This window comes from Crinia signifera, chromosome 2, assembly GCF_055691185.1.
Source record: "Crinia signifera chromosome 2, ASM5569118v1, whole genome shotgun sequence".
In the NCBI taxonomy this organism is placed as follows: Eukaryota; Metazoa; Chordata; class Amphibia; order Anura; family Myobatrachidae; genus Crinia; species Crinia signifera.
The window spans coordinates 259,616,882-259,761,060 of record NC_139218.1 but is presented as its reverse complement, the minus strand read 5'-3'; the positions used below and the strand labels follow the sequence as shown (position 1 = coordinate 259,761,060).

At 46.4% G+C, this 144,179-nt stretch overlaps 2 protein-coding genes across 2 annotated transcripts; one reads left to right on the top strand and one right to left on the bottom strand.

The window, feature by feature from the left end:
• Positions 1 to 30,495: 30,495 nt before the first annotated feature.
• Positions 30,496 to 119,076, bottom strand: LOC146060769 (interleukin-1 receptor type 1-like). Its single transcript, XM_083174387.1, has 14 exons — positions 119,054 to 119,076; positions 108,153 to 108,198; positions 107,520 to 107,561; positions 99,246 to 99,305; positions 85,850 to 85,928; positions 75,664 to 75,907; positions 69,891 to 70,062; positions 68,847 to 69,015; positions 51,939 to 52,004; positions 50,627 to 50,750; positions 49,928 to 50,073; positions 44,784 to 44,924; positions 38,231 to 38,392; positions 30,496 to 31,019 (listed from the first exon to the last, which is right to left on the bottom strand). Exons 5-14 carry the CDS (start codon positions 85,917 to 85,919, stop codon positions 30,655 to 30,657), a joined length of 1,659 nt encoding a protein of 552 aa, XP_083030513.1. The 5' UTR covers positions 85,920 to 85,928; positions 99,246 to 99,305; positions 107,520 to 107,561; positions 108,153 to 108,198; positions 119,054 to 119,076; the 3' UTR covers positions 30,496 to 30,654.
• LOC146059300 (uncharacterized) lies at positions 54,203 to 55,926 on the top strand. Its single transcript, XM_083171409.1, has 3 exons — positions 54,203 to 55,034; positions 55,111 to 55,397; positions 55,896 to 55,926. Exons 1-3 carry the CDS (start codon positions 54,939 to 54,941, stop codon positions 55,924 to 55,926), a joined length of 414 nt encoding a protein of 137 aa, XP_083027535.1. The 5' UTR covers positions 54,203 to 54,938.
• Positions 119,077 to 144,179: the final 25,103 nt, after the last annotated feature.

Sequence of the window (144,179 nt, the reverse complement as noted above, 5' to 3'; positions counted from 1 at the left end):
TCATTGAACTTTGCTGCTAAAAACAAGGGACACAGCCACCAACAATCCATCGACGTCCTAATTGGAAAAAACTGGAGTTCCAGCTACTGGGATATCTGCATGATCCCTAAATCCCAGTCTCCAAAGGACACTAACATCTGAGGGGAGCGTCTAAGCCCCTGCCCATAACAGGGCACACTCAGGACTGTGATCCCATATCTGGTAATCGAACATCTTCCAGACCGACCAGGATGGTAATATAACCTCATAGCACCTTAAATATTCTCAGCAATTCTTAGCACATTCCAGGGACCAAACGCACCCCATAATATGGACTATAAGTCAGTTGCATGCCTAGTGTGATTTTAGCCTTATTTGATTGTTTTTAATAAATTGTTGTTTAATTTTTGAGAAACGTCTGATACAATTATTTGGTACAGCCAGCGCAGGCACTATTCTTTATTTCTTACATTCTGTTAAATGGCACAGCGGGTGGGCAGCGGTGAGTGACGAGCGCCGCCGCCGCAGACATGAATTATCATATGTCGGCGGCAGCACCGCTCGTCACCCGCCACTGCCCACCCACTCTGCCATGCACATTACATCACCGCTTAGTGGCTGGGTCCGACGGTCCCCCTGCACTTCCGGAAATGGCTCAGGCTCACTGCTGCTGGTTCCCGCCCATTGGTTACTCTACACACACACACACACACACACAGTCTATTGGCTGCTGTGTATCCAGCAGCTGAGCTGAGCGGCGCGCAGATCCTCCCTGCGCTCAGTCAGTCACAGTGTGTGAGCCGGAGAGAGACTGACGGAGACACTGTGCTAATCACTGTACTAATAAGTGCCTCCCTCCCTCCGGGTCCTCCGTGCAGTGAGCAGTCCACAGTGCTTAACAAAATATTAAGGTGGGCTACAGGTACATTTTTATGAAATATATAAATAACAATGTATATACATATATGATTACAATAAAATAGGGGGAGGGGGGGCACAAAAATGTTGTGCCTAGGGGCGGCCTGACCCCTAAATTCGCCCCTGATTATGACAGCTGACATTCTGAATGTAAGTATAACGGGAAGCGCTAGGCTGCTGGAAGGGAGGGTTAGGGTTGGAAAAGGTTTAGTATACTTACCCAACAGCTGCCAGAATTCTAGGTAACTGGAGGCAACTTTCGGTCACGTGACTGCCAGCATTCTAAAAATGGGTCTCCTGTACCCATTCCTGTATGTACCTATTTATGAAAGTAGATAGATGTACAAGATTATCTATATATCTGAGAACATTTACACAGTGAATTCCTCGCAAGAGCAGGCACATCTAGCAATGTTTATCAAACTGCACATGTGCAGCCCCATACCCACACACTGGCGGAGTGTTCAATGGCAGCCAGTTCCTTCTGTCATTGAAGTGGGCATTTCTGGATGTCAGCTAGATGTCTTGATCAGCCAGTGTGTGTGTGTGTGTGTGTGTGTGTGTATGTGTGTGTAGCCAGAGTTCTGTGCTATTATATGTATGCTGTCAGGAAGCATCTCTCTAATTGATTTGTGTGCCCAGCCTGAAGTACAGTAGGTGTTAGTGGTAATTCTAATGATTCTAAAGATGATACTTGCAGGTAGGGGTGTAAAAGCAGTGGGCTGTGTGACTACAGAGGGCCAGATTAAGGTCTGTGGGGGCATTGGACAACAAACTTGTGGTTATAAAAATAAAGTATAATTTAGCAATCAGCAATGTGATTGTGTTCAATTCCTTAAGATACTTGTAGAAGATTAGAATAATATTTTTGTATTTTTTTGAAAACCAAACTGAAAAATTACACTTTACACCATAACGTTCCAAATATCTTGCATAATATAAAGATTATATTATACACTATATAGTATACAAACACAGCACTGTGTCTGGCTGCTGTGTGATGCAGGTGCACAGCCGCCAGACACTGTGCTATGAATGTTTGCATACTATATAGTACTGTATATAATGTATATATTAGTAGATAGCTAGGTACTAGGTCAGGACTCCAGGCAGCTGAATTCTGCAGCTGCTGCCTGCACCAGGGGGTAGAGGTAGGGGGCAGAGGGGTAGAGGTAGGGTGGTCCGGTGTCGGTGACTGTAAATTCCCGTAAGAGGCCGACAGTGACTTCAGTAGCACCTCAACAGCCTTCGCTGGCAGCAGCTGTGTAGTGGGAAAATCATAGACACAGCTGAATCATGCTGTGCTCCAATTACAGATCCAGGGGCATGCACTATTCAGGAGGAGAGTGCAAGGGTCCCAGGATGAATGCACCTGTCATCCCCTCCCTGGATCCGGCCATGTAATGATACATTAGCATACCATGGTCAATCTGACGATCACAGCAGCCTGCACAACCTCTTTAAATCTGAATTGGGCCCTAAATTTATAGTCTGGGCTGTGTATGGATAAGGCCTTTGTTTTTGTATTATTTGATTGTAATGGAATAATAATAGCTATATGAGTATTTAGCTGCTGCATCTTTGCATTATTGGACACACCAGGGAAATGTGCACCACCAGCCCCATATTGTAGTTTCTCCATCTGACCATGGGCTCATATATGACTAGCTGTACATCTTTGGAGGCAAATACTTCTACTACCCGGGACAGGGGGCACAGAGGGACACACAGCCTATGGGCTGCTGCTGCTGCTTGCAAAGGAGATAGGTGCAGAGCGCACCACTCCAATACTCCCCCTTTGCTCAAGTCTCCGGATACATATAAAAGAACAGAACATTTTAACATAGTCACACCTGAAAACACATGGGTTAAGAGAAGCAATCAGTGAAAACACATCAACATTAAATCACATTCAAGTCCACAGTCCTTCAAGAATGTAATTAGCAAATGTCCTTTTAATTTGTAATTTTGTAATTAGCAAATGTCCTGTTGGTAACGTTCTTTTTACTTGTGATCCACTGTTGTCTCCCAGGATCTATCACAAACTGGCTTGCCCGACTCACTGCAAGTGTGAAGTCGGGCCGAGTCCCAATACTTGCGTACATCAAACAATCAACTGAGTTTTGATTGGAATGATTTGCATGTCCTCTATCTCCCCCTGGATGGTTGGTGACATGGTTTTGACCATTTCTGTACACTTGTCAATGGGAGTGTTCACTAATTTTGCGTAAACTTCTTTCACCAATTCTCCATTTTTAAATGTAGAGTCAAAGTTTAGTGGATATAGAAGTAGATTATGTGGTGTGGCAATAGCAATCTCTAGTTTTAGAGTGCTGTATCTTGCGACTGGTGAATAGATCTCTCCGTAATCGATTTCTGACTTTTGTGTATATCCCTTGGCAACAAGGTGGTCTTTGTAACGGGCAATTGACCTATCTGAATTTAACTTCTTGCAGAAGACCCACTTGTTCTTAATCGATTTACTGCTACTTGGCCTATCTACCTTAGTCCATGTACTATTTTCATCTAGCGCTAACAGCTCTGTATCTATTGCTGATTTCCACTCTGTCCAATCACTGCTTAACTTTGCTATTTGGATGTTGTGAGGCTAAATTCACATACTCCTCACTGTATCTCTTACTGGGTACGCCTTTGTTACTTCTCATGGAAACTCTGTTCCATGACTGGCTTTTCACTGTAACAGTCTCTATTTCAGGCACGCTTTCTGCTGTCTGTACATCCAGCAATACTATGGGTGGGATGTTCTAACATCTGCAGCCCTCTATCGCACCCCTTCGCCGGCCACTGCATTCTTAATGATCACATATGCTCTAACATGCTCTAATATGCGATTATTAACGCAAGGGACAGCTCTTGCGATAAGAGCTGTCCCTTGCGGTGCGGCGCCGGTGCTGGACTTCCGGGTCTGTGACCCGGGAGTCCATCTGCACATGTGCAGAGCACGGCGCCGGCCACAGGGCATGCTGGGAGGGATCCGTGATGGATCCCTCACACAGCGCTGCGGTAAGAAGCCCATAGGCTTCTGCTGGGAATCGCCTGCTTTTGCTGATTTAGAGAATCTCCCCCATTATCTTCTTGCTCCACTGTCTTAGTTAGTGGTGCTGTTTCCTAGAACTGTTTCTTTGGAACTGTTTCTCTGTATTTTAGAAGACGCTTGTTTTCTGTATCCTTTACTTTCTTCAAAGTAGCCAATCATTATGCATTGTATGGATTTTGGATCTAGTTTTCTTCTTTCCTCTTTGGGTATATGTGCAAAAGCTTTACTCCCAAAGATTCAACGATGACTGAAACTTGGCTTTTTCCTGGACCAGGCCTCCAGTGGCGTTTTACCTTTAACAGCTACTGTAGGTGCACGATTCTTTAGGTAAACTACAGTAGATACTGCTTCTGCCCAAAAGCTTTTCACCAGGACAGCGTCACTTAACATTGTCTGTGCTTTCAACAATTTTGCGGGTTTCCTGCTCACTCATGCCAATTGATAGTTCGTGCTTTATGTCATATTTTCTAAAGAATTCACTAACACTTTGTTGTTGTAATCGTCATTGTTGTCAGCTCTCAGGATCTTTAACTTCAGACCTATCTGAGTCTCCACCAGGTTTTTGCACACCACAATATTTCTGACTACACTCTTTCCTTTAATGAAGTACATGTGCGTCATTCTTGTGGTATCTTCATGAGAGTCCTAAAGTATCTGTTGCCACTAATCTATTCCACTTCCATTGGACCACACACGTCGTTAAAGCTAGCGGTGTCTCTGCTCTACTGACTGACTTTGGAAATGGGTTGCGGGATTGCTTCCCTTTTATGCAGTTCTCGCACATGGGTCTTTCAGCGTTGCTCATGGTGATTCCTGTTACCATACCATCAATCAATTTTTGGACCTTGTCATATCCCAGATGTGCCGCAGCCCATTTGCTTTTGTCAGAGGCCGTCATTACTGAACACTCCTTTGTGTTCAGGTCATAGAGTTAGTTGCATCGGGTTGCTGAAACAATTACAGTCTTGTGTTATGCATCATACACCTGCCCTTTGGACTCTGTAACCTTTTTCATCCAATACGCTGATACCGAACAACACATCTTGGATGTCTGCAACAACTGTTTCTCCTCCAATGCTTAGACGTACTGTGATTGACCCAACTTGTGCAGTAAGGACCTTGTTCCCGATCCCTTTAACTGTAGTGGGTACACACGCTGTCAAAGAATTGAACCACTGTAGATTGCAGCTAAAATGTCTAGTGGCTCCCGAGTCCATGTACCAGCAATCCTTCCTGTAGTTGTCTGCAACGTTCAGTGCTGACTCGTCTTGCTTGTCATGCTGCTTCTGCGCACCACTGGTATTTATCATTTTGCACTCTGAAGTTTTATGTCTTATCTTGTGACATACAAAACACTTGAACTTGTGCTTCTTAAACTTTGCGCCCTTTGCGATCAAGGCAGAACCCTCAGCTATGGTCTCAGCGGGAATATGCTCCTGGAACTGCAGTAACTTGGCTCTTACAATTTCAGTTGTTAGATGACCTTCCATACCTTAAGCTGCATTTCCATGGCAAACTTCCACGTGGTGTAGTTCTCTGAGTCTTTTAGCTTAGCAAAGCTCATACTGTGCCCTGTGCTATATATCTCATTACCACGTCTATAAAATGTAATTTTAAGACTTGTCTTTGTGTTCTTTTATATTCAGTGCTATGACTCAGCTTTAGGGGTTCATCTTCCAAGCATGCAGGGTCTGGGCCCATAACCTGTTGGCAGAGTATATTTTGGTGCTTGTGGTGTGAGACAACACACTTTTGGATGATTATCCAGGAATGTAGTTTATTTCAATAATGAGCACAGAGTTAACAGTGTAGTCAAGGGTTAACTTCAGGTATGCAATATACAGCAATGTATAACAGGCAGGTTTACAACGGGTGTATGATGCAGGTACTTATCATTCCTGTAGCAGAATGGATGATGCAGGTTTCTATAGCAGGCTTAAGCTGTCGTCTGAGTGGACAGCTGGGCTAACGCTGTCAGCGCTGCATAGGAACTCTCCTGGTGATGATTGACAGGGTCAGGACCTCCTCTCCATCGAGGATAAACAGTACGGTCTCAGCACACTATAGCACAGCGCGAGCTTCCTCTCTCACAGGGTGTGCGCACTAACTCACTGGTCGCGCTGTTACAGTGGTACAGCATGCGGGGACAGGAGGAACACCCACTAGCTGGGACAGGGGCGCAGAGGGACACACAGCCTACAGGGTCTTCTGCTTGCAGAGTGCACCACTCCAACAAATGTGGGATGCAGTTTGGGTCGTATACAGTATACAGAGCAGGTTGGAACAGTGTGGTATAGTGCACAACATGCGCTAATACCACTTCTCCACATACTGCCAAATAGTGCATCTACCCAGAGGCATCACCGGGTGTGCTGCACTCTATTAAAACCACCCAAAACCCACTGCACTGAAGATGCAGATGTCTGTGGTTGAAAGAGGGCTTTGCTTGGCACTCTTGGTACATATTCAGCATCCCTGTAGATGCTGGCTGCTACCTGAACGAGGCTGACTCCACTGCCGGCTCTGTATCTGTGGCAGGAGCCGAGCGCTGCAGGAGAATGTCACACTGTAGCACCCTACTGCTGTCACTGCTGAAGAGCCAGCATTTTGGTGTCACTCCCTTATGTCCGATGGTGGGGTGCATATGAGCAGGACCCGTTGCGCATATGTGCAGGATGGGTCCTATGATCACAGCACAGAACAGCAAACTTCTTTGCATGACTGACAAGCAGAGACATTCACAAGGAGGGACAGGGCAGATGGCATTTCTGGACACAGAGGCATGTTGCCCCAATTCTCTAGGTGTGGCCAGGACGAGCAAACAAACAGAATGGACCCACACCAGCCTTACAATACTTTTCTCCCTATATGAAATGATGTACTCTGAGGAAAAATTGTACTCCGTTAATATCAAAAGGAGGTGCTCCCCACTACTACTGCAACCTAAAACACCTAACAAGAAAGTAAGTATCCTTGTAGGTGCATTGAGGATTATGGGCCTGATTTTGGTTCGCACAGGGGAGCAATGTTTTGTTAATGCGCATGCACATACACTGGGTGCGAGTGGGGGGCATGGGGCAGCAGCGAGTGGAAGCGCCCATGGGAACGCCCAGCATTTTATGAGTGTTCCAATCATATCGTTGGGCATTCCAATGGAAATTAGGCAGTGACGTGACTGCCGGGGGCGACCAGCTGACTTGACCGGATGTCAGCTGCCCACCCTGTTCCCATACAGGGAACATACAGTACAAAGAGAGTATCTTAGTTTTGCGTGTACATTCCAAATAATTTGATGGGCGGCGACCATCAAATGATAAATCCCCCACACCCAAGGCTGCGTATGGAAGTTTATGCAAAACACCCATTCGCAGCCATACAGGGAACTCGTGAAGGGAGGGGGGGGGGGGGGGTGGGCGGCTGTTCCAGCGCGGGCGGTGTTAAATCCACACGCAGTGCTGCGAACTTCGCAGCACTGTGTGTGTGGACTAGAATAAGGTCTTAAATGTAGATCATTAAATATAACCTCTATTTATATAACGCCTCCCCGCCTAACGCCCCAAAACCTCCCCCCCAAATCCCTTCGATGCCATACGAGGGGATGTGCCCATGTGCACGGTCCGCAGTGCGAATGTGCTAGCCCTATATGCGAGGACAGGCTCCAAATGCCTGAGCTCACAAGCTACTCGCTGTTCGATTGATAGCGGGCGGCCATTTGGGGGCGTTCCAATGTTTTTTGGGTGTTCTCCAGAAAACCCAGGCCATTGGGAGGAAGTGCCGCTGTCATCATCAGTGGCCTCCTTCCCCCCACGGTCTTTACAGTGCCATGTGAATCCTGGCTCCCTCAGCGCTGTGAGCAGGGGAAAAATCATTTGATGGTGAATGATTTTTCCCCAGTGTGCACAGCTGTGAATGCATTTTAATCCGTACACAGGGGCAAGGCGAGCACGGGGGGTGTCCGTTCGGCGAGGCAATGACCACTTGCTTGGGCCCTTAGTGCAGATGCCAGTGGGGCATAGAGAACCATGTAATGTAACGTAAATTATAATTGCAGGCCCATGAAGCAGCCCCACGTGCTTCATAGGGGGTGCCATTTTAATCCAGAGTGGGCAGGCGGATAGTGCATGTGGAGGACACCAGCTTCCTACTTTTCTTTTGGGAAGCAATTTCCTCCTTCTTGGCTGGCTTCATCTTACCAGTGATATTTGGGAAGATGGACACTAAAAATCAAAGACTCTAGCACTGTGCCAGAGTCTTTGAAGCTATAAATAGGAAGATGATGCCAGCCTTAAGTAAAGGTATACTGGTGGGGGCAGGGATGGTACCAGACCCAGGCCAGGATAATTTATATCGGCCTACCCTCTCGTTGCCACTATCTGCCATGGGTGTGGTATGACATCCCGACAGTCGGGAATCGGACAGTCAGTATACCGACATCGGAATCCCAACTGCCGGTATTCCAACAGGGGGATAAGTACAATGAAGTCCCTTGCGGGCTCGCTGCGCTTGCCACAGGTTACATTTTCCCTCTGTGGGGGTCGGACCCCCATGAGGGAGAATAACCCCTGTCAGTCAGATCCCATTGAAATCCTGACTGTCAGGCCATCATCCAGTACCCGTCTACCACATTACCAGAAAAATGTGAACTGTTTGTGCTCGTTGAGGAGCGAGTTTGGGAGAAGCTGTTCTAAAGTGAAATCAGTTTTTTTTTTCTGGCAGTTTTCCCTTTAGCAAATGGTCAAATTGCAAAACAGATGGAAATTAACCCAAAAAATGAAAACCAATGCTTAATAAATTAATTCCTGTGGCACCTCCCCTGTGACTATATTATGTTAATATTGGATTTAAATATTAATTTGTTTTAAATTATGTTTATTTTTTATTTTTTTAAGCTAGTTACTAATCTGTGAAAATAACAATGGCCCTTATTCTGATCGGTGCGTACTTTCCCGAATTATTTCGGTGCGGTCCGCACGCCACGCTGTGCGGTGGCGTGCGGCTAACGTCCGTAGAAACGCCCACGGGTCCTCCGCATTCGGACGGACTCACTCTTTAAGAACAGGGCGTGTGTACGGACGACATACAAACCGTGCGTGTGCGGTGGAAACGTACAGATTCTTGCACGGTCTTCCCGCACAAGCACGGTCTTACCGTGTCAGAACGTACAGGAAGCTGTCCGTACGCCCCGATGCGGAGTATTTACGCTCAATCCCACACTTTTTTACTGAGTACACACAGCGATCACATGACCCACTTAGGCAATTAGGCAACCTCCTGAAAAAGGGATTGTTCTCAATTTCAATCAATTAAATGCTCATCTATACTGACCCACATTCCTACTACATTCATGACACACATTAACCCTTACAGCATGTGACCCTAACATACATCTATATACACTATGTACATTTTGCTTATTTTAAAGATTTTAAACAAGTTACACATATACTTTAGCATGTTAGAAAAAAACACTGACAACTTTGAACTTTAAATAACTATTTATTAGAAAACAACTGTCCACAAAAACATAATTAATTATCGCCATCAATGATGCGGTCCATTTCCGCCAACATCTGGCGCATGAGGCCTCGCAGTCTAAGGAGTGCCCCACGGCGACCCTCCTCTGCTTGGGCAGGCTCATCTGTGGAGGAAATTCAAATTGAAAAATGACTAATGATATTCATGCATACATTTAACATAGTCAAACCTACATTTTAAACATGCACCGTGACAGGTGTGTGTGTGTGTATATATATATATATATATATATATATATATATATATATATATATATATATATATATACACACATATATAACTATATATATGAGACATACACCTATACATACATGCATACATACTACATGGAAAGCCTGATTTTGGCCCTCTACCCTTTACTCTGTCGAACACCTCACAGTCATACTGCTCCTTCTCAATCCAAACCCACCCATGACTAAGCTGTGAGAAGCATGTCACGCGCTGCACCAATCACAATTCGGCAAACAAAGTTCAGTGTCTCTTATATGATGGAGCCTGGCAGGGGAGTTACACAACTCTCAGGAATGCTCAGTACATTTGTGCAATCAAGCATGGCTTGCCTGCTGATGGTCTGCTCCAGAAATCATTGTCAGAATGCCAGTTAGGGGAAGCTGCAGCACTAACCCACTCCCATGCTGAAAAGCATTACTAAGACCAAATCAACACACAATTATGGTGCAAAACAAACATGCAGACCGCAGGGGGTGGTTAGCTAGAGGAGGGCCCAGGGGCACTGACCACTTGTTAGTCCAGTCTAAGCCACGCCTGTCCATACTCCATTTATGCCATACTGAATCTAGTTTAGAAAGATCATTCACCAGTAAACTCTACTCACCTATATGAGGCTACAGATTGTATGCTTGCAGCAGGGACATGAAACACTTACATTAGCAAGTCATCCCTTTCTTCCAGGATACAGATTAACTACACAGGTTCAGTGGCACTTAAAATCGATATGAAAGACATCCTCACAACCTGTGTCATTAATATGTGTCCTGGATGAAAGGGATGGTTTGCCCACCCTATCTAACCCCAAAGTGTGTCTGTTGCTATCCCGTTTGTTTTGTCACTTTATAGTATTGTAAAAATCAATTGAATCACCAGTGCTACATAGCAAATAGTAAATGCCAAACGGATAAATTAATCCTTATGTATACATACCAATTCCGGCCGCCTGGACGACCTCACAGGCCTCCACCTCCTCCTCAGGGGCCTCCAATGCTCCCACCTCGTCCTCGCCTTGGATGACCTCCTCCTCGGGTGGCAGCGCCTCCACAGCCCACCCCTCCTCATCCTCCACTTCTTGGGCCCCCTCCTCCGGCCTCCCTTCCTGAGGAAGCTCCTCCAGGGCCATCTCTGCCTCCTCCTCCTCCACTTCCTGGGCCCCCTCCTCCGGGCTCCCTTCCTGCGGAAGCTCCTCCTGGGCCACCTCTGCCTCCTCCCGGGCCTGTCTTGCTCGATCACGTGCTGTGTATGGCAAAAATAAAAAAGTGGCAATTAGTGGTAATTACTATTAAGCCTTATCAAGCTATAAATGCAAAGGTTATAAGTACAGATAATTGTACAGGCAAACAGCTCCTTAGTGGCCTTTACAAAACACAGCCTGTAACATGGCAGGTATGCTGTGACATTTGGGCCATTGTAAGCATCACAAGCATTAATCCTCCCCAATAACATATTTTATGACCATTACAGGCAGTGGTCGAAGTGGAAATTTTGAAGTGGGGGTATGGAAATTTTGAAGTGGGGGTATGGAAAAGTAAAGAGTGAATATAGTGCGCACCTTCGGACACCCCCTTGTCCATCAACGTCCCCTGCCAGACTGCCCCGTTGTACAGGGGTATTACAAAAGCACAATATGCGCTGCTGAGTGATCAGATTAAAGTGGCGGTATGGCATACCCCCGTATACCGCCCCACTTCGACCACTGATTACAGGGTGTCAAACAGGAAGTAGCACTCATATATTGTATGCCATGTTTAACTCATGATCAGGCTGGTGACCTTAGTGGATTAAATAATGTCAGGTAAGCAATCATGTCCAAATCCCCATTTACTGTCGAAATACTCACATCTAGCAATGCTGGCCCTTATTTGTTGCAGCTTGTCTGGCTCCCTGCGCCTCAGGTCGGACCACCGCCGCTCCAGCTGAGCGATGGTCCGCCGCACCTGAGTGCGTGCGAATATACGGCGGCGGGCCACCGCATAGGCATTGCGTTTTTGCCTATTGGTAATAAATGGGCCCGCCCGCCCCAGCCTGGTCTCCATAACGGAGACCAGTGTTCTCAGCTCCGCTGGTGAGAATGGGGCTGCTCTCCCATAGGCCGCCATCTTAGCAATGGCACAAATCAAACAATCATGTGCTGTCATTGGTTGATCAGAGTGATATTTGGTATTAACTTTATTGTTCATTTTTACACTAACAGCGTCTATGCGCCCGAACAGACGGCTAACCCATTGCATCGCACACCCATCCTAAACAGACAGTGTAAAATAAGATGGAAACACATTATATATAATCTATAACATTCACCAAACATGGGTATAAGCAACAGGTGAAATAGTCTGCATCACTAGACACTTACACCTAACTCCACAAGGTACTAAACAGCTATTTTATAATGAAAGGTATGCAGCAGAAACATAGCAAATAGTGGCAGACCTTTTCCAAAAATTAGGCCATGCTGCCATGTGTACACTTACCTTCTACTGGCCCATACTACAGAGGTGGAATGAAAAGTAGCTAGCATCCAGCCTGAATTTGGAGTGCTTTCACATGTGATTTGGATGCTAGCACTGATTACTTGTGGCTAAGTGGTGGACTGGATTTACATATGGAATGGGTAGTGTCAGTTGTACTACATACCAAACAAGTGCACAGTACAGATGTACATTCAAATATACATTTCATGTGTGACCTCAGTTTTATTTTGTCATTGGTGTTGGAATCTGCATTTAGCTACTAAATCAGACTTACTCAGTTTGCCAGGTTTTTGAGAAATATTTTTCCACACCAAGGGGCGTCCCGTATGCGCCGCACGGTTGACGCTGGCGTACGGAACGCGGCCGTACGGAACGCAGGTTGCAGCTGATTAACGCCAATTACCGAAATAGTATTTAAAGTGGTCCTAGAAAGGCAAACAGTTGTTGCAAACATGGCTGGCTCAGAGTCAGAGGAAGAACAGGTGGTGCAGAATCTCTTGTCCCGCATGGAGGCCAACACCACCTATGTCCCCCTCAACCCAGAGCAGCCAGATGTACCATCAACATCAGGCCAATCAGCAGCTGGCCCATCCTCAGCATCAGCAGAATCATTGGGAACACAGCAGGTGGCTTCCCAACAGAGTAGCCAGCCCAGCACTTCAAGTACAGCAACCGGTGGCCGTGGCAGTGCCCGTGGCCGCAGTCGGGCAACAGAGGAACCAACCACAAGAAACATGGCATATGAACCGCAGGAGCTTGACATCCTGGTGACCCGGGCACGTGATTTGATAGAGTGCCCAGCGGTAAAGTTGACACACACAAGGAGATGGAAGATCTGGGAGGAGATAACGGCGGAGATTAATGCAGTGGCTCCACAAATTCGTGAGGCGGAGCACGTTAAGAAGAGGCAAGTACATGTGTGTTACATTTGAGCAGCAGCGCTGCAAGTATGGCGGTACGGGGTGGTACGGCGTACCATTAAAAGAAATACTGCCGGTACCCCGTACCGCCATAACAAATCTGCCCCAAAGTGTGTAATGCGCATGCGCGCATATGTAAGTGGCGGGGGGCGTGGTTTTCGCCGCCCCGCCACAGCTGATCGGAGCGGAGGGGAGGGGAGCGCATTGCGCTTCTCTCCCTCCCCTCCCTGTGTCACTCAGACTAGGCTGTCAGGCGACAGCCAATCAGCGCTCGCGGGCTGGCAGCCAATCAGGAGCCAGCCCGCGAGATAGACAGAGCCAGGCAGAAGAAACGGGAGATGCGCTCCCTCCCCCTCCCCTCCTCAGGGAAGCAGAACAGCGGGGAACTATAGGGGGGAGAGGACCTGACTGCCCCGGACACAGCCAGCACTGGTGAGTTGTGCTGCTGTGGGGGCATTTATGTGTGGCACTGTGGGGGCATATTATATCTGGCACTGGGGGCATATCTGGCACTGGGGGCATATGTGTGGCACTGTGGGGGCATATATCTGGCACTGGGGGCATATGTGTGGCACTGTGGGGGCATATGTGTGGCACTGGAGGCATATGTGTGGCACTGTGGGGGCATATGTGGCACTGGGGGCATATGTGTGGCACTGTGGGGGCATATGTGGCACTGGAGGCATATGTGTGGCACAGTGGGGGCATATGTGGCACTGGGGGCATATGTGGCACTGGGGGCATATGTGTGGCACTTTGGGGGCATATGTGGCACTGGGGGCATATGTGTGGCACTGGGGGCATATGTGTGGCACTGTGGGGGCATATCTGGCACTGGAGGCATATGGGTGGCACTGTGGGGGAATATCTGGCACTGGGGGCATATGTGTAGCACTGTGGGGGCATATCTGGCACTGGGGGCATATGTGTGGCATTGTGGGGGCATATATCTGGCACTGGGGCACTGTGGGGGCATATCTGGCACTGTGTGGGCCTATTAGTAATGGGCATCAGTTGTGCGGTGTAATGAGCATTATGGTGTGGGGAATAATGTGTAACGGGCATTATGGTATGGGCCATATGTATTGGGTGTGTGACGCGTAACAGGCATTACTGTGTAAACTTTGGCCGTGTGCCTTTGGCGTGCAATATTCCAGCCACTCCCCCTAGTGTCATATGGGGGCACAGTACCACTAAGACCTTTTTCCTACTTGCACCACTGTTGAGCAGTACAAGTCCAGTAATGTTTACATTCAATATTAGATGGAGTTGGTCAATGGGTGGTCACGTTGCTTGGAGGCACAGACATGTTTGCCATGACATTGAATTGATAGTTATTGGAGGGTGACTGTTGTTGTATCTTCTAAGGGTTGGTTTTAAAAATGAATATAATGTAAGTTTGGTGTCAGTAGGCACATGTTGTATTATGTTTCAGATTGCAATGGGTGCTACAGCAAACATGAGGAGTTACATGTATTAATATGTACACTTTGATTGCAGGTGGCACGACTTCAAAGGAAACTTCAAGAAGAAATTGACCCAGCGGTGGGAACACAGCCACACCTCTGGGGCTGGCCCCATGCCTGGCAAGCTGAAGCTCACCCCCCTGGAAGAGATGGTACAGTGCTGCATTGCAGTGGAGGAGGTCCGGGGGGTGAGCACCATAGACAGCGAGTCCCCAGCGGAAGTGATGGCTTCTACGCTTGAAGGTAATTATTTGCCAGGCCATAAGTAGATGTTTTGAATTTGGCATGGAATGTGTGGTAATTGGTATTTTCTCGTTCAACAGCATCCCCACCGCTTGGTCAAGATTCTCTTGAGGAGGTTGTGGAGTCTGTGCCACCTGGCCCCAGTAGCAGGCCCGTGCAGCAGCAGCCGGAAATGTCCGCGGCTGAATTGTCCTTGTGGGGCCGTGTGCTAGAAAGTATTGTGCAGCAGTGAGACTCGGCATCAGAGCGGGTGCGTAGGGCCGAGGAGGTGCTGCAGGGTTTGACCACCAGCCACCAGAGTATTGCTGCGAGCCTGCAGGCTATGAGTGCCAGCCAGCAAGCTATGAGTGCCAGCCAGCAAGCTATTGCTGCTAGCCTGCAGGTGCTGGCTGATCAAGCCCTGCGGCAAAATGAACTCCTCCTCCGCCATAATGAACTTATGGTGGAGCTAGTTAGGGTCCTAATGTCACCCGCTTCTGGTGCATTACCACCATCATCACTCCCTGCTGCCAGAGGGGGAAGAACATCCACCCCCTCCCCAGCATGTGCTCCACGTGACCCACCATCTGACTGTGGCCGTGGGCGAGGCCGAAGAGCTGCTGCACGTGGCAAGGAGCCTGCCAGGGGCAAACGTGCCCGCAAATGAACTTGTGTCCCCATTAATCTCCACCGTTATGTCTTCCCAAATCTTCCATTGAGCTGTGTGTGTCAGCATCCTGTGTCAAAATCCGTGCCGAGGGTCACCACATTTGCCCGCGGTTCAAATGTCATGTTTGGTTCCCCTGTTGCCCTGTTTCGGCTAGCATTACTGTGTGCTGTACTTGAAGTGTTGGTGCTGTACTTTTGTTGTGAAGCCACCTGATGTGTTCCTAATGATTCTGCTGTGGCTATTTATTATATATTATTTACTTTTAGTCCTGTTATGGTACCATTTGTTTTGTGATGTTTTTGACATTTTTGGCAAAGTTTCTTTAATAAATGTTATTTTGGCCCCACAAATGTCTGTATTAATTGATACACGCAGAAGTGACATGTGTATTAGTATTATTAATATTAAGTTGTGTTGATTATTTGCTGTGTAAAAGTGTGTGACAAGTGCAGCATGTAATGTTCCCTTTAAGCTGCAATGCTTCCAATTGTAGCAGTGAGAAGCGTGTAATTAACAAGTAATGAGTAAAGTAGGTGATTGTATTGTGTTCAGCTGACATTGGTTGAGGTGCGTCCGTCCTGATTAGGTGTTCCGATTGCCTAGCGCATGACCGAGTGGTGTCCGCAAAGCAATACTAGCCTTTTGGACACCGCACATTTCTACCCTTTTTGTTCGCGTGCATTCGGCGTGCTGTCCGAATGCACGCCTACCAAAATAAGTGTACTCCCCCGTGTCCGCCCATGTTTCCGCCCAGTTTAGCCCACTTTGAAACTACGCCCCTGTGTCATTCCGCATGACGCCCATAACACACCCATATTGGCCGAATGATTGCGGTGCACATTTCTGTACGGTATTAGTGAGAACAAGTACGGAGACCATACGTGGCACATGGGCATAGCGTTCCCCACGCATGGGCAGACGGCTAAAAAATGCGATCCGAAAGAATTCGGGAAAGTACGCACTGATCAGAATAAGGGCCAATATGATATACAACACTTGATAACAAGACAACACTTGAATTGCCGCATCTGGCACCATCTACTGGCCATTGGCATGCAAAACACTCAAATTCACCCACAGAAGAGAGGAACGGTGATGTTGTATAAGTTATAGAGGGGTCAGTGATGTTTGATATAGGTGATGTTGTGTAGGGTATAGAGGGGTCAGCGATGTATTGTAGAGTATAGAGGGTCAGTGATGCAGTATATGGTATAGAGGAGTCAGCGATGTAGTGCAGGGAATAGAGGGGTCAGCGATGTGGGGTAGGGGATAGAGGAGTCAGTGATGTAGTACAGGGTATAGAGGAGTCAGTGATGTAGTGTGTGGTATAGAGGGGGTGAGCGATGTACTGTAGGGGGTACTTGTTTCCTAGCACGGCGCCCATCGCATTGTATGCCATAAGACTAAATATGGTATGCAATGCTGCGCGATGTTGTACAATAAAAAATTGTATGGCATTGTATGCCATACAATGGCATACAATGCGATGGTATACGATTTTTTATTGTACAACCACCCAGATGGGTCCTTACAATGCTAAATGCCCCCCCACTATCAATGCCAACCCGAAGTGTGGCGAGCGCAGCGAGCCCGCGAGGGGCGGCGGTACGCGTCCTCCGACCTTTTCATACCCCCACTATCCACGTTGGCGTGGAGTTGATTTTATATAGTGTGGCGAGCACAGTGAGCCACCGAGCCCGAAGTGTGGCGAGCACAGCGAGCCCCGTGAGGGGACGCGGAACACATGTAAAGTAATACGCATCCCCTCGCGTGGCTCGCTGCGCCCGCCACGCTTCGGGCTCGCCACCCTATCTAAAATCAACTCCATGCCAACGTGGATAGTGGGGGTATGAAAAGGTCGGAGGACGCGTACCACCGCCCCAAGCAGGCTCACTGCGCTCGCCACGCTTCGGGTTCGGGTTGATAGTGGGGGTGGCATGGGGGTGCATTTAACATTGTAAGCACCCATTAGGGTGCTTATACAATAAAAAATCGTATCGCATCGCATGCATCATATGCATCATATGCGGCTATATGGCATGCAATGCGATGCGATCGCATAAAATGCCATAAGATGAAAAAATTGGGCGCCGTGCTAGGAAACAAGTACCGTGTAGGGTATAGAGGGGTCAGTGATGTAGTATATGGTATAGAGGAGTCAGCGATGTAGTGCAGGGAATAGAGGGGTCAGCGATGTGGGGTAGGGGATAGAGGAGTCAGTGATGTAGTACAGGGTATAGAGAGATTAGCAATGTAGTGTAGGGTATAAAGGGGTCGGTGATGCAGTGTAGGGTATAGAGTGGTCAAGGATGTAGTTTAGGGCATATAGGGGTCAGCTAAAAAAATACTAATCCTAAATATGACACTATTATTGAATAAAAAATACACAATCTGGGTAAACACAAAGGTCAGAGGTGCAATACAATTGACCAGCTCCATGACTTGCACCATGTATTATTTATTTAATTATTAACAGTTTCTTATATAGCACACAAATATTCTGCAGCACTTTACAGAGAATATTTGAGCATTCAGATCAGTCCCTGTCCCTGTGAAGCTTACAATCTATATTCCATACCAAAAGTACACGTATCATGCTTTAAATGAGATATGTTCCGTTTTTTTATGTGTGGGGATGAGTGGCAAAGGAAATTACGTCCTGGTGGTTCTCAAACTTTGGGTCCTATAACAAAGTGGATCCCGACCATGGCCCTTATTCTAATCGGCACGGTACGGCCCGCGTGCGGCCGTACCGCCGATGTTTTGCCACTGCACATGCGCAGAGGTCATTCTGCGCATGTGCAGCCCCCTTCGCCGCAGACGGATTTCGTCCGCCGCAAAGGGGGCGTATAGGGGCGTGAGGGGCTTCATCCCCTCATTTCCCTATGTGTACGCCCCGCGTTTCATGGGCGTTCCCATGCAAACGCGGGGCGTATGCATGGTAATGAGGGCATGACGCCCTCATTACCATGACATGGGGGCGGAAAGCTGACGTCGCCGGATGTCAGCTTTCAGCCCCCATACAAGCTACCACACGGACGATTGTCCGTGTGGTCTCAGCTTGCGGGGCTGCCGCGGCGTGCGGCCCTGCCTTCGATGGTCGACGACCATCGAAGGCAGGGGGCAGCTCCCACCATGGTGGAGGCGTACGCCTCCACCATTTTGATGCGGATCGCCAGCCGTCCGTGTACGGACGGCAGTGGCGATCCGTCGGGTGGGCGGCCCTTGGTTTGTGCGGTCGGAGCCCCGTGTGCGGCTCTGACCGCACCAACCAGAATAAGGGCCCATATCAGCATAAGGGTCACGAGTACATATTGCTGATTATTCTGTGGTAACTTTCTGGGGTCCTGTAAAAATTTTTATTGTCTGATGGGGTCCCAGAGCAAAATAGTTTGAGAACCCCTGCTCTAAACCAATGCCAGCATCCCAACTACTGCTGGGCGCCGTAATCTTGACATCAACTTGAATGTTGACATCAGAATCCTGACTGCTGGGATACCGAAAGATAAGTAATCGGGGTATCTTATCATGATGCTTGGGGTGTTAGGTTTATGCACTGAGGGAGACCTAGGATTAAGTGGTGGGGGCAGTGGCGTAACTCTAGCCCTGCAGCCCCCGCGGTGGCGGGGAGGCGCTGAGGGACTGTGGGCGCCGATCTGCGGTGCTATAGTTATAACTTACTACTACCGTAGTATGCGTCTGTGGCCGGGAGCGGTGCATATCGGAAGCGCCGCCCCCCACTCCCCGTAGCCCTCCCACCCACCCAAGTGAATTTACACACACCTCTTAACCCTCCGCATGCCGCCGCCCCCGCCGCATTCAGGGTCCCAGCCGCAGCGCAGATCTTGTCCTGGCTCCGTCTCCTCCTGCAGTTCTAATGAAAAATAACTATGAGAAAATGGCTGCCCCCATACAGCAGACAGTTTTTTGGGATGCTAGAGGAAGCGCGGGCCTCCTCTAGCATCCTTAAAAACTGTCTGCTGTTAGAGGGCAGCCATTTTGTGATGGTCATTATAGAACTGCAGGAGGAGACGGAGCCGGGAGAAGATCTGCGCTGCGGGACCCTGAATTCGATGGCGGCGGCATGCGGAGGGGTAAGGGGGATGTTTAACTTCACTTGGGAAGGTGGGTGGGAGGGCTAGGGGAGGGGGGCGGCGCTGCCGATATCGGCGGTGGGGGGGGGCGCAATAATTCTAGTTATGCCACTGGGTGGGGGGACGTTAGGTTTAGGCTACAGGGAGATAGGGTTAGAGTTTGGCACCTAGAGGTGGGGGGTGGGTTTAGGATGCAGGGTATGGGAGACAAGAATAGGCACTAGAGTGTGTCGATGTTAAGGAGATATGACGTCAACAACACCAGTCCTTAATACTGTTGCTATAATTAATATAGTAAAATATTCGCAGGCATCTAGGCACTTTAATTGATATTTCAGGCTCACATTAAATCCCATATACATTTGCAATCATACAAAAAAATAAAAGATTTTAACAGTAATATAATACAGCGTTTATTGTGGATCTAGCGTGCACCCCACCCGAGTTTCTTTTTTTCTTTTATCATTTTCAATACTAGAGGGAATGGTTAAGGTCAGGCTGTGGGGGTTAGGGTTAGACTACAGGAAGAGGAGAACGGGTTAAGATAAGTATACTAACCCAACCCCTGACCACATTCCCTCCTTTGGGATGCCGGTGTCAGTATTCTGACCGCTGACATCCTGATTAGGGATGTGCAACTGGCCACTTTTCGCGTTTTGGGTTCTGATTACTTTCAGGTTTTGGGTTCTAATGAGTTTTGCCAAAACACCCCCTACACGTTTTGGGTTTTGGGTTCTGATTTTTTTTTTTTAAATAGCATAAAAACTGCTCCTACGCTATTAATAACCTCAATAACATTAATTTACACTCATTTCCAGTCTATTCTGAACACCTCACACCTCACAATATTGTTTTAGGGCAAAAGGTTGAACCGAGGTTGCTGGATAACTATGCTAATGTGGCACCCCAGCCTGGGATGCCCCGATCTTTGCCAGGCACCCGCGGGGAGCCAACATTAGGTGGTTGCTAAGCAACCCACTCACCAATAGGAGAGCCAGCAACTATGGTGGGAGGCAGAAGAGGCACAGGCTGGCGCCATCATGTGTGGCGTTGCCCTGGAACTGACCCTGTTGTTGAGTGGCAGGCAGGGAGTGTGAAGAGAGGGAGGAGGAAGTGATGTGAACAGCAAGGGGAGAGAGACGTGGCCACAGAAGCAGAGGGAGCAGCGGGCCCTGGAACGGGAGAGAAGAGAGCAGAGGAGCAGCGGGACAGAGCAGGCCGGCATCAGGAGAGAGAGAGATGGCACATCCACCGGAAAGAGCCCAGTGCGGTGATCAGAAGGCCAGAGGGGCGGCTGAGTGTGGCAATGCTGCAGTGTCCACACTAGTGCACCCTCTGGCAGAAGAGGGGGACCTGACAGCCAGCAGACCAGAATTTGAGGGACGGAGTAGTGACGGGCAGGAGCTTGCAACTGGTTCCAGGCAAGCAGGTACCATTCCTACCCACCATCCCAGGCAAACCCCCGCTGTACCCACCCATACAGACAGGCACTTACCCTGCCAATAACCGCAAGACACTTCCTCTACGCAGCTGGGCCTACCCTTCCCCTTCCCAGCACACAAAGGGTGCACCACTCCCTCACCCCCATTAAGTGGGACAGCGCCTCACTCAAGTTCAGTGCCCCTACCGGGACCCCAGCACCCACACACAGCCCCCATCAGGGGTGGAGCACCACGTGTCACTAGGTGCAAAGGACATCTACAAAGGAGCAATAGCGGCTCCTGGAATTTGTAATTATCCTTAAGAAGTCTTGTGTCCTCCCCACCAGGTGGAGTGGGGTTACTTCCCTTACTTCACATAAGTCCACGTCGAGTCAACTTTACTGTTTGTTGTGAGACACTGCTGCTGGCTCTGTGCAATAGGGAACCAGCACCATTGGTTGATATCGTCGGGAGTCAGATCTAATTTATTGTTGAAAGTTCTGGAATTTGATACATTCCGGGAATACCATTCCGGGAAGGATTACAAGAAGTCCTTGTGTCCAAGGGGACTTATTCAAGGACTGCCGTAGTAGAATACATCTCCAGGTTATATTGAATGTTCATTTTGTCCGTATTTATGTTATGTGTGTTGCCTATTGTGTACGGTAATTGCACTGCAGTAAGTGGCTAGTGGCCATGCGTGTCGCTGGTGCTGCCGAGTGAGAGGGTTGTATCCTCAAACACCCCGTTATGGGCCGCAGGATCAATTCCCTAGTTTTTCAGTGGCACAGGGACACAACGTAAGTTAGACTTAGGCTTTGGTCGACTTAGTTGAGGAATATACCCCTGCTAGGCGGGTGTGAAATTGAGTACTATTAGTTAATACCGGTTTACAGTTCTGTCTGCTTCCAAAATCACTTACAGTATTATAGTTGCATGTCCATTACTGTTTTCCACCATTTGTTACTAAATTAAATGTAAGCAGTTGTACCTGATCGAACGCCTCGCTCTGGTCTATATGGAGGTGTGATCTTCCCAGCCAAACGCGGTAAAGAACCTGCGCGAAGAGAAGTCATCTAGCAACTAAAAGGTAATCCTTCCCACCATACACTGTGACCTTCACACTAAGCCATACAAGTGTGCGGCACAAACACGTGGCTCATCTAGGAGTGGCACTGCCGAGGCAGACAGGAGGCAGTTTGAAAAACTAGGTCCCAAAAAGACCCCTATCTGGCTTGACTGTGTTTACCACCAGTTGAGGAGCAGTGGGCGATTTGGCAGCCTTTGGCAGGCTGTGGCAGAATGGCACACAGTCATGTTCTGTATGTGTTATTTGTGCTTAAGGTACAGTGCCTCCATTAACAACACTGCAGAATGGCTTCCCGGAGACACCTGTAACACTCTAAAGCAGTAGATGCACCAGCAGAGAGGTATTATATGTACGGCAGTAGAATGGAATGTAACCTACTGACCAGACATAAACAGGCGACGACCAGCCGAGGAGCAGTGGGCGATTCGTGCAGCCCTGAGTTGTTCTGCGAGTGTGCATCTGTTTTTGTCACTTTAATGCCCAGTAAGACCCCAATCTGGCTTGATTGTGTTTACCACCAGCCGAGGAGCAGTGGGCATTTTGTGCAGCAATGCAATAGCTGCAGAGGAGTGGAACCTTCTAACCAGATATAACCAGGGGACAACCAGCCGAGGAGCAGTAGGTGATTCGTGCAGCAATGCAATAGTTGCAGAGGAGTGGAACCTTCTGACCACAGGCACCGACCGGCCATGGAGCAGTGGGCAATTGGTGCAGCACTGATTTGTTCTGCGAGTGTGTATCTGTTCTTGTCAGTTTAATATCCAATAAGAACTACAACAACAATGGATACCAGACAATGACCGCGCTACTGGGTACTGCTGCCTGCGACGTCCACCTTTGATACCCAATCCCACGCACAAACTCCACAAAAAATTGGGTGTAGCCACTGGCGCTGTACCCCTTACATGAATTCCTATTCACCAGTAGGTCAAAGTAGATTACAAGGGATCCTCCTGTGTCTAGCAGGGGGAACCTCTGTTACTAACTGACCTTATCACAAAGCCCTATATGCACATCAGGGTGTCTTTGCTATTGGAACACAACGATCCTCCTCTGATTTCACTCCAACAAACAGAATACCATCAGCAGCCGTATATTCCTTAGCTTGATACTGACCTTCTGTCAATACCCTATTTGCACCAAAAGGTATCTTTAGCTGTTCCTCCTTTAGCCCCACAATTTCACTCCCACAGATGCACCCCTTGTGTACGACACTCACCTAGGGACTCAGCCCTATGTGCGCAGAAAGGTTTCTTTATCTGTCTCCCTCTTTGGGTGGTCCAAGGGAAGAAGCAGGTAGGCGTAGATCCTCAAAACAGGGTATTTTATTCCATAAAAGTCGACACATAAAAAAGGGGTAAAATGACCAGAACAAAACATACAATAAAATGTGTAAAAGAAGCTGGCAGATGAAGACTATCCTGTGAATCACCAATCCGGATGGAGAACACAAAAAGTAGCTGAGTTGTCTTACAGCATGCCTCAACACCTAATCCAGCAAACAGACCTCCATAGACCAACGCGTTTCGGGCTTTAAAAATAGCCCTTTTTCTAGGTATGGAGGCATACTGCAAGACAGGGTATTTATACCTGCACACATTGTTCATTACAAACACATATCATAAAACACGGAATGGATCCTGCGGACTACAAATCCCATAATTCCTATGGATCTAACTAATACATGATAAAACCTCTCTATTTCTAAATCACACTCCCATAGGTATAAAACATCCGGTCCGCGGTATTTAAAATATGCGTTGGTGGCATAGCTTATCCCACGTCCAGTCCCAGATGGTTCGCCGTTTCTTATTTGTTATGTGTCCGGCATAATATCCAATATCCAATAAGACCACTATCTGGCTTGATCATGTTTACCACCAGCCGAGGAGCAGTGGGCAATTCTGCAGCCTTCGACAGGCAGTGGCAGAATGGCACACAGTCATGTATGTGTTATCTGTGCTAAAGGAACAGTTGGTGAGATTTAATAGGATGAGAGATTTAGAAAGTGAGAGATTTGGTGAGAAATCTCCAGTTTTTTTAAAGCGGCAATCATTTACATTTCAAAATCAAACTGGTTTAGCAGTGTAAATGATTGCCGCTTTAAAAAAACTGGAGATTTCTCACCAAATCTCTCACTTTCTGAAAATCTCATCCTATTAAATCTCACCCAGTGTGCCTCCATTTACAACACTGCAGAATGGCTTCCCGGAGAAACATGTAACAACCTAAGGCAGTAGATGCACCAGCAGAGAGGTATTATATGTACGACAGTAAAATGGAATGGAACATACTGATCAGACATAACCAGGCAAGGAGCAGTGTGCGATTTGTGCAGAAATCAATGACTCTCAGCAGTGGGATTGATCAGCTCTGTGATTATTACCACTTTAGTGCAAACAGTTGTATGTGATTAAAGACGGGTCCACTTATCTCACATATCATTGACTCTCAGTAGTGGGATTAATGAACGGTGATGCAAGATAGAATTGTCCCTCCCACCCACCCTTATGTTGCGGAAATAGGACATGCATACTTTAACAAACCAAACATTTCAGCGACAGGGCTTACAAAACTGTGGCTAAATTGATTGGTTTGTTTGGGCCCCCACACAAAAAAAAACAACAATTCATATATCCCTGTATAAACTGGCTCTACAGAGACAAGATGTCATAGTCACTTGTCATCCTCCTCCTCTGATTCCTCGCCCCCTTCAGTGTGTACTTCCTCATCCTCACAGATTATCAATTCGTCCCCGTGACTCCACAATCACAGGTCCCGTTATAATCTCTGGAGACAATTCCTGGTCTTCATTGAATAATTGATAATTCATTTTTATAAACATCATCTTCTCCATATTTTGCAGAAGCAACCTCCTTCGCCGCTCACTGACCAGGTTCCCCGCTGCACTAAAAACTCTTTTGGAGTACACACTGAAGGGCAATTGTCATAAAAATCAATACATTTATTAATACAGTACAGTAATAAAATATAAAAAATTATACATTTCTGAATAGAAATAGAAGGTTATCATTATGACATCTGTGGGACACTTATGCAAATTCATACATTATTAATTCCAACAGTAGTTAGATCCATAAATTGCAATACTATCAATATGCACATATATGGGGATTGGAATTTCCAATTGCGTATGACTAGGCTCAGATTTAGAAAAGCATGGATATACAAAGTCCCAGTATAATAATAAGCAGCCCGCAGTACCAGGTGGTTGATGTTATTATCAGTACTTCAAAACAATGGGAGTTGATGTTGATGTCAACACTCCATGTTGACAAAAATTTTATCCAGGTTAATGTCACGGCACTGTGGCCAAATAATTGCTGGAATAGAATATGTGCTCACCAATTGTTGAAACCCTCTGTCTCTGGAGGGAAGTTTCCAATCTCCAGGGGTTATAGGGGACCACACTGCGGCAGTCCCATATAACCCCTGGAGATTGGAAACTTCCCTCCAGAGACAGAGGGTTTCAACAATTGGTGAACGCATATTCTACTCCAGCAATTATTTGGCCACAGTGCTGTGACATTAAGCTGGATAAAATTTCTGTCGACGTGGAGTGTTGACATCAACATCAACTCCCATTGTTTTGAAGTACTGATAATAACATCAACCACCTGGTACTGCGGGCTGCTTATTATTATACTGGGACTTTGTATATCCATGCTTTTCTAAATCTGAGCCTACTCATACGCAATTGGAAATTCCAATCCCCATATATGTGCATATTGATAGTATTGCAATTTATGGATCTAACTACTGTTGGAATTAATAATGTATGAATTTGCATAAGTGTCCCACAGATGTCATTGTGATAACCTTCTATTTCTATTCAGAAATTTATAGTTTTTTATATTTTATTACTGTATTAATAAATTAATTGATTTTTATGACAATTGCGCTACTTTTCTTATTAAGAAATACTTGTGCTTTAAACTTGAGTGATACAGAATCACTCTTAGGAGCAGCAATATTGTTATAAATTTTAATTTAATTTATTACCCTGTGGTGCCTTTTATTGAGCGTGTCACTAATCGCGGGTTATTGCGCGCATGATTTTGTCCTATCTGTGATTTGCATTGTGTGTTTAAATATATCACACGTTTCCAAACATCACAGATTGGCTATTGTATTGACTGTCTGACATGTCTACTTGGATGCTGTCACCAAAGTAATCCTCCACCATTTTTTCAAAAGTTACAGCATCCAATGCAGCGACAGTAGACATGTCAGCAATCGTTGGCTGCTCCTTTAGTCCGGACCAGATGTCCAAACTCCCTCCTGCCTGCCCTGCATCCCCGCCAGTGGGTTGTGTGGGAAATCGCAGCTGTTTCCTCTGGCCACAGGTGTGGGAGAAAATGAAGGAGGAGCTGTGGCCGTGTCAGGGTCCCCTTCAGATGACAATCTCCTGACCAGCAGGTCTTTTTAAACCGAGGATCGAGCACGGTGGCCAGAATGTATTCCTCTGACTTTAACAGACTGACCACCCTCGTATCCTGGCAAAGCGTATGGAGGGCTTCATCCACAAGAGCTACATGCTTTGCGGAATCACAACGCTTTAGCTCATCCTTCAATTTCTCCCGCTGCTTCTGCAACAGCCTGATCAGGGGAATCACCTGACTCAAGCTGGCAGTGTTGGAACTGACTTCACGTGTGGCAAGTTCAAATGACTGGAGAACCTTGCACAACACAGAAATCAGCCTCAAAAACTGCACTTGAGTCAGGTGCAGCCCCGCTCCTCTGCCTATGTTGTAGGTGGCTGTGTAGGCTTGAATGGCCTTTTGCTGCTCCTCCATCCTCTGCAGCATATAGAGGGTGGAGTTCCAGTGCTTCACCACCTCTTGTTTCAGCTGATGGCAGGGCAGTTTGAGGAGATTTTGCTGCCGCTCTAACCTTCGGCATGCATTGGCAGAATGCCGAAATTGTCCACAAATTTCGTGGGCCACCGCAAGCATCTCCTGCACACTCCTGTCTCTTCTGATGAAATGCTGCACCACCATATTCATTGTGTTTATTGCCCATGTGTAATGCCGGCACAATGTTGCTGCATTGTCCGACACCACAAATCCCCAGGAGAGTCTAAGGGGGGTAAGCCACTGGGAGATGATTTCCCTCAGTTTCTCTAAGAGGTTGTTGGCGTTGTGCCTCTTCCTGAAACCGGTGATACACAGCGTAGCCTGCCTTGGAAGGAGCTGGCGTGCAGAAGATGCTGCTGCGGAAGGCAATGCATCTACCCAGTGGGCTGTCACAGTCATATAGTCCTTAGTTTTCCCTGATCCACTTGTCCATATGTCCGTAGTCAAGTGGACAGTGGGTACAGCCGCATTTTTCAGGGCACTGAGGACACTTTTTCTGACATCCCTGTACATCCCGGGTATCGCCTGCCTCATGAAGTGGAATCTAGATGGGATTTGGTACCAGGGAAACAACCGTCTAAATACCACTCCAGACGGCGGACACCGGACCCACGTCTACCACCAACATAGCTGTCAAGGCCGCAGTTATCCGCTTTGCCATAGGATGACTGCTGTTGTATTTCGTCCTCATGGCAAACAACTGTTGGACGGTCAATTGCTTAGTAAAAGATGTAGCGGTCTTACGACTTCCCCTTTGGGAGGATGCAGCAACAGCAGCAGCGGCAGTAGTAAGCGTAGCGCTGCAGGATCCTCCAGAGGAATCCTGGATAGAAGAGGAGTCAGTCATGCTGGTGACATGGCCTGCAGGACTGCTCCCGATCCAGATCCAACAGGAGGACCAAGGGATTTAGGTGTCCCTGGACTGCTAGCCACAGTTCCTGAAATAAACACTGATTTATGAAGGGTCTTCAGGTGATGTATAAGGCAGGATGTCCCTAGGTGGGCAAGATCCTTACCCCAGCCTATTGGAGCTTTACATAAGCTACATATGGCAATACATTTGTTGTCCAGATTTGGATAAAAAAATTTCCAGACCGTAGAGGTGGAATTATTGGTCCTCTGCCCAGGCATGACGATGGGCTTTTTCATCCCATGGACAACAACTGTTTCCCACCCTGGTGCCTCATTTAAGCAAACCACCTCAGCATCCTCCTCGCCAACTTCCTCCTCAGCGCCAGCTACATCAATATCCTTCTCTTGGTCTACAACATTGACACCTTCATTATCTAAATCAGGAACTGCACTGTGGGTGATCCTTCCAGCATATGCAGTGGGAGTGCTGAAAATGGTGGAAGGAGCCACCTCTTCCCATACAACCATGGGAAGGTCAGGCATCGCAACCACCAACATCCCTTGACTCTCCTTGGGGGTTTGTGATAACATGTCTTCTTTAGTAGGCAGAGATGTTTGCTGTGTTTTTGATGACAGCTGAAATCTCTTCAAATTTCTAAAGGGGGGAGTAGGAGGGCTTGCATGGTCATGTGTAGTTGAACCACCAGTCATGAATACAGGCCAGGGCCTTAACCGTTACTTGCCACTCCATGTTGTAAACGGCACATTGCCAATTTTACGTTTCTTCTCCAATTTTTTTTTGGTCCTCCTTTTACTCAACTTTGGCTTTTTGGATTTTACATGCCCCTTACTTTGACACTGGACATCGGCCTTGGCAGATGACGTTAATGGCATATCATCGTTTATGTCATCATTACTACTTGCATTTGCAGCAGATTCAGAAGATGAAGTGGCCCTTCATCTTTCCCTATTTGATTCTCCATATTTTGGATCTCCATTATTTTTGTGGAATTATGCAATATATTACACCACAGGACAGCACCAATGCAGTGCAAGTATATATGGCAGTAGATGCACCAGCAGAGAGATATTATTATAATATTATATATATAGCGATCTGGATCTCACGAGAATCCAGCGCCAGGCAATGACGTTTTGCCCGCGCCCGGATCTGAGTCAGGCGAGAAGCTCCGAGCTCGGATTCAGTGGCAAACGCAGGATTTTCAGAAAGGGGTTTCCAGAGGGGCGGAGCAAAGCACGGAGATGGACACTTAGGTGACCCAGTATATGCCGGGTCAGTTAAAGTATTATAGATAGACCAAATGTACATAAATAATAATAATAAAAAATATACTGTGTATATATATATATATATATATATATATATATACATATACACATACATATATATCTATTTATATATATATATATATATACATACAGGGGCGTCAACAGCAGTGTAGACCCCTGGGCATAGCAATGTATTGGGGCCCCTACCGATCCTCCAGCGGTAGGGGTGGAGGAAGCTTTGGTGTCCCGCGAGTGGTAGGAGGTATTGTATCAACCGCTCAGCATGTAGGGCCTGGATCAGTAATTTCCACTAATTACCCCTTAACTGCACAGATGGTGGGAGATGGGGTGGGAGAAGGGGGCATCGGGCTGAATGAAGGGGCCCTGATACACAACTTCCAGGGTGGTAGAGGATGTTTTATATGCAGAGGAGGAGTGTATAGTGGAGTGGGCTTATTATTCATAATTTTCTGGTGGGAGGACAGCTTGCTTGACTGCAGATATCTCCAGTTCCCAGAAATAAATTTCTTAGATTTTAATGGAATTAAAAACTAGAGAATCCCACCTACCAAATAGTATTGGGGACTAGGGGATCAGAATTCAGGAGGCAGAGCAATCTGCCAACGAGTATATAAAACTACATACCAGGTGTGTGGAGCTGGAGCAGTAACCAGCTGCTGGAAGGCTGATATCTCTGGTTCTGGGAACAGTAGAGACAAGCTACTAGTGTCCATCAAAGGGGAAGAGTCACAGCTTTTGGAATATACCCTCAGAAAAACTCTAAAGGTGCCCATACACTAGTAAGATTTATCTTCAGATCTGGCTGGTTGGAACAAAAACATGGTTATGGATGAGTGACAGTTTGTCGGTTTTCCAGCATTTCCAAACAAATGGTCAACTGTCATTTGCTCTTATCCATAACCAGGTTTTTGTTCCAACCAAACAGATCTGCAGATAAATCTGCGTGTGTATGGCCACCTCTAGTCAGACAAAACCTGAAATATCTGACTGGGAAGAGCAATTAACAGGCTTGGATGGGGACCATTGCTTTGAAGTCAGATATCTCTGGTTCCCAAGAGCTGATTTTCAAAATTCTTGCACCTCTGGAAAGAGAGGACCCTCAGCTTTCAGACTAGTGCACTTAGACTCCTGGGGGGGTTTCTGGGTACTCAGAAACCCCCCCTGCGTGCGCTACTGGGATTGATGACGTTTGTGCAGGCTCGGATCTGGGAAACCCGAGCCCGCACATCTCTAATCCTGATCATCATTAATCTATATGTATCCCATCCAATCTAACCCTGATAATCCATCTTGATGTGACGTGTAGACCAAAACTTTTCATTTCAAATTTAGAGTAACAGATTTCCACTTGTATGAAACTAAGCCAAATAGTAAGTGAGGTTGTAAACAAGAAGTTGAAATGGTTATATTTGCAACATAGACAAAAATATCAGTGCTATGACCAACATATCCATAGTTATGGCTAAATCCCACATGATCATATGTAATGCAGTTTGTCTGTCCTTCAAACACCTCTAACCAAGGACTTTTCCATCCATGTCAGTTCTCTGAACCTATGTAGTACAGTTCTCGATCAGAAGGATGCTGGGCTGGAGGCATCCGGTATCTGATATTTTTCCAGAACCTTGTGTTACTTTGAAGACTCTCAGTTGTGAACTCTCCTTTCCATCGCACGACACCTTGCTTCTGTTTGATGTACTGAATGGACTCTGGCAGGTTTGTGTAATCTGTTATCTTTTCCAGCTCAATCAAGATTACTTTAATTTTATTCCGAATGAGAGCATCAAACATGGCTATTTTCTGTTCAAAATCATCACCGAGGCTGCTCTCGCTTGATAGGTCTCCTAAGACAATAATCAGCCTTTTGCTCTGGGAGATTGCTTCATCCACAAGATCTGCAATGGCTGAGAACACACAAGAAGGTAGGTTTACATTTCCACCAATAAGTCCCCCTATGTATCAAAGAATATGAAGCAACTAGAAAAATGGATCTGAAATAACACTTTCAAGGATAATAAAGATAGAAAATACAGATAAGTAGGATAGATCATTTTCTTCTCTCACTAGCAGTCGTAAAATGCTTATGTGTCAGTAATATATATTCACAATGCAACATGCAAGTTATTGCCCCCCACAGAGTCCCCCAAAATCATCCCAGTGTTATTTATTTGCCTGTACAAAATGTAATTAAGTACTGAGAATTATATGGAGAACACAGAGCATAAATACTGGTATTTTATGTTCTACTAGTAACTAGAAATTTTGCTCCCCCTGCCAAAAAAAGTTTCTGGTGCCCCTCTGCCCCCATTTTGAATGTAAAATAAATAATTTGCACGTTCCTCTAGGACACCCATTTCAAAAAGAGTGTGTGGTCTGACTGCAAGGGTATGGCCTCGCAACACACCCTAATGCTCATTAGGCAATACGATGTCGCTAATACATACAATGTCCTGTGGTGCCACTTATACCTATAATGCCCCCAGTAGTGCAGCTTATACAAAAATGTCCCCTGTGGTGCCATTTATACACACAATGGCTCTGTGGCAGTGCTTGAAGTGGGCCGGTATACAACTATTTTATTTTTACTTTAGCATCAGCATTCTGTATCTGACAGACAGGCATGACTCCCCCCCCCATCCTTCCGCGGCATAGGGCGGACAGCCCGCATCTCCTCCCTTCCCACCCTTCGATTTAAATCAACGGGCAGCCCCTCGCCACCCGACGGCTTCAGTATGGGCAGCGCCTCCACACCACACTCCCATCCCAGCTGCCAAAGTGCAGGTGGATGGCCCCTTCACCTCCCCACCCAGCGCTGCATTCACCTGGAATTCCCCACCCGATGGCTGTGGCGGGCAGCAACAACTCCTGGCAGCTGCATTCAGCAGGCAGCCCCTCTCTATGCTAGGTCAGTGTTGTTATGTGAATATTTATTTATTTGTTTGATTCCTCGTCAGTCTTCTCTGGTGGGGATTGCTGCAGGGGAGGAGGATTGGGCCCCTACCTGTGTGTACCTCTGTCTCTGCCATGTGTGCCCCTGCCCATGTATGCCAGTGTCCCAGCCAAGTGTGTCCCTACCCACGTGTTCCTCTGACCCTGATAGGGTGTGCCCCTGCCCATGTGAGCCTCTGTCCCTGCCATGTATGCCCCTGCCCATGTGTACCTCTATCCCTGCCAAGTGTGCCCCTGCCAATGTGTTTCTCTGTCCCTGCCCCTGTGTGCCCCTGCCCATATGTGCCTCTTTCCCTCCCCATCTGTGCCCATGCATGCCTCTGTCCCTGCCTGTCTGTGCCCATGCCCCTGCCTCCCCACAGTCCATGTCCCTGCATCCCCAAATTTTTGCTCAATCTGTGTGACATTATGTTTGGCTCAACCGAGTGTCAAAACATGATTTTTTTCCTCAATCTGGGTGGCATAACATGAATTTTGTCTCAATCTGGGTGGCATAACGTGATTTTTTTTTCTCAATCTGGGTGGCATGACATGAATTTTGGATCAAACTGCATTGCATGATGTGAATTTTGGCTCAATATGTGTGGCATAACGTGAATTATTGCTTTTACAGTGTGGCATGATGTGAATTTTTGCTCAGTCCAGGTGGGATGATGTGAATTTTTGCTCAGACCGGGTGGCATGATGTAAATTTTTGCTCAGTACGGGTGGCATGATGTGAATTTTGGCCCAGTCCGATTGGCATGATGTGAATTTTGGCTCAATCCGGGTACCAGGATGTAAATTTTGTCTCAGTCTGGGTACCAGGATGTGAATTTTGGCTCAATCCAGGTAGCATGACGTGAATTTTGGCACTTTAATTTTGGAATAAAGGTGCCCATACACAGAGGGATCCTGTTTTGTGAGGCGATGAGCGGCCCCCCAAAAAGTATGTGCTGCACTTTTTCTGGGGCGCGCGCCTTCACTTTTCCATACCCCTACTTTAAAATGTCCACTTTGACCACTGCCCTTTGGTACCGCTTATACATACAATGTCCCTTGTGGTGCTGCTTATACATAAAATGCCCCTTGTGGTGCCGCTTATTCATACTATGCGCCTTGTGGTGCTGCTTATTCAGATTCTGATTCATTTATTGTCATTGCCCCATGATAGTACAACAAAATTAAGTTTTACCATCTGTACGTAATCCAGTATACATCAACAAACACTTAACCCCTTCCCGACATTGCCTTTTATGCTAATTTTTTTTTTTTTTTCCTCCTTGCGTTCAAATAAGCGTAACTTTTTTAATTTTCCGGCTATATAGACACATGAGGGCTTTTTTTTTGCGGGACAAGTTGTACTTTGTAATGGTACCATTTACTATACCGTATAATATTCTGGGGAATCAGGAAATAATTCAATGTGGGGTAAAAAAAAAAAAAAACGCCATTCCACAATTTTGCGCTGGTTACGTTTTTTTTGGAGTTCATAGTTCGTTTAAAATGATGGGTTATCTTTATTCTATGGGTCGTTACGATTCCGGTGATACCAAACTTATATAGTTTTCGTTATGTTTTACCACTAAAAAAAAAAATCGCAACTTTTACGGTTTTTCTAATTTGCGTTGCGTCGCCATGTTCTGCGGCTTATAACTTTTTTATTTTTCCACCTACGGACCTGGGTGAGGGCTCATTTTTTGCGGGCTGAAGTGTACTTTTTAATTAATTTAATGATGGGATATGGGCGACTTTCTGATCTCTTTTAGTTATTTTTTTTTGGGTACGCGATGCGACCAAAAAACGTAGTTTTGGCGTTTGGAATTATTTTCCGTTTACGCCTTTAACCGTGCGGGATAACTAATGTTATATTTTAATAGATCGGACTTTTAGGAACGCGGCGATACCAAATATGTTTTTTTTTTTTATTTTTTATTTATTTTTATTTGTGAAATGGGGAAAGGGGGGTGATTTGAACTTTTAATATTTTTTTATTTTTTTTTTATTTTTAAACTTTATTTTTTTTTTTTTTTACTTTTACTACAAGGCCCCCTAGTGTACTTGACCACTAGGGGGCGCGATCGCCTGTACTAGGTTCAGCCATAGAGCTCTATGGCTGAACGTAGTGATTTTATGCACTTCCTATTACATCCTGCCTGAGGCAGGATGTAATAGGTATGCATACACGGCCAGCACAGGGGTCTACATTAGACCCCTGGCTACCATGGCAACCGATCGGCACCCTCCGATCTCGCTGCGGGGGGCCCCGATCGGCGCCGGAGGGGGGCGCCCCCCCTCCGATCAGCTATTTAAGCACTGCGGTCGCTTTGCCCGCGGTGCTTAAAGGGTTAAACGGCCACGATCGGCGAACTCGCCGCTCGTGGCCGTGAGAGCAGGGACCTGGCTGTAATATACAGCCATTACCTGCTCTCTGTCAAGCCAGCTCACTCCGTGAGCTGGCTTGATTCCCCCGCACCCGACATATGACGTAAATGTACGTCATATGTCGGGAAGGGGTTAAACACAATACATAAAAAAAACTATACAGTACCTAAAAAACTGTTACAGTAAACACTAACCAGTATTTAATGCTAAAACAGCTGAAGGAAAGAAACTATTCCTCAATCTGCTAGTCCTGTTTTTAAAACATCTAAAACACTTGCCAGATGGCAAAAGTGCAAATAAACCCTGTGCTGGATGCGTCGGATCCCTGACAATATTATGTGCACAACGCATACAGCGCTTCCGCTGGATAGCTTCCACTGATGGTAGTGTAATCCCTACAATCCACTCTGCCATTTTAACTACTCTCTGCAGCATTTTACGTTCCTGTATTGTACAATTCCCATACCAAACTGTAACACAATTGGTAAGGATACTTTCTATCGTACAGCGGTAGAAATTTATCAATATACTTGTTGACAACTTATGTCTTTTTAGCACCCTTAGAAAGAAAAGGCGTTGATGGGCCTTCTTCACTAAGCCCTTGATGTTAACTGACCAAGAAAGGTCCTCCTAAATGTAGGTACCTAAAAACTTAAAACTCGGGACCCATTCTACCTCCATCCCATTTATCTGAATAGTAGTAACCTGCTTGACTTTCTGCTTCCTAAAATAAACAATAATTTCCTTTGTTTTACTAGTATTAAGCAACAGATTATTGTCACCGCACCAAACAGCAAGAAATTGTATCTCCTCCCTATAAGCCCTTTCATCATTATTGCTAATGAGCAGGGCCGCCGACAGGGGGGGACTGTGGGGTATGGAGTCCTGGGCCCCGGCAGACATGGGGGCCCGGGGGTCAGCGGAATACTCCTGCACACTGCACAGGCAGTGGATGCAGCAGCCCTGCCAGTGCCGGGGATCGCAGGGAAGAGACCCGGCTTGGGGACCTGGAGGTGGAGGAGCCCTGCGCCCGCAGTGCAGATCAGAGTAGGAGGCCTTACGGGGGATTGTGGGGAGAAGACTTGTGGACTCCCAGCAGGGTATCGTGGGGAGATGAAGCAGGGACCAGAAGGAGGACTCCTGGCAGGGGATCGAGGGGAGATGATGTGGGGACCGGAAGGAGGACTCCTGGCAGGGAGATGATCCGGGGACCAGAAGGAAGCCTCCCGGCAGAGGATTGCGGGAAGGAGACCCAGCACGGGGACCGGGACCGCAGCGCAGATCAGAGGAGGAGGCCAGTGTGTACGGTATGCTGTATACTGTGTAGTGTGTGTGTATATGAATGTATGCGGTGTATGTTTTGTATGTAGCTATGCAGTGTGTTTTGTGTGTGTGTGTGTGTGTGTGTGTGTGTGGGGGGGGGGTGTGGGGACCCAGACTAGAAATCAGTCCCGGGCCCCACAATTTCTAGTGGCAGCCCTGCTAATGAGACCTATTAGTGTTGTGTCATCTGCAAACTTAATTATAGTATTGGATGAATGAACTGGTTTACAATCCCAAGTGAAAACAGAATACAGAAAAGGACTTAACACACAATACTCCTTGCGGTGCCGCTTATACATACAATGCCCCTTGTGGTGCCACTTATACTACAACACCCCCTGTGGTGCTGCTTAAACATACATACATACATACATACATAAAATGCCTACAATGCCCCCATGGTTCCGCTTATACATACAATACCCCTGTGGTGCTGCTTATACATACAATACCCCCTGTGGTGCTGCTTATACATACAATACCCCCGTGTCTCCTGCAGTAAGTGTCCCACTGTAAGTGACTCCCGGTCACTGACAGTAAGTGCCCCATGTCACCAGTAGTGAGTGCGCGCCAACCCTTCTGTCATTCTAAGTAAGTGCCCACCTGTCACCTGCAGTAGTGCCCCCTGTGCCTCTGTCAGCAGCTAAGGGGGACATTAGCATTACCTAATTCTTATACCCCTATTGGCATTACCTAATTCTGCATTAACTATATGTTCCCATGTCACCAGTAGTAAGTGCCCCTAGGCCCCCTCCGCAGCCTCAGTGGGGCATTACCTCCTCAAGGGAGCCCACAGAAGCTGCTAGTCTCGGCTAGTTTATAGTGCTAGGCCCCAGTCTCGAAGAGCATGACTGTCAGTGTAGCCTGTGAACAGGATGGATGGCTTCACTGGCTCCACCTTGTCCTTCTCTCTGGCCTCCTCCTCACTGCTTCCCCAGCTGCGGGGAAGATTAACACAAATCTATTGGTGTCATGATCATCGATCGTCGATGACCCTCCCTACACAGGCCCAGGAGATCCTTATCCTCCTCAGCCCCAGTGTTGCTGTTGTGGGTTGGGTGACAGCAGCCCAAACAATGGTTCCTGCAGACACGAGGGGGGGGGGAGCTATGTATGAAGGTGCGGGTGTGGTCATTTCCAGGTGGGGTGTTGTGCGGCTCTTTTGGTGTCACGGGCAGCACCCCCTAGTGATGCTGCTACACTGCACTCGGTAAGGGAGGAGGAACATGCTGCACTTGTGAGGGAAGGAGGCGCTGTAATGCTGGTCCGGGTTTCTGCTGCTCCTGCCTGTCAGCACAGCAAGCATCCCATACCTGACGTTCCCCGCAGACTCCGCCGGTCTGCGGACCCTTTGTTACGCCACTGGTTATACTGATTTTTCAGAATATCCTGTAAACTCAAATTTTTTTCAGTTAGACCGCCTGGATCCCTAAAAGAGTGGGTGGAACTTTTGCAACCCACCAACTTTCTAGCAAGGGCACCATAAGGGGGAAGCAGGTACTAATTATCCAGGATTGTTGGCAGGGATCCACTGTGCTTTTGTCAGCAGCTAAGGGGGACAGATACACCTATTGGCATTACCTAATTCTGCATAAACTATGTTACTTGTTTGTTCCCACAGAAGGCATGGACATAAATCCAAGAATTAGCCACACCCCTTAAGATACCGGGTTCATGGCTATCTCAACAGTCATGTATCATGTCCTATTCAAGAGGTCCTGAATCGCATTATCCTTCTGCTGTCTATATTTAGATCACACTGAGGATGAAGTGAAGTTGCTGAACCACCACCTCCATAACCATCTCTGACCTAGGTGCATTCTAAATACTACTACTGGGAGACAATGCTCTGAACGATTATGATTTCCTGGTTTAACTATATGTGCATGCAGCATACGAGTGTAGAAAACATGGAGGGAACCTAGGAAATTATCTTGCAAAGTCCAGTCATTTAAGTACATTTGAGGTACAAGTAGAATCTACTTTACAATATCATTACAGCATCATTAAGTAAATCCATGTATAGCCCTAGAGAAATGACTGGACCAATTAAAAGCAGTGACTACGATTGTTCAAGGAATGTCTCTCATCATGAGCACATATAGTTGAGTAAATGTATAAACAAACTTTTACTTCAGTTTCTGACCTATACAAAACTGTCTAAAACATTTTCCTCAGAGTATGGAAAATAATTATTATTAGTGCAATGTCTGGACAAGGGGTTGCTACTCACACTACCAGACCTACCCCTAACTCTGCTAATACCAGATCTAGTGAAACTGGGGTGTCCCTCTTTAGCTTCCTCTAAAGTTTCTTTTCCCATAAACCAGAATGTTCCACAAGCCAACACATTCCATCTCCAGTCAAGGATATGCCAGTCATTGCTATTCATTTGCCCCCTTCTACACATGAATACTTATGTTTTTGCCAACCAGCATTTCTAGCAATGCACTAAATACAGAGGATGGGAAGTACTTGCCTTGGCCTGGTAGATCATCCCGTCCAATTATAAACAGTCGATAATCACACTGTTTCTCAAGCACCTCAGGCAACACTTTAAGCACAAATATGTCCATATTATGACAGGTCGTTCCCATAACATTTTTGGGATACATAATGTAGGCATCATACATCTTTCCATCTGCAACGTAACATTAGAAATCATAAAAATGTTTATTTCTTTCTTTAAATTAAATCAACAGTAGATCTTGTTTTCTTCTATTTCTGTCACGTAACATTCACCCCAATAAGTGTATGGTATAACAGGTTTTAATGTGGTAAAAACTTTTTATTGATTATTAAACATTTCATTAGAGGCTTTATTTAAAATCAAATTGAAATGCTATGCTCTTTGAATGGTCTTTAGTTGTGATTTTTCACATTGAACATAGAGAATGTATGATTGGAGACTGTGACTAATGCTATGTACACATGGTGAGATTTGACATTCGATTTTGACTATATAGTCAAAATCACATGCAGATCGTAAGCAGATCTCACATGTTTTTTACCTTGCGATCCCGATGTGCGCTCCCGTGACAGCACAAATCGAAACACAGATAGACAGGACAGCAATGACTATATAGTGCAAATCTAATGCTGATTGTATGAATTGTATGTTAAAAGTACAGAGATAGCAAATATTGTATAGCACTCGAATCTTAAGTCAAATAGCAAGGGAATCTCACCGTGTGTACACACCATTAGGGTCTCTGTCTGAAGCTGCCAGCTGGCCTGGAATGGGTGTTTAGTCAAGGAAACTGGGGTGCAATCCAAGGCAGTGGGTGTGTAGTCAGTTGCAGTGCTTTCACAGATAAGGCCAGATTTATCAAAGTGATAAAGTGGAGAGTGATAAACAGCCAGCCAATCAGCTCCTACCTGTCATTTTTCAAACCCAGCTTTTAAGTTTGATACATCTGGCCATGGTGTATAGTCTCAGTGCTTTCATAGTGGCTGTATAGTCTCAGTGAAAGTACGGTAAGGGTAAGGAGTGCGCACACATTCACAGAGTGTGATTAAAATGGCTGCCAAAAAGAGTCTGTGCAACATGAGCTCTGACCATGTGGGAAAAGTAAATGATGACTGCAAGTGATGGTCGCAAATGCTAAAAAATGACCATTTATACAAGAGAGACTTATGCAACAGATTTTAAAAGTTGATTTTGTACTATACTACACAAATAAAGAAACCTTCAGAATTACTTAGGAATGTCAAGGAACTAACTGGATCTGCAACTGCATATTTCAATCGACTTGCGCCCTGATTAAGGGCCTTATTCTGGTGGGTTACAAGTGGGGTAGATGTAACTTGTGCAGAGAGTTAGATTTGGGTGGGGTTTACTTCAAAGTGAGATCTATATTGCAGTGTAAAAATAAAGAAGTCAGTATTTTCCCTGCACAGAAACAAAATAACTCATCCAAATCTAATTCTCTGCACATTTTACATCTGCCCCACCTGCAGTGCACATGGTTTTGTCCATCTAAGAAGAAATTTGCCAGAAGGAGTGAACCAGAATAAGGCCCTAAGGCCCCACATGCATAGAATGTAAAAAATGTACTACATGTAACCATGTTGAGTGGGGGGAAAAAGGCTAAACTTGCAAAGGGTTTTTGATTGACAGAAAAGTATAGGCACGTGCAGGGGCATAGGGAGGGCAAAGCACAAGCTCCGGGCACCGAGAGATCAAGTGGCGCCGGAGCTGTGCAAACTGTGCCGCCGGCTCCCCTGCCCTGCTCATTTGCTCCTTTGCTCCCTCCCCCGCCTGGCTGCGGCGCTTACAGTGCTAGTAGTTCAGTGTGGAGGGATTCAGCAGTCAGAGGCACCCGGCAGGATGGAGAAGCAGGGACATTGGTATTATGGGAATTGTAGTTTTTATGTTACTGCTCAGACTGAGCAGTTAACAATTAAACTACAAATCCCATGAGGCCATACTTTGCCCCGAGCAGGAAGTCTGACACTCACACAGGTTATCTTCTGGTGACATGCCTGCAGAGTCGTCAGACAGAGTGCATTTACAATGATAAGGCTGTTCAGGAGGGAGACAGCTCTGCAGTTCTCTCCCTCCCACTACCTGCCCTGCGTTTATCTAAGTAGCAGCAGCAGCATCAGGAAGAGGACCCTCCATTCACAATGTGGGATTCGTCACTGAGGGTAAAGATCCTGTAATGTGTCTTGTAGATAATTAAATTGGCAGCTTATACAGACAGTATTATCTGTTACTATTAATTTCACCTCCTGCAAACAAAATGGAGTGTGTGTGTATGTGTTATATGTGTGTATGTGTAATATCAGGGGCGTAGCTACAATAAGGCAGCCCCCGCTGCCGCTTGGGGGAGCAAGCGCCAGTGGGGACTGCATACCTCCCAACTTTGGCCGGTAAGCAGGCGGGACGCTGCTGCGCGCCGAAATTTTCGGGGGCGTGGCCTAATTTTGGGGCGTGGCCTATACTCGCGGGAGAGCTCTCCCGCGAGGCCATGCCCCCATTTTGCCGCTATGGGGGCATGACCCAGAGGCTCTGTGAGCCTCTAGCCATGCCCCCTGGCTGCGGGAATAGACGATGTGCGCATGCGCACAGTGTTTATTCCCCGCTGCTTAGCATCTGATAGGGGGACTCCCATCAGCCCCCCACACCGCGGGACACTGCCGCCCGCGGGTGGGACAGCGGGACAGGCCCTGACAATCGGGACTGTCCCGATAAAATCGGGACTGTTGGGAGGTATGGGACTGTGTGGGCTCTGGCACCCGCCCGGCACAGTTACATTAGCCCTTGCTCCTGCTGCTGCCGGAGAGGACACAGGAGGAGAGTTCAGCAGCAGTGTGAACTTCCTGCGCAGCTGCAGCGTACTAATAGGCAGGGCCTGTAGAGGGAGCAGCTCCTCTCAGGCTGCTCGTCATGGCCTTACACATGGTGGAGCAGGAGCTGGACTTCAGAGAGCAGTGTTAATCCCCTCGATACTGGCACACTTCTGTCCACTGCAGCGGAGGGAGCTACTGTATTGCATGAGTGTGGGGTTGTGGAGAGGGGTGTATGATAATGCCTGTGTCGTCTGTCTTTTTGGGAAGGGTGGGAAGGGGTTATCCCTGTGCTGTCTGTCTATTTGGGGAGGGGGAGTATGATGATGCCTGTCTATTTAGTGAGGGGGACTATTTGGGGAGGGGGGTATGATGATGATGCCTGTGATGTCTGTCTATTTGGGGAGGGGATGATGATGCCTGTGCTGTCTATTGGGGGGGGGGGGTATGATGATGTCTGTGCTGTCTATTTGGGGAGGGGGTGGTGATGCCTGTGCTGTCTATTTGGGTAGGGGAAGAGAATGATGATGCCTGTACTGTCTGTCCATTGTGTGTGTGTGTGTGTGTGTGTGTGTGTGTGTGTGGGGGGTAATACCTGTACTGTCTTTTCCTATTGGACACCGTGTATACAGGATGGGCAGACGAGCTTGGACGGAGGGGAAGCAGCAGCAGTCTACTAGTCTCTCTGCCTCCCTCTGGGTTTTCCGTTGTGCATACACCCAACTAGCCTAACCCTAACTATACACCCCCCACTCCCACAGACTAACTAACTACACCCCCATCCCTTTAGCCTAACCCCGTAGCCTGACCTTAATTTTACACCCCCCTGTAGCTCAACCCTAACTATATATCCCCCACTGCCCAACCATCCACCTCCCGCCTGCAGCCTATAACCCTAAGCATACACATACACCCCACACACACCCCGCAGCCTATAACCCTAACTATACACATACACCCCGCTAACCACACACACACACCCCGCAGCCTATAACCCTAACTATACACATACACCCCACTAACCACACACACACACACCACAGCCTATAACCCTAACTATACACATACACCCCGCTAACCACACACACACACACCACAGCCTATAACCCTAACTATACACATACACCCCGCTAACCACACACACACACACCACAGCCTATAACCCTAACTATACACATACACCCCGCTAACCACACACACACCCCGCAGCCTATAACTCTAACTATACACATACACCCCGCTAACCACACACACACCCCACAGCCTATAACCCTAACCATACACGTACACCCCGCAGCCTATAACCCTAACCATACACACCCCGCAGCCTATAACCTAACCATACACATACACCCCGCAGCCTATAACCCTAACCATACACATACACCCGGCTAACCACACACACACCCCGCAGCCTATAACCCTAACCATACACGTACACCCCGCAGCCTATAACATTAACCATACACGTACACCCCGCAGCCTATAACCTAACCATACACATACACCCGGCTAACCACACACACACCCCGCAGCCTATAACCCTAACCATACACGTACACCCCGCAGCCTATAACATTAACCATACACGTACACCCCACAGCCTATAACCCCGCAGCCTATAACATTAACCATACACGTACACCCCGCAGCCTATAACCTAACCATACACATACACCCGGCTAACCACACACACACCCCGCAGCCTATAACCCTAACCATACACGTACACCCCGCAGCCTATAACCCTAACCATACACGTACACCCCGCAGCCTATAACCTAACTATACACATACACCCCGCAGCCTATAACCCTAACCATACACATACACCTGGCTAACCACACACACCCTGCAGCCTATAACCCTAACCATACACATACACCCCGCAGCCTATAACATTAACCATACACGTACACCCCGCAGCCTATAACCCCGCAGCCTATAACATTAACCATACACATACACCCCGCAGCCTATAACCTAACCATACACATACACCCGGCTAACCACACACACACCCCGCAGCCTATAACCCTAACCATACACGTACACCCCGCAGCCTATAACCCTAACCATACACATACACCCCGCAGCCTATAACCTAACTATACACATACACCCCGCAGCCTATAACCCTAACCATACACATACACCCGGCTAACCACACACACCCTGCAGCCTATAACCCTAACCATACACATACACCCCGCAGCCTATAACCCTAACCATACCCGTACACCCCGCAGCCTATAACCCTAACCATACACGTACACCCCGCAGCCTATAACTGGTGCATAGTGTAAGGTACATTATGTTGTGTGTTGTATAGTGTGAGTGTCATTAAGATGTGTTGCATAATGTATAAGGGACAGTATGGGGGGGGGGGGGGGGGGGGGTAGGGCGCCAGAAAATATTTTGGCTGGGGGGAGCAAAATTTATAGTTACGCCACTGTGTAATATATATGTATGTGTGTGTGCAGGGCCACTGGAGAGAGGTAGGTGGGAGCAGGGACACCCCCTGGATGGAGGTGAGAGGCGATCCCCCCCCCAACCCCCCCTGCCCGAGCGACTCAGCGGCTGCCGCATCACCACCCCCCACCCCTTCACATGTCACCTGCACCAAGCATCTCCCCATCCCCCGGGTCCCTCTTACTTCCTGCAGGAGGTGCCGGTCAAAACGCTTATGTTGACTGGCTGTTTCCTGTCTCCTGCCGCTGCAGTAGCCCTAAGCCCAACCGGCACACAGCAGGTGACTTTGAGACCACAGCCTCCCTTCAGCGCTGCAAGTCACAGAGTGAGCAGTTATTTACAATCAGCAGAGTAGCCTGCGGTCCCTCCATCACCATATACACTCCGGCTGTGGCGAGTCCTTTCTGGGTTGTGGGTGGCACCCACTGTGTGTGTGTGTGGGGGGGGTTTGTGCTGACCACTTGCCTAGGTTGCCAGGGGGAGGGGGGGATTGCGAAACATGCCCTTGCTCCGGGCACCGTGGCACCTAGCTACACCACTGGACGTGGCTTGCTTCTAATCTCTCATTTTGTTTGTATATAGAGACAGTGACGACTAAAATGTATACAAGCTGCACTTTCTCTCTACAGAAACAAATGCTAACTCCCATGCCCAGTAACACAGAACAGACACTAATGGCAGTCTGTTTGTTGAAGTCTACTGCCGGAATTCTAGTTTTCATTTCTGCACTGTTGATATACAGTAATGACTGTTATATAATAAGGAAATTTAGATGATGGAGTAGCCACTCAAACTCAATTCGCTAGCTCATACACTTTGAAACTCAATCTGCCACTTATGTAGTTACATTATGTAATATGCGGATCAGAGCTAGGATAGCTGACCTTTGAGTTTAGGCATAGTTCATTGCATCTGTTTGTATATACATTCTGGACCATTTACCCAATTAGCATTGTGAACAGACTTTTCACCCCAACAGCCATTAGCACATAAGTTCTATCTTCACAAGCTAAGGCTGCAAGCAGGGAATCTGGTGCTTGGCAATTTTCACACCTATTTTGACAAATTCACTTGGCACTCAATGGGTTAAAGTCTCTTGTCTGTAATTTGTTCACAAAAGTTTTTGATGCACCTAAGACCTATTTTGAAAATAGTGGTTTACTCCCTGGTAAAAATAATGTATACAACATGTCTTAACTTAATTTCCAATAGCATTAATTACATTTTTCTGAAACCATTGTCCTTTGTCATTAACACATCAAACATACCTTTATGATCTGTATGAGCAAAACAGGAACTCCGGTACCAAAGAACAATATCAACTTTAAAAACTTGGAAGGCAATTATAGCTATGACAATAACAGACACAATTGCAAATATAGCAATCAAAACTCCCTGGAAATTAGGATCTGCAAATACAGTACAAGATAAAGACACAATCAGACATTGGAAAGCAAAAATACAGTAGTGATCATATAAACATTACCTTTTGAAAAATAAAAAAAAATATTATTTTCTTATGACGCAGGCTTCACTTAACTGGGATTTCTTTTTTGGGTCTGAGCAGGCCCAAGAGCTAATTGCTGTTGATTTACCTGTTTTTGGGTGGCACTATCATGTTAAAAAATCAATCAATTTCATGACAGATGAGATAACATTACGGCTCAACAAAATCAAAACAAACAAATCCCCAGGCCCAGATGGGATTCATCCTAGGGTACTAATGGAATTAAGGGAGGAATTATCAACACCACTGTATTACGTTTTTGAGAACTCATTATCATCTGGTAAGGTACCAAAAGACTGGAGAATAACGGAGGTAGTACCAATATTCAAAAAAGGAAAAAGGGATGACCCGGCTAACTACAGAACTCTGAGCTTAATATCAATAGTGGGTAAATTATTTGAGGGATTTTTAAGGGATGGTATCCAAAAATATTTAGAGCTTCACAGGCTAATCAGTAATAACCAACATGGGTTTGTGAAGAATCGTTCATGCCAAACAAATTTACTAGGATTTTATGAGGATGTCAGTAACAACCTTGATAATGGAAATGCAGTAGATGTGGTCTTCCTAGATTTTACTAAGGCCTTTGACACGGTTCCACATAGGAGGTTGATAAATAAAATGGAAAATCTGGGACTAGGGGAAAGCAATTGTAGATGGGTAAGGAACTGGCTGCGTAATAAAGAACAGAGACTGTTTAAAGGGCACAGTTTCAAATATGATACCAGTACTAAGTGGAGTGCCACAGGGTTCAGTGCTAGGGCCCCTTTTATTTAATATATTTATTAATGATATTTGGGTGGGTATACTCAGCAATGTTTCCATCTTTGCTGATGACACAAAACTGAGCAGAGTAATTAGATCAACCGAGGATGTCTCCTCGCTTCAGAGCGATCTTAATAAATTAGACAAATGGGCAAAAAAAGTTGAAAATTAGGTTTGATGTGGATAAATGCAAGGTTATGCATCTTGGGAAACATAACCAATGTGCTAGCTATAACCTAAGCGAGGAGGCACTGGGTATTTCGGAACTTGAAAAGGACCTACAGTAGGAGTCCAAATAGATAAGAAGCTGAGGTGTAGTGCTCAATGTCACATACCTCCCAACTTTTGAAGTTGGGAGGTCGGGACGTTCGCGCGGCCTCGAGAAAAGGGGGCGTGGCCTCACGGGGTGACGCCCCCGTTTTCGCCGCTCATCGGCGCTGAATAGACCGTCTATTCTTGGCAAGCTGGGGGGGCTCCCAACTGTCCCCCCCACCGCGGGACAATGGCGGCCCCGGGCGGGACGCGGGAACGTACCCGAATATCGGGACGTTCCCGTGGTAAGCGTGACAGTTGGGAGGTATGATGTCATATAGCAACAAATAAGGCGAACAGGATACTAGCATGCATAAAAAGGGGCATGGAGACTAGGAACTCAAAGGTAATTATGCCACTGTACAAAGCATTGCTTAGACCACACCTACAATATGGAGTACAATTCTGGGCCCCGCACTATAAAAAGGACATCATAGAACTGGAAAAAATCCAGAGAAGAGCAACAAAGCTAATAAAGGGAATGGAGAATTTAAGCTATGAAGATAGATTGAACAAATTGGGATTGTTTACGCTAGAAAAGAGACATTTAAGGGGGGACATTCTTAACATGTACAAATATTTCAGACTATGGAACTCTCTTCCTGGAGATGTGGTGTCGGCAGACACAATAAATACATTTAAAATAAGGTTGGACAAACATCTATTGGTTAAAATCATCCAGGGGTACAAACAATAATCATAATCTGTCCTTAAACCTTATCAGTCTACACTAAGTATATCAAGGGATGAAGCTAATACACAGTGGCATAGCGCCAAGTTTTGCGCCCCCCCCCCCCGTCGGGAAAATTTTGGCGCCCCCCCCCGTAAATTTAACTCCGCTGCCTCCTCTAGCATCTTAAAAACTGTCTGCTCTAAGGGGGCGGCCATTTTGTGATGGACATTTTGTCCTAAGGAGTCAAGAGGAGTGCCAGGACGCAGATTAGTAGGTCTGCGGCACTATTGTTACGCAACTGCTAATACACCAAGGTTGAACTGGATGGACGCGAGTCTTTATTCAGCCTTAAATACTATGTAACTATGTAAGTGGCCATCGATGATTACAAACTATGCAATGGATAACCATCAATGATTTCACCAACTGATGGACATCTCTGTTTTTACTGACTGGGCCATGGGCCAATCAGTATCTAGCGTTGGCGCTTAATAGGTTTCAAAAGTGGAGCTATTGTATTCAGTGATATTGTGCAATCCATGGAGGGAAACCATCTGGATCTCCCCGATGGATGCAAAAGTATTCAATATCAGCCACAAACCATCAATGATTATGAATTATCAATGGTCGTTGGCCATCTGTTTCCCTGGGTGATAAATCTCGAGGCTACCCTTCTTTTCACCACTGTTAAATTAATAGAGATAACTGATTTTTCCCCATGTCTACCTACAAATGTTAAATCATATCCGATTTATGTGGATTTGTGAAATATAATACGTTGCGATTTTTTAGACATGTGCGATTTTTTTGAAAACCGCACATGTAATAGCGCACATTTTGAACTGGCGATTTCTGGTCACACTTCAATTCGCATCCAGATGTTTTCCCGTTAAAACGTATACAACTCGCAAATGTAGTAAGGTGCGGTTTTTGATAAATGTTGCAATATTTAACAAAATTGCAAAAACATAGACCAGGTTCTGACAGGCGAATTTGACAGAACCATGCGCAGACCAATGTAATCTTTGCATGGTTCTGTCTTAAAAAATGTTGCGTGGGGTCCCCCCTCCTGAGCATAATCAGCCCCGGGCTCATTAAGCTGGAGCTGGTTCCAAAAATACAGGGGACAAAAAGCATAGGAATCCCCCATATTTCTAAAACCAGCCCCAGACTCTTGGACCGGTCCTGAACCAAAAATACGGGGGACAAAAAAACTGAAGGTCCCCGTATTGTAAAACCAGCACCGGGATCCAACAGCCCACGGTGTCATGCCACAGCCGGGGACATTTTTACGTAAGGTCCCCCGGCCATAGCATGCTCACTGTGGCTTTGAATTAACTGATTTAAACTGGCGGGAGGAGAGGTGCCCCCTTGGCAGCAGGAGCCATGTGGCAGATGACTTCGACTCCCAGGTTAGGCCTCAGCTGCATCCCATCTAGTGAGATGTCTTTCTATGTATGGTTAATTACCAGGCTCAGAAAACGTAAGTATAATGGAATCTTATTCACGTTTTTATTTGGATAGTTGTGTTTATACTTCAAAGTATATTCCCTGTTGGCATAGCCCATTTCATTAGGGGGTGCACTGTCAAAGGGGTGTGTCTAGCACCACCTATTGGGCATGTCTAGCATTGCCCATTGGGTGTGTCTAACACCACCAATCATGCATGTTTACCATCATCTATTGGTACTCGCTACAATATAAAACGTCTCTCAGCCACACCATAACATCCGGCCTATTTCAGTTTTAATCTTTTTATTACTGTGTGTAACAGTACATGCAAAAAAAGTCAAAAACATATATGGATGATGCAGGTATGTAGTGATATGACAATGGTCTAGTTAGTACAACAATGCAAAACACACAATTGATTGATGGGCGCTTCTTTTAATTGAATACAGGTCTAAAAAGCAAAAATCTTTGGTAAAAGATATTGCTGGTATTGCTAGCGGCAGGGAGTTGTTCATAAGAGTGGGCAAAGCAATTGGGGTACCTTTGCACCCCTAATACTCAATGTGCGCACACCTATGCCTGTTGGTGCCTGATGTAAACAGTATTGTAATTCAGCAGCAAGGGTTTCCTATTGGCAAGAAGATCTTCAAACTCCTCAAACTCTAAAGGTGCCCACACACTATAAAGATCTGTGATCTTAAGATGTGCGCATAAATTAGCCTTGAAATCTTTTGTCTGTCCTGGACAAAAGATTTCAGGCAAGCGCACATCTTCACCAAAGATTTTTCTTAAGATCCCATGTGCGTTCCTATGGATCTCTTCGTGCAGCATGTAAGATCAGGAGATTTAGCAAAAAATCCACTGGAGTGCGCATCGGACCGATATCGGAAATCGGCCAATCGGCAAAAAAATCGTTCTAGTGTGTGGGCACTTTTAGGGGGGTATTCATTCCTGGTCGACCTCCCGCAGCCATCTCCCGATGGGGGACACGGCTGCGGGGCCCTATTCAATGCTGTCTTCCCCGACAGCATTGAACAGGGGTTCTCGGCAGAACGAGCCCGACATCACAAGCTGTTGGGCTCGTTCTGCCGAGAAAAGCTGGAAATACAGTAGGCGAGCTCCTAGCCGGAGCTCGTCTATTTCAGGCCTTAGCTCGCGGCCACGCCCCCTTCTCGCCGCTCGGCGGCCGGGACATTGAATCCTGACTGCCGAGCTCCAGGCTAGCAAAATCGAGAACGGGACAGGGGCACGGCTGTCACGCTAGCTTGACAGCCGTGCCCCTGACATTGAATACCCGCCATAGACTTGTCCGTTTTCAAGGTTTTGTAGTAGCTTGGAACACCGGAACACCTTTCATACAGTAGGTGTCTAAAGTTAAAGTACACTGTATACTTCTGCACATATACATATTTCCCCTAATATATTGAAATGCCATACAGCACAAGATGTCCAAGTCCAGTGCAACTCTGCTAACATCGCATATATCACATTAACCAATATGGTCTCCTCCTGCACACTGTCTTGCAACTATGATGCACTTTTGGCAAAAAGGTGCCCAATGCTAGAAGATACACTACCTGGCATGCCAAGTGGGGCGGTTTACATGACTGCAGCATTGGTGTATGAGGACATGTACATAACGTACCATGAGACAAATAAATGGTCAAATAATAACACAATTAGTGAATGGTTTCGATACATACCTGGGCGTTTCAACATAATAAATGCCATTTCGTTTATATTAGAATAGATATTACAGTAAAATTTTCTGTCATAGTCTTCATCTTTTACTTTTGAAAAGTTTAAGCTAATGCCGATTACTGAGTTCCCATCAGCAGTGACTCTATGGCTAATATAAGAGAAAAGGATAAAAGAGAAAGATATAAAGCTAAATAATTCTCACACATCACATTAATGCTTAGACACCGGTTACTCTTAACCAGTTAATACGTATATGGTCTGTCCTAGGGTTGGCCCATTCTCAATCTTGCTTCATTAACTATCAACTAATAAGCCAATTATTATGATTGTCAATGGTGTTTTCAGTACACATTGGGCATAAATTGGAGTTGGAAGTAAGTGTGTTTGCGGAAGACTTAAAGATTTTAGCGAACTATGCACATCATGCAAGGAACAGGTGACTGGGCCGAATCAGGTATATGTGGAGATTGTAAGTATGGATGGAGTTCATAAATCATTTAAATCATTGGGCAGACTGTTCTGAAAGGTGCAGATGCTTGCATCTATTAAACACCCCCTTTGTATGTGTGGCAAGACCAGTGAGTGCATGTTAGTTACTGTACATATGGATACGCCGCATAGCACAAACATCTAACTTTGCATTACAGTACTTCATTCTAGACACTATATTTTGTGTAATGTGTAACTTACAGTATACTTACTATATTTCTCCCGGCACCACTCGGCCATCATCTGAATATGTGTGAATTTCAGAATCATTGACTGTCCAATATAAAACAATGTTTCCATTAAATAACACTTCACATGTTAGGGAAATAGCAGCTCCTGCAAAATTATTACATGTTGAACATTGAATTTTATACTGTAGAAAGGTTATTTGAGGAAGCTTTTTATATAAACTGATAATGAGACACAGCAGCTGCCTTTTAGGATACAAGATACTATACCTATACTATACCTGGGAGTTAATAAGCATGGGGATAAACAGGAGCACATGTAATTAGTCACTTTCCACCCCTCCACTTCCCTTTATCCCTAGACCTTGCTCTAATACACTGTAGTAAATACACAACCTAGGGTTGTTGATGTACAGTGGTGTCAACAGGGGTGAGCGGGTAACACCCAGGTGTCACCCTCCTAGGTGTGACACCAATGTGCCAATAGGAGCTGGGTGCAGCACTCAAACATTACGTGCAGAACCCGGCTCCAATCATAGTGCCGGCTCTGCAGTAAACGCACTGTCCAAGGACAGCCTGCATCTCCCGCTCCTCCGCAGTGGTGAAAACAGGGGTTCAGCCCATGTGGCCTCACCGATTATCACGCCCTGTCCCATGAGGTCATATCCAGTGGTGTAACAATAGCACTGCAGCCCAATCAGTGGACTGAGCGAGCTGGCGCTGTGGGGGTGCATGGGCTCTGCAAATTCCAATAGGTCTGTCCATCTGCTGAAAATTTCCCTCTAAAAATGGCTGCCACCTTGTAGAAGACAGATGTTAGAGATCCTACTGGACAGATGAATAGATGCTAGAGGTTCTACTGGGTAGCGTACCCAGAAGTTACAGATCTCAGGTAGCAAGATATAGACATATATATATATATATATATTTATATTGTCCCTGGAAAATATATATATATGGCCCCTGGCTACGAGCATGAAACTCCTGGCAATGAACATGAAATCCCTGGTAATGAGCATGTAACTCCTGTTGATGAGCATGAAACTCCTGGCAACGGGCATTTATGTAAAAAAAAAATTATAATAAATGTATCAGAATTTTTTTGGCCGAGGTAGCGCAAAATTTCTCGTCACTGGTTTTGATGGCATGCAAGCATCAACCCATGTACTGAATGTGCTGTGGGTGCCTAAAAATGGGAGGACGCTACTACTGGTTTGCAAGCTGCAGGATAAGATTTCCTAGCAAAGAAAAAGCAGCGTAGAGAACAGTACTACAATGGACCCGGCAGCTATGCTGTCAAAAATCCATCACCCTTTTGCAAAAGGACAAAACTCACCCATTTCCACTTGTAAGTAGTTATTCGTTGGATTTATTATAGCAGGTTCACTTTGCAGCAATGCAACTACAAATAAAAAAAAAACTAATGATGATAATAAAATGAAAAGGACGTTTTGTGAGAAATGATTACTCATAGCATTATCCAGCCACTCCCTTATATTTAGAAAAGAAAAACTTTTTTTGCATTAGAACCCCTATTTAGCACCATTGAGCAATATTAGTAAACTACCCAAGTAATCTCTTACATTTTGAATTTCTAATCTTAAAAAAAACAATTATGGGGCCTACACACATGCCGATTTTGAGCCATTTTCTAAGCGATTTAGCTAGGTCGCTTAGAAACTAAGCATACATCGGTGTGTGTGTGGAGGCTATAGCTATATAGATGCGCGGCCCCGCGCGTCTGTATCGCAATAGGAAGAAGAATGAGCATGTCCCATCAATCTAGTAAAATCGCTTAGCAAGACCCTGGATATTGGGCGCCTTTTGTGTGGTGTCTTTTTTTTGTGCTCAAGTGACCAGCGATTTCCCTCATCTGGACACTCCCTGAGCCCTCCTCTCCATTCTGCACATGCTGATGCTGCCAGAGACCACGCGCTGTGAACCCTCCGGAGCTGGTAAGTACTATGCTATCCACTATGCACCACCAACGCATGATTACAGGTGGGGTGGGTTGGTAATGAGAGGGGTCCATTGTGCCACCAATGTAAACTCTATGGGTGAGGGTGTCATGTGCCAACCGCCGCACCCCAGACCCCCCAGCGCAAGAATATGGGTTGGAGGTTCTTTGAGGGGATGTGAGGCGACCACTGTGCCACCAATGTTATAAAATAAAGCATGCTTCTGGGTGAGGGTGTCATGTGATGCGTAAGTTTGGTGATGGCACATTGCAAAAGCCAGTCATGTGTTATTTACTTGCATGCTCTGGGGTGATGGCAGGGCCGGTGCAAGGCATCTTGACGCCCTAGGCAAAGCTACACGATACTGCCCCCCCCCCCCCCCCCAGAAACGTCCTTCTGACACTTCTGCTGCAGTAAATAAATAAAATGTATAAATAGATTAGTATATAACTGTTATCTGTATTAAAGGAACAAAAAACTTCCCTCACCTCCAGGCACTCATCTGACGTCTGAGAGGTAGGAGAGGAGGTCCAGCTTTTTGGTGGGTGGTCCCAGGGAAAGGGCAAGCCAGCATTCATTAATAGCATTGTATAAAGGCCAGGGGCACAAGCTGCTCTGCCAGGGGATCAGGGGTCAGAGGACCAAAGCAGCTGGCGCGTAGTCAGGATTCCTCCCGGCCGCAAGATGTGTGCTGCCACAGTGCACCTTCAGCCCCAGACGGAAGCACTGTCTTTACCGCCCCTGGCACTCCTACCCCGGCCCTGCCTGCAACTGCACCCGGTACATGGTGAGCAGGAGCCTGAGCCTTTACTGTACAGCCGCTATGCTCATCCCGCTGTGTCTCATGTCACCAATCCTCCGCGCTGCCATGCAGAGCAGAGCCACTCTCTCTTCTCTGGCTCAGCTCAAACTCCAATAGCACAGTGCTGAGCTGAGCTGCGGGGAAAGAAACTGACCGCAGCCACACGGCGCTATGTAGGAGAGAGAGACTGCTGCTCACAGGACTGTAGACCCTGGGTGGAGAGGGGAGAGCAGTGACAGAGAGGGGGAGGCCGCTGTTCAAGCTAAAGTGTGCGCTGCGCTGTCATTCAGGTTGACAGGCGCGAGCAATAGCAGTGGCTAGCGCCTGCACTGCCAGTTGCTTTCCTGCTCTTCACAGTGATGAGTGGCTTCAGTATGTTCTTTCCTGCAACTCCCGCCCTCCAGTGGCCGGCGCCCTAGGCAAATGCCTAAAGCTGCCTAGTGGTGGCGCCGGCCCTGGGTGATGGCACATTGCAAAAGCTAGTCATGTGTTGTTTACTTGCATGCTCTGGGGTGATGGCACATTGCAAAAGCCAGTCGTGTTGTTTACTCGCATGCTCTGGGGTGATGGCACATTGCAAAAGCTAGTCATGTGTTGTTTACTTGCATGCTCTGGGGTCATGGCACATTGCAAAAGCTAGTCATGTGTTGTTTACTTGCATGCTCTGGGGTCATGGCACATTGCAAAAGCCAGTCATGTGTTGTTTACATGCATGCTCTGGGGTGATGGCACATTGCAAAAGCCAGTCATGTGTTGTTTACTTGCATGCTCTGGGGTGATGGCACATTGCAAAAGCTAGTCATGTGTTGTTTACTTGCATGCTCTGGGGTGATGGCACATTGCAAAATCCAGTCATGTGTTGTTTACTTGCATACTCTGGGGTGATGGCACATTGCAAAAGCCAGTCATGTGTTGTTTACATGCATGCTCTGGGGTGATGGCACATTGCAAAAGCCAGTCATGTGTTGTTTACTTGCATGCTCTGGGGTGATGGCACATTGCAAAAGCCAGTCATGTGTTGTTTACTTGCATGCTCTGGGGTGATGGCACATTGCAAAAGCTAGTCATGTGTTGTTTACTTGCATGTCTATGATGGGGTAAATTGTCTTTCCAAACCCATAAAAAAACAACAACAGTGAATGTGTGTGCATGTACATGTGGTAGTGACAATAGATTGTAAGCTGACCTAGTTTGGACTGTTTATGTACATAATGGTGGATGCATATATGTTAATTATGTTTTTACATTTTATACCATATTATTCACACAGAAATGGCAAAGCAAAATTCGTCTAAAAAATTCACCACTGGGTTCATTGACATCTATTGGGCCCATGAATGCCTGTGGCAAATTACCAGAAAAGACTTTTCAAACAAGCAGAAAAGGGATCAGGCCTACAATGCTTTGCTGACCTATGCTAAAGCCAACAGAAGTGATGCCACCATGGAATGTGTGAAAAGAAGATAGCGAATTTGAGGACCGTCTTTTGTGAAGGAGCACGAAAGTGACTGAATCTCAGAGTTCTGGAGCCGGTGCCGATGACGTATACAAGCCGACGTTATGGTACTACGACCAGATGCACTTCCTGCTGGAGAAAGATTCGAAAACGCATGGACAGAATAACATGGATCCTGTGCCTCCAATTAGGCAAGAGGAGGAGAGCCAGGATCTGGTAAGTTTGAACACATATAGATATGCGACATGTCATCATTATTCATGGTCCTAACGTTTTTTATTTTATTTTACAGGATGCTACTCCAGAGCTGTTTGTGGAGACGTCCGAGACTACAGAGGCTGCAGATCTTGAGTGTGAGGAAGTAGAAACCTCAACCTCCACCCCCCTGCCAACGCCACCACCCAGGCAGAGGAAGAAGACAGCCAAAAGATCTGTAGCCGGTAGCTCTGAGCAATTTTTTCAATTTGCAGAGGCAAGGCTTAATAAGCCTATTTATTCAATTCGGCAGTTTTCAAATACGGTAGACTCGGAGATGCGTTCAATGGATGACGACACCCGTCAAAAATTCAAATGCATCGTGTACGATGCAATAATTCGGACCCAGGATAAAAACATTCCTGATGACCTGAAATTAATGCGCGACCCGATGCATTACGCATCTTGCGGACCCTCGCCAATTGGCCACCTTGATTGGCCGCTAGGCCGCAAGGCGGCCAATAGCGGCATTCGGGGGCGGAGCCGCACGATGTACACACAGCACCGTGCGGCTCAGCTGTTCGTCTGGTTCGGCTTCTCGGTTTTTTTTTTTCCAAGACCCCCTTGGACTACGTCGCCCTGGGACAGGTGAGTATGGTTTCCTTCCACAGCTTCCTCCATGGATCCCTTTTTTTGGTTTGAAAATTCTTTGCCCCAGAGGCATTTCTTGGCCTGATATTGTTGATGAATCCAGTGGTGTTAACTTTTATACTTTTATTATATTAGTATACAGTTTTTTCAGTAAATTTCAAAAAACACGGTATGGTCTCATTTCATTTCAATATGTTATTTATTGTTAATTTTAAGTTCTATTATGTACAGGTATGGTTCCTCTTTGGAATACTTCTCTTGACTCCTCTCCCCTTGAAAAATAATCTTTTTCAAGGAGTGAGGAGTGTAGAGAAAGTGCTGCAAACACTCTGGTAAGATGTATTTTTTTTAAAAAACCACAAAAGAACATACTGTTGTGAAGGCTTTTAAAAACAAAAAAGGATTTATTTAACTGAAACAGACAATCAACACAAGTCAAATTGCAGAGTCTTGCCAACCCACAGCACCCACTCCATTAAAATATGCCATGTACTGGTCTCGTACCTGCTTGGCCCTGGATAGAGGATTGCCCGGTACTAATCTCTCCAGTCCAGACAACCTGGCAGCATTGAAATCTGCCTCCTCAATTGCTGCATTACTTTGCAGGCCTCTCTGTGTCATGGTTCTTCGCAGGTTATTGTGCAAAGAACAGCATGCCAACACAACCCACTGAATTTTATCCACCCTGAGATTGATAGCGGTGTGGAAGATGCGAAACCTCCCACACATGATCCCAAACGCATTTTCAACTATGCGGCGGGCTCTTGATAGCCGATAGTTAAAAATACGTTTCTCATAAGAGAGGTTTCGATGGGGGAAGGGCTTCATGATATGCTCATGAAGAGCAAAAGCCTCGTCGGCCACAAAGACTAAATTTAGGCCATGTGTGCATTCTTCTGCTTCAGGTAGGTTCAACTGATTACTCATCAGCCTTTGATAAAATGGAGTGTCTTTTATGGAACCCCCGTCTGATGCCCGACCATTCTTCCCAACGTCCACAAATATAAACTCATAGTTCGCATTAACTATGGCCATAAGAACTATACTGAAATATCCCTTGTAGTTGAAATACAAGGATCCACTTTTAGCAGGAGCAGTGATGCGGACAAGCTTGCCATCAATTGCACCCCCGCAATTTGGGAAATTCCACCGTTCTTCAAAACCACGTGCAATCTCTTTCCATTCAACTGTAGTTGTAGGGAACTAGAAGGAAAGCAAACCATTTTTAATCATTGCATTAATAAGCAGATTTAGCTGTGTAGAAAATGTTTACAAAAAATTAAACTACAGAAGGTATAGTGTGAAAGGGGCAAATTACAATGAATGCTACACCCCTTACTAATAACACCAACCCACATGGCAGAACTCAATATGGCTGCCATCCCACCCCCATATCATGGAAAAGCATGGCTCAGAGGTTTCTTGTTGACAATTGAACTGTGACTGTATGGGATATCTTCTGTTGATAAACATATTTAAACATTTCATTTCAGCTGCAGTTACATTGTGCAAACTGAATTGACCCCCTCATTGCCCACAACATGTGCTTGATAAAGGTCACAAAGTATCTTTAATCTTTACCTTCAAGTACTCGTTGCGTAGAACAATGTATAATGCCCGACACGTCTCTGGAATGATCAGACCCAGCGCCTGTGGTGAAATGAGCGTGGTGAATTTGATGTCCTCCAGAAATCTGCCAGTCGCCAAATACCGCAGCGTCGCCACCAGCCGGTCATGCGCAGAGATGGGCTTGCGCATATGAGTGACTTTCCGCTCTATATGGGGAGAGACAAGCTGCAGAAGCTCCTGGAACATCTCCTCATTCATCCTCAGGTAATTCCTGTAGTCCTGCGGATTATTCTCCCGAATCTCTTGCAAAAGCAGTGTGTGAGACCGGGTCTCCCTATGCTGTAGCCAATGCTTCACCCAGCAGGATCGAGCAAGTCTGCGCTCCCTGCTGCACCGACGCGCTTTCTGCTCCATATCCAGAACAGCAAGCCCCTGGCAGTACAGCAAAAGAACCTCATCCTCATCATGCAGTGATCCATGTTCACAAAGAACAGCTTTGTAAAGTCAGGACCAAACAAAATAACAGCACTCCAAGCTCTGTAAATGCAGTAATGTTTTTAAAAAATGGCCACCGCTATATAAAGACAAAAAGGAACTCCCCCAGCCCTTTGAACTGCCCATTTTTATTTAAATGAGTTTATTTTTTCTTTTTCCCTTGCTTGAGAAGAATCTGGCATGCTTAAATCGCTAAGCAGAATCGCTGAGGCATTTCGCTGACACATTTTGCACATTCTAAGCAATATAGATGATTTTGTGCTCAAAGGAAATCTGCTATGCTAAATCTGGCATGCTATATCACTGGCCAAAATCGGTATGTGTGTAGGCCCTATGAGGCAAAATGTTAAAATGTAGCTTTGCTATAAAAGCGGGTAAACCCTTTCACTTACATTACTTTCTATGGGCATGTAGTCCAATCAGCTGTACATTTATTGTGCAGTTATGAAGATTACAATTTCAAGATGTCTACAGGTGTACAAACAGTTTTAACCCTCTTGCAGCGCTACCTGTGGTTTCAAGCTAGAGTGACACAATAGAAAACCTTCACCAAGTTTAAAACAAAGTAATGTACATAGAAATTGGTCACACCTTGCAATACCACAATATAGCTATGGAGAAAGAAAACCCTTCTTATATGGGAATTCTTTTTCTCTATATGATATTCATGAGTCCTGAAGTTTTTCCTGGAAACTCAAACAGAAAACAACCACAGTACAGATGGTTTGGACCATGGCCAATATATGCACTCACATGGATCCAAATATTTCAGCAGCGTTATTTGGACACTGGTGGTCCTGCATAGATAAACCTCTCCAAACAAAGGGTATCCTGTGGTTCTCGGTGTCGTTTTTCAGTACGTGACTACTTCCAGCTGCTCCTCATCCCTTGGACAGTTGGCTGTCTGTTGCCTTCTCATTTCTGATTAGTGGAACCTGGATGTGCAGTGCTGAGATGCTGGCTCTGTCTAATGGATGGGTCAGCCCATTGCCCGGCTCACAGCCTTGTCACCAGTGGCATAACTATAAATTGTGCGCACCCCCCCCCCCCCCCCCATAATGCCCATAGAGGGATAGTGGCACATACACACTGGGTTACAGAGGGGCATACACATGGTAAAAGCTTACAACAATTCCCCACCATGTGACAGCCTATAGAGAACCCAAATCTCCCCACCCAGGTGACAGCTACATTATAACAGAACTACTCCCCTCTCACCAAGTGTCTCCTTTCGATGACACACACCCATCCCCTTGCACCCGGTGATGGCCAAAAAAGATCACCCTTCCACCAGTGACAGTTTGCCCTTCATGCTGGATAGGCAGCTCTGTTTGAAGTTACTTGCAGTTTGCTGCCAATGCTGCTGCATAAAACATCTCCATGGTACCATAGTCCCACTCTCCTGCATCTGGCTGCATCCGCATGCACCATGTAGACCTGCAGACAGGCACATGGAGGGACGGAGAGAACTTTGGCAGTTCTGTATACAGCAGCCTATCTGCTCCGCCTCCTCTCACAGTGGCAGTGCTGGCAGCGACTTGTTATTATGCCACACACCATAATGCCCTTACACATTGTTTTACAAACATAATGCCCATTACATTTAATGTCACTTACACATAATTTCCCCCAGTAGTGCCCCTTAAACATTGCCCAGCTGGGAGAGATGCAGCAGCCATTGCAGCCTAAAGTCCTGACACCTGTATTGTATAATAAACCCACTCCTGTGACCCCCCTTAACTATAGTAACCCCTTTACTGTGACCCCCCCCCCCATAACCATAGTGACCCCTCTCCTATAACCTCCCGTAACAATAATGAACTCCTCTCCTGTGATTCCCCCATAACCATAGTGACTCCTCTCTTGTGATCCACCATAACCATAGTGGACCCCCCAGCCCCCCTGCTGCAGCCTAGCACACTCCCTCTGCCAGCCTGACAAGGTACCTTGAACATGATGAGCAGGGCGGTCTCCGTGAAGTTGTACTGCATTGATCATGCTCCAGGGCTCTGGGAGCCTCCTCCTAGCCCTTCACCAAGTGCTTAACAAGATGCCTGAAAGAACAGAATATTCACTAGGAATAATCAGGCGCTTTAACCAGTGGTGCAAGTGTGGCGGTACGGGGTGGTACGGCGTACCGCTAAAACATTTTGTGCCGGTACCCCGTACCGCCATAACATAGACTTGGAAAGCGCTTAGTGCGCATGCGCAGGTTCGCGCTGCGTGGATCTCAGGTGGCTAATTTGCGCGCTTCTACCCAGCCGGCACCGGCAGTGAACTCCCCCTGTCAGTGCAGCACACTGGGGCCCAGGGGCGGATTGGCCCACCGGGAAACCGGGCTGTTTCCCGGTGGGCCGGCATATTTTTAGGGTAAAGGGCTGCCCTGCCTCCTTAACAGGGCCGGCCGCGGCATCTCCGTGCATTTTGCCCTGTTTAAAGATGGCCGCGGCCGGCCTCATAGTGTTCCACAGTCAAAATGGCCGCGGGAGGGCTGGTGCGCATGCGCGCGCACGCAGCTACTCCCGCGGTCTAGACAGAGCCAGGCTTCCTGCTCTGGCTCTGCCCACGTGATCCAGCCATCCCAGCAGCGCGCAGGATTGCTGCTGGGCTGGATCCGATGGGCGGCAGCGGCAGGCGGCAGCAGCTAGCAGCACAGTACCCAGCGCACGCAGTGGAGGAGCAGCCAGGTCCCAGGTTAAAAACAAGCTATTAGTGATGTGGCACTGGAAGAATTTATATATATATATATATATATATATATATATACTATATATATATATATATATATATATATATATATATATATATATACTTTATATATATATATATGTATATATATGTATATATATATATATATACACACATATATATTTCATATATATTTTATATATATATATATATATATATATATATATTTATTTATCGGGATCCCGGGATTTGGCCCCCAAATGCGCAGTCTAATGCCGGGCAGCGTCTGAGCACACGCTCAGGCACTCCCCGGCTTCTCCCATACGCGGCAGAGCAGCGACAGTCATTAGGTCATTGGTCGACAGTCATTAGGTCGACACTATTGGGTCGACATGCTAGAAGGTCGACAGGTGTCTAGGTCAACATGGCAGAAGGTCGTCATGAGTCTAGTTTGACAGGGGACAAGGTCGACAGCTGTCTAGGTTGACAAATGCGTTAGGTCGACATGGGTTAGGTCTACATGGGGTTTTTCACAGTTTTTTGAGCTGACATGTGCCGACAGGTGGTATTTCATGCCCTACCATCCACCAGGGCGTGGTGGGTGAATAAAAAACACAGTGACCAAAGCATGGCGAGTGCAGCGAGCCATTTGACGGGACGCGGTGCACTTAAAACAGTGTCCGTGTCGACTGTGTCGACATTCGGGTAAAAAAAAAAACAGTGAAAAACACCATGTTGACCTTAGTCACGTCGACCTAGACACCTGTCGACCATGTCCCCTGTCGACCTAGACTCATGTCGACCTTCTGCCATGTTGACCTAGACCCAAAATAAACAGCAGCCGGGGACTGTCTGACAGGCGGCCACAGGAGGAGGGTAAAAACAAGGCACTGGTGCACTGGTGCACTGGTGCTGGCAGAATTAATAATTTGTGGCCTCAATATATATATATTTATTTTTTTTCATCTCCATAGTAACCGGACTCCTGCATTCTGATCAGAACTGTGATGCATTTCCTGTGACTCGTCTTCTGGAGAAAGCCTGCTGGGAGAGGGGCGGCGCTGAGCGGAGGTCAGGTGAGAGCGACTTCCGCCTGTGTCTGCGTTAACAGTGAGGCTGACTGCCGGTTTTTTCAATGGCGGACGGAGATCTGCATGCACGGACTTTCTGTCAGGTACAGGGTTAACCGGAGGGTGGGCGGGATTTTTGTGGTGTGTATATATATGTCTTTTGTGTATTGTATTGTATTGTATAATAAGACAAATCAAACATACCTTATATAACAGTGCTTAGGTGCGTGCAGGAGCTCCCGGTACTGGGGTGGGCAGGCGGCGTCTGACATCACTACCGGTGTGATGCGTCATGTGGGGAAACTCTCCCAGCGCCTTAGGTTGCTGGGCAGCGCTCCCGGCATCTTGGGTTGCCAGGCAATGCTCCCAGTGCATGGAAGTTGCTGCCTGGGATGAAGGTGTCCCCACCCCCTTAATGGGTATCTTGGTGTGTGCGGTATATGTATAATTGGCATCATGGTGTGTGGCATATGTATAATGGGCATCATGGTGTGTGGCATATGTATAATGGGCATCATGGTGTGTGGCATATGTATAATGGGCATCACGGTCTGTGACATATGTATAATGGGCATCATGGTCTGTGGCATATGTATAATGGGCATCACGTTGTGTGGCATATGTATAATGGGCATCACAGTGTGTGGCATATGTATAATGGGAATCACTGTCTCCCCTCCCTGCATCCTCCACCACTTTGTGACTCCCCTGCTTGCATCCTCTGCCACTCTGCATTCCCCCTCCTACCCTGCATCCTGTGCCACCATGCCCCCCTCACACTCTGCGTCCTGTGCCACCCTGTGTAAGTCCTCCATCCCTTCGTTCTCAGCCACCCTGCATCTCCCCTCCCAGCATTCTACGCCACCCTCCGACCCCTCCCTCCCTGCATCCTCTTCCACCCTGCCACTCTACTTTCACCCCTAGTCACCCCCTTCTCACCCTTCATTACCAACCCTTCTCACCCTGCACCAACCCCCTCTCACCCTGTGTCTTCTCATTCTGTTGCATGATGTGAACTTTAGCTTTTTTTTTTTAACTCATTCTGTGTGGCATTTTGTGAATTTTGGATTTTTCCATGTGTCATAATGTGAATATTGGCTCATACTGTGTGGCATAAGGTGTACAGGTTTTTCGATAGAAAAAATAGCCCTCTTCTTATGGTGCATAATGTGTTCAAGGGTGGTGGCCCATACTCAAAGTCCCACAGGGTGGGGACGGGATGGACAGTTGGGGAGACCCCCCCCCCCCCTCCTGTCTCTATCTCCCCAGCCCCACAGGCTGCAGAATAGACCCTGTACGCATGCGCCTATTCTGCAGCCTGAGGGGCTGGGGACATAGCCAGCAGCTCAGAGAGCCACTAGCCATGCCTCCACAGCAGAAAAAAAGGGTGTGGCCTCATTGTAATAGACCACACCCCCATATTGATAGGCCACACCCCCCAAAAAAGTGGCGCGCCTACGGCGCGCAGCAACCCCCCCCCCCCCCTTTAGGGCTGCTTCAAGATATTTCCCGGGCTGGTTTTAATTCCCAATCCGCCCCTGCTGGGGCCGGTCCTATAGCTCACTCGGCAGGCTGGTCCCGTAGTCCCACGGCTGGCTCACGCTTGTTGTGGTCCCGCACTCACTAAACTGGCTGCTCCTGCACTGGGAGCAGAATGCAGCAGCCGCCTAGATTAACTGCACCCGACGGCAGAATGAGGGATCCTGAGGGGCACTAAAGTACTGTCTGGCAGCCTTGTCTACGGCTCTAAAGTATCCTCAGGCCACCCGCAGGTGTGCTGGGACAGAGAGCCTGCATATAGGGTTAACAGCCCTCTTCAAAGTGAAAGTGTGAAAAACAGCAGACACGAGCTCCGGAGCTCTGCTGTTATCTGCTGGCTGCCTGTCACCTCTGGATTTACTACCAGCATACAGTTCTACTTCGATCTGATGTTCTGAGAAAAAGTGCAAGGACTTGACTCCAGCGGGTGAGCTCTTGGGACCCCACTGTTCTGATGTTTTGTTTTTTTACATAGCCCTTCATAAATACTGAGGTTTTTTTTTACTAATCTATAGAAATTATTATGTTAACTGATTAGTATACCTATAATTGCTGCTGAATTTACATATATGACATATTAGGGCTTTTATTGTTTTATATGATAAAATAAATGTTTTATTTATGATTCATAAATATTTGTTTTGTTTTCATGTGACCGTTTAGTGCATTATATATATTTGTGTGTTTGCTGGGTAGACGCTGGCTTCTTTAAGTGTGTGTGTGTGTGGTATGTGTATATAAATAGGGATTGCGGCATTTAGTGACTGCCTTTAGTAGTTCGGTGCCAGATCTGCGCAAACTGCAGGATGTCAACGCTGGAATACAGACGTCAGGCTTCCCGATTGGTGAGTATGGGGGAAGCGAGCGGGCCGAGATTGGGAAGTTAGATTTAAGCACTAGTGGGGGATTAGGTTTAGGCTGTGTGATGTGGGGTTTAGGGGTTGGCAGTAGAAGAGAGCATTAGGGTCAGCATGCGGGCGGGTAGGTAAGTGGGGTCATACGTTGACATGGAGTTTACAGCCCCGCAGGTGGACACAGATGCACGGCGCCGCGAAACTACACAAGTACCCACGTGTCTGAGGCAATAATAAAGCCCCAGGGCGGGGAAACTGGAAGCAGTTTTGCAGATTGGGGCATTTTTGTTATATTTACTGCACATAGCATTTTTCAGATATATCTGTCTCCATTTAAAACAGTCCCATAGAATTCCAGACCCTTTAGACCAGGCATGTCCAACCTGCGGCCCTCCAGCTGTTGTGAAACTACACATCCCAGCATGCCTTGCCATAGTTTTAGCATCCCCTATTAGCAATACCATGGTAGGGCATCCTGGGATGTGTCGTTTCACAACAGCTGGAGGGCCGCAGGTTGGACATGCCTGCTTTAGACAGTGGTGCAAGTATGGTGGTACGGCGTAATGGCATGGGTAATATGCAGGGGTGTAAGCATGAAACATTGAAACCCCTGGCATTGAGCATGTAGGAAGCGGCACTGTGGCATATTATGTAGTGAGCATTACAGCGTGTGTTATTATATGTAATGGGCATTACAGTGCGTGGCATAATGGTGTTTGGTATATAACGTGTAATGGGCATTATGGTGTGTGGTATTATTTGTAATAGGTATCACGGTGTGTGGCATGTGTAATGGGCATTACGATGTGTGACATAATGTGTAACGGGCATTATGGCATGGGTAATATGTATTGTGTGTGTGACATGTAATAGGCATATTTATGGTTTGTCTGGCTCCTACAATTTGATCCTGGCCCTACATTTTGTGTTCAGGATGCAATGCACAATCCCAAACAGAAATGTCATCGTGTTCTAAAGTTTTGTCATGTAGCCACTCCCACTCGTGTCATATGACCACGCCCCTAACCACGCCCAGTTTTTGCCGCGCGCCTTCGGCGCGCAACACAGTACCACTAAGACATTTTTTCTACTTGCAGCACTGGCTTTAACAGAGACTGTGTCCCCAAGAAAGCAGCTGCTCAAATGTGGGGGTAGTCACTCCCCACTGGAAGACAAGGAAAAAGAAGACAAGCACAAGGCGAGTCGAGCAGCGCTTGTAATGATTGACAATACCAGATGATTGGAAAAGTATAACAATTTTACTCAATAAAATCATATGAAATTACAATAGTACATAAAACAATATAACATGGTAGGGTGGGGAATTAAAAGTAAACTGGAATAAATGGTTAAAACAATAGCCATGCCTCAGTGGATATGTGTGGAAAAAATGATTGGTAGTGATCACTTGTGGGAACAGGTAAGTGCACGTTACCAATTGATGAGTTCAGATTTTTTCTGAATGTAACAAGGCTGGTGTCCTCACAATGTTTGCGGCTAAATGGATTGCCGCTGGAGGTATAGTCGCTCACTTGAATTTTTTCAGTCCTCTTATTGGGGTGAGAAATAGATGGTAGCTTGAATCACCGGAGGAATTCTTGGAGCGATACACCCAGTTGGTGTTACAGCAGAGAAATAGAAATCAGGCATCCGTGCACAATTGAAATTCTCACTGGTGTAGGTGATATGTGGCATCCATAATGATGACCTGGAGATGCTTGAACGGGGAAGTGGGTTTGGAGATGAGCAATGTCCGCAAAAAGTGGAGACTCCACCACAATATCCAGAGGCTGGGTTCTGTCACCTAATGCGTTTCACTGCGTCCTGCAGCTTTATCAAAGGTTAAGATGCCTGAAAGTCCTGGGCATGGAGTAGCTTACAATGTCGCCCAAGAAGAAGAAGGTGAAGGGTAGCGCCAAGAAGCAAGGAGTACTATCTGCTGCAGATCCAGTACCTAGAGGGCCGGGTGGAGACTTGCGGCAGGAGTAGAACAGCAGCCTGAAGATGGCGGAAGAGGCAGTAAAAGCTGGGAACGGACACAACCATATGCCCGCCCACTGGCCCCGAATCGATACTAGCAGAAGGAGCTCCAGAGATCCCCCTGCATGCAGTAATCAGCAGGCACCGTCACCACGCACCCGCACCTGCTCCCAAGCGATGCTTCACCAGGGAGGGAGCCAGAAGCCTGCCGGGTGATGATTGCTAGGTAAACGCCACCCCCCTATGTGGACATCACCGTAGCAGCAGCACAGTGATCCCCAGCTCTTGCCTGGGGAACCCACCATCGTGCCCAGCCTCCTACCACCCAGCCCCAGGTGTTGTACAAGAGGGCAGCCAGCATGAGGGGCCTGTATCCGCACCTGAGCACCTGTATCAGCCTTCCTTATGTGTGCCGCACTTTCTGGAAATCTCAGCACAGACCCCACCGGCACTGGCTCCCCCAAGCCACGTTGGGGTCTGCAGTATGATATTTACGCCACTGGTAAAAAAGAAGAAAAGAAAAGTGGCGCTGTTTTGATAAAAAGTCGAACAATATTTAATAACAGTTTAAAACATGACATACATGACACAATAATAAATGAAAAAATATATAAAAAAGGTGATTTAAGAAAATGACTGGACCGGAGGCTGAAATAGGTAGGACCAATGGATGATATATGATGATGAAATAAAGGGTATGGCTGGTAAATATAGTGCGGGTGCCCACTGGGCTGATAGTTACCACTTGTATTTTAGGAATGTCCAATCCCAAGGGTAGTTGTTTATGGAGATAGATGCGACTCTAAGCCCACTTTGAGTGGGGCCCCTTGATGTTGTAGGCTGGAACTTGGTGGAGCCACGGGTGTCTTGCGTCGCTAGAGGTTATAATCTCCGGGGATTATTGGGCAGGTGTCCTCAAGGTTGGCGGGGTCTGTGGGACCAAATGTTCAGTATTGAAGAACAAGGATGTCCAACCTTGATTCCTGCTAGTGGTAGGAGCCAACAGAATGGTGGGCTGGTAGCTGGTGGTAATGGAGGTGTTGGAGGAAATTTCCTCGGAATAGGAGGAGTGGGCGACCGCAGTCACTCAAGGGTCCAATAAATGTGAATGAGCAAGTCCGGTCCAGGGTAAACCTCTGGCGCGTTTCGCTGCTTAGGAAGATGCAGCGTTATCAAAGGTGGAGTAGGTACTGTTCACCATGGGGTATATATACCCATACATCAATGATTAACAATTAGCACCTGTGTTAACATTGCAGGTATTTGATATACATATAAAAATAGGAAGGCAAATGACATCACTAGTTATTAGACAGTTAATGCAGTAGTGTAGGTATAAAAACAAGTGTTTCTAAATAGTGGTTCAGACATTTATTAGTCTGGCAGGAGAAAGAGGTGCAGCCAATCGGCTGGAAGCAGCATAAAATTAGCAAAGAGTTGGTGTATTGTTCCCATGGCAGCCGGCAAACCGTCCAATCATTGGGCTGGACTGTCCGGTCACATGATGTTACTATGTATGAATCTGAATATACCCGGAAATGGCGATGGCTGGCGTGCGTCGCACGCCTCGTTCTGGCAGTATTAGGAATGACGTTTGCTTGTCAAGCCTTGCTTTGGTGTAATTTCAGAACGGAGAGCTAGTAGGTATATAAATATATATGAGGTTGCTCATCTGGCGGGGCGTAATAGAAATTATAGTGTTATGGATGGGAAATCTATGTTGGAGCATAATAATTAAATGATATTTACGCCACTGCCTGTTACACTGTTGCTTCCATTTCCTCCTCTGCAATGGTAAGGAGGAAATTGATTGCAGAGGAGAAAATGGAAGCAACAGTGTAACAGCTGGGAGCCGGGCAATGGGCTGACCCATCCATCAGACAGAGCCAGCATCTCAGCAATGCACATCCAGGGTTCCAGTAATTAGAGAAGAGAAGGCAGCAGACAGCCAGTAAATTGGATGTGTTTGACATCCCATCTGACCCAATCCACGGTCCTGTGCGCATCGGGTCGGACCCTACAGATTGAACCTGCTGCAGGTTCAATCTGTCACATCGGAACCCATCAGCTGCACATCGTGGATGCTTTTAAGCGGGGGCTGTGGGTGCAGCAGCAGAGCGTGTAGTCCACAGTGTCCAGGAAGCTCTGAGTGAGTGGACAATGCAGAAAGCGTTGTCACAATTTGAAAATTCAAAAGATAGGCCAGCCGCTGATTGGCTGAGAGAGAGAGAGCACTATCTTTTAATTTTCAAATTCTGCTGCCACTTTCCGCAGTGCCCATTCAATCAGCGCTTCCCGTACACTGCAGACTTTCCACTCCGCCACTGCACCCACAGCCCCCAGGCACTTCATGCAGCCCAAACCCCACTCTACTCATATATGTTTTTTTTTTCTCCTGCCCTGCAGCTCCCCAGGAGTTTTACATGGGATAATCGTAGTGAGCCCTCCCGGGCAGCTGCCGGGGAGCTCAGGAGAAATTAGGTCTGACTTGTCCAAAGGACAAGTCGGCCTTATGTATGGGAGGCCTTAACATCTTATTTATATTTATCATTCATTCAGGGGGGCAGTATGGATGGTGTAATGGTTAGCATTACTGCCTAACAGTGATGAGGTCATGGGTTTGATTTCCACCATGGCCCTAATTGTGCGGTGTTTGTATATTCTCCCCGTGCTTGCGTGGGTTTCCTCCGGGTACTCCGGTTTCCTCCCACAATCCAAAAATATACTGGTAGGCTAATTGGCTCCCAACAAATTAACCCTAGAATGTCTGTGTGTGTGTGTACATGTGATAGGGAATACAGATTGTAAGCTCCGCTGGGGCAGGGACTGATGTGAATGTTCAACTATTCTCTGTAAAATGCTGCGAAATATGTGTGGACTCTATAAGGATCTGTTAATAAATAGATAAAAAATAAATAAAAAAATAATTATTTGTCAAATAATTGATTAATTAAAATTTTTATTATATAAAATATTTTCATAATTACCTTCAGTGGAAAGGGTAATGGTCCGTGAGATATTATATTCTGTACCATTATACATGACGCTGGCTACACATGTGTAATTCCCTTTGTCTTGCAATTCCACATTCTTGATATTCAATAATTTCCTTGTTACATAATATTTATTACTGTCTAGATCCAAAGGCTGGCATTCCTGTGTAGAAATAGTTTTATACGTATTTTAAATAACTGTAAAAAGTATATAATCTCATAAAAGAATCCCCCTAAAATGCACTAAGCCAAGAAACTATTTCAACAGTCAGACAGAAAAAAAGAATCTCATGTAGCAGCTGTCTCTTAAAAGATGGAAAGATACTTGTGTAGTTTGACGGCGCCATCATGGCGCCGTGCTACTTCCGGGTTCTACGGTCGCCACAAACTATGTTAAAAAAAGTAACTTAACTCCATGCCAACATGGATAGTTCATACCTCCACTATCCATGTTGGCATGGAGTTGATTTTAAATAGTGTGGCGAGCGTAGCGAGCCACCGAGCCCGCAGCGTGGGCGAGCGAAGCGAACCCCGCAAGGGGACTCAGACGCACGGCACCATGCTGGCGTCGTGAAACTACACAAGTACCGATGGAAATTCATAATAATCTTCTAAACCTTAATACTGTGATATGTTGGTTTCTCTGTAGCATTGCACTGTGATGTGATGCTCACATTCTGCTCTTTGGCTCCCTGTATATGCCCCACTGCTTATGTAAGTCCTGGGGCAATCATGCAATTGGCTGAAGGTTTGAATTCCTAATAACCATAGCCGGCACCACCACTAGGCAGGTTTAGGCATTTGCCTAGGTTGCTGGCCACTGGAGGGTCGCACCCCCCCCCCAGCAGCACGGCGGCCACATCGACCCCCCCACCCCCTCCCATGGAGCAGTTGAGCGCCGGTGGCACCCCTCCCGCCTGGGGCGCTCCGGTACCTAGCACCGGCCCTGCTAATAACTTGTAACATACAACAGTACATGACCATGGCACACACATTAAAAGACAATAACAGCATTAAAATGTGCACTGTGCAAAATACCTTGAACCATTTTATCTTGACAATGTTGTCTATGTCTGGGCATTCAATAGTAACCGAAGATCCCAAAATTAGATTACCACTAGAGTATAATATATCACGATTATAACACAGTCCATCGTCTATTTTAAACACTTCTACTTTTGTAAGAATCTTGTTGCAGGATGTCGGACGTCTGTTTTTAATAAGAGAAAAAAAAATACTGTGAATAAAAAATAACTACTAACTACTATGTGTAGACAGTGCAGCACATACATTTTGAGCTGTGCGATTGTAATACCCTGGTACTACAAGAGTTAATAACTATTTAGTTGTATCATGCATAGCTAGGGCTATTTCCTGTGCATTGATTGGGAGAAGTTTGGAGATCAGGCAGTGTTCACATGCAAGCCTCCTGCAGAGGGGGAAGACAGGAAGTGTAATGGTGTGTACACACGGGGTGATATGATTGCTGGCGATTTATTGCTAGCAATATATCGCCAGCAATCATATTGCTCAGTGTCTCCTTTTTATCAGCGATGAAAAGTAGACACTGCTGCTGTCACGGGGCGGGGATGGAGAGAGACCTGAATGGAGGAGGGAGCAGCAGACGCTGCTGCTGTCACCGGGAAGGGGGGGAGACGCCACCTCCCTGTACTCACTGCTAGTCAGAGGCAGCCGCACAGTCAGGTAAGTGGCGCTGCAGCTTCCGGGTTGTGACGGGGAGGAGGGTGGAGCAGCGCTGATCTCTGCCAGGGGATGGGTGCCTGTCCGGCGCTGACCTCCTGCTCAGCGCTGGGGGAAGCCGCTGGTCACAGAAGCATGTTCCTGCAACCGGCGATCACTAGGAAGTACACACGGGAGTGCACAGCTGGCGATTTATCGCCAACAGCACTCCAAGTCACTGGCAATATGGTTGCTCAGCGACCATATTGCCAGCAATTTCAGCCAATATCGCCCCCGTGTGTGCGCACCTTAAGTTAGAAAGCAGCAGATTCAGCATACGTCTGGAGTGAAGGAGAAGGTGCATGCATGTTGCTGGGACCATGGAATGGCTAGCCATCATTTCCATGGTCCCCAGCAGCCATGAGTTGCATCGCTTCTATGGAGAGAGCAGCAGCACATGTGGGTTGCTGTGAATAGAGCCCATTTCTGCATAGAGGTGAATGCAACCTCAGTGAGAGCCCCTCACAGCTGTGGTGTAAGTTCATCCCAGTTGCCCAGAGGCAAGGTAAGTACTGGTGCCCCCCCAAATAGCTCATTCAGTAAAGTGTCTGTCTCCAGTAAGGTCATGGGTCTAATACAGGGTGTGACACTTGCAAAAATGATGTTAGAAGGGGGAGTAAGCCACATTAGCAATATCAACTGCTTTCAATGAACTGATTTAAACTCAAAGGGAAGGAGAGGTGCCCCCTTGGGAACAGGAGCCTGGCGGCAGATTACTTAATTGCCTCCCAGAGTTCTGCCCCCGCCTCACAGCACATCTGGGGAGTGCTGCCAGTCCCAGCAAGGAGCCTGACAGAGAGAGAGATCACAGTGTGAGAGCAGCAGTGCTCAGAGTCCAGTGAGAGGGTGATACCCACCTGTAGAGGTGCCCTAGAAGAGTGCCAGGTGTGAGTCTCTGGAGAGGATGTATCTGGGTGAGTGGTCAAAGCCACGCGGCATGATTAGTAGCCCCCAATTGACAAGAGCCTTGTTATGTATGAGAGAGACAGTAACCTGTGAGATGTGTAGCACTACTGGTCCCAGAAAGCTCTGGTATGTACTGCTGTTCGCCATATTTATGCCTCTGTAATTAACTGATGTGCTGGAGGAGGTGCCTTGATGTAACCGATGCAATGAATGTGTAGGAGATGAGGAGATGGTGTGATAAGTGACCTGATGTAACCTTTATGCTTTGTGCTGGAGGAGAGTGTTCAAGAAGTTATCTCTGCTATACAGTACCAGATTAAGCCTTCGGGGGGCCCGGGGTACTTTAGACAGGGGGGCCCCCTTGCACTTGTCATTACTGGCTGCAAACTGCATGGGAGAATATTACACTGTCAAAACACAGAGTAAAGGAAGAATAAACTTGGTCAATGGGTAACTGCAGGGGATATATATATATATATATATATACATATATACATATATACACATATACACACACACACACACACACACACATACTTACCACATGAAAAGCCTGTGTTTGTCCCTTTGCACCTTACTCTGTAGGAGACTTCACAGTCCTAGTGCTGCCTCTGATTAAAACCCCCCCATGACTAAGCTGCTGCTGCTGCTGTTCTCCATGGGCCTGAGAAGCATGTAATGAGCTCCACCAATCAGAGCTCAGCACAAGCCTATCAGCCTCTGCCCTCTGGTGCAAAGTGTCATGGGACTTAGTCAACTCCCAGTAATGCTCAGCACACTCGTGCAATCAGTGTGCCTTGGCTCCCGATACTCAGCACCATTAATCATTGTCACATACCTGTGCCTTACCCATGATCAGCCGGAGGAAAGTAAGTGTGATGCACTATACACAGTGACTGCAGTTATGCATACCTAGTGTCGGTGAGGTTTTACATGATGAGATGCATGACTGGAGCACGCATCTCATCACACCCAACAATTGTACCGTGTATGGGCACCTTTACTGCAAACTGTCAAATTATATTCACTCCACTTATTAAATAAAATCATTGGTACTTATGTATTAGCAGGACGCCCACTAAGCAAATTGCTCATTGCCGATTCTGCGTAAGAAAATCGCATCGCATGGGCCATTTTAGTGCCGTGCGATGCGATTTTCCTATGTAATTTATTCACTGCTCTCTTGGCCCTGGCGGATCGCATTGCATGGATCGCATCGCAGGGCATGACACCTCCCGCAAAATCGCATGGGTACATTAGCTATACAATTGTATAACATGCAATGAGGTTTTCGCCCCCCCCCCACTATCCACGCCACCCCGAAGTGTAGCGAGTACACCGAGCCCTGCGAGGGTTGGCGGAATGCGTCTTCCCGACCTTTTCATACCCCACTATCCACGTCGGCGTGGAATTGACTTGATATAGGGTGGTGAGCACAGCAAGCCACCGAGTCCGAAGCGTGGCGAGCGGACGTGGAATACATGTAAAGTAATCCGCGTCCGCTCGCCACGCTTTGGGCTCGGTGGCTCGCTTCGCTCGACACGCTATATAAAATCGATGTGGATAGTGGGGATATGAAAAGGTCGGGAGGACGTATTCCGCTGTGCTCCCCATGCTTCGGGGTGGTGTGGATAGTGGGGGGGTGCCTAAAACCTCATTGCATGTCATACAAGTGTATAGCTAATGTAATGGCATCGCACCCTATAAAATCGCATGCAATTTTGCGGGAGGTGCGATGCGATGCCAACAGAGCAGTGGGCCAACAGAGCAGTGAATAAATTACATAGGAAAATCGCATGCCACTAAAAAGGCCAATGTTATGCGATTTCCCTATGCTAGCATACGTATGCTAATTGGGCGCCCTGCTAATACATAAGTACCAAATCATTAAATTGGGCATAAATTAGCAGCATTACATTGGGTATATTACATTGGGCATTTAATAGCAGCATTACATTGGGCATATTGTGATTTGCAGTAGAGCAAACCATTCCCATGATATAGGTAAATTTTCGATATGGTAGATTCTCAACATTCCTATAAGTAGATGGTACTTGTGTATTATCACGGCGCCCACAATGTGCATCGTAGGGCATCTCATCGCATTGCATACCATATAGCGGCATACGATGCATGCGATGCAATGCGTTTTTTTATTGTAATGAGTCTAAAGTAATGCGCGTCCCCTCACACTGCGCTCGCCACGCTTTGGGCTTGGTGGCTCGCTGCGCTCGCCACACTATATAAAATCACCTCCACGGCGACGTGGATAGTGGGGGTATGAAAAGGTCGGAGGACACACACCGCCACCACTCGCGGGCTTGCTGCGCTAGCCACACTTCGGGTTCACGTTGATCGTGGCGTGGCGTTAACAATGGGGGGGCATACAATGAAAAATGGGGTCTGGGGGCATTTAACTTTGGGGCCAATGTAAAATCGGGTCGGTCAGGTCAATCGCATCGCATGCAATTTGGTTGCATGCAATGCGATTGACCCGATTTTTGCAACCCGATTGCATACAATTAAAATCGGTGGCGCCGTGCTAGGAAACAAGTACCGAACATTTTAATCATGAGACATATTTAGTTCTTTGCTAATTCAAATGTTAAAAATGTGTATTTTGCCTACACTGCAACAATTTAGTCTGTTGTTAGAACAACATTAAAGTAATTCCACTTCTCCGCATTATTTGGTTGGACTATGTTTAGAAATGTATGATTTTTAGCACAATTTGATTAGCTATTGATAATTGAGGCATCATGTTGTATGCAATATTTACTTTATCCATTTTGCATTTAGTGTGTGAAAAAAAAAAATATGTGAAAAAAAAATATTTTGACTTTATCTTTTAAAGAATTCCACAATTTTCTTTGTCTGCTAACAGATATTTAAGGGGCATCCACACAGGGCGAGTTCAGCTCCTTTTCTAAGAGATCTGACTAGATTGCTTAGAAATGGAGCACTGATTGCTCCATGTGTATGCCCTGCAGCGATGGCAATGTGTTGCCCTGTGCGTTGCTATGACCCGCAGGGAAAGCCAGTGCTTGCGCTGGCTTTCCCCAGATTACGGAGCTTTGACTATTAAAAATAAGCAAAGCCCCGCTCAGCACGTTCACTCAGCACAAAGTATTGGTGGTGCATCGTGGTACACCTGCGATGTGTGCAGAGCAATCATACTTAAGCACGGCACTCAGCAAAAGTGCAGGATCACCACGTGTGTACAGGGCTTTAGGGGCTATTTCTGGAGATTCTATTAACAGTAAAGCAATATTTTGTATGTAATATAGCCATAATAAACCCTGCACAGAAACAAAATAAAAGCCCCATACACTAGGTGATATTACTCACAGTGTCGGGTTGGGCCGGGGGGCAGGGTGCCATATGCCCCCGAGACAGTACAATATCAGTGTCCTAGGGCCAGCTTTGTACGCATGGTCGGGAGACATACAGTACACAGCATCAGTGGTGTAATTATCGAGGGTGCAGTGGGTGCAGCTACTATGGGCCCCTTGCTGATCCAATCACTGGCTGCCTCCATGTCCCACATCTCCACTTCCCCGAAGAGCTTCAGGGATTTGCACTCCACTTCTGCAGGCTGGAAGTTGTACTCTGGGACCCACTTTCAGCATCCAGGGCTGTGCGGGGGTGACATGGCCGGCACTGTGCAGCATATGTGGAGCGAAGACGGTCTGAGGCTGTGACGCCTGCTGATCTCTGTGCCGCAGTGACCCCTTCCAGGATTAGCAGTTTCTACAGGATGAAGACTGTAGTCTCCCGGCAACTGCTGTTTGCCTGATGAGTTCAGGGCCGTGGTGGGGATGCTGCAGTTAGCACTGACTGCTCTGCCCTTATTGGGCGGACCTACAGTAAGTGGCTGTACAGTAAGTGTTTATCTGCTGTATTTATGTTAGCTCTACTGCACATTACAGTGCCTAAGGAGGGGCCATGCTTGTGCTGCCAGCCAGCCCCAGATATTCACAATATTGCTCAGAAAGCCCTTTGTTTACAATATTGCCTAGTGTGTACACACCACATTGATAATGATGTGCAATTTGCAGCCTTGCTAACAGGACTGAATCAGGCCCATAATGTTCTGCAACTGATTTTTATTATTCCAAGAACTATCTGTACATGGCGCTGATCACTTGTGAGATGACAGACTTACCTGAGCACACATAAGTAGTAGTCTGTATCATCCAGCCTTGCAGGGAGAAACATAAGGTCATTTTGATCCTGATGAACTCTCATTTGTACGTCTGAGGTGATTTCTGTATAGGAGCCATTTCTAAACCACGTTACATTGAAATTGCTTTTGTAAGAGGAACTTTCAAGTGGACAGGTGACAGAAATGGGCTGGCCTTCCGCAACATATTCTATGTAATTCTCCACTCCATCATCTTCACACAGCTCTACAAAGCAAACCAGGCAAATGTATTATGTGTGTACCTATGCACAGAACGTGCTGTACATATAACATGGATGGTGCCCTTATCAGGCAGACGTCTTATTGCTTTATGAAATAAACTACATTGCATACTTTATTTAAAATATCTGCTTTCAAGTAATATCAAATTATAAAGGGGTATGGATCATAGGGTTGACTCAATTAAGGTCGACATACATTGTGTCGACCACTGAAGATCAATAGGGCTTAGGTCGACACCTGAAATAGGTCGACATGGCTAGGGTGGACACAAGCATTAGGTGGACTATGGGAAGCTCGACAGTCAAAGGATCGACATGAGTTTTTCATGTTTTTATGTCCCAAATGTCGATGTAGTCAACATAGATACGGTCTAAGTGTACTGCGGCCCCCCACATGGCTCACTGCACCCCCCATGCTTCGGGCACAATATTATATTCTCCCTACACGCCCTAGTGGATGGTAGGATATGAAATACCGCCTGTCGGCACAAGTCGACCGTCCCATTGTCAACCTAATGCCTGTGATGACCCTCAAACCCTGTCGACCTTAGCCATGTTGACCTATTTCAGGTGTCAAGCTATGCCCTGTCGACCTTCAGTGGTCGACTCAATGTATATCGACCTTAATTGAGTCAACCCAGTGACCATGAGGGGGATGTTCTAACATCCACAGCCCTACATCGCCCCCCTCCGCCGGGTACCGCATTTGGAATAATCGTATATGCACTAACATTTGCGATTATTAGTGCAACGGACAGCTCTTCCGGGTCTGAGACACAGGAGTCCCTATGTGCATGCGCACAGTGATGGCCTGGCTGCGGGGCATGCTGGGAGGGATCCGTGATGGATCCCTCACTCCATAGGCTTCCATAGGGTATCGATACCCTGGCGAAACCCTCCACAGCGCTGCCAAGATGGAGGGGCATTAGAGCATATGAAAATGCATTAAAAACCCGGGTTTTTACCACATTTTTATTTTAGAGCATCCCGTTCCATATCCCTTATAAGGACAATCAAAAGAAAATATATATAAATAATGTAATATTTTGGATAACTGGACATCATAACACTGAGAAATGTACATATGTAGCCATGCTCATGGTTTCCTTGCCAATCGCCATGTGGGAATCCCATGTTGATTGACGCAAACCATCGCCATGTATTTGCATCTAATTTGCTAATATAGCTCCCAGAAACACATTGAGCGGGGTGATTCTGTGTCGTGGGTGCAAATTTAGCGCATCACACGGGAATGAGCAATGGCGATCTGGCAAGGATGAGCACAGCTACATCTTTACTGCATTTGTTCTATGATATTACTGTTATTGCATTTCACAGTATCTAATGTGTTGTAGTAGCCTCTGGGGTCAGCACCCCATTAGATTTATAGAGCGATGAATTAATTAGACTAATCACTGACAAAGGCTTTGCCCTTTCCTAAACAGAATACTGCAGATGTGTCCTCATACACTGTTGCTATCAGGTCCTGAGCAACTCAGCAGCACCAAGTGTGTGTCATATTTGCACAAATAAAACAACTGGAAGTGACAGATTACATTAATCAATTTGATGTGTGGAATTTGTACATCTGTGTTGTACAGTAATCTCTATATGAAGTGCTACCATGCACCATCCAAAGCATTTTCACATGTTAAGTTTTATTGTGCTTTATCTGAAACAGTGGCATAACTACGGTCCTGCAGCCCCCGCGGTGGCTTGGGGGAGCCAACGCCAGTGGGGTCTGCAGGGAGTGGTCAGAGCTTCTGTGCTAACAGGCCAGGAGCTGCTCTGCTGCTGCCTGTTTAAGTGCTGGGGAGATGTTGAGAGCCAGCAGCAGCTGAAGTGCGTGCAGTCAGAGGAAGCTTCCACCTGCTTAACCAGAACATAGCGTGGGCATCCTTACCCGAATTCTGCAGGCCAGGTATGCCTGACACTAGAGAGGCAAGGAGGGGAGCCTATCCCAGCCAGTTACTAGCAGCCCACTGCACTGCTCCCCCAGAGTGGGAGTGGCTTGCCTCGGGCGCAGGCTGCAATGGATGAGATGGGGACCCAGCCATGGCTTTACCTCCTCTGACCGCCCCACTGCCCATCTGCTGCCTGCGGCCTGCCCCATCCTCCGGCTGCCACCTGCCCCATCCTCCACCTGCTGTCTGCCATAAGTTAGGTGAATAGCAGATATTTTGATGAGTAATTTTTATGTCTATTTTATTTGAGAGTAACATACAGAGGTGCAGGTAGAACAGAGGGACAGAGAGATGCAGGGGGAGCACAGGGATAGAGAAATGAAGGGGGACAGGGGGGTGGAGAGGTAAAGGGAGCACAGAGTGGTGCAGGGTGGACAGGGAGACAGAGAGGTGAAGGGACTACAGGGAGATGGAGAGATGAAGGAGGGACAGAGGTGCAGGGGGGACAGGAGTATGGAGAGGTGCAAGGGGGTGGAAAGGTGCAGAGGAGACAGAGGGATATATTGGTGCAGGGGAGGACAGAGAGCTGCAGGGGGATGGAGAGGTGCAGTAGGACAGGGGATGGAGAGGTGCACAGGAAAACTGAGAAGTGTAGGGGGGATTGGGGGCAGAGCAGTGCAGGTAGGACAGGGGACGAAGAGGTTCAAGGGGGATGGAGAGGTACAGAAAAGGAGGAAATGAGACATGCAGGTGTAACAGGAGGACGGAGAGGTGGATATAAGGAAGAAGTGAGAGGTGACATGATGGAGAAGTGCAGTGGAGACGGGGACAGCAGGGAGGGGGGGAATGATAGGTGACTGGGATGGAGAGATGCAGGGAAGGAGGAAATGTGAGGTAACTGGGACAGAGAGATGAAGGGAAGAAGGGAATGAGAGGTGACTACGACGGAGAGATGCAGGGAAGGAGGAAGTGAGAGGTGCAAGTGTGGCAGAGAGGTGCAGAGAAAGGGAAAGTGAGAGGCGCACAGTTGAGGTGGATAAAGAGGTGCAGGGAAGGAGGGATTGAGAGATGCACACACAAACAAATATATATGTTGTTGAGAAGCGCTTAATGTAAAAAAAGCTAAAAGATACAGTCGTGATTATTAGGGCAGTATTCAATGAGGCCAATTCGCCATGTTTCATGGCGAATTTGTGTTATTTTCACTTTGGAAGGGGATTTTTTGTGTCAGAAAGTGAATCACCCTATTCAACGTGCACTTTTCGCCGACGGTGAACAGTGAATGAGGGACAATTCACCGTCTGATGCTTTCCGCAACACGCTGTGGTTTTTCAATGGGTTTTTCAATGTGATTCGCCGTGAGTGTATTCAATGAGAAGATGGCGAATTGCTTTCTAAGTGATTTCGCCGTGTGTCACCGTGTAGCAATCGCCATATTTTCATGGTGAAGTGGAATGTGAACTATTAAAATAATGTTGTTGTTTTTTAAAATTTGGTGTAAAAAAATCAGGAATTTTATTCTGTGAAGGGGCATACTATTTTTATTCATTTGCTTACAGCACATGAATATATATTTAATTTAAAAATATATATATTTCTTTTACACATAGCAGCCAGCAGGGGGCCGGGAGCAGAGAGCCGCTCATTACATATTCATATATTCACTGCTCCCGATCATTACATATGCTCGATTGGGAGCAGTGCATATTTGGTCCCCTGCTGGCTCTCCCGGGGGGCAGCTTGTGCTGCCTGGCTCCCGGGGAGCCCACTTCCCCCCCACATACATTCTGGGGCAGGCAGGGAGACTTCCATCTCCCTGCCTGCCATCGTCCACGGGCTCCCTGCGTCGTCCGCCGCGGGGGTTCACATTCGCCATCAGGGGCAGCGAGCCCCTGCCTCGTTGAATACTGTGTCAGCGAGGGCTGGCAGCGAGGGCTCCAGCCCTACGGAACATGGCGAATGTGCAGCGAATCCTAAACATGATTCGCTGCACATCGCGATTAGGTTTATTGAATATGGCCCTTAGAGTGGCAGCCCAAACTTGGACAGGATTTTATATATATATATATATATATATATATATATATATACAGTAGATCCCCAATATTCCAATTCGCACTATAGCCTCTTTCACAAAATATGTATACAATATGTTGCAATTAGATGCTTGGCAGCCTCGCCACTAAGTTCCCTGAGGGATAGGGAACAAACAAAGCCCAATACTTTTACCCAATAGTGGTATGGCGCCTAAACCAAAGTCCAAATGCACTCTTGCAAGTTCCACATCCAGTGAAGTAAGTAGGAGATGTTTTCCCAATAATTGTTTATTTTTCTTCACAGGGTTGTCAAGGTAAAAACGCTTGTAGAAAATCCAACGCGTTTCGTCTCATAGAGACTTCATCAGGGAAATATAATTGTGATATATTGTGATCGTAAATTATTCGGATCTGTAGAACATTTCCCTTTTTTGTATTATATAGAGATGTTTTCTAGGGTTTTTTAATATAAGGACATAATGTTCCTTGGATCTATATTAGGAATAAACAATAACTTCAGTTCAGGTTTGGCAATTATTGTGGCCTATAGCTTAACAGGTCTTAGTGTTCCTGTCAGCCTCCTCATTAACGGAGCTTTAAAGGGTTCACCTAAAATGCGGATGATGATCCTTCATCCAATAAAAATATGCAAACAAATCTCCAATAGGACTTCTGATCGCTTCAGAGGGGCTAACAGAATTACTTTATTTATATATATATATATATATATATATATATATATAATATCCTAACATTATAAACTCCAATCATGCTGCCAAACTAGGTCATGTTTTGTTTAAATTCAGTAGAGTTTTACTATGAACTTATTATCCTCCCCTGATTCCTGATTGCCCTACATGTCATGTACACATTACTGATGTATATAATTGTCTCAGGGAATGCCCAGTAATAAGAGGTTTGGCCTGCAGTTAAATGTCACAACAAATTTAGTTTTGTTTACTGCATTCCTTTCACCTCAGAGATATATATATATATATATCATACTTGCCTACCTGACCCTCTCTATGCGGGAGAAAATGCTCTGTTCCTGGACTTCCCTGGTATTGTAGAATTGCCCTACTGACGAAGTACGTGATTACGAAACGCGTTGGAGCGCGGCCTGGCATGCCCATCTGATGTGTCTGGAAGCGTGACATCCATGAGTGTAACCGCTCCGACTTAAAACTGTGTCTGCGACACAAGTGTCTATGCTGTTGTCCTGCGGTGGTTGAACCGCCCACTGTGGTACGTTATTTTAAACCTGCCTATGCGAAAAAACTTTTTAGAAAAAAATAAATATCACCTTTTATATTGCACTATGGAGTGCTCTTGTTTATTTTCCTAGAAGAAAACTCGGACACAAGGAGTAGTTGAAAATCTACGTTTCGGAGCTTTTAATCACACTCCGTCATCAGGATCCTGATGACGGAGTGTGATTAAAAGCTCCGAAACGTAGATTTTCAACTACTGCTTGTGTCCGAGTTTTCTTGAAGAAGTGAGTGCCATCCCAAGAAGGTATCTGGATTTGGAATCCCGGCAGGGAAACCAGGGAAGGCACCACACAAGTTGAATCCCGCTGAGGTGTGCTGGCCAATACTGTGTCTATATATATATATATATATATATATATATATATATATATATATATATATATATATATATATATATATATATATATATATATATATATATATATATTTAGACATATAGATATATATATCTATATATATATACTGGCAGAAGCTCATTTAGTTTAGTGATATCACTCAGGTGCTCACAAGGGAAGGGTAATTTTGATTGAGACAAGCACAGTTTCCCCCAGCACCCTGATTGATACAGTAACAAGATACCTGTATCCTATATAGTAACAGAATTCAGCCATCTGGGTTACATATAATTGCGCAAATGTATGAATAAGCCCCCAAGCCTCGTCAAGGTTTATTGGGGATCCCTAGCGCTGTATGTAGGTGCTGGGGGAAACAGTGTGTTTTTCTTCCTTTCACTTTATTATGATTCATTCTGGAAGGGTTCCCTGGGAGTCAGCAGATTTTCAGGAGAGTCAAACAGTTTCTGAAAGTTATTACTGCTACTGGCAAAAACATCCCAAACTGGATATATCCAATTCCTCCTGTTATCCAGTAATAGTATTGAAACTATTTCTCATTTTCAAGACATACTGAATTAAAACTCAACCCCGCAAGCTGGGCAAGCTCCATCTGTGTGTGTATATATATATATATATATATATATATATATATATATATATATGGCTGTAAAGTGATATAGAGAATCTGTTTTATTGCAACATTTGAATAAATAGGAGGCTGTATTAATCTAATGTATGTAATTCACACAATTGCTGCCAGTGCTTTTATTTTAAACTGAAAATATGATTAAGGAGAAATGTATTTGTTTTATCCATAAGCTTCACATAGTACTGTGGTGAAATAAACACTTTGGCAGGAAATGGTCAGCACATTACACATACATGCTCACAGCTACAGCTAAAAGCAGGTAATGAGAGCTGCATAAAATGTCATACTTGCCTTCTCTCATGGAAAGGCTGGGAGGGTGCCCAAAAATGGGGGGTGGTTCCTGTGCGTCCGGACGAGTCATTTATTAGAAATCTGACTTGATTTCTTCTCCTGGTCTGAACTATGGGTACGGCCAAGTTGGACATTGGACCTGATTCAGACCTGATCGCTGGGCTGCAAATCTTCGGAACCCAGTGATCAGGTAAACGGCGCCCAGCCAGAGTGGCTACCCGCACCTGTGCATATAGGTTTGCAGCCCTGCACACAGGGGAAAAACATTTGCAGGTCTACACCAGTTATGGCTAACCTTGACACTCCAGCGTGTTCACCTACACATCCAAGCATGCCCTGCATCAGTTTTAGCATGGCCAAATAGTAAAACTGTAGCAGGACATTCTGGGATGTGTAGTTCAACAACAGATGGAGTTTCAAGGTTAGCCATTACTGGTCTAGACTTTCTCAGCAGTGCAATGGCCGCTGAGAGGAGGCCGCTGCTGATGTCAGCACCCCTTACTCCCAACGGCTGGGCAACACCTGCGTTTTCCAGGGCACTCCCAGAAAACACCAACGTGCCACCCCCAAATGCCCTGAGCCTGTCACTTGACTTACAAATGGCCAGCGATGGCTAGCCATTGCTGGCTTTGTTAGTACGGGCGACTTGCACATGTGAATTGTGGACCGTGCGCATGAGTGGTTTCCCTGTAATCGAATTCACAGCTCTGCAGTCAGGGCTGAATCATGCCCCATGTCACATGACCTGCTCTGCAAACCAGCTCTTAGCAACTCTAGTTGCATGTTCTTCTCAGCTTATCGGTGCTTAGTACGCACTATGTAATCCAGGAATTGTTGACATTGTATTGCCAGAACTAATCAATCAGGTCATGTTATTTGTAAAAGGTCACCTGCGGATCTTTAAAATGTGTCAGCTGGTAATACACCTGTATACATGCTGGGAATTGTTTGGGGTCTTAAGGACAGAGATTGAGAATCACTGACTTGGAGGACCTAGCACCTTGGCTCCTGGTTCTTGATAAACAACATTCTGTATATATCGAAACCGTACACTGTTTCGATATATACCTCATGCTAGCTGATTTAATATTTCTTCTTTCCAGGAGAAGCAGGAAGAGAAGATGAAGCTGACCACTACTGGGGCAGGTTGATTCGTGGCATTAAGTGGTGGGTTCTAAATCCCAGCTAATTTGTGGTTTTGCAACTCCAATGTACCAAGATCAAAACTGCTACATAACCGCCAAGAATGCATACTTAAAATAGAATTGAATATCCAAGCACAATCATTTTTTTTTTGTAGATGATTAAAAGAATAAAATAGAAACCTGGGACTGATCAAACACACTATAAAACCGCTGACAAACCCACCCAGAGAATGAGGTTTTGCCACACAGGTGTGATTGCAGAAACAACAGGTAAATGAATTGATTTTGACAATAAAGAATGATTAAATTGAATATCATCCACCTAAGCTATTGTGAATTCTAAGGTCTTACCAGACTTGACTTTAAAAATAATACTGTATGCCCGGAAAGGTACTGTGTCCCATTTCCGGTGGAGGACCTCTTTAGGATACCTACATCCCTCAGGCCCAAATCACATAATCTCCTTCCCTCTACCGAAGTTTTCCTCTCAGTATGGGACTCTTTGTCGGCCAATGTCTATTAAAGTTCCCCCAGATTCAACTTAAATACCCCCTCCCAGGGTCTGAACTTTTTCATTACCTCCAAATAAATCATTGGTGGAATGGTATCCCCCGCCAGACTGCACCACTTAGCGCTCCCACTCTGCAAATCTACTTTCGCCTCACTCCACTGCACTCTAGAGAGGACATCACATTCTGGTACAAAACACTTCTAGACATGCCTGTTATTTTTAAATCTAACACACAGAAGAAGTGGGAAACTGTCCTGTGTCTGACACTGGGAGGCCCAATGGAGCAAAATATTTCTTTCCTCCCACTCCTTGTCGCGCAGTTTGAATCATACTGAAATGCATGTGAAACTGATCCACAGGTTGTATCTCACCCCAGATAGACTGAACTCATTTTGGCCCACCTGCTCCAAATTTTGAAGGCAATGCAGAGAAAAAGGACACATTTACCACATTTTTTGGACCTGCCCACTCATTACTGATTATTGGAAAGATGTATTCAACTTAATTAATCAAGTCCTACATATTACTCTAACCCCTTCCCCCTCGGTGGCATTATTTAACATATTTCCGGACTCTATTCCCTCCTGCAAGCGATATGTCTTAGGGCATATCCTCATCGCAGCCCGCTCAGCTCTGGCTCAGTGCTGGAAACAACCTACACCTCCTCAACTAGCAAAAGTTATTCAAAAAATCCACTTCAATTACACCATGGAAACGAAGTATATTCCTTATTCTTATTCGTCTACATCCCCACTAGTATGCTGGTCATATTGGTGTGACCATTCACCGACGGGGAGGGTTCACACCATTTCCCTAAAGCCTCCCATAGCGACCCTCGTCAATTCAGCCTTAATGTTCCACATGCATTTCATAAATATCCTGAGACTCTATTAATATTATATTCTAGGCCTATGTGTAATTATACATTGTTACCATTTACGCCTATATATCCCATACTGTACAATATGTGCTCGACATAATTATTCTGTTTAGACATTTGTTTCTTTTTTTTCCTTGTATCTTGCAGCAGTCTAACTGCCCCATGTGTACCCCTTTCCCTGCCTCCCCTTTCTTCTTTCTGTAACCCCCTCCCCTCTAAAAGTTATTGAACTGTTTTCAATAAAAATATTGATGTTAAAAAAATAATAATAATACTGTACACAAACAAAAATGTAAACCATCAATGCAATCTAGCAAAATAGTTTTGTCACATACAGTTGTTTTGTTCATAGGATTACGATTCAGTTTTGAGCAAAAAATACACTTTGTGCAGCTGATTCCTCCAGAAACTGGTGCACTTTGGTATCAATGAAGATAGTGGATGAGGACACATCTGTATCAGGGCCGGTGCAAGCCTCCCCTCCGCCCCAGGCAAATCCTCCGCCCGCCGCCCGATGCACCCCCCCGTGCTTCGGGGGGGGGGGGGGATTTTTGCGGGTGATACTGCAGCAGCCGCCCACACTCCAGGGGGGTGGGGGGGGTGGTTGTGATACGGGCAATACTGCTGCCGCAGCAGCCCCCACGTCCAGGGGGGGAGGGCAGCGTTGATTCAGAGGTGGGATGGGGGGTGGGGGAAGAGGGAAGCCCTCTGTCTTACCTGCTCCCCGCTTTCTATGGTACCTCTCCTCGGCGGCTCATTTCCGCCCTCCAGTGGCCGGCGCCCTAGGCAAATGCCTAGTCCTGCCTAGTGGTGGCGCCGGCCCTGATCTGTATTTATATAGCAACCCCATTATTGCACACACTTGTAATACTGTCATTTTCAATGAATATTAAAATTTACTTACCTGCCTTATATGATGGTAAATATATCAGAGTTAATATATATAGCATAAAAATAAGGCGTGAAGTAACCATTTCATGGACCTATAATAAATAGTAATAGTTTGGGAGAAAAAGTAGAAATTAGGGCAATGAAACAGTTATAAAAATACAACCTGTACTAGTGGTTAGATTTACTAAGCAACAATTTTTGATGATTTTTGTCTGTTTTTCTATTTAGTATTTCTACAGATTAAATTTCAGGAACAAACCTGTTAAGAATTAGTGAGTGACAATGCTTAGTAAATGTAGCCCAAGGTCTTTAATGGCATTAACTTCGTTTGAAAGTAATATGATCACTTTCGACATCTTACATGCACTGACGGAAAATACATCGGAGATTGAATTGTAGGGGGATGGATGCGATACAGGTAGTTTCATGGTAGAGAACAAAATTGGAACTGTATTATAACTTAATATAATAAATATTTGATAGAATAGTTAAACTGAGCCAACACAGTTTAAAAAGACCAATAGGATACTAGCCTATATAAGAAGAGGTATGGAGACTAGGGACTCAAATGTTATTATTCCTCGTTATAAAGCATTGGTCAGACTGCACCTAGAATATGGAGTACAATTCTGGGCCCCACACTACAAGAAAAAAAACATCACAGAACTGGAAAAATTCCAAAGAAGAGCAACAAAGCTAATAAAATGGTTGGAGTAATTAAATTGGACAAATTGGGATTGTTTACGCTAGAAATGAGACATTTAAGGGGAGACATGGTTAACATTTACAAATATATCAGGGGCCAATATAATGAACTGTTAGGCAACCTTTTCGCTTTGAGGAAGGACTCTAGGACACGTGGGCATGAGTTTAGACTAGAGGAGAGAAGATTTCGTACCCTTAAAAGAAAAAAACTTTTTTACGGTCAGGGCAGTTAAATTGTGGAACTCTCTTCCTGGAGATAAGGTTGGACAAACATCTATTGGGCAAAAACATCCAGGGGTACAAACAACAATCATAATCTGTATTTAATGAAAACAGATTTCAGTTTATATAAGGGATGTAGCAAATAGATAATGCACTCGAACCAAAGGTTGAACTTGATGGGCGCATGTCTTTATTCAGCCTTAACTACTATCAGGGCCGGACTGGCAATCTGGCACTTCTGGCAAATGCCAGAAGGGACTATGGCCAGGTGGGCCGAATTTGAGTCCCGCTTGCCGCTGGCAGCGGCTGGGACTCTCCTGTGCTCAGCGGCGCTGGCCGCAGCTTAAAGGATATGGCCGCGGCTTCGGGAAAATAGCAGCCGGCTTTCTGCACTGAGGACCTGTCTCAGTGCAGGAGGATATAGCCGCGGCTTCGGGAAAATGGCCGCCGGCCTCCTGCACTGTGGACCTGCCTAGACAGTGCAAGAGGCCGCTACAGAGGGCAGGGCATCGGGCGAGATTTGGGACGAGGGTCAGGAGGATCCTCACAAGGCAGTGAAGGCACCATGATACTTCCTACTTCTGTCCGGCTTGTGCATGTACATTACTTCCCCCTGCTGGTGCTGCAGGCAGCCTCGGTGTCCATCCTCAATCAGCTTCACAGCCTCAGGTAAATAGCATTTGTACAGGGGGAGAACAGGACTGAGGAGTCAGGACACCACAGGCTTCTCCCAGAGAACTTCTCTGAGAGAAGCCTGTGGTGTCCTGACTCCTGAGTCCTGTTATTGTGCAGGGGGAGCAGCCTGTGGTGTCCAGTTATTGTGCAGGGGGGCAGCCTGTGGTGTCCAGTTATTGTGCAGGGGGGGGGGCAGCCTGTGGTGTCCAGTTATTGTGTAGGGGGAACAGCCTATGGTGTTCTGTTATTGTGCAGGGGGAGCAGCCTCTGGTGTTCTGTTATTGTGCAGGGGAGCAGCTTGTGGTGTCCAGTTATTGTGCAGGGGGGGCAGCCTGTGGTGTTCTGTTATTGTGCAGGGGGCAGCCTGTGGTTTCCTGTTATTATAAATGTGTAATGGTGTTTACAATGTGTTTCATAATGTTTTCTGTTCCTTTTTCTGATGCTTTCCATGAGACCACGCCCCCTTTTCGCCGCGCAAGGGTCCCACATGCTGCAGGTGGGCCTGTGTGCTCAAAATGCCAGGGCTGATTTCTGGTCCCAGTCCGGCCCTGACTACTATGTAACTATATAGTTTAAGCAAGATTATGTGAAATACATATTGTAAAATATTTTTCATGTGTTCGTGTCTCAAAGTAAAACATAAAGTTGGTGAATATTGCCTCAGTAATGGAATTTGCAAGGGGATATCCAATACCCTATCGCTCTGTCTAATGGAGGGAAGGGAAGGGGAGGAACTAGGTGGCAGAGGGATATGAGTGCCACCACCTCTCCAGGACCACTTTACGCCCTGATACAAGCACATTCAGCAATCCTAGCTCCCTAGCACATATTCTAGGCAATTCTAGGGTCTGATGATGATTTCACACAAATGTATGTCCATATTCACAGATGCAAAATATGCTCATGAAAAAAATGCAAGTACATGTCTTCTGATGAAGCAGCCCAATACACAAGTGTGGATCATTGGAGGGACAATGTAAAATGTATAAGATAACAACAAATACTCAACATGCATTAGGTCAACATGTACAAAGGTTGGAAGTAGGATTAGTTGACATGACAAAGGTTCACATGTTTTTTGTTTCCTGCAGCATGACCACCACAAGTGCAATGATATAGCCTTGGGGACTCTCTCTGCTTGCAGCACCTTGGGCAGCCTTATTTTAGGGAGATGCGAACGCCCCCAGAGACTGCCTTGACTGCAGTGCCAGCTTCTACACAATGACAGGAGCCAGATGCTGCACATAATGCTAGAGTGCAGCATCCGGCCCCTGTCAGTGAGCATGAGCCACCCTTGGGAAGTGGCAGCAGAGTGGAGCCCAAATCCCTTGCACCACCTCTTTTTGCAATAGTTGTGTTATTTCATGTTAAGATTTGTTAGTTGTACAGAATGAGATTATGGTATTTATTTAAAAGTGTAATCTTGTAAAAGCACAAATGGTCTGATGACATCAGAGGCTATATTGCTTGAAGGGGATCTAGGCGCTACAGTCACATGCAGCCTGAAAATGTTATATATATTTGTTGAATATTTGTACAATAAGCCGTATTCAGCATTGATCTCTGAATAGTAAACATTCCCAATAGATGACAGCGGTCGCATTCTGGAAAATGCAACCGCAGTCTGAGTGACATAGGAGAGGTGGCATCATGCCATTAAGTCGGCGGTGATGTGGTGTTGGGCGAGTGCAGTCCGGACAATGGAAGCATGTCTGGACCGTTTTCAGGGCGGTTTGCCGCAATTACGTGAAGTCACATGCACTTTCTGCAAGCCAAAACATTATGGCTGCGCAGGCAGGAGCTGCTATAGTTGTGCAAGCAATGTATTATTCACTGTTGCGGGGAGCATGCCGCTGCCCACTGACTGACCACCGGAGACGAGTTAGCTGCAGTGCGGGTGCGGCCATGGCAGAGATGACAAATCCTCCCACTGATTCAATTGACTGTACACAGAGCCGGCTATTGGCTACTGTGTACAGGATGGGCGGGTGGCCTGGGATGCGTCGGAGCCAAGGGAAGTAGCAGTGTCTGCTGGTTTCTCATCCTCTATCCTGCTTCAGCTTCTCCATTATGCGTGTGATGTCATCACTTCACACACTGGGGAAACATGGAGTGGAGAAGCCAGCAGAGGTGTCTGTCGCTGGGTCACCGGCAGCCATGGAAGGAGCGCATCATATCCCCCACCTGCACTGCTCTTAGGTAATTTAGAAAGGTGAGGAGGAGCATAGATATATATGTATATGTGTGCATAGATATATTTCCTTTATTTGTGATCTGTACATATATGTAAGTTTCTCTAATATCTATCTATACCTCCCTGTCACACCTGCTCCCCCTAGATATCCACTGTCTGCTTGTCACACCTGACCCCATAGTGACCCGCTATCTCCATCACACCTGCCCCCCAGTCCATCGCTATCTTCCTGTCACACATACCCCCCCCCCCAGTTACCCACTAGGGTCCTACTATTTTGGTGTATAATGTGTATAAGGGGTATGTTGTGGTGTGGTACACTGCACTTTAAGGCATGCCCCCTTTCCACTGGCCACACCCCCTTTTCTGGAGCGCCACTACAGCCTTTATTTTTTCATACCCCCCACTTTAAAATGTCCACTTTGAGCACTGCTTATATATATATATATATATATATATATATATATACTAGGTGATTCATCGCGCCCTCCGGGCGCTCTTCACACCGTCGTGAGGGGCTTCGCCCCATTAGAAGTAGAAATATATGTGAGTGTGAGATGTAGTGTAATATGGTGAATAATGTGGGTAAAGTTAATTTGAGTGAGAGCATAAATGTTTACAAAAGAAAGTGCATATAATTGCAAAGGGGGTGTAGTGTGTGATAGTGTTATGATGAATTTTTATGTTGTTTAAATGTTACCTAATCTAGATGTAGGAAATATGTATTTGAATAGAAATATTTTATAAGATTTTGAAAAGAGGTTGAACATTGTGATGCTTTTTATTGTAAAAAGTTAGGAAAGTGCTTTGATATAAATAAGATTAGTAAAGTCACATATTGGAGGCAAGGATGTGTGTGTGTGTGTGTGGTTGTGAGTATTGGAGGCAAGGATGTGTGTGTGTGTGTGTTTGTGAGTATTGGAGGCATGCATGGGTATGTGTAGTTGTGAGTATTGGAGGAATGGATGTGTGTGTGTGTACTTGTGAGTATTGGAGGCATGGGTGTGTGTGTAGTTGTGAGTATTGAAAGCATGGATGTGTGTACTTGTAAGTATTGGAGGCATAAATGTGTGTGTGTGCAATGGGTGGTTGTGTGTGTATTACAGGTATGGATGTGTGTGTGTAGTTGCGAGTATTGTCGGCATGGATATGTGTGTGTGTAGTTGTGAGTATTGGAGTCATGGATATGTGTGTGTGTGTAGTTGTGAGTATTGGAGTCATGGATATGTGTGTGTGTGTGTGTGTATTTGTGAGTATTGGAGGCATGGATGGTGTTTGTGTAGTTGTGAGTATTGCAGGTAAGGAGGTGTGTGTGTGTGTGGTTGTGAGTATGGTAGGCAAGGATGTGTGTGTGTGTAGTTGTGATGCTGGGATGGTTGGCTGGGTGTGTGTACTTGGATGTTTGTGTGTGGTTGTGAGTATTAGAGCTATGGATGGGTGTGTGTTTGTGTGGGTGTGTTTAGTTGTGAGTATTGGAGGGATGGATGGTTGTGTGTGTGTGTAGTTGTAAGTATTGGAGGCATGGATGTGTGTGTGTGTGTAGTTGTCATGATTGGAATGGAGTGGTGTGTTTGTTTAGTGTGAGTATTGGAGGCATGGGTGTGTGTATGTGTGTAGTTGTCATGATTGGCATGGAGTGGTGTGTTTGTTTTGTGTGAGTATTGGAGGCATGGATGTGTGAGTGTGTGTGTGTAGTTGTAATGATTGGCATGGAGTGGTGTGTTTGTTTTGTGTGAGTATCGGAGGCATGGATGTGTGTGTGTGTGTGTGTGTGTGTAGTTGTCATGATTGGCATGGAGTGGTGTGTTTGTTTTGTGTGAGTATTGGAAGTATGGATGTGTGTGTGTGTTTGAAAATGATGTTGGTGCGTTAGCAAACATAGTAAAGTGTACAGTGGCACACCGTGATGTTTGAAGGGACCTTAAAGTGAAAGCAAAAATTATAATAGATAAAATTAAGTGTGCTTAAGTCCTAAACCCTGCAGCTATGGCCGTGAGAAGCATGGATGGGTGTGTGTGTATGTGTCGTTGTGAGTATAGGAGGCATGGATGGGTGTGTGTGTATGTGTCGTTGTGAGTATAGGAGGCATGGATGTGTGTGTATGTGTCATTGTGAGTATAGGAGGCATGGATGTGTGTGTATGTGTCGTTGTGAGTATAGGAGGCATGGGTGTGTGTGTATGTGTCGTTGTGAGTATAGGAGGCATGGGTGTGTGTGTATGTGTCGTTGTGAGTATAGGAGGCATGGATGGGTGTGTGTGTAGTTGTGAGTATAGGAGGCATGGATGGGTGTGTGTGTAGTTGTGAGTATAGGAGGCATAGATGGGTGTGTGTAGTTGTGAGCATTGGAGGCATGGATGGATGTGTGTGTGTAGTTGTGAGTATTGTAGGCATGGATGTGTGTGTGTGGGTGTGTGTGTGTAGTTGTGAGTATTGAAAGCATGGATGTGAGTGTGTACTTGTGGGTATTGGAGGCATAGATGTGTGTGTGTGTGTGGTATGGCTGGGTGTGTGTATTACAGGCATTGTTTGTGTGTGTGTACTTGAGAGTATTTTAGGGATGGATGTGTTTGAGTATGTGCGTGCGCATCTGTAGTTGTGAGTATTAGAGGCATGTGTGTGTGTGTGTAGTTGTGAGTATTTGCGGCATGGATGGTATTTGTGTAGTTGTGAGTATTGCAGGTAAGGAGGTGTGTGTGTAGTTGTGAGTATGGGAGGCAAGGATGTGTGTGTAGTTGTGAGTATAGGAGGCATGCATGGGTGTGTGTAGTTGTTAGCATTGGAGGAATGGATGTGTGTGTGTGTGTACTTGTGAGTATTGGAGGTGTGGATGGATGGGTGTGTGTGTTTGTGTAGTTGTGAGTATTGAAAGCATGGATGTGTGTACTTGTAAGTATTGGAGGCATAGATGTGTGTGTGTGTGTGTGCAATGGGTGGTTGTGTGTGTATTACAGGCAGGGATGTGTGTGTGTGTGTATGTGTGTGTGTGTTGTGAGTATTGGAGGCATGGATATGTGTGTGTGTAGTTGTGAGTATTGGAGTCATGGATATCTGTGTGTGTGTGTGTGTGTGTGTGTGTGTGTGTGTGTATTTGTGAGTATTGGAGGCATGGATGGTGTTTGTGTAGTTGTGAGTATTGCAGGTAAGGAGGTGTGTGTGTGTGGTTGTGAGTATGGGAGGCAAGGATGTGTGTGTGTAGTTGTGAGTATAGGAGGCATGGATGGGTGTGTGTAGTTGTTGGAGGCATGGATGTGTGTGTGTGGTGTTGTGTGTAATAAAACCTAAAATTGAGTGTGTTAAAGTTGTAAAGGCGTTAGCTTGTGACTTGAGATGGAAAGGCACACAATATAGTGTGAGACTAAATGTTGAAGGGAGGAGAGGCGTTGGTGGTTTTGTGGTATGGGCTGTTGTGGGTTATAAGACATAATGAGGTGTGCTAAAGTTGAATGAGGTGTGCTAAAGTCCAAAATGTAGCATGTACCGACCTGAGATGGGAAGGTACACAAAATAGTGTGTTAGAAGAGGTGTTGGTAGTGTAGTGGTATGGGGTCGTTGTGAGTATTGGAGTCATGGATAGGTGTGTGTGTGTATTATGATTGTAGCCATAGCTGTGTGTGTGTGTGTGTGTTTTGTTGTGATTATGGGAAGCATGGATGTGTGTGTGTGTAGTTGTGAGTATTGGTGGCATGGATGGGTGGGTGTGTGTGTGTGTAGTTGTGAGTATTGGATGCTGGAGTGGGTGGGTGTGTGTACTTGGATGTTTGTGTGTGTGTGTGGGTAGTTGTGAGCATGGATTGGTGTGTGTGTGTGTGTGTGTGTTTGTGTGTGTATATGTGTGTTTCGTAGTGATTATTGGAGTGATGGATGGTTGTGTGTTTGTAGTTGTGAGTATTGGAGGCATGGATGTGTGTGTATGTGTGTGTGTGTGGTTGTGATGATTGGAGGAATGGAGGGGTGTGTTTGTTTTGTGTATTGGAAGTATGGATGTGTGTCAGTGGGCAAACATACTAACCTGGTGCAATGTGTCCAGGGAGCGAGGCTGGGGGGGGGGGTGCGGCGTGTACGCTCTGCTAGAGGGTGAAGGTGGGCACGGGAGTGGCAGTTGGGGTCGTCAGGCAGCGTCTCCCGGTGTGTAATGTGTCCAGGGAGCAAGGTTGGGGGGGGGGGTGCGGCGTGTAGGCTGTGCTAGAGGGTCAAGGTGGGCACGGGAGTGGCAGCTGGGGGCGTCAGCCAGCGTCTCCCGGTGTGTAATGTGTCCAGGGAGCGTGGCTGGGGGGGGGGGGGGGTGCAGCGTGTAGGCTCTGCTACAGGGTGAAAGTGGCCACAGGAGTTTCAGCTGGTGTGGCAGGCAGTGTCCTGTGGGGGGTTGTGCGCTGAACGGGGCATACTAACCTGGTCTAATGTGTCCAGGGAGCGAGGCAGGGGGGTGGGGGGTGCGGCGTGTAGGCTCTGCTGGACGGTGACGGTGGGCAGGGGAGTGGCAGCTGGGGTTGGTAGGCAGCGTCTTCTGGGTGTTTGCTGCTGCTCCGTGCGCAGGGGCGTAACTATCATCTTCTGGGCCCCATAGCAAAATCCGGAAAGGGGCCCCCCACCTGTCACTAAAATGCCCCTCGGGGTGGCAGAAGAGAAAAGGATTTAAGAGCCAAAGAGGGTATCGCGGAGAGAGAGAGGGGTGGTTAGGGAGGGAGAGCGTTTAGAATCTAGATGGATGTGAGGCACAGGGGAGAACAGAGGAGAGGAAGAAAGAGAAGAGAGGTTAGATGGAGAGGGAGTGAGAGGTGGGGGTAGAAAGTGCAGCAGAGAAATAGAGTAACAGATAGAACAAAATGGGGGAGAGTGCAGGGGAGAGAGAGATTAGACCAGAGGAGAGAGAGAGTGCAGGATATAAAGAAATATAAAGGACAGGAGGGGGGTTAGACAGAGCAGGAGAGAGAGAGAGAGACAGAAACATGAGAGAGGTTAGACACCCCCCTCCCCCCCTTGCTCCTTCCAAGTCCCCATCTACGACCTCACCCTTAAAAATAAGTGCTGAAGTTTACCTCCAGCATTGAGGGAAGGTCTCCCTGTCGGCGCCGGGTCTTTCATTCGTCTGGGCAGCAGCATGGGTCCTCCTGCATGATTCTGCCGGGGCTAGTCACTAAATAGTGACATCGAGTCCCGATATGAGGTCAGAGGGGAGGGGGCTGGATCACCACTTCTCCCTCCGTCCCTTCACAGTCAGTCACACACAGTGCCGCTGACAGGGAAGGGTGTCCTGTCCGGGACAGCGCCAGGGGTCCTGGCACTGGCAGCAGCATGGGTCCTGCACGATTAACGCCGGGGCTGGTCACTAAAATAGTGACATTGAGCCCCGGCACCATCATAGGGGAGGGCGGGCTGGATCACGCACTGGCCGCCGCTGACAGGGAAAGGTGTCTGGGACAGCGCCGCTGACACTACCCGTGCGGCATTGCTCAAATAGAATAAATAGGTGCAGGGGGTGCCTGCAGAGCCCTCGGGCCCCCCAAAGGCCCGGGCCCCATAGCAATTGCACCCCCTGCACCCTCCATAGTTCCGCCACTGTCCGTGCGGGTGTGGGGGGTTGTGCGCAGGACTGTGCGTACTGCAGCTGGTGCGAGGTTGGGGGGGCGGGCTTGTTGTGTGGCTGGGCGGCGATGGGGAGTGGCGTGCGAGGAGGGGGCGGATAGGTGTGCAAGCTGGAGGCTGAGGGGGGGGGGGCATGGCGTGTAGCCGTGGGGCGGGCTTGTTGTGTGGCTGGGCGGCGATGGGGAGTGGCGGGCGAGGAGGGGGCGGATAGGTGTGCAAGCTGGAGGCTGAGGGGGGGGGGGCATGGCGTGTAGCCGTGGGGCGGGCTTGTTGTGTGGCTGGGCGGCGATGGGGAGTGGCGGGCGAGGAGGGGGCGGATAGCTGTGGAGAGCGGAGGGTTGTGTATTACGGAAGTTGGCATGTTTTGCATTGTGGCTGACAGTGACTATGGGCCTGTCAATCACCCGTGGAAGCCCGCCCACCGTTTGCTAGACTAATTGTGAGTGACGGATCTGGCTAAATATATAAGAGATATATATATATATATATATATATATATATATATATATGTGTATATATATATATATATATATATATATATGTATGGATGTGCTGCAACATGGAATGCAATCACAGGCAGCACTATAAAACAAACAACTTATAGTAATTCTACATAGTGTCTAGGAAATATTACACAAAAAGGAATACAATCCAAAAAGCACAAGTATATAGGAGCTAAAGGATACTGTATTTACAGGATATATATTATTTTGATTTTAACTAGAGATGTGCGGCGGCCACTTTTTCGGGTTTTGGTTTTGGTTTTGGATCTGGATCTCCCTTCGTGTTTTGGATCTGGATTGGTTTTGGCAAAACCACCCTTGTGGGTTTTGGTTTTGGTTTTGGATCTGGATATTTATGAAAAAATGCTAAAAATGGCTAAAATAACAGAATTTGGGCCTGTTTTTGCCCCTAAAGTATTATTAACCTCAATAACATTAGTTTCCACTCATTTCTAGTAAATTTTGATCACTTCACAGCTTACAAAATTGTTTTAATTTACTGTAGTTGGGCCAAAAGGGTATACCGAGGTAGCTGGATGACTAAGCTAAGCAACAGCAGTCGGCATCACATACATGTGGACCTTACACTTCCAACCTGGCAGAGCGGCACTGCAGGGGCAGACAGGGTGGCAGTTTAATAAACTATCCCAAAAAAAGAGAAATGCTCCAAACAGCAAATACAAAGAGGTATCGGCCTTGTCATTACTGGTGGTAGCAGCTTCAGCACTTCTATCAGGTTGCTGATCTCCCACTATTTCCTCCTCCATCATCCTCCAAAAATGTGTTTTTATTTTATTTATTACTTTTATTTATTTTTCTTACTTTACACTGGACACAGCCTGTCACACTGGACACAGCCCCTTGGACACTGGACACTGCCCCTGGACACAGCCCCTGGACACAGCCCCTGGACACTGGACACAGCCTGTCACCCTGGACACAGCCCCTGGACAATGGACACAACACAGCCTCTGGACACAGCTCCTGTACACTGGACACAGCCGTCACACTGGACACAGCCCCTGGACAATGGACACAGCCGTCACACTGGACACAGCCTCTGAACACCGCCCCTGGACACAGCTCCTGTACACTGGACAATGGATATATGTCACGCTGGACACTGGATATATGCCGTCACACAATGGTTAGATGTCACACTGGCCAATGGATATATGTCGTCACACTGGACACAGGATATATGTCGTCACACTGGACACTGGATATATGTCGTCACCCTGGACACTGGATATATGTCGTCACAGTGGACACAGGATATATGTCGTCACACTGGACACAGGATATATGTCGTCACACTGGACACTGGATATATGTCGTCACACTGGACACTGGATATATGTCGTCACACTGGACACTGGATATATGTCGTCACACTGGACAATGGATATATGTCACGCTGGACACAGGATATATGCCGGCACACATTACATGTCACACTGGACACAGGATATATGTTGTGACTTGTGACACTGGACACAGGATCTATTGTCGTCACACTGGCCACTGGATATATGTCGTCACACTGGACACAGGATATATGTCGTCACACTGGACACAGGATATGTCGTCAGTCGTCACACAGGACAGGACACAGGATATATGTCGTGAGTGACTCGTGACACTGGACAATGGATAAGATATAGGCCGTCACACTGGACACAGACCCTTGTAATACAGGGTTGCCGACTTGCACAAGATCCTCTCCGGGAGAAGCCCGGAGAGGAATATTTCATTACAAGTTCGGGGGCGGGGCTTAACGGTGATGTCATTAAGCCCCGCCCCCATTACGGCAAATAGCCGAAATATCTGATCTCCGTGGAGGGGGCGGGGCTAAAATGACACGATTGTGCCATTTTAGCTCCGCCCCCTCCTCTGAGACCCGCGGATTGCCGCAATCGGGGGGGCTCAGTGGGGGTCCCCCTGATTCCGGGAGGGTTGCCCACCCTTCCGGGGGCCGGGAGGGGGGACCCGATTTTCGGGAGACTCCCGCAAATTCCGGGAGGGTCGGCAACCCTGTTGTATTACTGCAGCCCCTGTACACAGTGTACTACTCAGCAGCACTGCAGCCCCTGCGTGTGAGCACTGCAGCACTGAGTTAGTTAGTTAAATCACAAAAAACACAGGGTTCAGGGCTAAATAAATCACAACACAGGGCTTAGGGCTAAATAAATCACAACAGGGCACGGGCCACAGGACAGCCCCTGGACAGTGGACACTGCAGCCCCTGCGTGTGAGCACTGCAGCACCTAGTTAGTTAAATCACACTACAGGGCTCAGGCCTATAAACAGTCACTGACTCTCAAGTCTACAACACAGGGCAGTGAGGGCACAGGGCAGGTCACGGAGCACAGCACAGCACAGGGCAGTGAGTGCACAGGGCAGGTCACGGAGCACAGCACAGGGCAGTGAGGGCACAGAGCAGGTCACGGAGCACAGCACAGGGCAGTGAGGGCACAGGGCAGGTCACGGAGCACAGCACAGGGCAGTGAGGGCACAGGGCAGGTCACGGAGCACAGCACAGCATGGAGCACATGGCACGGAGCACAGCACAGGGCAGTGAGGGCACAGGGCAGGTCACGGAGCACAGCACGGAGCACATGGCACAGAGCACACACGGAGCTTCCCAACCACCCTCTTCCCTCTCCAAGATTGGAGTGAAGATGGCGGGGCGCGCGTGCGTCTTTTATAAGATCCCGCTCCCGCGAGAATCCGACAGCGCGATGATGACGTTCGGCCTCGTTATTGGTCTGGAATTCAGACGGGAACTCCCGAGCCGGCTCGGATCTGGCCCGGATCCCCGATATTCGGATCTGTCGGATCTCGGGGATCCAGACCCACTCATCTCTAATTTTAACTATGACTTTTTTTCATAATTCCTGTTTTTTGTATTGTATATGTGTATACGGTTTTGCTTTTAAAAGCATAGCTCTTTTATATTTCTGAGACTGCTTTTGCAAGAAGCCACAACCTTATGATACACAACTCACAAATCCTAACATGAAGTAAAGGGGGAAATTTACTAAAGGAAATTTGTAAAAATTAGGTGTATTTGTATCCAGAAATACACTTTTTTTTTACATTTACTATCCCGAAAATACGGCAATTCGTATTCGTATTGATAGCACATCAATACGAATACGAATTGCCGTATTTTCGGGATAGTAAATATCAAAAATAAGTGTATTTCTGGATACAAATACACCTATTTTTTTACAAATTTCCTTTAGTAAATTTCCCCCAAAGTAACTATTGCAAAGTGAATGATCACATTTAAGGAATAGAAGATAAAAAACCACATGCTTTCCATGTATACCAATTTGGCAGGTACAGTACACCAGTCTATTCAGTAAGGTAATGTTTCCTCACAATCACATTAACTGTGCAATTTTGGTTGCCTGCAGTCAAAACAAATACGATTCTTTATAGAGATGGGAAGGAATCATCATAGAACTGTGCCTACAATACAATACTGTCCTATACTTTAAGAATGGATCCAGGTCTTACCTCTCTCCAGCATGCGCTGTCTCATTGCTGGATTGCTGGTATCACTGCTGGAAATACATCCTAGAAGGGAGGAGCAGAGGCTTCAGATTTCAACATCCCAAAACACGTTTGGACAGGACGTGCTATGATTTACTTCATAGCATTTTCACTACATGAGCAATGTTTTATTGACAGACCAGAGCTATCTGTGGGCTGTTTAACTATTTCTATTCTTCTTAGTGTTTGTTATTCTAAATGTTCTTATAAAGAAAATATGTGATATTGTAACGGAACGGTCCAGACAGCGCGCCACCACTAAGAATCGCAGGACCCGGGACAGACCTTCAGTCCGCTCCCCCCCACCCCCCTAGTACCGTTATGGCCGCCCCCCACCCCGAGTACCATTACTTACCAAGCTGCGGCTGCGCATCTCCTCGGGAGCGCACACACTGCACAGTGCAGCCTGCAGAGCGCCGAGACCCTCTGTGTCCTAGGCTCGGCGCTCTGCCGGTTGCACTGTGTATTGTGCGTGCCTGGCTGGGGCGCAGCCGGGTGGGTGGTGGTGTGCGGCTATGGGGTGGGGGGGTGTCACAGTGCCGCTGTGGGCAGCTGCCCGTGCCCCTCCAGAGGCCGGGGCCCAGGACAGCTGTACCCACAGCACCCCCCAGTCAGCGGCCCTGTTTCAAAGAATCCAATAAGTACAAGTCATTGAGCGCTTAATCTGTTTTGTTTGTGTATTCCGTTTTGATGATCATGTAATATGAGAGTTCAGATTATCTTGTGACTGTCTCCAGTGGATGCCTGAACATATTCCACCCTCTTTTCCCTCAGTGGTGCACGCATGGGGGGTTTCTGAGTACCCAGAATCCCCCCCAGGAGTCTAAGGGCCCTAAGCTGAAAGCTGAGGGTCTCCTCTTTCCATGGGTACAAGAATTTTAAAAATCAGCCCCTGGGAACCGGAGATATCTGATTTCAAAGCAGTGGTCCCCATCCAAGCCTGTTAATTGCTCTTCCCAGTCAGATATTTCAGGTTCTGTCTGACTTAGAGTTTTTCTAAGGGTATATTCTAAAAGCTGGGACTCCCCCCCCCCCCCCCCCCCCCCCCTTTGAGGGACACTAGTAGCTTGTCTCTACTGTTCCCAGAACCAGAGATATCAGCCTTCCAGCAGCTGGTTACTGCTCCAGCTCCACACACCTGGTATGTACTTTTATATGCTCGTTGGCAGATTGCTCTGCCTCCTGAACTCTGATCCCCTAGTCCCCAATACCATTTGGTAGGTAGTTTTCAATTCCATTAAAATGTAAGAAATCTATTTTTGGGAACTGGAGATATCTGCAGTCAAGCAAGCTGTCCTCTCACCAGTAAATTATGATGAATAAGCCCACTCCACTATACACCCCTCCTCTGCATATTAAACATCCTCTACCACCCTGGAAGTTATGTATCAGGGCCCCTTCATTCAGCCAAATGCCCCCTTCTCCCACCCCATCTCCCACCCCATCTCCCACCATCTGTGCAGTAAAGGGGTAATTGGTGGAAATTACTCATCTAGGCCCTACATGCTGAGCGGTTGATATAATACCCCCTACCACCCGCGGGACATCAAAGCTTCCCCCACCCCTACTGCTGGAGGATCGGTAGGGCCCCCAATACATTGCTATGCCCAGGGGTCTACTGCTGTGGATGCCCCTGTATGTATATATAAATATATATATATTTTTTTATTATTATTATTATTATTTATATACATGTGGTCTATCTATAATACTTTAACTGACCCGGCATATACTGGGTCACCTAAGGGCTTTTTCACACACTCTGGCTCCTGCCGGGCTATGAAAACCAAGCACACAGCAGTTAAGAATAGAGAGGATGACCACAGCCCGGCAGCCGTCCCTCCCAGTGGTGGGATCCGGCTGTAACCGGGCGGCTGGGCCGTGGCCGTCCTGTCTGAATGGACACAATCATGTCCATTAGTAACTACTGTGCAAGGCTTCTGGCCGTGCGGGATTTTGCCATCCGGTAGGAGCCGGAGTGTGTGTAATAGCCCTAAGGGCTATTTCGAACTGTCCGGCTCCTGCCGGACGGCGAAATCCCGCACGGTTTAAAAGCCATGCCGTCACCATCTTCTCTTTTGACATTTTTTCTCTTATGTTATGTATTAAAAATCTATGATGCATTATGTTATGTATATTTTTGTTGTGTAAATGTCGATTTTGATTCTATGCGATCACTAAGCAGTAGCAGTTCTACTGACAGGAAGCCGGCATTTGAGGGCGTAAACATGGCGTTTTCTGGTTGTATTTGAAAAAATGCTGGGTGCTAAGGTATTTTGAAGGTGGTCTCTAAAGGTCCATACACACTGGGCGACTATGCCCAGCGTGTATGGAAAGCGATGATGCCAATCATCGCTGTGGGGAAAGCCGCTCAGTGCATACACAATGAGCGGCTTTCCCCCTACCCTGCGCCGACGGAGGGGGGGAGGACGGTGGTGCATAGCTCAGTGTTATGCAAAGCCGCCCTGAAAGCCGCTCATCTGCTGGTATAACCAGCAGATGAACGGCTTTCCTGGCGATGATGCAGGAGCACGCAGCAGCGCTCATCGCTGGAGCATACACACTGGGCGGCTTTGAGTTAAAAGCCTCTCAAACTGGGTGTTTTGAGCGACTTTCAGCTCAAAGTTGCCCAGTGTGTATGGGCCTTTACACTAGGACCCTAATTTGGAAGGGTTTGCATACATATCCAGTTGTGGAACACCTATGCAGGATTGGCATTGCAAATATGCAGAACAGAGCAGGTTGAACTAGATGGACGCAAGTCTTTTTTCAGCCTTACCTACTATGTAACTATGTAAGAGCATGTGGTGCTCCCTAAGCTGCAGCCTGACTAATAGGCTGCAGTAGTTTGAGAGTGTAAAGTGGGCAGTATTCTAGAAAATGGAGGCTTGTTACTCCAGTTTTCTGGGAGTGGCGAGGCTGGAGTCTGGATGCCTCTCATGACAAAGACTTCTGGCCTAGGCTACAGAATGTCAAGAGCTAATCTGTGGGCCTGTATTCCAATCCTATGATGAGTCCATTCAGAAATGATTGCAACATAAGCACATTTCAACATCTGTGTACAGTAATTAGACAAGTATTTTTCACGTCAGCATATATCAAAAATAGTTACAACAAAAGCACAATAAAAAAATCTGTTATTGTTATCAACATGAAAATGTATTATGATAAACTAGGATAATCCCTTGGATGACAATTGCATGTCTTGATTTATACAGCAAATTTGGGTACTTTATATGTTAGCCGGGCGCCCGGCTACGCTACGTTGACAACGTAGCTTTGGCTACGTTGTCAGCGTAGCCATTGCCAGGTGGCCGGCTAAGCAGCGGGCGGGTGGTGAGGCTGCGGGCAGGAGGGGGCGGATGGTGAGGCGGCGGTGACGGGGGACGGTGGGTGGGTGGCGGTGACGCGAGCGGGAAGGGTGGGCGGGTGGCGGTGACGCTATGCGGCCGCTGGGGGAGCATCACATGTTTTCCCGGCTCCCCCAGCGGCACTAGCTAGTCACCTTTGCCATCGATGGTCCCCCAGCCACCTTTGCCATCGATGGTTGCCATCAATGGCAAAAGTGCAACTGACCATCGATGGTGTATAAGTATGCAATTGATGACCATCGATGTTTTTTCACAACGATGGTCATCCAGGGATGGGCATCATTGCCTTTGCTATCGATGGTTGCCATCGATGGCAAAAGTGCAACTGACCATCGATAGTGTATAAGTGCAATGGATGACCATCAAAGTTTTTACACATCAATGGTCATCCAGGGATGGTTATCGTTGCCTTTGCCATCGATGGTTGCCATCGATGGCCAAAGTGAAACTGACCATTGATGGTGTATAAGTATGCAATGGATGACCATCGATGTTTTTACACATAGATGGTCATCCAGGGATGGTGACATCGATGGTGGGAAACCATCTGGTTCTCCCCCATCGATGTCAAAACTATTAGACATTGGCCATAAACCATCAATGTTTTGTTAACATCCCTAAGCGCTGGGACTGTCATGGCGGACTCACGGAGAGCATTTTCCCATTATCCACGTCATATCCCCACTATCCACATCATACCTCCACTATCGACGTGGGCGTGTAGTTAATTTTATAAAGTGTTGCAAGCGCAGCGAGCCACTGAGCTCAAAGTGTGGTGAGCGCTCGCCGCGCTTTATAAAATTAACTCCACGCCCACGTGGATAGTGGAGGTATGACGTGGATAGTGGGGATATGAAACATTATGCTTCAAATACGTAACTTACGTAGTTTACGTACCACCGCCCCACGCGACCTCACTGCGCTCACCACGCTTCGGGTTGGCGTTGATCGTGGGGTGGCGTTAACAATGGGGGGGGGGGGGTTATTTGACCCATCAGGGTGGCTATACAATTAAATTTGGGGTCTGGGGGGCATTTAACATTGAGTACAATGTAAAAATCGGGTCATGCGATGCGACCGATTTTTCAGACCTGATGGAATACAATTGAAATCGTGGGCGCCGTGCTAGGAAACAAGTACCAAGCAGTGCATTGAAACACTGGGTTACAGCAGTATATAGTGGTAATATCTGTAATAAGCACAGATCATAGTCAGGTTAGTTCTGTAAGATCCAACCAATCTCCATGCAGTGGCGGGCTGGGCAGGGGGGCAGGGTGCCAGTTGCCCCCCAGGCCAGCACACTGTACCTGTTTGGGGCCGCAGGTGTGTGCTGCGCTTGCACATTCATGTGGCCGGGAGACATTGCAGCCTGTGCTCCTCGCTGCACTGACAGCCGTTCAGGGCTGGTGCAGTCTGTTGTTCAGGGACAAGTCACAGCGCAGCCAGGACGGAGCTTAAACAGCTGCAATACTTGATTACTACTAGGGCCAGCCCCTCTCCTGGGACCAGCCACCAATGAGCAAAGCTCCCATACAGGCTGGCCCCTCCCCTTCTGTGTCTCGACCTCCTACTCTTCTCTCCTCCCGGGCAGCATGAAATGAATCCTGCTCCCTCCCTTCTCCACCCTGTACAGAAGCTGCTGCCTTCCTAGGTGAGTTCTTTGGTTAGAAAGAGTCATGTGTAGGCATAGGCGAATGTAGGGGGTGGTCCGGGGGTGCACAGGACCACCCATTAGCCCATTATGTAGCTGAGGGATGGGGCTTTCCAACGAGCCCAGCCCCGTGTCTCTAGCCCCCTGGGAACCAGAGATACGGCCAAGCAAACCTGGAACGTTTTCCCTATAGGATAACATGGGACCCGCTAATTCCAACCCCCACCCAGTTCAACGGCTGCCAGTTCCCCCTTTGGCATCACTGAAGCTCGACGTTGATCTCAGTCGAACCCAAATCGCTGGTCCTTCAATCTGATACCAGGCTGGATCCATATGGGTTAATTGGTTCCAGGGATATTGAGGTTAAACCGTTTTTTTTTTTTTTTCATTTCTTAAATGTAATTTCATGACTGTTTATGTTTTTTGAGGGCAGATTTCTCTGTAACCAAACAGCCCAGTTTCACGGGACCAAAATCATTCGAAGCCAACTCAAAAGTTCTTCAATATGATACTGGTCTCATGTAAATGGGTCAGTTGGTTCCGAAGATATAGCTGGTTGGTTAAAGGGGGGTAGGGAGAGGGGAGTGGTTGTCTCTCCCCCTAACACCAGAAAATGCAGGGACTAGGCTGGTGTATAAGGGGTCAGCCTGGGAATGTCCCTGCATGATCCTGGGACCATATTCCCAGGTAAATCCCTGCATTTTCTGTTGTGAAAGGGGTATTATTTCAAACAGCCGTGACCTGCAGTGCTCTGAATACAGCCGGGCAGCCCCCTGCTCTCTGCCCAGCTGTCAATGACTGACACCCCTGCAGCTTCCGCACTAATTCTTCTCCACTTTTCACCTCAGCCCGCCCCCCCTTTAATCACATGGTGCCGGCGCCCGGCGTGCTCCCCCCCCGACGTCATGCACAACAACAGCGCGCACAATATTTCAAAGGGGACACCAGGAGGGGAGTGGGAGCGTGCTCTGCGCTGCGCTCTGCTCCTCTCCCCATAGAAGGAGCTGCACCGCTCTCCATCTCTCCCTGCAGCAGCAGCGAATGCTTATATAAAAATTTGCAGTAAGTGGCACTTTTGGGGGCATTGCTTAAGGAATGCTACAAGTGGCGGTATGTGGGGGCATTACGCATAATGTGTGGCTTAATGTGTAAGGGGCATTACGGTGTGCAGCATCATGTGTAAGCGGCATTATGTGTGCAGCATCATGTGTAAGGGACATTATGTGTGCAGCATCATGTGTAAGGGACATTATGTGTGCAGCATCATGTGTAATGGGTACTATGGTGCGCGGCATCATGTGTAATGGGTACTAAGGTGTGCGGCATCATGTGTAATGGGTACTATGGTGTGCGGCATCATGTGTAATGGGTACTATGGTGTGCGGCATCATGTGTAATGGGTACTATGGTGCGCGGCATCATGTGTAATGGGTACTATGGTGCCATCAAGCAAGAACCCCCTAGCAATGAGCACGTAGGTAAGCAGCACTTACGTGGCAAATCTGTAATGTGCATTCTGGTTTGTTATATAATATGTAATGGGCATCATGATGTGTGGCACAATTTGTAATGGGCATCATGATGTGTGGCACAATGTGTAATTGGCATTACGGCGTGTGGCTTTATGTGTAATGGGTATTACGGAGTTTGCTAAAATGTGTAATGGGCATTACTGTGCATGGTCTAAAGTGTAATACCACACCCCTTTTTGTGATGCCACGCCTCCTTCCCATTAGGCCACTCCCCCTTTTTCGAGCGCGGCTACGCCGCGCAAAGCTCCACCTACTATTATGTCTGGATCTAGGACCACCCATTACCATAATTCTAGATTCGCCTATGTGTGTAGGGTTATGTGAGTGGGAGTGTAATAACCAGCACATGTGGTAATGTTATACATGTATATATAGTAAATACCGTAAGTTAATGAACTATGGTCCCTCATAGAGGGAATAAAATATTAGAAACCAGAGACTTTTTTACAGAAAAGTATGTGAGTGTCATCAGAGACTGTTAGGTGAACTGAAATGCCCCTCACTTTAGGCATCTTGGACTAGTCTGTTTGCTTAGTCCATGCGAAGGAATCACGGACTGAACTATTTCTCCTGCCACATAGGGGAGAAAATCTCTGAGAACAGCCACTGTGAAGTACTAATAAAGTTGGGGAGCTCATGCCACAAATCCGCATGCAGAGGCATAAAAAAAAGGCAGGGGGCCGTTTGGAGGTGACAGTTGACCAGTTAGAGAGGAGAGAGACTGCAGAGCGGCACAATATAGCTGAAATGGAGAGCTGCTGTGTAAAGCAGAGTAACGCAGTATAGAGGAAGCAGAGAGCGGCTGCTGGGACAGGAAGGCCGGAGAGAACTTGGAGAGGTGATACTTATCTGCCCGAAATCCGGTGACCGGGTGCCGGAGCCTATCGCACTCTGGTCCGCCAGGAGGCGTGACACCACTCGCTGAGCGGACTCGGAATCGCGGGCAGAATCATTAAAGTAAGGAGTGACACTGAGGGGCGCAAGAGTAAACATTACAGCAGGAGGCGGGCTGTAGACGGTGGAGGAATGTGGCTGAAATCCAGGCAAGTAGCTGAGACCAATTGCCCTAGAGGTGGGTGGTAACTGAGGCGAGGCCTTGGAGAAAGAAACCAAGGGTAAGCGTTTGAGGCTGAGAGGGGGAGGAGAGTGCTGTGACGCAGTTAGGCCCCCATGGCTGTCAGTGGAGTGGAGCCCCGGAGGTGTGCTGACGAATAGCATCATCAGTTAACCCAGCGGTGAGCAGTTGTACCCCTACCCCTGCCTCCATCCCCCTGGCTAGTGAGCTGTCTATAGAAGTTAGCAATTGCAATACAGTGAGGTGTTGGTGAGATTTGCCCAGCATAAGAAGAGCCGGAGTATAAGTACTATTCCAAATAAAGTAGCCAAAGATTTATAGTGCAAAACGTATAGTCTTGAGACCCTGCATAAGGAGATAGCAAAGTATAAATTGCCAGTCGCAGAACTACAAGTGTCACACTAAACAGTTGAGAGGCTGGAGTCCTAGAGAGGAGCACCGTTATACAGTTCACAGTTCCATAAATATTGCAAAGAGGCGAAATAGATAGAGATAAAGTGATGAAGCAGTGGAATAAAGAAAGACGAACTTTGCTAAGGATGTTATACAGTTAGATATTTATTCTACCTATAAAGGAAAGCATTTAGTGATGATTGACAAAACACTTGCCTGCAAGGAAAAGGGTTTTATACTTCAGGGTCTTCTCAGCTTCTGCAAATAAAAGTCAGACAAAGTAAAGCAAAGTCTTGTTCAAAGTGTGGGATTACAAGCTGGAAACAATAGGTTAATATTCCTTCTGTTGTAACCAACAAAGACTAGGAACTCGACATATTATAGGATAAGATAATCCATTGTTGCAAGAGTAGTTCTACCTTAAGGAGAGAATCGTTGTGAGGAGCAGTGCACAGTGTATACTCAGAACTTTGGGAGTTAATAGGATAGACTGTTACAAAATCTTTTGGGACTCAATTTATGCTGTTAGCAGAAGAGTGAAATATGCGTTTTAATGTGGCAATGCCGACTACAGTATATTAGTTGTAAATGTGTATTGTAATTGAGACGTTAGATGTATGCAAGTGAATTTTTGTCATATTCACTGTGGGTTAACTATTGTTATTAGCTATTTGATCTATAAAAATTCTAATGTATTGCTAGGAAATGGTAAATTTAATTTAATTTGTTTTATGTTGCAATTTCTTGTTGCATAACCTGTTGAAGTGGAACTATTATATACTTCGCAAATATATAAATGTATTCATAAATAAATACTTCATTATAAACTAAAAACCTGTTTATACTTACCGACAATGGAATAATCCTGGAAGTGGAAGAGGAAAGAAGAAGTATCCTGCAAAATAGAAAGGCAGAGAAACATTAGAATAAAATTCCAGTTTATTACAAGGAATTTTCGTGGCGTCACGAACAGGATATGGATAATTAATTGTGCGCAAGGGGAAAACTAAAAGAAAAAAAAATGTCTCAGGAACAAGCGTCAGCTTCTGGAGCCCAAGGGGAAGGCATACTTAACGAGAATGTTGCTGGCCCAACGATAATAACATCACCCATCACAATGCCTTACTATTATGGAGCTCTGCAGTGTCTGCTGGTTTCTCATCCTCTATCCTGCTTCAGCTTCTCCGTTATGCGTGTGACGTCATCACGTCACACACTGGGGAAACACGCTGGAGAGGAGTCCAAGGGGGGAGGCGCTACATACGCTACTTTTTGGCAGGGGGGGGGGAACAAAATTCATAGTTACGCCACTGGTGACAGATCTGGAGCGGAGAAGCCAGCGGAGGTGTCTGTTGCTGGGTCACTGGCAGCCATAGAAGGAGCACATCATATCCCCCACCTGCACTGCTCTTAGGTAATTTAGAAAGGTGAGGAGGAGCATAGATATATATGTATATGTGTGCATAGATATATTTCCTTTATTTGTGATCTGTACCTATATGAAAGTTTCTCTAATATCTATCTATACCTCCCTGTCACACCAGCTCCCCCTAGATATCCACTGTCTGCTTGTCACACCTGACCCCATAGTGACCCGCTATCTCCATCACACCTGCCCCCCAGTCCATCGCTATCTTCCTGTCACACATACCCCCCCCCCCTAGTTACCCACTAGGGTCCTACTATTTTGGTGTATAATGTGTATAAGGGGTATGTGGTGTGGTACACTGCACTTTAAGTCATGCCCCCTTTCCACTGGCCCCACCCCCTTTTCTGGAGCGCCACTACAGTCTTTATTTTTTCATACCCCTGACTTTAAAATGTCCACTTTGAGCACTGCTTATATATATATATATATATATATATATAATCTTCCATATATGCCGGCACTCCAATTATATTCAGCAGCTTGGTCGTGCACTCCCAATAAATTTGTAGACTTCCAAGAATGAAGGCACACGACACAGGATAAACTTTTTCACCGCAAGTGTATTCTGGCTAGTAACATCTAGCGCTTTCAGGGGATACAACCCCCGTCATCAGGATGGTAGCCACACAGGTACAATGGTGTAGTCAGAACCCCGACTCCTCCCCAAACAACATTTATATACAGAACATGTTTGATTACTCACCTGTCCAGTCGCCCAGCTCCCGCGGCCGCACATCGCCATACCGGAAGTGCGTCATCGCACATTCTCCAGGACACAGGAAGCTCACTCCTGGAGCGCACAGCGTGCGTTCCAAGACCCACTTCCGCGTTCCACTGGGTGAAGACGTCTCTCCTCCTTGGTGGGCGGTGCTGCCCCCCGTGGATGCCGGCGCTGAAGGACAGGAAGATGCCTAAACAAAAACAATAATAACAACGATGAGACAGTGAACAAAAAACACATACACAATACATACCCCATTATAAGAGATACATATAGATAGCCAAAAACTACACTAGACATACACATACTATTGTATATACTGTACATAACACATAGGTTAATAATTAGGTTATTGATTAAGCTCAACCAACCGGTGGGCAATATCAGGACTCCTCATGCAAGATAAAGAAATCTTAGACTATACGGCATCAATATGGACATAACTTGAATTGCACAGATACATGAATTAAGAACATGAAAGGATAATTAGGTAAGACTATTCTAATTAATCTTGTCATTAAGACCACCTGGTTTGGTGGTCCCAAGTCTCAAGATCCATTGGGTCTCCCTAATAAGCAATCTTTTGGCTCGATCACCTCCCCTGGCACTTAATGGGACCTGATCCAACATAAAGTACTTTAAAGATGATAGAGGGTGTCCCATGCTTTTAAAATGACGTGGGACCGGCTGGTCCACATCCTTCCCCTTCAAACTCAAGTCAATAGATGACCGATGGGCCGCCATCCTCTCTTTAAACATGCGGGTTGTTTGGCCCACATACCATAACCCACAAGGGCAAATGATAGCATATACCACGTGTGAAGAGGAACACGTGAGTACAGATCTAATATCATACCTCTTATTGCAGTGGGGATGTTGAAAGTCCTTGCACTTAATCAAATATTTACATGTAATACAGCTACCACAGCTATAGCACCCAGGGGGTTTCCTATACACATTGGGCGGGGTCACGGAAGAATACTCCGATATATCCGCATGGACCAACCGGTCCCTAAGATTCCTCCCCCGAGTATATGCAAGCAATGGTCTGTGGTCTTTGAGGCCAGGTAGCTCATTGTCCATACGAATGATAGGCCAGAGAGCCCTAGATGCTCTCTGAACGATGGGGCTTGACGACAAGAATTCATGAACCCAAGGGATCATCTTCTCTTTTTTCTTTTGTTTTGGGCACCACAGGGCTTCAGGGTCCATATCCAGAACCTGTTGTTTCTGTATAGCCAACAGGTCCCTATCATAACCTCTGACCAGGAACCTTTCTGTCATGAGATCTAATTCATGCGGTAACCTCTCTCTATCACTGGTCAGCCGTGCCACCCTAAGCATCTGTGAGAGGGGCAGACCCTTTTTCAGGGATGGAGGGTGGTGGCTGGAGGCCCTCAACAAAGTATTCCTGTCGGTGCTTTTCGAAAATCGACTAAGTGTTATAGCTCCATCTTTGATCTCAATGGCTACATCTAGAAAATTGGCCTTACATGTACTGCACTCATAAGTAAATTTGATAAAAGGACTTTTGGCATTAATATCACTCATCAGGCTGCGGAACCTCTCCTCCCCCCCAGTCCAGATCAGAAACACGTCATCAATGTACCGTAGGTACAGCATGACGTGTCCCCAAATGTCCTGGTCGCTGAAGAAGAGGTCCCGCTCCTGAGCGAACATATACACATTTGCGTAAGAGGGGGCAACGGAAGACCCCATTGCACACCCTCTACGCTGAATGTAATAGGTTCCATCAAATAGAAAGAAATTACGGCACAAGGTCAATTCAAGTAGGGAAAGAAATAAGTCATGGTTAAAAATAGCAGGGTCCAAATACTTAAGAAGGAAGTCCTTCATGGATCGAAGTCCACCCTCGTGGGGTATCGATGTATATAAGCTGCATACATCGAGACAGCATAAGAGTGCACCAGGAGGAATGGCATCAATCTCTTTCAATTTGCAAAGGAAGGTGTTGGTATCCTTGAGGAAGGTTTTTTCACGAGGAAGCAGTGGTTGCAAGATGCTATCAAGCATTTGGGAAACCGGTTGTAGCAGTGAGCCCCGGGCCGAGATGATAGGGCGGCCAGGGGGCTTAACCGGATTCTTGTGGAGCTTTGGCAGTGTGTACAGCACTGGGATCACAGGGTATTGGACCTTCAAGATCTGGACCACTTTCTCAGGGAGAAACTTTGCAGTCTTAGCTGCATCTAACACCGAAAAGAGTTCCTTCTGGAAACCTACAGTCGGATCCCTAGAGAGACGGTCATATACCTCGACGTCAGACAATTGCCCCATGATCTCTTGTCTGTAGTCATCCACATTCATCACCACAGTTGCTCCGCCCTTGTCCGCAGGACGGATAATTATGGATTTATCTTTCCCTAAAGCTTGTAAAGCAACGATCTCCTGCTTAGTCATATTGGGTTTAATTTTATACGGCGTCGCTAGGAATCTATTCATTGAATCGTCCATCAGCTTAGTGAATGTCTTAATTGAGCTATTCTGTAAAGGGGGATCAAACTTGGACCTTGATGTTTTGGACATAAAATCATCAAAAATAGAGCTCTGATGAATAACTGGCTTATGTTGGAAGAACTCTTTGCGTCTAAGTTGTCTGGAGAACTTGTGCAGGTTTAATTTCCAATCAAACTCATTGTGTATATTGGTAGGCACAAAACTTAAGCCCCGATTAAGAACTTGGAGCTCAAATGTAGACAGAGTCCTGTTGGACAAATTAAAAATCAAACTTTCAGTTTGGTGGCCGCTATTGACGCCGCCTTCCTTATTTCTCTGACCCTGGCGCCCCCGACGGGTGGCCGTGCGCTTGTGGAACCTCTGTGGTCCCCCTCTCTTATCCCTAAAGGGAGCGCCGTGGCTGCTTGCACTTCGTCTGGGTCCGAGACCATAAAGTCACTGTCACTACTTGACTTATTACGGTCTGGGTGGGGATTTCTCCGTTGCCAGGGTCGTCGTCGGCGTTGCGGCTTTGGGTTGTCCAACCCTTGTCTGTCACCTCCACACAACCAGGGATACACCCTGTTTTCCTCATAGTCCTGATCTACCGCAAACTTCTTGCTACGTTTGAATTTCAGCAAGTCCTTCTTATAAGCTTCACATTGGCTCTCTAATTTAGACATCCAACTCGCATTGGATTCAGATTCCAGCAAGTCCTTATATTCCGTATGTAAACCCGTAATTTTGTGTCTCGTGATGTTCAACTCACGGTTCATCTATATGTATCTCTTATAATGGGGTATGTATTGTGTATGTGTTTTTTGTTCACTGTCTCATCGTTGTTATTATTGTTTTTGTTTAGGCATCTTCCTGTCCTTCAGCGCCGGCATCCACGGGGGGAAGCACCACCCACCAAGGAGGAGAGACGTCTTCACCCAGTGGAACGCGGAAGTGGGTCTTGGAACGCACGCTGTGCGCTCCAGGAGTGAGCTTCCTGTGTCCTGGAGAATGTGCGATGACGCACTTCCGGTATGGCGATGTGCGGCCGCGGGAGCTGGGCGACTGGACAGGTGAGTAATCAAACATGTTCTGTATATAAATGTTGTTTGGGGAGGAGTCGGGGTTCTGACTACACCATTGTACCTGTGTGGCTACCATCCTGATGACGGGGGTTGTATCCCCTGAAAGCGCTAGATGTTACTAGCCAGAATACACTTGCGGTGAAAAAGTTTATCCTGTGTCGCGTGCCTTCATTCTTGGAAGTCTACAAATTTATTGGGAGTGCACCGACCAAGCTGCTGAATATAATTGGAGTGCCGGCATATATGGAAGATTGTTACTTGTGGATCTGCAAAGGACACCAGTTGCAAGGCACCCGTGACACCGTTGTTATCTATATGTGGTCATTTATCCATTCCTGCTCATTGGACTGGTGAGACTGTGAAGTTGCTGCAGCCACTACACTTTGTACATACTTTATTTGGCGTTTATTGATTTTGCCCTATACCTGTGGGAGTTGTCATGGAGCCTTTATCTGCAAGTCAGTCTGAAGGGACATCCCTATCAGGCACTGCTGGGACACCTGTGGGGGAGCTGTTCAGTTATACCCAGGAACAAATTGATTCAATCCTGGCACAGGAACCCCCTGAGACTTTGTCCGATATCGATAATATCGAGGATGTTTATCACAGATTATTGAAAATGAGACGCCGTGAAACGGACTTTCAATTACATAGCACATCTTTGGCCAATTACTATAAGGAGCACAAAATTCCACGCGGATTCCGCGTCAAGAACGTGCCGACCATTGGCCGTTTCAATCCGGAATTTGTAAGGAGGTGGGTCGCCATTCTCAACAAATGTGCGACCGACTTGATGGTGCTGGTAATTGAGGAGGCGAACCGTGAGTTGAACATCACGAGACACAAAATTACGGGTTTACATACGGAATATAAGGACTTGCTGGAATCTGAATCCAATGCGAGTTGGATGTCTAAATTAGAGAGCCAATGTGAAGCTTATAAGAAGGACTTGCTGAAATTCAAACGCAGCAAGAAGTTTGCGGTAGATCAGGACTATGAGGAAAACAGGGTGTATCCCTGGTTGTGTGGAGGTGACAGACAAGGGTTGGACAACCCAAAGCCGCAACGCCGACGACGACCCTGGCAACGGAGAAATCCCCACCCAGACCGTAATAAGTCAAGTAGTGACAGTGACTTTATGGTCTCGGACCCAGACGAAGTGCAAGCAGCCACGGCGCTCCCTTTAGGGATAAGAGAGGGGGACCACAGAGGTTCCACAAGCGCACGGCCACCCGTCGGGGGCGCCAGGGTCAGAGAAATAAGGAAGGCGGCGTCAATAGCGGCCACCAAACTGAAAGTTTGATTTTTAATTTGTCCAACAGGACTCTGTCTACATTTGAGCTCCAAGTTCTTAATCGGGGCTTAAGTTTTGTGCCTACCAATATACACAATGAGTTTGATTGGAAATTAAACCTGCACAAGTTCTCCAGACAACTTAGACGCAAAGAGTTCTTCCAACATAAGCCAGTTATTCATCAGGGCTCTATTTTTGATGATTTTATGTCCAAAACATCAAGGTCCAAGTTTGATCCCCCTTCACAGAATAGCTCAATTAAGACATTCACTAAGCTGATGGACGATTCAATGAATAGATTCCTAGCGACGCCGTATAAAATTAAACCCAATATGACTAAGCAGGAGATCGTTGCTTTACAAGCTTTAGGGAAAGATAAATCCATAATTATCCGTCCTGCGGACAAGGGCGGAGCAACTGTGGTGATGAATGTGGATGACTACAGACAAGAGATCATGGGGCAATTGTCTGACGTCGAGGTATATGACCGTCTCTCTAGGGATCCGACTGTAGGTTTCCAGAAGGAACTCTTTTCGGTGTTAGATGCAGCTAAGACTGCAAAGTTTCTCCCTGAGAAAGTGGTCCAGATCTTGAAGGTCCAATACCCTGTGATCCCAGTGCTGTACATACTGCCAAAGCTCCACAAGAATCCGGTTAAGCCCCCTGGCCGCCCTATCATCTCGGCCCGGGGCTCACTGCTACAACCGGTTTCCCAAATGCTTGATAGCATCTTGCAACCACTGCTTCCTCGTGAAAAAACCTTCCTCAAGGATACCAACACCTTCCTTTGCAAATTGAAAGAGATTGATGCCATTCCTCCTGGTGCACTCTTATGCTGTCTCGATGTATGCAGCTTATATACATCGATACCCCACGAGGGTGGACTTCGATCCATGAAGGACTTCCTTCTCAAGTATTTGGACCCTGCTATTTTTAACCATGACTTATTTCTTTCCCTACTTGAATTGACCTTGTGCCGTAATTTCTTTCTATTTGATGGAACCTATTACATTCAGCGTAGAGGGTGTGCAATGGGGTCTTCCGTTGCCCCCTCTTACGCGAATGTGTATATGTTCGCTCAGGAGCGGGACCTCTTCTTCAGCGACCAGGACATTTGGGGACACGTCATGCTGTACCTACGGTACATTGATGACGTGTTTCTGATCTGGACTGGGGGGGAGGAGAGGTTCCGCAGCCTGATGAGTGATATTAATGCCAAAAGGCCTTTTATCAAATTTACTTATGAGTGCAGTACATGTAAGGCCAATTTTCTAGATGTAGCCATTGAGATCAAAGATGGAGCTATAACAACTAGTCGATTTTCGAAAAGCACCGACAGGAATACTTTGTTGAGGGCCTCCAGCCACCACCCCCCATCCCTGAAAAAGGGTCTGCCCCTCTCACAGATGCTTAGGGTGGCACGGCTGACCAGTGATAGAGAGAGGTTACCGCATGAATTAGATCTCATGACAGAAAGGTTCCTGGTCAGAGGTTATGATAGGGACCTGTTGGCTATACAGAAACAACAGGTTCTGGATATGGACCCTGAAGCCCTGTGGTGCCCAAAACAAAAGAAAAAAGAGAAGATGATCCCTTGGGTTCATGAATTCTTGTCGTCAAGCCCCATCGTTCAGAGAGCATCTAGGGCTCTCTGGCCTATCATTCGTATGGACAATGAGCTACCTGGCCTCAAAGACCACAGACCATTGCTTGCATATACTCGGGGGAGGAATCTTAGGGACCGGTTGGTCCATGCGGATATATCGGAGTATTCTTCCGTGACCCCGCCCAATGTGTATAGGAAACCCCCTGGGTGCTATAGCTGTGGTAGCTGTATTACATGTAAATATTTGATTAAGTGCAAGGACTTTCAGCATCCCCACTGCAATAAGAGGTATGATATTAGATCTGTACTCACGTGTTCCTCTTCACACGTGGTATATGCTATTATTTGCCCCTGTGGGTTATGGTATGTGGGCCAAACAACCCGCATGTTTAAAGAGAGGATGGCGGCCCATCGGTCATCTATTGACTTGAGTTTGAAGGGGAAGGATGTGGACCAGCCGGTCCCACGTCATTTTAAAAGCATGGGACACCCTCTATCATCTTTAAAGTACTTTATGTTGGATCAGGTCCCATTAAGTGCCAGGGGAGGTGATCGAGCCAAAAGATTGCTTATTAGGGAGACCCAATGGATCTTGAGACTTGGGACCACCAAACCAGGTGGTCTCAATGACAAGATTAATTGGAATAGTCTTACCTAATTATCCTTTCATGTTCTTAATTCATGTATCTGTGCAATTCAAGTTATGTCCATATTGATGCCGTATAGTCTAAGATTTCTTTATCTTGCATGAGGAGTCCTGATATTGCCCACCGGTTGGTTGAGCTTAATCAATAACCTAATTATTAACCTATGTGTTATGTATATACAATAGTATGTGTATGTCTAGTGTAGTTTTTGGCTATCTATATGTATCTCTTATAATGGGGTATGTATTGTGTATGTGTTTTTTGTTCACTGTCTCATCGTTGTTATTATTGTTTTTGTTTAGGCATCTTCCTGTCCTTCAGCGCCGGCATCCACGGGGGGCAGCACCGCCCACCAAGGAGGAGAGACGTCTTCACCCAGTGGAACGCGGAAGTGGGTCTTGGAACGCACGCTGTGCGCTCCAGGAGTGAGCTTCCTGTGTCCTGGAGAATGTGCGATGACGCACTTCCGGTATGGCGATGTGCGGCCGCGGGAGCTGGGCGACTGGACAGGTGAGTAATCAAACATGTTCTGTATATAAATGTTGTTTGGGGAGGAGTCGGGGTTCTGACTACACCATTGTACCTGTGTGGCTACCATCCTGATGACGGGGGTTGTATCCCCTGAAAGCGCTAGATGTTACTAGCCAGAATACACTTGCGGTGAAAAAGTTTATCCTGTGTCGTGTGCCTTCATTCTTGGAAGTCTATATATATATATATATATATATATATATATATATATATATATATATATATATATATATATATATATATATATAGTCCAGAGGTTTGGCACTCCCTGTGACTCGGAAAAACTCTGCCGGTGCCTCCACTAGAAATGGAATGTAGGTATACAACGGTGTGGCACTCGTAGCCAAAACAAGATACAGTAGTCAAGCCAAGTAGCAACAACGTTTCAATTTATCAATTGTCTTCAGGTTACAAGCAATAAAAATCATAAACATACCTTTATAGAGAAGTTACACCATAGAAGTGAGGCTGAGACGCCGGGGGATGAGGGGAACGCCCATCCGACGCAGAAAGACTGACGTCATACTGCCGGTAGGACGCAGCGTGAGGAAAAAAGGTTGCTGTGGAAACAGCAGCCAAACACACTGTGCGAAAAAAAGGGAATTAGAGAAATAACAATTAAACTGTAGAGAATTCATATAAGGAAGCATAAAATAAATAATCATAAACCTAAGAAAAAGGAAACAGCAAAAGATGTAAGCGGCGGCTCAGCGTCACTTCATGAATGGTCCTTAATATTAAGCATTATAAATAATGTACTATCAAAAAATGCAGCATATTATAATATTAAGCTAAAAATGACATTATAAACTATACAGCAAAATAGCAAATTGAAGCTTCAATTTGCTATTTTGCTGTATAGTTTATAATGTCATTTTTAGCTTAATATTATAATATGCTGCATTTTTTGATAGTACATTATTTATAATGCTTAATATTAAGGACCATTCATGAAGTGACGCTGAGCCGCCGCTTACATCTTTTGCTGTTTCCTTTTTCTTAGGTTTATGATTATTTATTTTATGCTTCCTTATATGAATTCTCTACAGTTTAATTGTTATTTCTCTAATTCCCTTTTTTTCGTACAGTGTGTTTGGCTGCTGTTTCTACAGCAACCTTTTTTCCTCACGCTGCGTCCTACCGGCAGTATGACGTCAGTCTTTCTGCGTCGGATGGGCGTTCCCCTCATCCCCCGGCGTCTCAGCCTCACTTCTATGGTGTAACTTCTCTATAAAGGTATGTTTATGATTTTTATTGCTTGTAACCTGAAGACAATTGATAAATTGAAACGTTGTTGCTACTTGGCTTGACTACTGTATCTTGTTTTGGCTACGAGTGCCACACCGTTGTATACCTATATATATATATATATATATATATATATATATATATATATATAGGTATGGATGTGCTGCAGCATGGAATGCAATCACAGGCAGCACTATAAAACAAACAACTTATAGTAATTCTACATAGTGTCTAGGAAATATTACACAAAAAGGAATACAATCCAAAAAGCACAAGTATATAGGAGCTAAAGGATATTTACAGGATATATATTATTTTCATTTTAACTATGACTTTTTTTCATAATTCCTGTTTTTTGTATTGTATATGTGTATACGGTTTTGCTTTTAAAAGCATAGCTCTTTTATATTTCTGAGACTGCTTTTGTAAGAAGCCACAACCTTATGATACACAACTCACAGAATCCTAACATGAAGTAAAGTAACTATTGCAAAGTGAATGATCACATTTAAGGAATAGAAGATAATAAACCACATTCTTTCCATGTATACCAATATGGCAGGTACAGTACACCAGTCTATTTAGTATGGCAATGTTTCCTCACAATCACATTAACTGTGCAATTTTGGTTGCCTGAAGTAAAAAAAAAATACGATTCTTTATAGAGATGGGAAGGAATCATCATAGAACTGTGCCTACAATACTGTCCTATACTTTAAGAATGGATCCAGTTCTTACCTCTCTCCAGCATGCGCTGTCACATTACTGGATTGCTGGTATCACTGCTGGAAATACATCCTAGAAGGGAGGAGCAGAGGCTTCAGATTTCAACATCCCAAAACACGTTTGGACACAACAGATTTACTTCATAGCATTTTCACTACATGAGCAATGTTTTATTGACACTGACAGACCAGAGCTATCTGTGGGCTGTTTAACTATTTCTATTCTTCTTAGTGTTTGTTATTCCCAGTGGCGTAACTAGAAATATTGCGCCCCTCTGCAGAATTTTTTTTTGCGCCCCCCCCCCCCCCCCCATACATTAATTGTATTTTTTTTCATACATAATACTTCCTGTCCCCCATCTCTATCATCACTCCTATGACCCATAACAATTATGCCTCCTGTCCCTCCCATCAAAGTTATCCCTTATTTGCCTATTCCCCCACTAAACACACAGTACAATTTAGAGAACTTCAGACCTGGCAGGCTTCAGGAGCAGGTGTCACTGTCCGGAGTCTGGACACAGGGAAGTTCAGTCATTTCTTTCAGCTCACTCTCTGACTGTGGCAGCCTTTATTATCAATCTAAAGCCTCACTGTAATATGCTTTACTGTGAGGATTTGGGTTGATTGTAAAGCCTGCCACAGTCTGTATAAATCAAGTGAAGTGTGGCAGGGATGGGAGGAGAGGGAGATCGTTATATATGAAGCTGGCCACGCTGCTGTCAGAGTCACAGACGGGTGCAGGCTGCAGCAGCCAGGCACCACATCTCATCTCAGCAAGGGAGCACTTTGCATACCTTGCTGAGCCGCCAACACTCAGCCCCCGGCATTCTCCTCCTGCCTCCAGCTCCTGCATTCACAGGTACTGTGCGGTGACACTGCGCCCACATATTGCTGGCTCCCCCCCGCAATGGCTTGGGCTGCTGAGCCTTAGTTACGCCACTGGTTATTCCAAATGTTCTTATAAAGAAAATATGTGATATTGTAACGGAACGGTCCAGACAGCGCGCCACCACTAAGAATCGCAGGACCCGGGACAGACCTTCAGTCCGCCCCCCCCACCCCCCTAGTACCATTATGGTCGCCCCCCACCCCGAGTACCATTACTTACCAAGCTGCGGCTGCGCATCTCCTCGGGAGCGCACACACTGCACAGTGCAGCCTGCAGAGCGCCGAGACCCTCTGTGTCCTAGGCTCGGCGCTCTGCAGGTTGCACTGTGTATTGTGCGTGCCTGGCTGGGGCGCAGCCGGGTGGGTGGTGGTGGCGGCCATGGGGTGGGGGGGTGGCACAGTGCCGCTGTGGGCAGCTGCCCGTGCCCCTCCAGAGGCCGGGGCCCAGGACAGCTGTACCCACAGCACCCCCCAGTCAGCGGCCCTGTTTCAAAGAATCCAATAAGTACAAGTCATTGAGCGCTTAATCTGTTTTGTTTGTGTATTCCGTTTTGATGATCATGTAATATGAGAGTTCAGATTATCTTGTGACTGTCTCCAGTGGATGCCTGAACATATTCCACCCTCTTTTCCCTCAGTGGTGCTTGCATGGGGGGTTTCTGAGTACCCAGAACCTCCCCCCCCCCGGAGTCTAAGGGCACTAAGATAAAAGCTGAGGGTCCCCTTTTTCCATGGGTACAAGAATTTTAAAAATCAGCCCTTGGGAACCGGAGATATCTGATTTCAAAGCAGTGGTCCCCATCCAAGCCTGTTAATTGCTCTTCCCAGTCAGATATTTCAGGTTCTGTCTGACTTAGAGTTTTTCTAAGGGTATATTCCAAAAGCTGGGACTCCCCCCCCCTTTGAGGGACACTAGTAGCTTGTCTCTACTGTTCCCAGAACCAGAGATATCAGCCTTCCAGCAGCTGGTTACTGCTCCAGCTCCACACACCTGGAATGTAGTTTTATATGCTCGTTGGAAGATTGCTCTGCCTCCTGAACTCTGATCCCCTAGTCCCCAATACCATTTGGTAGGTAGTTTTCAATTCCATTAAAATGTAAGAAATCTATTTTTGGGAACTGGAGATATCTGCAGTCAAGCAAGCTGTCCTCTCACCAGTAAATTATGATGAATAAGCCCACTCCACTATACACCCCTCCTCTGCATATTAAACATCCTCTGTGTGGAAGCCTAGGTACACACACGCCATTTTGTGATAGTATGGCCGCCATTTTGGTTCGCAGAGTTGCGCAAATAAAGTTTCCATACCCGAGTATGTGTGACAATGTGGACCAGAAGAGTAGACATACTATCACACATAAATTCATAATAACACACTTACACAAAATGAAATATAGTTAAAAGGTTTAGAACGCCACACATAGCTTAGTTAGCCCTGCACACACCTGTCTATATCGTGTTTAGTACCGTTCCGCTCAGTTCATTATGCGAAGTATTCCGGTCATTGCGAATATGTCGCAATGTACATTGCCCGAGAGATATGGACATAATCCATATTCCAGAGACAGTTTCTGTTGTAAGTAGTTAACAAAGGAAACTAGCTCAAACCGGTTCTTATCCTTGCTGACGCCGAAACCACCAAACAAAGGACTCTTAAAGTTCACTCCCCTGCACCTGGTCAGACCAGGTACAGCGTCTAACCTCCAATCACAGTGGACCGGACATATGATCTCTGACCAATGAGAATGGCCTTTGACCTCCCCCTTCTGACCCTATAAGATAGGCGACACAGAGCAGCCAGGGTCTTTTCGGCACAACTACTTTCCCTGGACCTTCCTACCGGACTATCGCTCATTCCTGAACGATAGTGAGCTCTGACCGGACTGCTTTTCACATACTAGATGACCACGGTAAACGGTTGCATTTATCACGGTATTTATCCTTGTAGTTATTGTTGGCTGATTGTGTCTTGTATCTGTTTTCTCTCCCCTTAGCAGAGTCTGTTTAGTACTCATTGTTAGTATATTGTATCACCTGTTATACCTGTTTGTTCTTATTTCTGTAACCCCCTTCTGTCCATTAGGGACTTAAATACAAACCTTTTACGGAGTTCTAATCTCCTTATTCCTATTCAGTGGTCGTGTCTAGTTATTCGCATAATAGCGATAAGGTACATTAAGGACTCTGTCCTTACATTGCGGACTCTGTCCTTTAAGGTATATTCGCACAATTGGAGACAAAGTCCTGCGAAAGGATCTCTTATTAAGGTATCGGTTCTTGGTGTATAACATACAATAGACTGTACGCTGCGCTGCGCTACGTTTTGTTCGCACGCAGTTAGGTATAAAGGGTAAGCAGGTTACGGACACATTACGTAACCTGCGCTTTCCACTTATTGTCTCCTTGGTCATATAATATCGGTATTAACAATTGAGGGCTCATCCGTCCGCTCCACAGTCCAGAACTCAGTACCAGGCGTGCGACTCGACCTATACCAGCAAAAGGGTGGAAGTATTTATTTGTTTCCATTGCTGGATAGGCCGAGTCCGCGGCGGTGCGGGGTTCGGGAAGTGCTAGCGCTGAACCCGGAGTACAATAAGTGAAAGCCACGTGTTTTAAAGCATATCATACCTAAGTGTTTAGCAAACTGTACTTCTGCCTGCCACAAGTAGTTTAACGGGGTATAGTGTCCTGGGCTGCTTGTTTATTATAGTATATGTACCACGTGCGATAAGGTTCGCACACGTGGAATCTGTGTTTATTATAGTACATAGAGGATCCCCTCTGTGCAAAACTATAATTGTTTATTGTTAGCTACCGCAAAAACAGGGACTCCGCCATGTGGCGACAAGTCCTGGGCCTTTTGCAGTAACGTAAAGCGTCTATTGTGTATTACGCAAGGTGCGCGCGCACGTGCCCACATCGGGAAAGTTTCGCATCTTTGTACGTGGTTTACGGATTAAGTACGGGATTTATTTCGCATCTTGATACGTAACTCTCGGACAGAGTTAAGGGATTAATTCCACATTTAGGCGCAATTACTGCGTATAGCGAAACCCGAGCGCAACCTTGCAAATACACTATAGAACACGTGGGTGGCCGATTCATCGGCGGCCTGTGAACAACGCACGTACACACGTGGCTGTTCATTGGTACTGCACATGCAGCACACATAGGAATTAAGAGGTGAACAGTAATAAACCACTAGCTTTATTTAAACAGTATAGTAATATACTGCGAATGAAGCGGTGATTAATAAAAGAAAATAAGTTTTTTTTCTTTTTGTTCATTTTCTCATAAGCAAGCAACTCAAGCATTATTTTAATAGATTCCTATAGTTTATTATAAGGGATTTATACCTGCATAAGAATCTAGTGAAAAGCTACCGGCCTGGGAAAATTTTCTGTACAGAAATATTTCAAAAATTAGCATAAGACCAAGGTGTAACTAGCGCCCAGTGTGAAAAATAACTGAGGCGAACGGGTGTGTGACGGCACGACTCAGCACAGTGTAGTCCAGTGTAGGACAGTCCAGTTAGGACCGGGTTCACGTGACGACGTGCCCATAGGAACTGCCCCTTTCGTGGAACTACCTATTTTGATCCACTGGGAGGGTACAAGAGGCTAAATCGGAACCCAGTGATCCGATCAGCTACTTTAGAAATACCAGTTTTTGGGGGTACAGGAAAAACAAGTTTTGCTGTGCCCTGGAAAAACTGCCGCACCTTGCAAGTTGGCTAGCAGTTCGCTACTAGTTGAAAGACTTGGTGATTGAGTACATTACCTCGCATAGTGGGCTTCACGCTTGATTGCGGAATAGTGCCATTTTGTGGAGAAGGAGTGATTTGGGAGTGACTCACTGATAAACGGCCCTCCGGTTTCTGCTAGCTGTGAACGTTTATTCCTGTAATTATGGGTAATAACGGTTCACACAGGGATACCGAGTCAGTTAGGGAGGAATCTAGTCGACCCAAAGGGTCGGCGGCTTTCATTATGTGCAGGAAGCACGGTGAACTCGCAGTTGTTTATCAAAATAAATGGAGAAGAATGACACAAGGCAGCAAGTTAGAATTTCCCAGTGTTGGTAGCTTTGATCCAGAAATCTTATCTGCAGTAAAGGATGAAATATGTCTACTCTCCAGTCGTAAGAAGAGAGTGAAGCACATGGAAATTCTTAAATTGTGGCAGAAGGAAGGGCAGGAACAATGGGGAATCAAATGTTTGGCAATACCGGACACAATCAGCCACAATAAAAATGCAACCGTTGCCGCAATAGAATCAGCTCCCCCACCCCCATATGTGCCGAAGGGGTTAATGTCTCATAAGAAAGACCTAAGTAATAATGCAACAGTTACTAACTTGTATCCTGTTTTATCCCCTTATAAGGAAACCCGAGAGGAAAACGAGCAGCTGTTGGCACTGGCCGTCTCCCATGCACTTAATATGCTTGAGGGTAAAGCTCAACCCACTGCTGGGGCTCCAGCACAGGAGGAGGAGGCAGCTGGTGCCAACGGCATAGAAGTGGACTCAGGTAAGGATGCACTACACAGCACAGACACAGACGACTCCCAAGCAGGTCCCAGTAATGCGGATGTGGTACAAACATATCCTATGCGCACACTGGAAGTTCCCTATGGTAAGGCAGACAGAGAGGGTGTGATACCTACCAGAAAGATGACCATGCTAAACCTATGGACACGGTTAGAGCTGCGGTCCATCATTTCAGATTTCCCTGATCCTAGGAAAGATCTGACATTATGTCAGAAATTTGTAAGGGATCTGGGAAACTCTGATGAGCCCACCAACAAGGATTGGAGAATCATGTTGAGGGCCTGTCTCCCCACTCACATCGATATCCTGAAATTCATTCAGGATAGTGGATTGAAGGTGGACAAGGAGATAAATGATGAGATCAACCAGGAAAATATACGCCTAATCAACTTGCAGTTGGGAGTGTATTTTCCTGCAGCAGTGGAATATAGCAAGATATTCACTATCAAACAAAAAGATAGTGAGTCAGCTAGCGAATATTTCAACCGGTGTTTGATGACGGTATCAAAACACACTGGTGTCGCCGATCTTAAGGGTAACCCACACCTGAGGGAGATGGTTGTCTCTGTGTTAGTGGAGGGGCTGAGAGAGAAATTGAAGAACAGGGTCCAAACTTCCTTTCCAAATTGGCGTGGAATGACAGTAGACGCCCTACGGGAATCTGCTGTGGACCACGACCGCAACATTAAGAAGCACAGGGAACTGCAAACTGACAAACTGATGATGGTTAGCATCCAAGCCCTTACTAATGCCCCAAACAAAGCTGCCTACCAACGAAACACCAGGGACACAGGTAGAAAGCCAATTATCTGTTACAACTGCAATAGGAAAGGTCATTACTCAGCTCATTGTAGGTCAGGAAACCCCAGGAGTTATCAAGACACATAAGCGAGAATGGGAATCTCACAAAGGTGAGACACGGAGATACCCAGCCCCTAGACAATGGGAGGAGACAGACAGGTCACGCAACATGCCTCCTCCCCATCCAATGACTGACACTGTGCTGAGGGCAACCCAGGTCAGACAATAGGAAGCAGGTCATACCTGCATCCTACAACCAGTTAGACTAATTCAATACCTTAGGGAGGAGCCTCAGATATGGGTAAGTGGAATAGTTTAAATATAAAGTTTTTTGTACCTAACCCGTTAACAACATTCCCTCCTGGTCTAGGTTGTGTCAAGCAATTAGTAGCAGCAATTGGGGTAACAGGAAAAATACAGCATTACCCACTGACGAAACCAGCAGATGTTACAAGCGGGCCTCTGCATACCAAACACTCTTTTCTGTTGGCTGCAGCGGCCCGACTAACCTCCTGGGTAGAGATTTACTATGTAAAATGGGATGTGTCATCTATTGCACCCCTGATGGGGTATTTCTGGACACTCCTAGAAATCTTACACAAGAAGTGCAAGATATGCTGGACAGTCCTCAGAGGCTAATGTTGTATTCCACTGTTATAGAGTCAAATCCATCTAAGGTAGCTAAAAACTACAGCACAAATACCGAGTTCCCTTTGAACTAAAGATGGGAAGGACACAGGATCAATGGCAACCATAGCTTCAATAGAAACCCTGTTAAAAAAAACAGAAAGTATAGCGCCCCAAAGTACAGCCTCACCATTCGAAACCTGAGGTTGAGCTGGAAAAATACCCAGTGAAATAACAAGGTTCCCAAAAAGAGAACTTTTAGCTAAATACCCCTAGACACAGCCCATAGTCACAACCACACTGGGAAACAGAAAGAAAGGGAGGGCTTTACAAATCAGAACAGGAGTTGAAAAGGGTAAGAACCAAATAGTTGAGAGCCAATTCCCCCATAGTGCTAAATCCTGGTGTCATCAAAATAAAAGAAAAAAAAAAAAATTTCGGTTGAAAATAAATGTACACATTACTGTCATTAATATTTTCTACCCTTTTTGAGTTTTTCTCTCTCTTTTTCCAATTTTTCTCCTTTCCCTACTTTTCTGTTCCAGAAACCTCAGAAAGCCACCAAGCCCCTCCCCCGGGTTTTGCAAGATCGCACACTGTCCTTACGGCCCACAAATGGGTAAATACCAATACAATGGGTTAATGATCTATTGTTGTGTCCTTTCCTCATCCACAGCACCAGCAGTTGGCGATAGACAACCTCTGGTGTATCCTCCTGAGGCAGGACATAAGGTATCTCAGGACGGATTGCGGTTGCGCCCGAACAAGGGGGGGAGGGGGAGGGAAATCTGGGACACATTAGTAACCATAAACCCACAAATCATAGAAAAACAGTTCGAAGAATCTGTCGCACCCCCAGCAGAGAAATACCATTGTGAATATGCGGTACCCTGTAAAGCAAGTAGTCACAATATAGATATTTTTCAGTAAATTTTGAACAAAGTCCCAATAACTGTAAGCATTACTCCTAATGTTACCCAGGGCAACCACAGCCACCATCTTGTGAAAAGCAGTCCAAGTAATACACAAAGCATTTCCCTTCTACAAAGAATGAAAAGGGTTGTAAAACGCATTTACATATAAATAGGTGCAATCACAATACCCATGTCTTCACAGACAGATGTGGACAATAAAGAAGGAGAAACAGGCCTGATTACAGCTTTTTGCCATGGGTAAAACTGACACAAGAGACCATGTGATTTAGAGTATTAGACCTGCTGAGGGGGCGACAGATATAGTGACGTAAGAAACCTGGTGATGCCAGCCTGACCAATGTCGTACTGCAGTGTACAATTAAAACCCTATTACTTAAGCACTTCATATTTGTCTACACAGTGTAGTTGCCATAGCACTACTGGTAAACAAAACTGAGAATGTGGTGTTGGGGTGTGTTTTAACTGTTTATGCTCCTCGTATAGTCTGGACACTCCTAAAATTCTGCCAAAACATGTGAAAAATATTCATCAGCCAAGTTCACTAAATGGGAACTTGCATTGATGTTACCATGAAAAATGGGTAATATTGTAAACCCAGCAACACTCTTACCAGGTGTGCCCACTAAGGCACAAAGGGTGGAGTGGTGCTGAGGTTGCTGGAATAGTGGAATTTAGTGGGAGCCGAGATGAATATGATTGCAGGACATGTTTGAATCAGACCTTTGCAGCATGCCCCCAAAGGGTGGTAACAACCCATTGGAAGAGGTAATTCATTTTTGTTTTTTGTTTTTTTCTCGTTCTTTCCACAACACCGAGAGGGAAAATTGTACACTGGCTATACTGTAATAGATGGAAAAGGCATAGTAGAGGCTGAACCCATTGGACATCTCACTCAGCAGCAGCAGTCTCATTAATAGTACTGCGAACTGAGGAAAAAAAAAAAAAAAAAAAAAAACAGTCAATATTCATGCCGACTCCAAGTATGTTTGTTGGGGTAATACAAAAGATCTTAGGCCCTATGGCGCCTCAGATGTTCTGTTTCAGTAGCTGGCACTCCAGTGGCGCAAGCGTTGTAAGTTTAAAAGATTCTCGACAGTCACACAGCTGCCGGACAGAGTGGCTGTTATCAAGTGTAAAAACCACATCTTCAATGAGGATTCAGTGTCACTTGATGATGAACATGCTGGCAAGGCAGCTGGGTGAGCCATGCGCTCTGCGGATAATGTTTGTGTTCCCCCTATAAATGTCAGTATATTCACATAGTAATACAAGATTTGTGTCCCCTGCAGGAGAAGCAGTCTGGAAGCCGAAGGGATGTGGACAGGAATAGAAAGATGGACAAGGTAAACCAGTGACTCTAAGAACATGCCAAACTGTCAGGACAGAGATAGCCCATGGCCTGACTTGTCTTGACAGGGAAGGTATGTGGAAAAATTAGTCCAAAATTACTGGTGTGCCCACAGACAGGTAAGACGACAGAATCATGCCTTACTTGTCTGGGGGAAACAAACTGCAACGGCTGTTCCCACAGAGCCATCTCCACATCCCTCCTCCAGCAGGATCCTCTGCAGGTAATACAAAATTGGCTTTGTACAGTCCACTCTAGAAGCATTTAAGTTATTTATTTATTCTTATATATATATATATATATATATGTTGACGTTTGTGTGTATAGATATGGCAGCCCAGAAACACCCTTGAGTATGCAAATATATAAAAGGTTTAAGTCATGTGTTAACCTTCAGGGACTGATGGTACACCCCATAATCTCTTTTTGTAGTAGTAAAATCACTCTCAGAACTCCACCTCATTGGTCCCCATCGAAACATTGCTTGGCGGGCAGCCACAGGTTATGGTAATCCCACAAGGAGATCCTTGACCACAAATGCAAGTGATGTATCCACACCTGGAAAACTGCAGCAAAAGGACTTTGTTGACACCTGTTGTGAACTGTCATAACCATGAACCAGGAGATGTTGTTGTTGTTTCCCCTGCTTTGCCATGTACAGGTTGCTTGATAGACCTTTGGAAAGGACCACCCCAGATCTTGTTGACCAGCACTACCTCAATAACAAAGTCGCAGAGAGAGATTCGGGTACGTTCGTCCTACTGCCGAAAGAACTGAAAACCGGAAGGTCCCTACACTCGAGGGCGAAAGAAAGAAATCGCTAAGAGGCACCATTTCGGGAGGACTGGAGAGCAGTTAAGGTCAAGCAACCTGTACAAGCTACAAAAAGGGACTGTGACACACCCCACTGGTAACAGGTTGAAAGAATCACTAACAAAATTTTTCCTTTCTCAGTTTTCTCTATTGTTGTGGGTCCTATTCTTGTCTCCCCCCCCACTATCCGTTCTTATCCTCAGAAGCAAGGATACCGCTGCCGCCCTGCTGCCAGGCATTGGACGGACGATACAGAGTTCTGAGAGTGTGTTACCCGTCCCAGCTTAGGTTAAGGTAGAATCTATAAACTTGACACCTTACCCAGGATCGGATGTTTTAATACCATCATACTTAAAAGCATACCAAAAAGAGAGACAACAAAGAGTTCAAGGGTCTGTTGTCACAAACAATACCTACCAAAGGATGCCATATTTGTGAATGTGTATATGTTGTAACCACCCCTGTTTTTATTTTTATCCCTAAATTGTACATTATCCTTCGTGACCCTGAGTAGATTGTTCGATAAATGCGGCCCATCGTTTATCCATGATCCTGGATCGGCCGAGAGCAGATGGTTTACTCCCCTTATATGTTTATTTCATGGATCCCAATTTCTTTGTTAGGATTATGAATTTCTGTATTGTCGTGTGAAATGTTTTTGTATTGTAACAGTTTTATATTTACTGTTAAAGGGTGGACTGTGGAAGCCTAGGTACACACACGCCATTTTGTGATAGTATGGCCGCCATTTTGGTTCGCAGAGTTGCGCAAATAAAGTTTCCATACCCGAGTATGTGTGACAATGTGGACCAGAAGAGTAGACATACTATCACACATAAATTCATAATAACACACTTACACAAAATGAAATATAGTTAAAAGGTTTAGAACGCCACACATAGCTTAGTTAGCCCTGCACACACCTGTCTATATCGTGTTTAGTACCGTTCCGCTCAGTTCATTATGCGAAGTATTCCGGTCATTGCGAATATGTCGCAATGTACATTGCCCGAGAGATATGGACATAATCCATATTCCAGAGACAGTTTCTGTTGTAAGTAGTTAACAAAGGAAACTAGCTCAAACCGGTTCTTATCCTTGCTGACGCCGAAACCACCAAACAAAGGACTCTTAAAGTTCACTCCCCTGCACCTGGTCAGACCAGGTACAGCGTCTAACCTCCAATCACAGTGGACCGGACATATGATCTCTGACCAATGAGAATGGCCTTTGACCTCCCCCTTCTGACCCTATAAGATAGGCGACACAGAGCAGCCAGGGTCTTTTCGGCACAACTACTTTCCCTGGACCTTCCTACCGGACTATCGCTCATTCCTGAACGATAGTGAGCTCTGACCGGACTGCTTTTCACATACTAGATGACCACGGTAAACGGTTGCATTTATCACGGTATTTATCCTTGTAGTTATTGTTGGCTGATTGTGTCTTGTATCTGTTTTCTCTCCCCTTAGCAGAGTCTGTTTAGTACTCATTGTTAGTATATTGTATCACCTGTTATACCTGTTTGTTCTTATTTCTGTAACCCCCTTCTGTCCATTAGGGACTTAAATACAAACCTTTTACGGAGTTCTAATCTCCTTATTCCTATTCAGTGGTCGTGTCTAGTTATTCGCATAATAGCGATAAGGTACATTAAGGACTCTGTCCTTACATTGCGGACTCTGTCCTTTAAGGTATATTCGCACAATTGGAGACAAAGTCCTGCGAAAGGATCTCTTATTAAGGTATCGGTTCTTGGTGTATAACATACAATAGACTGTACGCTGCGCTGCGCTACGTTTTGTTCGCACGCAGTTAGGTATAAAGGGTACGTTGGTTGCGGACTTATTACGTAACCAACGCTTTTCACTTATCGTCACTCTGGTTATATTTTTAATCACCATTAACATCTGCCACCCTGGAAGTTATGTATCAGGGCCCCTTCATTCAGCCAAATGCCCCCTTCTCCCACCCCACCTCCCACCATCTGTGCAGTAAAGGGGTAATTGGTGGAAATTACTCATCTAGGCCCTACATACTGAGCGGTTGATATAATACCCCCTACCACCCGCGGGACATCAAAGCTTCCCCCACCCCTACTGCTGGAAAATCGGTAGGGGCCCCAATACATTGCTATGCCCAGGGGTCTACTGTTGATGCCCCTGTATGTATATATAAATATATATATATATATATTTTATTAATATTATTATTATTATTATTTATATACATGTGGTCTATCTATATTACTTTAATTGACCCTGCATATACTGGGTCACCTAAGGGCTTTTTCACACACTCTGGCTCCTGCCGGGCTGTGAAAACTCAGCACACAGCAGTTAAGAATAGAGAGGATGACCACAGCCCGGCAGCCATCCCTCCCAGTGGTGGGATCCGGCTGTAACCGGGCGGCTGGGCCGTGGCCGTCCTGTCTGAATGGACACAATCATGTCCATTAGTAACTACTGTGCAAGGCTTCTGGCCGTGCGGGATTTTGCCATCCGGTAGGAGCCGGAGTGTGTGTAATTGCCCTAAGGGCTATTTCGAACTGTCCAGCTCCTGCCGGACGGCGAAATCCCGCACGGTTTAAAAGCCATGCTGTCACCATCTTCTCTTTTGACATTTTTTCTCTTATGTTATGTATTAAAACGCTATGATGCGGGGGCGTGGCTTGGCGGCCATCGGCAGAAGCTGCATTTTTACAGGGCTCCGGTGACTCTGACACAAAACAGGCCCCTGGAGGCACCCTTCCACCCGAAAAGCTGCCCACGCAGTGCCCTTCCCTCCCCTGTGCCCTCCGACGCCGGTCTCCCTGGGCTGCTGAGTCGGGGTGCCTTTTTCAAGGCTCCTGCGGACTGCGGCCTACCTGCGGTAAGAGGCCGGGGACTAAATTTGGTGGCGGACCCGGAGGCGGTCCGTGTGCTGCGGAGACTCGGCCGCGAAGAGGATCCAGCTGCCGGCCGTCCGGGCTCCTGTCAGGTACCCTTCTCCTCCCCCCCTTGCCGCCGGTGACACAAGCCGCACTGCCGGACCAGACGCCGCATTAGACGCACTGGGACCCGAAAGTGGACGGGCGCCATTCCCCTGCGCCTGACCTGGGGCTGCCTGAGGGACATCAGTGGGGTAACACGCGCACATTACACCCAGCGCCCGGGGCCCTCTGCCCCCTGCTGTGAGGGGATGCTCGTTCCGCCTGGTTTCCTCGGGCACAGGGGCTGCCTGTGGGGAGAACCAGGGCGGCCAAGCAGCACCAGACGTGCAGGCGGCCGCCTGCTGAGACTTATAGTCCTACCTCCTTTCTGTGGCCCACTGTCCCCTGCAGGGCAGGACTGGGCAAGACCTTTATGCCACACACCTACGCCCAGCAACCCACTTAATTGCAGGCAATAAACCCCCCCTGGCTCCCACAAATTACCTCTATTCTTACTTTAAGCTCTCTTGGACCACACAGATCCCCTGGCTAAGGGCTCCCTCTTGTGGCTTACTCCCAACCTCTTTCAGCACTTCTACTGAGAAGCCCCTGTTAAAGGGTGGGAAAATAAAAATAAAAATAAAAGAAAGAGTAAAGAATTACCAAGCATCATATAATTAATAAAAAGGGGAAAAGAAGAGAAGAAACAGTACCCAGCGAACACGTACAAACAGTAAACGCTCTCTCATGGTGGCCTCCCGGAGCCAACAAATGTGAACCCCCACCATCTGCCATGCCGCCCCACTAACGGGGGAATGTGACCTTCGTCCCCTACAACACAACACACTGTGCTCCATCTACATGTAACCATCTCCTAGCTACCTCTCCTACATGGGCAAGAGGGGGAAGGGATCCCAAAGCCGAACCCCTCAAAAACCTTGTGCCAGCTCCTACCAACATAGCTTGCGCTCCTTTCTTTCCACCCCCCGCTCCGCGGGTCCCCCAGAAGTCCCCTCAGACGAGGCCGCTTCCCCCTCTTCTAATATGGCCGCAACCTCTCCACCAGGGCCCTCACAGGACACCATAACACAGTTAAGAGGCGAAATATCAGAGATCCTATCTCATGTTAAATCATTGCCCTCTAAACAAGACATGCAGGCCCTTGAAACAAGACTTCACGAGTCCCTTCAATCCCAAATTGCGCTGGTCCAGACTGACGTGACCCACATAGGCACACGCGTCTCTGCGCTGGAAGATGATAGAGACGAAGTTCACGCCCATCTCCTTCATCTACGGGAATCATTATCCCAACAATCCATGGACCTAAGGGCAGCGCAATGTAAATTAGACGATTTGGACAATCGAGGTCGTAGGAACAACTTGCGGGTCCGCGGCCTCCCAGAGGACATCCCCCCTTCAGGCCTGATGGACGCTCTCAATAAAATCTTTGGGATGATCCTGGACCCAAATGACTTAATCGAATTCGACCGAGCCCATAGGGCCTTACGTCCGAGAGGAGCGGCAACGGATCGTCTGAGAGATGTTATTTGCCGGGTCCAATATTTCTCCAAAAAGGAGGAAATTCTCCGCAAGATACGCGCCTTGGAAGCAATAGAATTTGAAGGAGCTAGTATCCAAATCTACCAAGACCTTTCCTGGCGAACCCTGCAACAACGACGGATGCTAAAGCCCCTTACTGAGGCCCTACGCCACAAAGAGATCAAGTACCGCTGGGGATTTCCGCTGTCCCTCCAGGTTTCGCAGGGGGGCCAACCCATCACCCTCAAAGATCCCTCAGGTCTCTCGAACTTCTGTTCCACGCTCGGCCTGGACCCAATACAACTACCGGACTGGCAGGCCTTCTCTCTCCCCGTCATTCCCACACCAAGCCTCCCGAGAAGGCCCCGCTGGGACCTGGTCAAATCCTCCAAGAAAAAGCCCAGAGATGCAGGCCCTCCTTTTACTTCAGACCCCCCGTGAACTGCATCGACCCCCCCTCTTGCCCACACCCATCTCTTACCCTCCTGATGCATCCCGAAGCGTTTCAAATGTGTTACTCTATGTTTTGCTACCTATTAATATGAGAATTTGGGTATATTGCGCTCTACCTGATTTATGTGCGTGGTGCTGCTTATCCTAAGGATTGTCCAGAACCCTTTACGTACAGTTTTAATTAGATGGATGGATAGCGCACTCTATGGTTTGTTTGTGGTGAGAATCAGTTGGGGGAGGGGGGGGGGAGGGGAAAGGTGGATTGTGGGATGGGGGAATAGGAGGGGGGGAGAAGGTTATGGTGTGGGGGGTAGGGACGAAGTTGGATGGGTCACTGTAGTTTCTAAATAACAGTCAGGATGGTAAATGATAAAATATGGAATATTTATTTATTTAAGATAACAATAATTAATGGGTGCTCCACTGGAGCTGGTGTCGACACAGTCCAATATAGGGTGTCGATGAATGTCGGAGGACACCTAGCTGTCCCTATAGGAGCCCTTGCGGGGATTGGGATGCCAACAGGTTCCCTTTTACCATATGTCCTAACAGGACCTATGTCTCCTATATGGGATACAGTGGGGTGTAGAGTCTCTGTGAATGTGAAGGTTGACAGCGTGTATTGTTGGTCAGGGGTCCCTTGGGAATCAGGGTGCCAACGGGTACCTTTATACCATAAGTCCAGCGGACTTATGTCTCCTGGAGTCTTACAGATGGGGCCGGGCTCATCTTTGCAGGGGATGGCGATGGCGTCGCCATCGCCATTCCCTGCTCCCGCGCCATCTGTGTGTCGGAAGGGGACGCGCGCGCACGAGGTGCGCGCGCGTCCCCTTCCGACGGTGCTGCCCTCGGTCGCCCGGTGCCCACACCGGGCGCCCGCACCCCCCCACAGCCTCCTCGGGTCCCCCCAGCCCCCCTCGAGCGGGAGGCGGACAGTATTGCGTCCGCCTCGCGTGGGGGACGCACGCGCGTCTCAGTCAGATGGCGCGCCGTGTTGCTGGCGGATCGCCAGCAGCATGCTGCTGGCGATTCGCCAGCAAGCATAAGGCCTGCGCTATCTGTATGTGGGCTGTTCAACAACGATACGAGTGCACAAAGGTCCTGAATAGGAGAATGGAAAGCAAGCAGCGGCGTCCCGCACCTTGCTTCTTACCCCGTTCGCTGTAAGTACGTGAAGCCGTCCTGGGCTCTCTTGGAGTCCAGATGGGTCCCGTGGGTGTTCGGACCGATGTGGCGTCTGGTGCAGTTTTTCCGCTCACAGCGTGTGTGCCGAGTTGCCAGTCTGTCTGATGCGGCGTATCCCGGCGCACCGCTTGTGACGTTAGCGTGTTCTTGCTTGCACGGAGGAGAATGGAGGTTTGTGCACTCGTATCGTTGTTGAACAGCCCACATAAGACTCCAGGAGACATAAGGCACTGCCCCCCAGTGTGCCCCCTGCTGCAATCATTTTTTTCCGTGACATAGGGGCTCTGGTAGTTCCCTTTTTTTTTGTCCGGATGCTGCTACTCTATTTTTGTTCTCAAATTGTCTTTTATTATGTTGTGTTGCAATCAGTTACCCACTATGGTTACATATGTCTAACTCCCCCCCCCCCCCCCGCAGCTGTCCTTCTCCCCAACCCTCCCCCCTCTCCCCTCCCTTCCGGTATCCTAGCATTATACATCTCGGTCCTTTTCCCCCCACATGACTACTTCCCTTAAGATCCTCTCCATAAATGCCAGAGGGCTAAACGTCCCGGAAAAGAGGTCCCAGGCCCTCCGCTCATTCCGTGCCGAGAGGGCTGACATAGTCCTGGTGCAGGAAACTCATTTTCGTCAGTCTGAAACACTGCCCAAACTTAGCAACCACTACTTCCCCACTGCCTACTACTCTAACTTCGCCCAGTCCAAGTCTAAGGGAGTAGCAATCCTATTTGCTAAGCACCTGCCAGTAACCAATATTGTGGTACACGAGTTGGAGGAGGGGAGATGCCTTCTTGTTACCTGCACTATAGCCAACTCCAATATTACCATAGCTAATATCTATGCCCCCAACCAGGGCCAGCCGGCCTTCATAGAGAAAATGCTGGACAAGATATCGAACCTACGTGTCGGCCTTCTGGTCATTGGTGGGGATCTGAATTGGGCCTTGGACCCCCGACTGGATGCCTCCTCTGGGCCCTCCCGCCCTGAGCGGACGCTACGCAGGGTTAGGCGCTTGCTTCATGCTCACCAGCTGTCCGACATCTGGCGTATCTTGCACCCCTCGGAAAGAGACTACACACACTTTTCCCCCCCTCACCAATCCTACTCTAGAATAGACTACATACTGATAGATCATAGCCACCTCCAGTTTGCCTGTGATGCTAAAATTGGCCCAGTGACTTGGTCTGACCACGCCAAAATTTCACTAGATCTTTCCTTAAGACCCGCTTCGCCATGCTACCGACCCTGGTGCTTAAATGAATCCTTGCTTAATGATGCATACTGCAGATCACAATTAGACGAGGCCATCAAGGATTACATTTAGCATAACTCGACCCCAGATGTATCCAAACTCTCAAAATGGGAGACGCATAAATGTGTCCTGAGGGGGAAGTGCATTCAGTTAAGCTCCTTCCTCAAAAAGCAGAGGAATGGCCAGATTGAGAAACTTCTTAAGGACATACAAAGCCTCGAATCTTCCCATAAAACTTCCCTCTCCCCAGACACCTACTCTGAACTCCTAGCTGCTCGGTCAGAATTAAATAAGATCCTCCTGGATAAGATTAAATTCTCCTACAGAAAGTGCCGAAGCAAATACTATAAATGGGGCAACAAACCTGGCAAAATGCTGGCTCGCGCTCTCCGCGAAAAAAGGGCTACCTCCTTCATACCCTCTATTGGGGATGGAGGAGGCCAAACTCTCCACGAGACTGATAAGATAGCGGAAGCCTTCTGCTCCTATTACTCCTCACTTTACAACCTTCCACCCACGGGCTTCTTCCCAGAGGTCGTGGAAAAGCAACGCGCGGTGGGTGAATATCTCACTAGGGTAGGGTTCCCGAAGCTTAGCCCAGCCAATATAGAGGAACTAGAAAAACCATTCACGCTACACGAATTAGAAGAAGCCATAAAATCGACTCCCATCGGGAAGAGCCCAGGCCCTGATGGCTTCCCCATTGTTTACTATAAGGCCTTCAAGGACAGATTGATCCCCATGCTACTGGAAGCTTTCAATTCGGTTTCAGATTCATCACCCTTCTCTACCCAATCCCTGGAAGCTATTATTACAGTGATTCCCAAAGAAGGCAAAGACCCGTCCCTATGTCCCAGTTACCGCCCTATATCACTCTTGAATTCGGATTTAAAACTCTTCGCCAAACTCTTAGCAAATAGAATGAAACTGCTCCTCCCTAGCATCATACATAGCGACCAGGTTGGGTTTGTCCCGGGGATGTGAGGCCCGTGACAATACCTCCAAAATTCTGGCCCTTGTCCACCACATCTCCAAAACGGGAGCACCAGCGATCCTGCTCTCTACTGACGCTGAAAAAGCATTTGACAGGGTAGACTGGAGCTTCATGTCAGGCATTCTCCAACACATAGGACTAGGTCCCACCTTCTCCCAACACATTCTCTCCCTTTATCGTAGTCCATCGGCAAGGGTTAGGGTCAACGGCTCTCTCTCCCCTTCCTTTAATATTAGGAATGGCGCCCATCAGGGATGCCCCCTTTCGCCTCTGATATTTGTTTTGTGCATGGAGGCTCTAGCCCTCTCCATTAGAGCGAACCCTAATATCTCCGGCTTTACCCTCCACGGCCAGGAATATAAACTGGCCCTATTCGCAGACGATTTACTCGCAACACTCACCTCTCCGATTACCTCCCTCCCTAACTTAATGGAGGAGTTTCGCCTCTTTGGAACTCTTTCCAACTTTAAAATCAACTACACAAAGTCAATTGCACTAAATATTTCCACGCCCCCTAATATAATCTCCGGCCTCAAAGCAGCGTTCCCCTTCACCTGGCATGACTCTCAATTAAAATATCTAGGAGTAGTCATCACCAGAAGCCCTTCTTGGCTTTTTGAAGCTAACTTCACTCCCCTTCTTGCAAAACTGCGGCACGACCTGTGTGCGTGGAGGGCTGGAAACAATAGGTTAATATTCCTTCTGTTGTAACCAACAAAGACTAGGAACTCGACATATTATAGGATAAGATAATCCATTGTTGCAAGAGTAGTTCTACCTTAAGGAGAGAATCGTTGTGAGTAACAGTGCACAGTGTATACTCAGAACTTTGCGAGTTAATAGGATAGACTGTTACAAAATCTTTTGGGACTCAATTTATGCTGTTAGCAGAAAAATGAAATATGCGTTTTAATGTGGCAATGCCTACTACAGTATATTAGTTGTAAATGTGTATTGTAATTGAGACGTTAGATGTATGCAAGTGAATTTTTGTCATATTCACTGTGGGTTAACTATTGTTATTAGCTATTTGATCTATAAAAATTCTAATGTATTGCTAGGAAATGGTAAATTTAATTTAATTTGTTTTATGTTGCAATTTCTTGTTGCATAACCTGTTGAAGTGGAACTATTATATACTTCGCAAATATATAAATGTATTCATAAATAAATACTTCATTATAAACTAAAAACCTGTTTATACTTACCGACAATGGAATAATCCTGGAAGTGGAAGAGGAAAGAAGAAGTATCCTGCAAAATAGAAAGGCAGAGAAACATTAGAATAAAATTCCAGTTTATTACAAGGAATTTTCGTGGCGTCACGAACAGGATATGGATAATTAATTGTGCGCAAGGGGAAAACTAAAAGAAAAAAAATTGTCTCAGGAACAAGCGTCAGCTTCTGGAGCCCAAGGGGAAGGCATACTTAACGAGAATGTTGCTGGCCCAATGATAATAACTTCACCCATCACAATGCCTTACTATTATGGAGCTCCGTGGATGCCCACATATTCAGGCAAAGTGCGACTATCTGGCACCACCACCTTTAAGGACTTCAAATCCCAGTTACAAGCCATGTTTACCATCCACCCATTGAAGGAGAAGCAGAAGGTCCAAATGCTTATTGGACAGTTAAGGGGTGCTGCCAAGAGGGAAGTCAAGTCATGGCCAGACCAACAAATCAAGACCGTCGATGGGATCTTCGAAAAATTAGTTGCCATGTTTGAATCTCGAACCGTGGCGGCATTGAAGAAACGGCTTTACGCAAGACAGCAATTACCCAATGAGACACTAAGAGACTTTGCGTTGAGTCTCCAGAAGTCACTCAAGACATTACAGGCTTTGGACCCTCGTGAAAATCAACAAGAGAATGAGACATTGACAAATGTATTCGTAGAAGGGGCCAGGTGTAAAGATGTGAGAAAACAACTCCGGATGTATCGATCCCAGAATCCAGGTGCTTCGTTTTTAGAGTTTAAGGAGGCGGTACTGAAAATTTTGGAGGACGAACAGCCGGATGAGAGTTCTGAGTCCGACGATATGTATGAGTCAGATGTTCCACAAAAAAAACACACAGTATATAAAACCGACTTGCCAAAGGCCAAAGAGTTTCCTGTCCTCCAACAAGTGCAAGCCCCTGTTCAACCCGACAGAGTAGGGGTCTTAGAGGGACAAATGACACAGCTTACCAGGAGCCTTGACCTGGTCTGTCAAGAATTGAGAGAACTTAAGCAACACCAGATGCCTAACAAACCGCAAGAGTGGCGTTCAGATCGAAGAATGCCGCCTCGAAGATGGGATGTTCCAAGATTTACAGGAAGGCTACCTACGGATCAGTTGGACTCTCAAGGTAGGCCCATTTGCAGGAAGTGCCAGAGGAGTGGACATATTGCTCGCAACTGTCAACAGGAAGCTTTAAACGCGGAGGACCCGAGGCAGAGGACCGACCTTCAGGAGGAGATCAGGCATTAGGTCCATCGTCAGAAGAATGGTGGCCACACTACGTGGGAGAGTGTCTTTCATTGGAGATCTCGATAAATGGGGTGAAGATCGCTGCATTATTGGACACGGGCTCCCAAGTAACAACGATCCAATTGGAAGAATTTATAAAACACTGGAAGAAAGAAGAAATTAATACCCCCCCTACCAACTGGATGAATTTAGTGGCAAGTAACGGTCAACCCATCCCATGTAGTGGCTATTGGGAAGCAGAAATCGAGGTTGGAAAGACGAAGTTACCCACGCAAGGCTGTATAATTTCCACTGATTAGAACGAGTATTTCCCACCTGTCATCATTGGGATGAATGTGCTACGCCACTGTCCAGACGAAATTATTTACGCCCTAAAGACCAAGATCTCTTCGGTCCCTCCAGATGAAAGAAGAGTCTTACAACGGACCATTCGTTTTATACAAGGCCAAAGAAATTTTGCTAATAAGCTTGGGGAAATAGGAAGAGCCCGGATCGCGGACCGAAGTCCTGTGGTTCTTCAACCAAATTCCGAAACTATGATATGGTGTAAGGCTCGAATGGGGCCAGGTGGGCACGATTATGAAGCATTGATCGAATTCTGCGATAATGAAGGTCAGAACCCTTTTGTGGTCACCCGTGCTCTAGTCTCCATACGGCAAGGAAGAGTACCTATACGCATATTGAACCCTCTACCCTATCCAGTTAGGTTGTTCCGATACTGTCCTGTTGCCAAGATCCTGCAAGTGACTTTCCAAGATGTATTAGGAGAAGTATTGACGGTAGCTCAACAGGGGGCAAGCCCCGAGGAGCATGAATCTGAGGCAACTGAATATTCATGGTTGAAAGATGTAAAGATTGGTGACGAGGGCACTTCCGAGGAACGAAAACAAGGAGTGATACAAATCGTGTTAAAAAATAGTGCCGCATTTAGTAAACATGCATCCGACTTCGGCAGAGCTTTGGGAGCTTGTCACCATATACCCACTGGAACGGCTCATCCTATTAAAGAACGACATCGTCCTTTACCCCCTGCTTTGTACCAGTCAGTACGCAATATGTTAGAGGAAATGAAAGAGTCCGAAGTGATCAGAGACAGCTGTAGTCCATGGGCAGCACCGCTAGTGATCGTAAAGAAAAAGGATGGAAGTCTCCGGTGTTGTGTCGACTACAGGAAGCTCAATGCGGTGACCCATAAGGATGCCTATCCTTTACCGCGAATAGAGGAAACTTAAACCGCATTAAAGACTGCCAAATTCTTCTCTACTTTAGACTTAACAAGCGGGTACTGGCAAATCCCAATGGCCATCGAGGATCAAGAAAAGACAGCATTCACCACCCCGATGGGCCTTTTCGAATGGGACAGAATGCCATTTGGGCTGTGTAATGCACCTGCGACATTCCAACGCGTAATGGAGCACTGTCTTGGACACCGGAATTACGATATTGTCCTCTTGTACTTAGATGACATCATCATTTTTTCTAAATCATATTCAGATCATCTACAACATCTCGATGACGTACTCTCCCAGCTGACTAAGTACGGACTCAAGTAAAAACCAGCGAAATGCCATCTGCTAAAGCCTCGTGTACAGTATCTGGGCCATATAGTTAGCGCCGATGGAATTGAAACAGATCCTGAAAAAACCTGTGTTGTCGAAGATTGGCCGATTCCTAAAACCCTTAAAGAAGTTAGGAGTTTCCTAGGGTTTGTAGGATATTACAGACGATTTATTCAAGGGTTTGCCAAAATCGCCACGCCACTACATGAACTTTTACGTGGAAAGTCAGGTGCGGATAGGAAAAGCAATATCCCTGTGCGATGGGTTGAAGTGCATCAATAAGCTTTTGAGCAGCTGAAATCTTCATTACTGAAAGCCCCGTTATTGGCTTACCCAGACTATGAACAGCCCTTTTATGTCAGTACAGACGCTAGCCATCAGGGACTGGGGGACGTCCTGTACCAGAAAGAAAATGGAAATAATAAAGTAATTGCCTACGCCAGCAGAGGTTTAAGAAAAAACGAGAGAAACAGCGAAAATTATAGTACTTTTAAATTAGAATTCCTCGCTGTAGTTTGGGCAATCACGGAAAAGTTTAAAAATTATTTAGCCGCGGCCAAAATAATCATAACCACCAATAACAACCCGTTGGCCCATCTTCCAACAGCCCACCTGAATGCTCTTGAACATAGATGGGTATTGAGACTGGCAAACTTTAATTATACTATCCAGTATGGTAGCGGTAAAACCAACAACGCTGCAGATGCTTTATCCCGCTTACCCACGGATGAGTTAATGGAGAAAGAGGATGAATTGGAGGATATAGAGACTCCCCCATTTAGTCATTCTAGAGTCAGACAGAACGTCATTAAAGTCAACACAATGGAAGAGGATCAGGAGATTCCAGGAATTGATTGGAGTGCAGTTCAGAATCAAAGCTCCATCTTACAAGAAGTAAAGCGTATGATACAGAATGACGTCTGGTTAACCAAAGAACAGAGGAAAACCGCAGACCCCGAGTTAATAAAATTGTTGAGGCATCGTGAAAGAATCTATTTCAGGAAAGGAGTAATGATTAGGAGCCTTGTCGATCCAGGAACACATCAAAACCTCCAGCAAATAGTCGTGCCCAGATCACAAGTCGAACATTTATTGTCAGCATATCATAATGAATCTGGACATTTTGGGATGCAAAAGACTGAGGCTGTGTTGAGAAGTAGATATTTCTGGATAGGGTTAAAATCAGACGTGGAAAAGTGGTGCCAGAATTGTGCTGTCTGTTCCCGAAAAAGAGGTACTGGACCAACGCAGAAGGCCCATTTACATCCTATCACCAGCCAATATCCCCTTGAACTAGTGGCTCTTGATCACGTAAAGTTGGATACGAGTTCGCAAGGATACCAATACATGCTCACTATAACCGACCATTACAGCAAGTTTATAGTGGCTGTCCCAGTGAAAGACATGACCGCAAAGACCACAGCAACGGTCTTTCTAAAGAAGTTTGTTCGCCCTTATGGATATCCAGACCGCATCTTAACAGATCAAGGTGCTGCCTTTGAGTCGCAATTGTTCAAAGAACTCTGTCAACTGTATGAGTGTAAGAAATTAAGGACAACTGCTTATCGTCCTCAAACCAACGGATTGTGCGAGAGAGTTAATCAGACCCTGATTGGAATGATCAGAAGTCTTCCAGTTGAAAAAAGATCCAGATGGCCAAGCATCCTTCCAGAGCTCACCTATTTATAAAACAATATCGAACATTGTTCTACAGGCTTCACGCCATATTATCTTCTATTTGGCAGAAGGGGCAAACTCCCTAAAGATTTGGAATTGTTACCCGCATTAAATGACTCCTTTCAGCCCGAAACGGATTGGGTTCAAGAACATCAGAATCGGATAAAGATTGCTAGAGATATTGTGACACAAAAGATGGAAGTACTGCATCAGCGGCAAGAACAAAATTATAACGTTGACGCTCGAGCAATCTCCCTACCACTGGGAAGTCGTGTGTGGAAAAGGAAAAATCACCGTTCTGGAAAGTTAGACGACAAATGGGAGGAAGAGCCTTATCAAATTGTTGGGGTCCCAGACACCAACATATTCACGTATCGGATAGAGAGACAAACAGATGGATACACTAGTGTGGTGCATCGAAATCAATTGAAACTGTGTACAACTGAACTGTTACCGTCTACTATGAAAGATGAAAAGGAAAGGGGGATCCGATTCCCTGAAGAAGAAAGGGGTGATCCTCTTACTGACCCTATGGCAATGTTAATGCTTATGACTGGGCCCGTTATTACGGGGACTAGTTGCCCAAGCTTACAAAGTTCATGTTATGGTTGTCATGAAATTGTAATTGATGATATGAATAGCACTGCTTTGTCAAAGATAGACACATCTGTACCAGAGTTAAGAAGGTCAGAGAGAAGTAGTAAGGGTAATTTACCTTTACGATATAGAGAGTAGCTTTGTATAAAATTGATATGTATCTGTTTGATAAGTTGTAATATTTTATGTAAGAGTGCGTGGGGACACGCAAATTTCTAGGGGGGTTGTATGTAATAACCAGCACATGTGGTAATGTTATACATGTATATATAGTAAATACCGTAAGTTAATGAACTATGGTCCCTCATAGAGGGAATAAAATATTAGAAACCAGAGACCTTTTTACAGAAAAGTATGTGAGTGTCATCAGAGACTGTTAGGTGAACTGAAATGCCCTTCACTTTAGGCATCTTGGACTAGTCTGTTTGCTTAGTCCATGCGAAGGAATCACGGACTGAACTATTTCTCCTGCCACATAGGGGAGAAAATCTCTGAGAACAGCCACTGTGAAGTACTAATAAAGTTGGGGAGC

What these genes read in the sequence shown, in the direction of transcription:
- LOC146059300 (XM_083171409.1), top strand. Translation starts at nt 54,939, where the DNA reads ATGCACTTCCTGCTGGAGAAAGATTCGAAAACGCATGGACAGAATAAC. An exon ending in AGGAGGAGAGCCAGGATCTG is followed by an intron (nt 55,035 to 55,110) that starts GTAAGTTTGAAC and finishes TTTATTTTACAG; the next exon opens with GATGCTACTCCAGAGCTGTT. An exon ending in CAAAAATTCAAATGCATCGT is followed by an intron (nt 55,398 to 55,895) that starts GTACGATGCAAT and finishes TATTATGTACAG; the next exon opens with GTATGGTTCCTCTTTGGAAT.
- LOC146060769 (XM_083174387.1), bottom strand. Translation starts at nt 85,919, where the DNA reads ATGGTTACTTCACGCCTTATTTTTATGCTATATATATTAACTCTGATA. An exon ending in GTGGTGCCGGGAGAAATATA is followed by an intron (nt 50,074 to 50,626) that starts GTAAGTATACTG and finishes CTCTTATATTAG; the next exon opens with CCATAGAGTCACTGCTGATG. An exon ending in GGATGATCTACCAGGCCAAG is followed by an intron (nt 31,020 to 38,230) that starts GCAAGTACTTCC and finishes GTGTGTTCTCAG; the next exon opens with CCATTGCAGATCTTGTGGAT.